The following is a 144,179-nucleotide window of genomic DNA, read 5'->3' on the forward strand; positions in this document are numbered from 1 at the left end:
GCCGATTACAGTTGAGAATTTATTGAAGTGTTATATTGCAGATAATGCAAATAATGGAAACAGGGATCATGTTTTTCAAATACCTGAAATGTATCTTACTATTACTGTAATTATAATCCTGTTAGACAATCGGGTTGTTGTAATAGAAAGCAAAGCTGTTTAGGTATATGGTTTGATAGTTCCTATACTGTCTGATCAAATACATTAGGCTGTAAAAGGTGCTATTTTGGGAAAAAAATATTTCAATGACTGTTACTGAATTATCCTCATGTGCTTAATCCATCTACCAATCACTTTTTCCTAAAACTATTTTCAGTTCCAGTTAGAAACCACCTAACCTATCCAAGAACTGCCCTGCAACACTTCAAGCGTGGAACTCATTTGAAATAAGCATCGGGACCTTTCATGAAGTGCAAGTAAAAGAAACACCATCTATAATTAATGTAGGTCTACCAATAAGACATCTTTGATAAGTTATTCAATTATAATAATTACTGGGGAGCACAACGCTGGGGTAAGCAGCCATGATACTGCACATACTATTCTATTTCCCAAATGTCCCACTTAAAGTTAGCACACCTACTCGCAAGACATTAGCACACTCCACCATCCTAAATTTGCTATGGCTAAAGTTGTAACTTTTTAGTTTTTTTTGTTTTTTACAAACCTCTAGGCTAAAACATACTATAAACAGAAATAAGGAGTTTAAAAACAGAATAGCTCTTTGAAAACCAACCTGATCTAGCCAGTGACACATAGTTTTTTTCTTTCTTTTAGTCCATGCTACAGATGGTTCTACCCACTCTATTTGCCCTTGTTATGCTCAAGCTTACTCTGCTGCCCTAACCTACCCCCATTCCTACTCACCCCCTCTTCAATTACATTTATACTGACTCAAGCGCCACCTTCAATCTTCCCTTGCCCAATCACAAACCATTTCTGCTGTTTATGAGTGCCTTCTGTGTGGAGACTGCATGTCCTCCCCGCGGTCGAGTGGGCATTCGAAAGACATGCGTTGAATGGGCGTGCCTTTGTTGAAGGTTGGGCATCGGGCTGGCAACTCGACACCATAAAAACTAACTGCCAATCATTAGCGGACCTGAGTTCCGCTGTGGTGACCCCTAACCGGTAAAGCTGAAAGACAAACAACATTAGAGACCTTATTTCTACCCCTACTTAATCTTACTTAACATTACCACATTTCTCAAAACTCCCATATAAAACCCCCATACAAATTCTTACTGCTGCAAAATGCTAAAACTTTATCATAATAACCTTCTAACCATTTTCACTTTACTTACTCTCACATTGATAACACGTACCACTTCCCTTACCTTTTCACATAAAATATTAGATTCAATATCACCCAACTCCTCAAACCACAATTGCAAACATGCAAACAGCTTCTCCAACATATGACCAAGTCTCATCAACACTAACATACTTTTCTTTTTAAAGCAACAAATTCTTGACTTCTCCTTAGAACCTACCCCAAAGATATACCTGGTCTCAGTTTTGAACAAAATTGTAGCCAACCACAACAAAGGCTCCCCTCACCTTAATGACATAAAAATGTGGTGATATTCACTCCAGTCCTGGTCCCCCTCAAAACCACTCCCCATCCCAAACACCATCAACAAAACATGATGCTAGTCACTCTAAACATATGCAACATCTGTAACAAAATAACTGAATTCCATTAATGGTTATCACAATACTCCCCAGATCTAGTAGCTTATCACTGAAACTTGGTTAAAATCGCACATCAAAGATACCAAAATCCTCCCACTAAGCTATAGCATACTAAGAAATGATAGAATCAACAAAAAAGTGGGAGGTGTAGCCTTAATCTATCACAACAATTGTACAGTTTTACCACTCTCTAAAGCAATTCCTACATTTGGTAATGCTGAAATATTCATAAAACAATAATAAACAACTCTGTATTGTAACAATATACTGTATATTTCCCCAGGCCAAAACATCCCTGTTCTAGAAGATTTTCTCTCCTGGGTGTCCAAAAACATCTCTAATGAACAGTAATCATGCGAGATGTCAATATCAATTGTCTAAATTTATCTGCCGACTCATCAGCAAATAGTATCTATCTGCACAGCTTCACTCAACTGATCTCCTCCCCTACTAGAATACAAATAAACAACAACCTAAGCTCAGTCCTAGACTGGATCCTTGTCTCTGAACCCCTCAAATACTCAAACTCCAATACACTTCCAAATGCTTTAAGTGACTATCTACCTGCTTGTACATATAGCACCACCTCCCTCAAGCCTAAAACCCATATCTACAAAAAATCCAGAAATTTAACAAATTTCAATCTAAACCAGTTTAATAACATATTAAAATCACTTAAAGGAAAACTCTACCTTAGAACTCAAAAAACATTTTTTTTTCATTATATCTTTGTTTTTGAGCTATTTTAATCCCTCAAAATCACTCCAAGTGCTTCCTTTACAATTTTAATGCATTTCTCTCAAAATGGGGGATGATGGGGTCTGCCTTGGTAATGTGATCTTGTTTTCTTGCTTATATTCCTTCTTCCCAGAATACATTTTAAGTCCTCTTTCTATGACTCATGCTAGACATAAGGAAGTGGTGCTGTTTTCTCATCCCATTAAGCTTGAATGGCAGGACTGTGAAGCATTGGCATCTAAATACACCTTCGGTGACAGAGCTGCTTCTATGTTTACCTGACTGAGCCTCATTTATGTGTCTGTCAGAGCTTGTTCTATGCTACAAATAGCTGTTAGCTACTTGCAGCAAACGAAAGTATATAAATAACATTTTTTTTGTAAGAGGAGTCTTTTGTAGTCCTAAACGATTTGACAAACCCTCACCCACCCTCTCATGCTGAGGTTTGAAAACTCTCACTGCAGTAAATGATCCCTGGTGTACCTTTACAAGTGACAAGTAGTAGGACTGTAAACTTAGTCTGCCTGCTACTTCCCAATGCCTTCAGTGGGACGATTTTTCTCTCTCATGAATAATGCAGACTTAAAATGTGATTTACTAGTTCCTCAATTATTTCTGTCATGTTCATCCTCCTTTTTTCTATTTCCTATTTATTTATACTTTGGTAACCAGGAAAGTGAACTGGTCGCAGGATCCTTTTCAGCCACAACTTAGGCTACATTGGCAAAGATAATACAATTATTAAATGCACTTAGCAATGCAAAGAAAAAATACTGACATAAAGACATTGACCAAAACTGTGCAACACATAGCCAATGTGTGACAGTGACCAAGTAAATCATTGAGCAACATTTACTAATACATTAATAATGCTTAACTTTACTATGTTGTTTATAATAAACAATTCATTGTATGCACACATATTGCACACACACACGCACACACACACACACACACACACACACACACACACACACACACACACACACACACACACACACACACTCACACACATATGTAGTATGTGTATATGTGTTTCTATATGCGTGTTTGTGTATAAATTACATGTGTACAAAAGCATGAGTGTGTGTGTGTGTGTGTGTGTGTGTGTGTGTGTGTGTGTGTGTGTGTGTGTGTGTGTGTGTGTGCATTCAAACACAGTTAAGTACGTCTGATTTCCTTTTCTTAGTGTTTTTAATGCAAGGGCACATAGTAAATGTATGTTAAAGTAAATTCAGCTGTATATTATGGTTGCACTCTAACAATGTAAGGACTGACTCAAAGTCAGTGGGAATCTCCAGTTCGATTCTCGGTTGGAGCACCCTCTGCACAGAGTCTGTGTGTCCTCCCTGCATTCAAGTGACTTTTAAAGACATGCAGGTAGGTGCTTGTGTGTGCCTTCAATGAAGGCTAGGTGCCGGGTTGGCAACTCGACACCGTGAAAACTCCACTGCCAATCGATCTGCGGACTGGTGCTTTTGCAGTCTAAGGCTTTAACTTTAACACAAATTCCAATAACTACAGAATCCCCCTCCAAGCAACCAATAACGACAACAACACCTTATTTACCCTCTTTCACTACCCTACTATACATCCTTTCTCTTTGCAACCAGTACCTACTACATGAATTCATAAACTTCTCCTTTAGCTTAAGCATTGCTCATCATCCATAGACAATCTTCTACCAGAATACCTAAAACTTGCCACAGACTCTATCGCTTACCCAGTTAGCATTCTTATTAATCAATCTATTTCAGAATCATATGTCCCCACTCTCTGGAAAAAAAATTAATCATAACCCCTCTGAAAAAGGGAGATAAATCCAATGAGCTTACAAATTATAGACCAATCTCTATCCTTTCTCCCCTATCCAAACTGCTTGAAATATGCATACATATACAACTGCAAAACCATCTTATCCATAATAATCTCCTCGCATCCACCCTACATGGCTTCAGGCCTAGTCATAGTCCAACAACAGCTCTTATCTTTCACTGATATAGTAGATAAAGCTAAGGGCTCCAATCTACATACCTCACTAGTACTACTAGATCTATCAAAGGACTTTGACATGGTCTCACACAGCAAATTACCTCAGCAACTATCAGCAGTAGGATGTACACCACCCTCCAAGCAATGGTTTAACAGCCATCTATCCAATAGGCATAAACTGGCAGAGTTGCTTATCCCTATACCAGACCAACAAAACCAGAGTCCCATAGGGATCCATTCTAGGACCCCTCCTCTTCAACATATTCATAAATAACCTACACACTGCCAGCCATCACAGCACATGATCTCACAATCATATCCACTTCTAACAACCTGCCCGACCTGCTCCAAAAAACAGAGACAGCATTTAACTCAATAGAATCATGGCTAACGGATGCATAACTATTACTAAACCCTAACAAAATTAAACTTTTACTTTTTTCTTCTAAAATGAACACATCCGACTTCAAAATCTATTCCCATAACAAAACTGAGATTGAGATTGTAGCTAGTGCAAAACTACTGGGTATCACCATAGACAACAAGCTCACATTTGACCAACATATACTTAATGCCATTAAAAAAAAACTCATTTCAAACTAGGAACACTCTATAGACATAAAGACTTTATGGATTCACACACCAAAAAAGCACTAGCTAATACCGACCTGATCCTCTCTCTATTCTATGGTGCTCCTATTTGTACTACTCTACACACCTCTCTCAAGACCAAACTCTAGTCTTATTATAAAATTGCTAAATTTTCCACCAGCTCGCCATATCACACTCCCCACTGCTATACTCTAAAGGAGCTCAATTGGCTGGAATACCCCCACTATCTTGACTATCTAGAACTGTCAATTGTACAAAAACTAATATATAAACCAGATAACTGTCCAGCACTAAAATCTGCCCTGCACATTTATATTCCCACCAGAAACCTCCAATCTGCCAACAGACAACTCATAGACGTTCCCAAACCCAACAAAAAGAGCTGGTGAGTGCCGCTGGTGAGTGCCACAACTAAACTTTGGAACAATCTACTAAATAATATTACCAGTATAGAAGACTCTAAAAAGTTCAAAGTCACACTAAAAAAATACCTCCATAACTCCTGTACCTGCCCACGCCCAACAGCTAACATCTAATTTTCTACCTTCCTTGTTTTTTTTTTCTTTTTTCCCCTCTCTCTACTTATCTTCCATCCTACTCTATCATCGTACCAACCTGAATCCTTTTAATCTCATCCCACAAACCCCTCAGCCCAGTACGGCATCCAACAACCAGAAATTAGCTCGATTTCTTTGAAACTCTTAATGTAATACATCTCATTAATCCCTAATACCTTAACCTACAACTAACTATTGATTCTATCAATAGAATTGACTATCAACTACTTAATGTGCTCTTAACAAGTTATCACCTCTCCTTTTCAAAACCATAAAATCTTTCTCTGTTTAATAACTATTACAAAATTTGTATAAATATTTGTAAACATCCTTACATAAATAAGTATGGACATAAACTCTTACAGCTATGTATGTTATACTCTTTATTTCTACTTTCTTGCAACTATGTATTTTTATACTTTCTGTTTTTTATTTTTTATATTTTATCATTTAATTTGATTATAATATTAACTGCTTTTTGTATTTTATTGTCACTATTGGAACTTTTCTCCCCGTGTCTCCCCTGAAAATGGGTTTCTGACCCAGTCGGACTTTCCTGGTTACCAAATGTCAGTAAATAAATACATACATAAACAAACAAACAAACAAACAAATAAATAATTAAAATGTATCAACAGTGTCCCTGCTGGAAGGAAAAGAAATGTACATGTATTACTGTAACTGAATTACATGTATAGGTTGTAACAGCATATACTAGAAGTGAAGAAGTTTATCTTAATCTACCTGAGTTTGCAAAATATATCTGAAATTAAATTACTTTATAGGTAAAGCCATAAAGATGTTATCCCACAGTTTTGAATGGAGCCAGAGATGCAATGTTTGGGCCATAGAATAGTTGGTAGCTGCTGTAGAAAGAGTGAAATGGTTTTGTGGTTTTATGACTTCTAGCAGCTGTACCACATCTGAGCAAAGCTCTATCTGTGTGCATTGTAGCACATAGGTGCTATACCCTGGTATCTTCTAGTGATAGGGGATAGTGCAGGAAAATAGTCAGTTATCAAAGTCAGATGACCAGATGTATGTGATGTCATTCTGTACAGAAATAATGTTGTAATATCAGAATAAACTGAAGCCTCAGGAGCATTCTGTATTCTGTCTTGGCTCTGACAACAAGGACCACTCACAAATCTTGCCTTGCTCTATTCAATAAGTAAAAACAGTAATTCTTTTAGTCAATCAGGAATAGATAGCAAATCCAGCTAAATATTTTTTTTTATAACTGTGTGAACATTTCTATCAGTGTTATTTTTAATATTCCCTATGACTGAAAGTCTGGTCTTTATTGTAAATAGATATTTCGTATTTTCTTGTTCTTTTTTATTATTCAACATTTAAACTTTTCATTGTGGCTGGTCATTTTTAGAAAATATTTAAGCTTTGAGAGTATTTGCATATATTTATTTGTGAAAGCTCTGGCCACTCCTGAAGCCTTGTTGTTTGATCAACATTACAATTTGTATTAATATTAACTTGTACACAGTATAATTGTGTACCCTTGTAAGAGCCTTAAAGTAGCTGGCAGGGGGTCTGGTGGCAGTGATAACTACTTTATAGTCTGGGCAGAAGGGGAACAACAGGTGAATCTGTGCCAGCCTTTCCCAGGTGTGTGTGTGTGTGTGTGTGTGTGTGTGTGTGTGTGTGTGTGTGTGTGTGTGTGTGTGTGTGCACGCACGCAAATCAAATCTCAAAGAATGTGTGTGTGTCAGCTGCTTGGACCAGGAACACAAATCATTGGTTTCAGAGAGGGTATGGGAAGAAGTAGCTTGGAACTCCAGCTAAGGACTCAACTCTAAACTGTGCCAGTGGGGAGTCTTATTGTGGGTCTGGACAGATATGGAGAGGATAATCCACAAAAAAAAAAAATAGTGATTAAAGCTATGACCACTAGAGAAAGCCTGAACATTACAAACACTGTCTACAGCTTTTCATCATACAGAAAGCTTTTATGCACAAACTTTATTCATTTTTAAACAAATTATTAGTTGTATTATACCTATTGTAGTGTGTTTTAAATTATTTTAGGGATTGTGATTTGAATATTTATTCTTTTAATAAAATGTCACATGTTTTTAAACAAAATGTTATACACTGTTTAGAACGTCTGTAATGTAATGAATATTCATAAATTTTATGATAATTAGCTTTTTAACTGTTTGCTTAATTTCATTGGCTAACTTGTGTTTAGAAGGGTATAAAATCATTATTGCATCTGTACATCCACATCTGATGAAGTTTACTTGGTAGAAACGAAAATGCTGTTGTTTTAATGTGTATATGTCAATGTTTGTATATTTTATATTAAAACTGCTTGAAGTGGATCTGTGTTGCTGGCTGAATCTTTCCTGGGTACGCTTGACTTGTGTTTAGAGATATAGAGAGGAACCAGTCCCAGGACTGAGCATGTTTATTCGGTGCTGTTAAGGGAAATTGTGCTTCACGTAGAGAGGTCTGTATCTGGAAATACTGAGTATATTCATTTGTATTCCAAGTGAACATCCCTCTTCAATGTCAGTGATGAGGATTCAGGCTCCTTGATTACTGCCCTATAGTGGGGATATCACAACCTACATGAAACACTAAATAGAGCTAGAGTGCACACATACCTACACAAACCATTATATAATGATAGAATACACAAATATCCATGTGAACCATTAATGCTAGAATATACACATACCTACGTAAACTATTAAATAGTGCTAGAATACACAAATACGTAAGTGAACCACTAAATAGTATTAGAATACACACATACATTAACCACTAAATAGTGCTAGAATACACATGCACCTACATGAAGCATTAAATAATGGTAGAATACACCCAAACTTACACGAACCATAAAATAATACATGAATACACACTCACCTACATGAACCATTATATTGTGCTAGAATACACAAACACCTACATGAATCATTAACTAGTGCTAGAATACACACATACCTATAGACACATACCTACCTACATGAACCATTAAATAATTCTAGAATGCACACATACCTATACGAACCCTTAAATAATGGCGGAATACACACATAAACTACATAAACCATTAAAAAGTGCTGGAATAAACACATACCTATGTGAACCATTAAAAAGTTCTTGAATATACTCAAACCTAAATAAACCATTAAAGAGTGCTGGGATACACACATACCTATATGAACCATTAACTAATGCTAGAATACACACTTACCTATGTGAACCATTAAATAATGCTAGAATACACACACACTCTTACATGAACCATTAAATAATGCTAGAACACACACATACCTACATAAACCATTAAAAAGTGCTGGAATACATGCATATTGACACAAACCATTAAAAAGTGCTGGAATGAACACATAACCACACAAGTTATTAAAAAGTGCTGAAATATACACACACATACATGAGCCATTAAAAAGTGCTGGAATACAGAAATACCCACACAAACCATTAACTAATGCTAAATATTAAATAACCCTAGAATACACACATACCTACATGAACCATTAAATAATGCTTGAGTTCACACATACTGACATGAGACATTAAAAAGTGTTAAGAGTACAGATGCACACACACCTACGTGAACCATTAAATGATGCTAGAATACACACATACCTACATGAACCATTAAATAGCACTATAATACACATATATACCTACATGAACCATTAGTTAATGCTAAAATACACACATACCTACACAAACCATTAAACAATGCTAGTATACACACATACCTACATGAACCATTAACGAGTGCTGGAAAAGAGACACACCTATATGAACCATTAAAAAGTGCTGGGTTGCACACATATCTATACCAAACACTAAAGAGTGCCAGAATACACACATACCTACTTGAACTATTAAATAGTGCTAGAATACACACCTACACACATGAACCAGTAAAACATGCTGAAATACACACATACCTACATCAATCATTAAATAATGCTAGTATTTTTAAGATACACTTCCTTTGGATCCATGCCACCACAAATGTGGTGAGAGTCTTTCAAAATACATATTGGGAGGTTGTAAACAGGCTGTGCATCTTGTATAACAGTAAAGAAACAGAGATTCAAACCCCTGAGAAAGACAGCGAGAGAGAGAGAGAGAGAGAGAAGTTAAAACCTTTTAGGACATATACAACATGATCAAGTTTAGAGACAGATTCTCATTTAAGGCATACTAACAGGCCTGTAAAAGCAGGATATAGCTAAGATGCAACAATTCAGGCTGTATCTTGAAAGGGTAGCCACAAGATGGTGGACGGCTGGAAATAAGCTAGGCTGTTGTGTGATGGTTTAAGCAATGTGGGCAGAAAGGAAGAATCAATGCCATTTATAAGGGGATGCATCATGCAGTTATGCACTTTCTGGAAAGAAAAATAGCATTTTGGAGGTAGTATGTGTCTATGTCAAAAGAAGCAATCTGAATCTGGAATGGGTGACAAAAGTGGGCTTCTTACTTAGGAGAAGATTAAGAGAAGTGTAAATAGGTTCATAGGTTCATAGGTTCATACTAGGCTATCTGCCCTAGGGCATTTATAAGCCTAGCCAGAATGTGTTTGGCTTTCGCCACCCATTTTAAATTTATTTTGCTATGCCCTTTTTCGAGCTTAGTATACTGTGCCTCTGTCTAACAGTGACACAGAAGTGATACCCGGGGTAAACCTACGATCTCCCATCCACTCATCACGATTCCTCTTGAAGAGAGTCAATGAGGGACTCTGCCTAACCTGGACTGGGATTTTATTCCAGAGTGAAGGGAGCCTCTGGGTTATGAATCTGTCCCTCCAGCATGTCCTATTTATTTCAGTGCTGAGGTTCAAGTCTCTCGAGCACGTAGCTTGATGGGATTTGGATTTTCTGAGGTGCAGCATGTCCATTAATTCCGGGTTGGACATGGCTTTATACGTCAGGCACAGATCGCCTCTGAACAGGCGGTATGCCACTGAGTAGAGCTGGAGTTTCTTTAACCGGGCAGCATATGGCATCTGTTTGAGCCCTTTGATCCTCTTGGTGAGGTACTTTTGGGGTCTTTCCAGTTGCTACAGGTGTCTGATAAGGTACATCCCAAAAGGGGCATTGTACTCAATTATGGGCCTGATGAGGGATGAGTAAAGAGGCACGATGACCTCCCCTGATCTAGATGTGAATCCCTTCATGATTAGGTGGGCTATATAAAATGTTTTTCTAACCACTTTGGCCATGTGGTTGTCAAATGAGAGATTGCTATCAACTTGGGTCCCCAGGTCCCTAATTACTTCTTCTGTACTTAATGGATTACCACATATGTGGTAATTTGTGGGCACTTTGTTTTTGCCAAAGGGGATGACTATACACTTTTTGGCATTTAGCTTGAGGCCATGGCTCTGGCACCAGTTGTCTGTTTCTATGAGGCCCTTTTGGAGGATGCTTGTGTCGGCTGGAGAGTCGATTATGGTGCCCAATTTGCAGTCATCTGCGAACTTGGTTAGCCACAGTCCTTCCGTGTTGGCCTGTACCTCCGAGAAATATATACCGAACGAGAGGTCCCAGGACTGAGCCTTGTGGGACACCACTTGTAACTGGTTTGGAGTCTGACATGGCTCCAGCAATTCTAACCATGTGGGTTCTGTCCTTGAGCCAGTTTGCAATCCATCTAGTGACATAGGGGTTTATATTTAAGCTGGTGAGCTTATCTATAATGCCCGAGTGGGGTATTGTATCGAAGGCTTTTGCGAGGTCCAGGTAGGCTGTGTGGACCACCTTCCCCTCGTCAATGGCCTTGGTGACTGTTTCAAAGAAATCAACCAGGTTTAAGAGGCAGGATCTGCCCTTAACAAAGCCGAACTGGGTAGGATCCAGTTTCTGTAGGTCCCCAATATCTTTATTTATGAGGTCCATGATGATCCTTTCCATAGCTTTGCAGACCAAGCTAGTCAGGCTTATGGGCGATAGTTTCCAGGATCCGTTGAGGCACTACCTTTATGGAGAGGGACCACTGTTGCTGTACGCCACTCTTTGGGCACATATCCTGTAGTAAGGCTGAGATTGAACAGTAGTTTTATGTTTGGGTTTAGCTCTTCTTGGAGTTCATGTAGGACGCAGCCCAGGACACCGTCTGGTCCCATTGATGCTGTGTTTTTTGCTTTGGAGAGGGCGGCTCTTACCTGAGCATCTGAGATGTCAGGGGGACAGCACACTGCTGGGATAGATATTTGCCCTTTTGGTGGGGAGGGGGGGGAGTTTGCGCTGAACCTGTCAGCTAGGATGTTGGCAATGTCTGTGGGTTCAGTGTATTTTTTGTCATTTTGGACTAATTCTGAGCACAATGTAATGTTTTGAGACCTGATCAGGCACAAGATTTTGGGTAGGCTAATTTCACATGAGAAAGTGCTTAAAGCAATTATAGAAACTATTAAAGGGAAAACTCTTGGACTCACATGTCTCTCAGAAATGTGTAACATTTTAAAAGTCAAGCTCCTCACTATGCTAATAGAGAAGTTTCAGGACATAGACAGTACAGGGGAAATCCCCACCTTCTTCTTAAGTCATAGATCTTGATAGTACTGTCTAAGGCCAGGAAGGAGCTGAGATCATTTGTAAAGTATAAAAAAGTTATGTACTCACCATAACATTCCATCTGAGTAGGTAAACTTCATTTGTCAGCAACTTGTGGGTTTCGAATCCAACACGGATCTGAGCCGGCAGCATACCAAGCAAAAAGATCTGAGCTCCAAGCTCCTTCCCCTTACTCATACTACACTGCAACCTCCTTCCAATCCTCAGATCACATTTGTCACCTGCACATAATAACAAAACAAACGAACACCCTGAGACACCTGACTCAAGGACAAAGTAAAGCTCATAAGGTTGAACCTCAAGCTCAGCTAAATAACCATCAAGGTCAGGGGGAAGGAGGGAGGGACGGTTGCTGACAAATTAAGTTTACTTACTCAGATGGAACGTTATGGTGAGTACATAACTTCTTTATCTGAAGTAGTTAACTTCATTTGATCAGCAACCTGTGGGACAGAGTCCCCAGCTACCCGAAATCTTGGGAGGCCCTTAAGGAAGGATATTCCGGAGCACTGCAGAGCCAAAGGCAGCCCTTCCTCTAGACATCAAATCCAGTTTATAATGAGAAATAAAGGTGTGAGAGGACGCCCAGGTAGCCGCTGAACAAATGTCATCCAGAGAAACTCTAGACCAGAATGCAGCAGACGTTGCCATAGAACGCGTAGAATAAGCATGAACTCCCATTGGTTCTGGTAAGCCAGACTCTCTGTATGTTTGTAGGATACAACTCGAAATCCACCTGGCGAGAGTCACCTTTGAAACTGGTTTCCCTAGAAAAGGCTTAGCAAAGGAGACAAAATGTTGATCAGATTTACGAAAGACAGCCGTCCTGTGCAAATAAAAACGTAACTGTCTGTGAACATCCAGCAAATTAAGTTTATATTCTCCTTTGTTCTGGAAATTAGGGAAAAAGACAGGCAAATTAATGGACTGATTAATGTTCATCTCGGAAGCAACTTTAGGGAGAAAAGAGGGATTAGTCCTGAGAGATGCCCTATCCTTAGGAAACACAAGGTATGGAGGTTTGATACAGAGAGCCTGAAACTCCGACACTCTCCTGGCTGAAGTAATGGCTACCAAAAAAGCCATCTTCTTTGAGTAGAACTTTAGATCAATGGAAGCTGTGGGTTTGAATGGAGGTGCAACAAACGCCTGAAGAACTAAGGTCAGATCCCACGGCGGGGATGAATTACTAACAGGGGGTCTCAAAAGAAAAGTGCCTTTTAGAAAGGTCTTACAAATTCTGGCAGCAGCAAGAGAACCAAAGTTGTCCCCAATATGAAAATGTGAAATGGCAGCCAGCTGAACCTTCACAGTAAATGAGCTGGCCGCTTGCTGAAAAATATGAGACAAGAATTCCAGTACCGCTGGAATAGGAGCGGTGAAAGGATCCAAGTTCTTTCTTGAAGCCCACATGGAGAAACGTTTCCATTTGCTACTGTAAATCTTCCTGGTAGAGGGTTTATGTGCCACCACCAGGATAGACTTGACTCGGGAAGAGATATCGGGAGTCCTGGCAACTAGGGGAACTGGATCAGCCAAGCTGAGAGTTTGAGACTGTCCAGGTTCGGAGGAGACATTCCCGAGGGATGAGAAATCAGATCCGGAATGGGATCCAAGATCCAGAGTGGAGCTATGAGATGAGACAGCAGGCAGGGGAACCAGACTTGACAAGGCCAGAATGGGGCTATGAGGATAATCTTGCTCCCCAACCGGCGAGCTTTCTGCAAAAATTTTGTCATAAGCGGAAGTGGAGGATACGCATAAAGAAGAAAGGGTGGCCAAGCATGGACTAGAGCATCTCTGGGGTCTTCCCCCAAAGGAGGAATTAGAGCAAAAAACTCGCTGCTCTTTGCATTGGAAGGTGATGCGAAGAGATCGCAGCAAGGCTGACCCCACTTGAGGAAGATCTGTTCTGCTACACAAGGATTCAGAGACCACTCATAAGAAGAGAGGATAGCTCTGCTCAATTTGTCCGCCAGTATGTTGGACCGACCCGGAATGTGCATTGCTAACAGGAAACAGTCGGTGGAGATCACCCATTCCCAAACTCACATGGCTTCTTGGGAAAGGGGGTAAGACCTGGTTCCCACCTGTTTGTTGATATACCAGACCACTGACATGTTGTCCGACTGGATAGCAATAGTCCCCAGAGGAAGAGAGGCATGAAGGGCCTGCAATGCTAAAAGGACCACCCTCATCTCTAGGACATTGATATGCAGTACGGTCTCGGTCTGAGTCCACGTGCCTTGGACAGTCCTGCCCACACAATGCCCCCCCACCCTAGGCAGGAGGCATCTGTGGTCACTGTGGCCTGGGGTGGGGATATAACAAAGGGTCATCCCTCCTGAAAGGCTCAGGATTGAGGCCAACACATGAGGGAGTTCCTGCAAATCCTGCTGAGGGGAATCGGGAAGTCTAGAGGGTGGTATAGAATAGACCACTGGGCTTGCAACATCCACTGTAGAACCCTTATGTGCAGACGGGCGTAAGGAATCAGATTGATCACTGCTGCCATGGACCCCAAAGCTCTCAGGACTAATTTTGCTGGGGGAGTAGGGGACTGAAAGAGGGCTAGCATATGCAGAGTCATGCGGTGAAGTCTGTCTGACGTTAGGAAGGCCCTGGCCTGGAGGGTATCTATCCTGGCCCCTATGAAGTCTAACACTTGAACAGGCTGGAGGAAAGACTTCTTGACATTTATGGTTATCCCCAACCGGGGTGATATCCGGAGGAAGAAATCCCTGGCTAGAGAAAGTAGATGCCTGGTGGGGGCGGTGAGGAGCCAGTCGTCTAGGTACGGGAAGACCTGTATGCTCTGGAGCCTCAGGCAGGCTGCTACAACTGCCATGACCATAGTGAACACCCTGGGGGCTGTGGTGAGACCGAAGGGTAGGACCCAGAACTGGTAATGACTGGCCCCTAGTCAAAAGCGGAGAAACCTCCTGGACCATCTGTCCATGAGAATATGGTAGTATGCATCCTTGAGGTCTATGGAGCACATCCAGTCCTCCTCCTGCAAGAGGTGCAGGATGGATTGGAGCGTGACCATCTGGAATTTCTCCTTGGCAACGAAAAGGTTCATTGTTGACAGGTTCATAGGTTGGTACTGGGCTATCTGCCCGAAGGCATATATTAGCCCAGCCACGTTGTGCGGTATTTGCCGCCCCTTTAGTAGTCGAGAATCAGCCTTAAGTCCCCCGTCTTTTTTGGCGCAAGAAAGAACCTGGAGCAGATGCCTGATCTGGACTGGTCTGGGGACACATGCTGGATGGCTCTTTTTTCTAACAGCTTTTTTATTTCCAAAGCAGCGGCCTCCCTTTGAGTGGGTGGGACATCTGGGGGGTGCCTTGAATAAGGGGGCTTGTTTCTGAAGGGGATTGAATAGCCTTTGGATATTATCTGAAGCACCCAGCGATCTGTTGTGATGGACTCCCATTGAGCCAGGTGCCTCGAAAAATGCCCCCGAGTGCCTCCAGAGAGGAGCAGTCAGGCAACCCCTCAGGGCTGCTGCATGGGTCAGTTGGAAAAGGGTTCCTGTGACCCAAAGTTCTTCGGTCCCCCTCTACCTCTGGGCCGGCGTCCACCTTGACCCCCTCTGCCTCTGGGGGAGAAGGAGTTCTGAGCGTTCCAGGCCTGCTGAGATTTCCGGAACCACATCTTCTTCTGCCCTCGCTGGTTCCTGGAGAAGGACCTTTGAGGGGTAGGAAGCGGATTCCGACAGCTGACAGCATTTTCCTGTCTTTCTCACTCGGGACCAGCGTCTCGTGGATGGTCTTCCCGAACAGGGTCGACCCATCAAAGGGTGCATTCACGAAGGACGCCTTGAAGGACTCCAAGAAATCACAAAGTTGATCAAGGCATGACGCCTTAAGGCGATACCGGACCCGCTAGCTCTAGCAACTCCCTCCATGGCATGGGAAAGCAGCCACAAAGTAGTATTAGACACTGACTTGAGAGTGGCCATACAAGCCGAGAAAGTCCGTTTATCCTCGGCCGATATGGACTCTGGGGGAGACTCAGCGTACTCTTTGACCAGGTCCCGCTGCAGTCTGATTACATGGGCCAAGTAATTCAGCGCCCTTATAGAGAAGGTAGCTGAAGCAAAAGTCCGCTTTCCAATACGGTCCATTGCCCGAGACTCCTTGTCAGGGGGATGGACCGAAGAACTTTCCTGAGCGAGTTCCTTTTTGCTAGCCACCGCCAACACCATGGCATCAACAGGGGTGCCCTTGCTCCATGAAGCTCTGTCTGCAGGGGGACTAAGAACCTCATCGGGCCTTCTGAGTATCGGCTCCACAGTGTCCAGCTCCTTCCACACCCTGGTGGTAATCAAGTCAACCAGGGGGTTGGCTGGGAGGGACACCCAAGAGGTAGATGGGCCTGTGTCGAACACCTCCAGGAATACCGACTCGTCCGAGGAAGGTTTTTGGGTGGACCCCCCCCCCTTTGGTGGAGTATTTCCATAATGTCTCCAAAGGAGACGTCTTCGGGGGTGATTTGGGGGAAGCTTCCCCTTCCTCCAAATTGGTATCCTCGGTAAGGGACTCAGGGGAGTCCAAGTGCCTCCTTTTGCACAGGCATTTGTGAGGGACCTCCTCGGGGGGGCCGTCTGAGGGGGGCTCACCAAAGGATTCATGTTCCTCCAGGGGAACTAGCTAGGGCGTCAATGACACAGGCTGTCCCTGGGGAGACTAGATGATGGAGGACAAACTGAGCTGCGAGGGAGCAGGGGTGGACCTGAGGAAAGAGTGAGGGGTCTCGATCCTCCAGAGAGAGCCATCTCTACCACATCAAACGCCAAAGGGGAACCGACCTCTCTAAGACAGGTGGCCGGGCCATTCAGATCCGAAGAGGGGATCGGTCCCGGAGCCGAAGTGGTCGTACCCGAGAGGACGGTGTGCTCCGACCGCAAAGGAGCTGAAGACACACTCACCCCCTGGATCTAATGCCCAACTCTTGGCTCCAAGAGCTCAGATCCGAAAGCGGATCTGATAACCTCGAGGGCATGTCCGGCATTGAGGTAGCAATAACCATCAGCACCGACCCCCTGACTCCGGGACTCCTCGGATCCGAAGACTCCAAAATCCGGTTGTGGATCGGAGAAGGAGCTATCGGGATGAACAGTGGAGCTGAACTCTCCCCCCGGAGGGGGGGAGGCAGCAACACTCCCATCTGCAGCTGAGTTTGCAAGAATCGATGCATCATCCAGTCCATATCTGCCTCCGAGATGCTGCGGGTAGACCTGGAGGAAGCCGGCGAAGCAGGCCAGGAGGGCCGACGTGATGATGACCTTGAGGCTGGTCGGGTCTCCTCCTCTGGCTCTGGAGAGACATGGCGAACGGAGCTGTGGGGAGGAAGGCTTGGAAATTTTCAAGGGAAAAGAGACAACTTTAGCGGGAGGGGCTGAGGGGTCCAGCTCGGCCTGCCACTTGCGGCTTCTTTCTCTCTCTCTCTCTCTTTTTCTTTTTCGCTCTCCCTTCTCTCTTTTTTGTCCTTCTTGGCCTCTCATTCTTCCTGAGACAAGGTGGGAGGGTGAGTCCCAGACAGGGGAAGAGGGCCGGCTGGCTGAGCATCCGCAGCCACGGCTGTCACTACAGAGAGGGAAGGAGAAGAAGCTGATTCCGCGGGTACAAGACTCACCAAAATCAGCTTGTTCCTCCTATCCCATAAGGCTCAGGGGTTGAAGGCCGCACAGATCTGGCAACCCAAAGAAAGGTGCAGAACCCCCAAGCAGATCACGCACTGAGTGCGACCATCTGGTGGCGACAGCTTATGGCCACACTCAGACCACTTGGAAAAAGTCACTTTATGACTTTCGGCCATACTCTAACACACACGCACACCTGAAGGAGGGAAGAGGGGCCTACTAAGGGATGGACAACTACCAAAGGTGAAGGGGGAGATAAAGGTTAGGGAGAATGGACACCCGAAGAAAAGAACTACCACACACACACACACACACACACACACACACACACACACACACACACACACACACACAAAAAACTAGACTAAAAAAGAAATTTGAAACAACGGCCGTAGTAAAAGATTGCTACACTTGCCTGGAGCTCGACGAATCCTGTGCTTGGCAAAGCTGCGGCAAATGAGATCTGGGGATTGGAAGGAGGTTGCACTGTAGTATGGGTAAGGCTCGGATCTTTTTGCTTGGTATGATGCCTGCTTGGATCCGTGTCAGATCTGAAACCCACAGGTTGCTGATCAAATGAAGTTAACTACTTTGGATCAATAAATTTCTCTTCTTATCACAGCTATTGAGGTCTATGGTAGTATTCTTTTTAACATATTAAAGGCACTGCTTCCTTGCTAAATTCTTTCAGCTCAGACAGGGTTTGTATAAAGCAGGTCAAGCACAGGCATCTTAGGGCATTAACTACACTAATGCAGGCTCAACAAACAAAGATAGATCCAACAGTTGGCAGAGTAGTGGATTTTGAAAAAAGCTTTTGATTCAATTTGCTGGGCCTACTTCTAGAATGTGTTATAATCTACAAAATGGCAGAGAAATTCATTACAGTAATCCAGGCACTGTTCATGAGCATAGTGGTTTCTGTTTTAGTGAATGGGACTCTCTCTGTGTAAGGGAGCTCTTCCTGCTGACCATATAGCCTTTAGTGAGGAAAATGCAGCTGGGAACTAAAGGCCAGACATGGAATTACACAGACAGTGCAACAAAATGTTTTGTGTGTGTGTGTGTGTGTGTGTGTGTGTGTGTGTGTGTGTGTGTGTGTGTGTGTGTGTGTGTGTGTGTCTGTGTGTCTGTGTGTGTGTGTGTGTGTGTATGATTTCTTACTGCTAATTAGAAGGCCTATGTTACATATAGTTAGATATTTTGGTCTCCTTATATTTCTCTTGCTTCCCTGTCTAGACTAAGATTCAGTATGCAGAATACAGCGATGATTCCTAGCAACTGGTCAGCTGCATATTTGCAGGGCGTGTGATGCTTGCCAGACTTTAGATGGTATTACGGACATCAAAGTAGTTGGGTATCAAACTCCTCCCTGCATGTAATAGATGAGAAACTTAAAACTCTGTGGAGATGGTTCTTAGTGTAGATGTTGTATTCTTGGAAAAAGATGGGCTTTTTACTTTCGTGAAGATAGAATGTAGTCAAAATTTTTATTGCCCTAGTTCTGTGCTTTGTGAAACAAATCCCAGTGAGTACTTCACATTTAACCCTGAAGAAATTAGAAAGGCTGATATCTGAGTATATATGCTGGCAAGCAGAGAGGCATAGGGTTAAATGTGATGCGCAGTACACTACAATTCAGTAGGGGAAAATTACACTTATATCTGTCCAGACTTGCCATAGCAAGTGCAATTCAGGCTCTTTGAGATATAAGCACAGGTACTCAACCATTGTGACAATAGGCAGAGGTGAGACTTCTAGGTATGATAATTGATTGTGATGTACAGGTGATATAATAAGAAACTGCCTGCCCTTATGATAAGATGGCATGTACTTTTTGCAATGCAGTAAGTGCTTAAGAAGGTTGGGCACTAGCCAACTCTTTGGAATAGAGAGATAAAGTTCTGACTATGTGCCATGTGATGTAAGTTAGAAAAGCAGCTTGGACACCTGTAGCAGGTAGCAGAGAAGGATGGGAGTGACTGGTTACAGCCTTCTTGCCCATACTGGGGGGGAGGAGAAGGTGGCCCAAGATCACTACATGGGTAACACCTAATGGGAGCAGTAGATATTAGCTCAGTGGATCACTAGGACTACTAAGCTCACACTGCTGTCAGCAACCATACTGTGAGCTAAGGGGAACCTTCAGATGGCAGCCATGAAGATAATGCAAGGGAAGGGGATGCTTTGATGGAAGACAGAAAAGACCATCTCACAGGACCATCAAGGCTAGACCACTCCCTGCCAACCAACTCTGTCAGCAAGTGGCAGAGCTAATGGAGAATTCCTAGGTGGGAAAGAATTAGCTCTTGCCTGCCTGGAAATCCCTGGATCCCATGACCATGGAACAAATGGACTGATTGGGTGCAGGTAGAGGAGCCAAAAAGGCTTGGTCCTGCGGGAATGAAAAAAAAAAAGAAAGAAAGTTGGGGCACTGATGGGCATCATGGATTTATGGGACATTGAAGTGCCTGTTTGGTGCAACCTGAGGTTAGACTTTGGAGAATCTGTACCTGGATTGAGGAGACTGGGCTGCCAAAGGCATAACTGGATTAAGAGATCATTGTGAAAGAGTGCAAGGTAAGCTCATCCTTTCTTCATTTGATTATCTAAGAAGAACGTATCTAAGATGAATATTTAATCTATTACAAAAAGACTAAAATTTTTACAGGTAACAGTTGCTAACAGTTGCTATCAACATGATTCTATGTATTGAGGTTATTAGAACTAATCTGTCCTCAATTGCATCAGATAAGCAGGTTGGACAGAGGTTAATGCACTGAGTCAAATTTATGAGTAAAAGTAATTTTGGAAAGGTTAGTACTTAACTTGTGAAATGGGCTGCATAATTAGGTTTGGACTCACCAAAAATACAATTGGGTACTGTCTCTACATTCTACACTAGACAAAAGTATAGTCAAATTACCATAAAAAATAATATTGTTCATTTGACATGCATATTGGCCTTCCAGGATGAGTCAGATTAAAGTTTTGTTAAGATAAAGACCCCTTTCCTGGTTGTCAGAATATATGTTCTCATGTGTTTCCCAAGTATTTGAGTTGACTTATGGCCCTACAACTACCGGAACTTGGAAGATGCTGTCCTCTATGTAGCCAGGAGTGGCCTTAGGTCAACTGGTGCCCTAGGCAGAGGGCACAACGGCACCCCCCCACCACACCACCCAGTGCCCCATCCTGGTCTACCTACACCAAATAAATACTGGTAAAGTGCCCCCACTAAAGCGGTGCCCTAGGCGGCCGCTTAGTTGGCCTATGCCTAAGGCTGGCTATGTATGTAGCTATCCCAAGTCAGTCCAGTGCATGACTCCACATATTAATTCTGAACTTTAGAAATTGTCTTAAAGGGGTTCGTGCACTACTGCAATGACATGAGAATGAAATAGTGCACATTTTGGAGAAGGACTTGCATAAGATAAACACAGGTGAGACATAGTGCTTCCTAAGTGCGAGTGTCATAGCTTTGAGGAGAGGAAGGTTGCCTGGGGAACAGTAAGGTTGAATGAAATCCTCACCTTGTCATGGAGAGGTTTAACGTACTCGCTGTTGGAGACCTATGAGAATCAGTGTAAGTTTATACAAATATCTGTTTTCATATAGCCTGTTATGAAGTTAAAAGCTATGATGTTCATGCATTCACAATATTAAGAAGCTGTTTGTTGGCTGTGATGTTGGTTAATAAATGTTGATTAGAAGTATAATCTCATAGAAACTGCTAACCAGCTTACAAAGCCCAACTCATTGACAGGACACTGCTTGCTTCTTGATGTAGTAGTCCCTGATATGACTTGAAGATTCCTAGCTCCATTAATATTACACAGTTCCTTAATTGATCCATTCTGGTATATTATCCTTCTGGTCATTTAAGGCACCAGAGGTTTAACCTGTCCTCGTTGCTGGGAGATCCTTTCTGGGGAGAGCAGCTGAAGTTACTTGAGTCTGTCCATGTAGGACATGTGTTTAAGATCTAGGATCCTTTTTGTGAGGTAGTTTTGTGGCCTCTCCCGCTGTTGTTGGTGTCTGGTCAGGTACATATCAAATGGAGTGTTATATTCAGTGACTGGTCTAATGAAGGATGAGCAGCAAGGGATGATGACCTCTTTCTTCCTGGATGTGAAACCTTTGGTTATAAGATGTGTCATGTGGAAGGGCTTTCTGACCACAGTGGCAATGTAGTGGCCGAAGGTGAGGTAGCTGTCGACCTTGGTGCCCAGATCTCTTATCTCACTGTTTAGTGGGCTCCCATCAATGTGGTAATTTGTGGGAACTGAGTTTTTCCAAAGGGGATGATAACGCATTTTTTGGTATTAAGTTTCAGGCCATGGTTCCGACACCAGTCATTGGTCTCAGAGAGACCCTTTTGTTGGATGTCTGCATCACTTGGGGAGTTGATAATGACTCCTAGCTTGCAGTCATCAGTGAACTTGGTCACCCAGAGTCCTTCTGTGTTGACCTGGACTTCTGAGAAGTAGATGCCAAACAGGAGAGGGCACAGGACTGAGTCCTGTGGGACTCCACTCTTCACTGGTCGACAGTCTGACTTGGATTCTGCAACTTTCACTCTGTGGGTCCTGTCTGTGAGCCAGTTTGCAACCCACCTAGGGATGTAAGGATTGATGTCTTGTTTGGTGAGTTTATCAATGATACCTGAGTGGGGAATGGTATCAAAGGCCTTGGCCAGGTCGAGGTAGGCTGTATGCACTTCCTTAGCCTCATCCAAAGCCTTGGTGACTACCTCAAAGAAGTCAACCAGGTTCAGCAGGCAGGATCTCCCCTTGACAAAGCCAAACTGTGTAGGGTCAAGAGTTTGGAGATTGCCTATATCTTTGTTAAGCAAGTTCATGATGATGCGCTCCATAGCTTTGCATACCAGACTCGTAAGGGTAATGGGGCAATAGTTCTCAGGGTCTGTAGTTGCTCCATCTTTATGGAGAGGGATGACTGTAGCAGTGTGCCATTCATTAGGGAGATAAGGCTGTGACTGAACAAGGCACACAGATGTGGTGCCAGGTCATTTTGTAGCTCATGTAGGATGCAGCCAGAGATATTATCAGGCCTCATGGATGCTGTATTCTTGGCTTTGGACAATGCAGCATTTACCTGTGCAGCAGAAATGGTGGGTACCAGGCTTTCTTCTGGTATTGTGATAGGACCCTTGGGGGGGAGAGGGGTAAAGTTGGCACTGAATCTGTCGGCCAGTATGTTGGCTATATCTTTTGGCTCAGTATAGGAGGTGCCATTGTGCAATAATTCAGAGCAAATCTGGGTATTGCCTTAGAGGCTTTTGATATAGCTATAGAAGGCTTTGTGGTTGTTTTTGGTATCAGCCACAATTCTGCCTTCATAGCCGGGTTTAGAGGATTTGATAAGGGATCTCAGCTTTTTGTTGAGAGTGATAAGGAAAGGAAGGTTTTCCAGTCTTGTGACTTCCTTCTGTTATAGAGTTTAGCGATGGCTGGGAACCACCAGATTGGCTTCCTTTTTTTGGAGGAGAGCATCTTAGTTCTATTTGGTATGGCAAGGTCCATGCATTTATGTATGTGCTCGTACAGTGCATTGGTGTATGATTCTGCAGTCATGCAGCTATTTTCCATTGGCATGGGTGCTGAAAAGTTAGCCACCTCTGTTTTTAGGATTCAAAGTTGGCTTTAGAGAAGTTTTTCAGGGTGGTTACCTTAGCGGGGGTTGTAGGTGAGATGGAGATTTCCATGGTGATCAAGTTTGTGGTCAGATTTAACCAGGGAGGAATTGACTATAGGTATGGAGCAATGGTCTCCCATGTTGGTGATAACCAGGTCGAAGATGTTGCTTCCTCTAGTGGGGGTCAGAATAAGCTGGTCCAGGGCATTGGAATTGATAAATTCCAGAAAATGTTGGGCCTGTACATTGGTACTTGAATAGTTTTCCCAGTTGATGGAAAGGTAGTTGAAGTCACCCAGTATGAGAGTATTGAGTTGGACCTTGATAGATTCCAGGGTGCTTAGGAACTTGGAGTGAAAGTCTAGGGACATGTTTGGGGTTCTGTAGCAGGCTATGACTTGTATCACCATCTTACCCAGTGTTAGTTGTACCTGAAGTATTTCGGATGCATTATGCTGGTCTACCAGTCTAGAGGTGTGCGTATCCTTTAAGAATATGGAGACACCACCACCTTTGGAGCTTCCGGATGCATTCTGGGGCCAAAAGGTATGGAATGAGTTGTAGCCTGGGAGCGCAGGGGTGCTTTTTGCCTCTTTAAACCAGGTCTCCATTACATCACAGATGTCGACATTCTCCATTTTGAGGAGAGCTTCGAGTGAGTGCAGCTTGAGATTTAGACTTCTAGCATTGAGCAGCATGATCCTCAGATTGCATTTGTTTGTAGCTGTTATGGTGGAATTTTGGTCTTTGGAACACTGCCTAAAAAAGGGACTATAGGGGTGGCAAGAGCCTTAGCCAGTACTCGGAATCCCAGGGGTGACAGATACAGGCCATCTCTGGTAAAGCATCAAGGTCTGTCAATCATGCCATCCCAGGCAAACAGATACTGGATCCCCTTAGAATGACACCAGAAACTTAGCCAATTGTTGAAGTCAATCATTTTTTGCTCATACTGTGGTATCATTCTGGGTGACGGTAGAATACTGCTCAGGGCTAGGATCATACTTGCCTGGACCACATAATCTGATAGTTCCATCACATCTCTTTTCATGTAGTCCTGGGAGGTACATCTCAGGTCATTCACACCCACATGGACAATGACTGAGTCATATTTGTACTTGCTGTGGAGTGACCTGAGTGCATGTGTTATGTGGCAGATCCTGGTACCTGATAGACAACTGACTGCTACCTTCTCCTTGTTAAACCTAGTGAATGGGACATCAGTGTGCCTCACAACTGAGTCTCTTATGATTAGTACATTGGGCAAAGTGTTTTGCCTTAAGGGCTTAGGTTGAGGGGCACGCTGTGGTGGTGAGCTATGTGTTCTGGGGTTAGTGTTGTGTTGTGATGGTCAAGTGCATTTCTGTCTTGGGGGTCTCTGTTGTTTGGGTACATTTTTATTGAGACCCTCTGCGAAGGTGGGTGCATGGTTTGTGTTTCTATGTGTGGGTTGTGATGGTTGGTGTTTTTGAGGGCTGTGTGTTCTATGTAGTGAGTTGCAGGTGTTACCTTCTCCACTTGATCAGCTAGTCTGGTCTTGGTTGGAGTGTGCACTGCTTCCAGTTTGATGATATAAGTGCATCTCTCACATGTATGAGTGTTATGAGGTAAGAGGAGAGGGTTATCTGTGTACATTAGACAGTTTCCACACTCTCAGAATGCCCAAGTGCACCAGGTTAGCAGGAGAAAGTACAGGAAATTGCCCTACAATCATACCAGGAGGGGTGGTCATAACTAATAAGTACTGGTGCTGTTACTGAGTAGGAAGAGCTAGTGCTGATAATACCTAATTGTGCTACAATAAATGCTACAAAATCCTGTTAAAGTGCTAGCGGATTAAGCTAATTGAAGTGTAAGAAGTAAAAGAACAAGTACGTCCTAAGGGAAAAATTGAAGAGCAGAATTTCTGGCACCAGTAATAGTTTACCTAAGCTGAGCGCCACTGCACGGTGCACAAACCCACGCAAACATGGGCTTTTAAACCAGAAAGTAGAAAGGGATGGAAAAACTGCCCAAACGGCCAATAAACTACATTTTCTGGACCAGAAACCACTCATCTTGTGGTAGATAGGTTACCTAGTGCTTACCACTCTCACTGATAAGCTAGAAGGCTTCCCTCCAACACAGGAAGGTCTGGGGACTCAGAAACTTACAAAATAGTCCTGGCTACAGGAAATCTGTATCTGGAGTAGACTAGTTACAGGAAAGGTGGGAAACAAGCTTAGAACTTTTTTTTTTTGCAGAAAAGCAGTTAAAACAGTAGCAAAAACACTTTAAATGCAGTACAAGCTAGCACACCTGAGCATGTAGCAATATTAAGGCAAATACAGTTTAAATAAATGCAGATTTATTTATTTATTTATTTATTTCCAGTTTGATAACCGGGGATGTCCACTGGGCCCGAAAGCCCGTTTTCAGTGGAGGCCCGGGGAGAAAGCACACTTAAACAATTTAATAAAGTGAAATACTATATATATATATATATATATATATATATATATATATATGCATATTCATTGGTAGAAGAATGCAGATTGAGTAGCTGAGAGAAGAGGGAAAAGATAAGTAGCAGGAGAAGGCATATAAGCAGAGGGGAAGTGAGGATTTAAATGTAGAGTATGGGGAGCAGAAGAAAGATTAGAGAGATGAGGGGCAGGAGGGGGAAAGTAGAAACTAGGAAAGTAATAGGACCTAGGTGGGACGTATACAATTACATTTTCTGTTTTGGAGGAGGAGAGAATGTAGTAGAGATTTGAATTGTTCAGGACTTGTGGTGATTCTTAGCTTTGGAGGAAGCATGTTCCATTTCTTTGCTATAGTGTAAGAAAGGAGTAGGTGACCAGGTGGTTGTTTAGGTTTGTGTACAGAAAGAAGATTTTTGTGGCCTGATCTTTGGGGCCTGAGAGGAGTATAGAAAGGTAGGATATTCGAAAGAGCTGGGCAAGCATTGGGTTTGAAAACTAGTTTGTGGGCAGTAGTAAGTTGGAGGTAGTCAAGATGATTAGGGAGTTCGAGCCATTGGAGACTATGAAGGGAGATGCAATGGTGAGTAGAATGAGAAGAGTTAGTGGCGAATTTGGCAATTTTGTTGTAGCAACGTTCTAGTTTAGAGGAGATGGAAGCTGTTAGGTTCGTTAGAAGAGGAGCATCATATAATAGAGAAGGTAGAAGGAAGGTGGAAGCGAGGGTTTGTCTTGTAGCTAATGTTAAGAAGTTAGCGTTTCTATAAAGCATACCAAGCTTCTGGTGTTTTTTTTTATATTTAGTTGAACATGAGTATTAAATTTCAGGTGTTCATCAATAGCAACACCAAGTAGCTTGGCATGAGTAACAACTTCTATTGTGGAGTGGGTGAGGCTTGTAATCTGGAAAGAGGATTTATCAAGTAGAGGAGCTTTAGAGGGGGAAAGAGGATGATGTGGGATTTATTGGCATTAAGGGAGAGATGGTTTAGAAGCATCCAATTCTCTGTAGCAGTGAAGGCCAATTGGGTCTTGGACTGGAGTTCGGGAAGGCTGGAGACAGAGCAGACTAGAGTGGAGTCATCTGCATATTGGACTATTTGAGAGTGAGGAATTGCAGAGTGAAAATTATTGATGAACACGTTAAAGAGTATAGGTCCGAGAATAGAGCCCTGTGGAACTCCGGTGGGGGTAGGAAGGAAGGAAGAGGTCCCTGATGGCCATTTCACAGCTTGGGATCTGTCTGAGAGATAACTTTTGAACCAAGAAAGGGAATCAATAGAGAGATTGAGGTTAGAAAGGTGGTTGAGAAGGAGTGTGTGTGATACAGTGTCAAATGCTTTGGAAAGATCGAGAAGGACAGTGGAGACAATGTCTCCAGAGTCATGGGCATGGTTGACAATATCTAAGAAAGAGAGTAGAGCAGTAATGGTACTGTGGCCAGGATGGAAGCCGTACTTTGTAGGGGCAAGGAGATGGTTATTTAGTAGGTGGGACATGAGTTGCTGGTGTATACGTTTTTCCAGGATTTTAGAAATTGGGAAAAGAATGGCTATTGGGCAGAAATTAGAAGTGCTATTATTTTTGCCTCCTTTATGAAGGGGCAGGATATAAGCTGCTCACCATAGTTTGGGAACATAAGATTCTTGGATGGATCTATTGATGAGAATACTGATTGGTATGGCAATACCATCAGCTGCAAGTTTGAGAAAGAGAGATGGGATATTGTCGGGGGCATTAGAGCAAGGCTTGAGTTTGGTCAGATGTTTTTTAATATAGCTGGTGGATACAGGTTTTAAGTGGAAAGTGGGAGGAGGATTAGGAGAGCATGAGTGGGGAGAGGTGGAGGGCGAACGATTGGGTGAAGGGCAGGGTGTAGATTTCGAGAAGGTTTTGGTCAATTTGGCTATAGAATTGGTAAAGAAGGAGTTAAAAAGGGATGCAATTTCTGTGTCGGTCTTGTTGTTGTCGGGACAGGGATTGGATTTGGAGCCTGGGATCGAAGAGGGATTTAATGGAATTCCAGAATTTTTTGGGATCTTTTGACAGGGTAGACTGTAGTTTAGTGTAGTAGGATTTTTTATCTTTTGTGATAAGTTTTTTGGTTAGATTGCGGAGTTGCTTATATTGAAGGAGTGTATCTGGGTGTTTATTTTTGTTATAAATTTTCCAGGTTTTGTCCCTTTGATGCATAAGAGTTTTAGTGTCCTTAGTTAGCCAAGGGGCAGAGTTTTGTTTTATTCGTTTTGTTCGCGGTGGGGCTTGAGAGTTTAGGATTTTAAGGAAGGTAGTATTGAAGCTTACCACTGCGTCATCTAGAGGAAGAGTTTTAAGGATATCCCAGTTAGTTAGTTTAAGGGTTTCAGAGAATATAGAGGGGTTAAAATTAGTGAGATTGTGAGTATGGGTATATTGGTGTTGGTGAGGGAGATGTTGGGCAGCTCGGAGAATAAAGGCTGGAAGATGGTCACTTATTGAATGAGGTAAAATACCAGAGTTGGAGATCTTATTAGGATGGCTGACTAGGATCCAGTCTAGGATGGACCCTAGTGGGTTATTTTTGTTGGGTTTAGTAATGCTGTTTATTAGTTGAGTAAAGTTATAAAGATTAATAGAGAGAGTGGGAGAATTGTTATTAATTTTATTCCAGTCAATGTTGACATCACCTAGAATGTAAGTCTCAAGTTTGATATTTTTTGAAGCCCATAAGAGAATATTTTCTAGGGTCGTGATGTTTTCACCAGGGGGAATATAAATGGCTATAATACAGATACTTTTAAAGTTGTTCATTTTGAGGATTCCAATGGTTAGTTCGGCATTATTAAACTGAGGAATGGTATTCTGGTAAGGGGAGAGATTCAGCAGGCAGTTGTATATTAATGCTACACCACCTCCTTTTTTGTTTTGGCGATCGGATCGGAGAGCTTGGTAGCCAGGTGGAATAATTTCAGAGTTTGTAATGTGTGGTTTTAGCCAGGTTTCTGTGACTGCTACTATGTCAGGTACAGTGTGAGTTAGCCAAGCGTGGAAGTTTGTAATTTTATTATTTATACTCTGGGTATTAATGGTAATGAACTTAAGATATTTCTGGTTGTTTCTAGAGGAGGAGGTAGTGGGAGAGGTATTGTTAATGGGACCAGGGTTGGGGTGTATGTCACCTGCTAGAGTTAGCCATGTAAAGGTAGAGGGGAGGAGACTCTTGTGATTGTGACATGAAGTTAGAGGGAGATAAAGTTTAGATTTGGTGGCAAAAAGTTTTAAAGAGATTGTATGGTGTTTTAATTTAAAATAATGAAATGGATTAGGTTGACGTAGGGAGGGGGATATTGGAAAGAAGTGGAGTAATAATGGGGGAGGAAGGGAGAGAGTGGAGGAGGTGGGGAAGGAGAAAGAAGAGGGTAGTTTGGTGGAGGTGGAGGAGGTTGCATTATAAAGAGTTATTAGGAGGATAAGACATGTAAGAGAGGTGAGTTTATGTGCTAGAGACATGGTGGGCAGAGTAGGAATAAACTTTAGAAGAGAGGGTAGAGTAATTGGGGAGGGTTTGGAGCTGATAGGAAGAGAAGTATATGTGAGAGTGTATTCAGATAAGGGATAGGAAGGGGGAGGAGCAACTAATTGAATTGCAGTATGGGGGGAGGGGTGAAGGAGTGGGATAGGCTGATGGGAATTGGGGAGGAGTTTCAAGTGTGTATAAAGTTAGAAGTACTGGGGGTGGGTGGAAATTGGGGGTAGGGTAGGGGAGCGGACTGAGCCCGTAGGGCGAACCGAGCGGGTAGACCCACTGAGGGAGAGATCCCAGAGAAAAACTATCTGTGGAGAGCTGGCTTAGTAGGTAAGTATGGGATAGGTAGAAGGTAATGATCTCAACAAAAGGGATAGTAGACAGGGAAGGGTAAGAGAGTTTGAGTACAGGTAGAAGGAAGGAAAAAAATTGTAGGGGCAGTAGATCTACAAATAATTAAACCGTAATCTAGGGAAAGCATTAAAGTCAGTGAGGTAAGGTAGAAGGAAGGGTGCCACCTAGTGGACAAATGTAAAATAGCAAGGAGTAGCTTCTTCTAAAAGTAGCAGGGCTGAGAAAAGTACAGGTACTAGGGGGAAGGAGTTAGCTTTAAAGAAGGGAGGGCAAGCAATTAATTTAAGGAAAAGGGCTTTGGCTGCTGGACGATCTGGCTAGGGAGTATACAAAATCTAACAGTCTTTCAACAGAGTTACTTTTAGAATAGTCATAGTTGTATTAGGAACACATACTTTCTTTAATTTTATTTCCTTCTTAGAGGGACAGTTGCACATGGAGATTAAATTTCAGTTCCTCAGTAAGGAGATGAATGGTAGAAGATATGGTAGGTGAAGGACGATGGTCATCAGCAGCAGGGCAGTCTCTCACAGGAGGATAATACAGGCAGGATGGACAGTTTCTTTACTTTTATTTCCTTCTTAGAGGGACAGTTGCACAGGGAGATTAAGTTTCAGTTCCTCAGTAAGGAGATGAATGGTAGAAGATATGGTAGGTGAAGGACAATGGTCATCAGCAGCAGGGCAGTCTCTTACAGGAGGATAATACAGGCAGGATGGACAGTTTCTTTAATTTTATTTCCTTCTTAGAGGGACAGTTGCACAGGGAGATTAAGTTTCAGTTCCTCTGTAAGGAGATGAATGGTAGAAGATATGGTAGGTGAAGGACGATGGCCATCAGCAGCAGGGCAGTCTCTCACAAGAGGATAATACAGGCAGGATGGACGGTTTTTTTAATTTTATTTCCTTCTTAGAGGGACAGTTGCACAGGGAGATTAAGTCTCAGTTCCTCAGTAAGGAGATGAATGGTAGAAGATAAATTAGAAATGACAAAAAACAAGTGCAGAGAGCAGTAAATTATGAAAAAAACAAAATGGAGGCACTTAGAGTTTCTCTTTCTCCTTCCTGTTGCTTTTGTAGTTTGCAGGATGCCAAAACTAGATCGGCAGAGCTTAAACAAGTGCAAACCCAGGCAAACATGGGCTTTTAAACCAGAAAGTTGAAAGGGATGAAAAAAATGCCCAAATGGCAAATAAACTACAATTTCTGGGCCAGAAACCACTCCTCTTGTGGTAGATAGACTACCTAGTGCTTACCACTCCCACTAATAAGCTAGAAGGCTTCCCTCCAACACAGAAAGTTCTGGAGGGCTCAGAAACGTATAAAACAGACCTGGATACAGCAAGTCTATATCTTGACTAGACTAGTTACAGGAAAGGCGGGAAACAACCTTAGAACTTTTTTTTTCCATAGGTAAGTACTAGGCAAGCTGCCCTTGTGGACAATTTTAAGCCTAGCTACTTTACCTTTTTGTGCGTGAAATAACCTATCCTATTTGTTTATAGATTGGCCTTACCCATCCTGTGGTTGCTATATACTACTCCTAATCAGAATAACTGGGATCAAACCATAAATAATTTCAGGGAACTTATGCATGGAATAAAGAATTCAGGAGCTACATATGTCCATTAGTAGTACAGGGGGCAGTCTTGGGTAAATTTTCTGTTTCCCATCCATAGATCTAAGTTGTACTTGAAAATGGACAGGGATGAACTTTGTTTTATGTGGATGGGGAGATTATTCCATAATGGGTTCCTATTAGATGACCAAAGAAGCATTCTATCAAATGCGTCTTGGTCGAACTTAAAACAATGAAAAGGCAAAATAGCGAAGCGGCTTTTAAGTGAATTATTTCCCAGGGAAAGAATTTGCTTGGCCGCTTCCATTACTTTGCAGTTTTCGGCACTGTAGCTCAATCTCAGAGTTGGTATATTTAAGTAGGGGGAGGGTGTGGGGGGGTGAAGCCCCCCACTTTACGTATTCTTTCAATTTTTTTTCTTTTTTTTAATTTTTTTTTTTTTTGGAGCAATGATTTTTTTCCCTTGGAAAAAAATCGCTGTTCTGAGCTTTCAAGATTGCAAGCTTTCACTTACATGGGGTCGATTATTCATCATTCACTTTTTTAAGCGTTCGATAATATAATATAGACCCTCCATAGCAACAGTGTCTTCTGCATAATATACCTGTCCCTCCACACCATTCTAATGATGTTTCAGAAGAGGTTTAGATCCCTAGAGTGAGTATTTCTGGTGCCATTTGACTTGCTGATGTGCAGTAGTATTGAACCCAGGACCTTGCCAACTACAGTATAGTGCTTTAGTCCACTAAGCCACCTCAGCTTGGTGTAAGTAAGCATGACCTGCCACTGATAAATTCAAACTGTGTTTGGATGTTCCTTATGTCCTGATTGATTGATGCCATTATAAGTCTTTCCATGACTTTGCATATGAGGCTGGTCAGCCTTATGGTTCTGTAATTGCCTGGGTCTGTGGACAGTCCTCCTTTATGGATGGAATGGCTCAGACCATGAGACGTCTTCATACTGATGTATTAACAAATATTCTCAAGTTAAATGCAATTCTGTGACGATGAACTCAACATAAAACATAAAACAGAGTGCTACTTTTAAGATATGTAGGCACTGAATAATGTTTTTGTTTTATGTTGAGTTTTAAGTGTCATAAAAGTAAGGCTCTTAAAAATAATCCACCTTAACCACAAAGGCCTCCTATATGTGACTTGAGGAACAAGTACCCTTAGCAACTTCACAAACACAAATCACATGCAGCACCCACCATAAAAGATCTGAATCACACTAAGTTCAAATGCCCATAAGGCAAACCTCCACATAATTCAATATCTTAGTTACAGGTGACTCCATAGTGAGACACACTGATGCAACTCTTCACCAGGTTGTGCAAAGAGAGGGACATGGCCAGGTGCCTATAAGACACCAGGATTCACCGTGTAACACATGCACTCAAGTCATCATCATCATCATCATCATCAAGTCCCCTTATTCCCATTTTCAACATGGAGTCAGGGTGTTGCATCAGCTGTTTTCATCTCTCTCAATTCAGTGAGACTCTCCTACCTGACAGCTGCAAGTCATCTCTCACACACAATCCCTACAACTCTTTGCTTGATGCCCTCATTTCCTCTTATATTTTTCCTACCTGTCCCAAATCTTCTTCAGCAGATTGTCTTCTGCTTTCCTGCACATGTGCCTGAACCACTGCAATCTGTTCTTCTTGAACTTCACTGCAACTGGAGCTACTTGGGCTTCTGCTCTGATATCCTCAATTCTTCATCTGTCTCATAGAGTGCATCCTACCATCCATCTCAGGCACTTGATCTCCAACACTTCTAGTTTCCTTAACTGCTCTGTTTTCACTGTGCAGCTTTTTGTACCATACATCAGTACTGGACTCATCACTGTTCTGTACACCTTACTTTTGAGCCAGTTTTGGCTTTCTTCTGTCAAATACTATCCCTGCCACTCTGTGCCAGTGGGTTACAGCCTCTGATTCTTGCTTTGACCTCCTCATTCAGACCTCCTCACTACCCCTCCCAGATATTTGAAACTGTTGACCTGTTCCACTGTTTTCACTTGTATCTCAGTTCTCAGATTCTTCTGATTTCCTGCATTTGCTGCCATTATAACTGTTCTATCTGTACTCAGTTTCATTTTGCGTGCCTTCAGTAAAAGTGCTTTTTATTCAGAGTCTGACTGTAATGCGTGCAAGTATTCACACACGTTGAGTACAGTGATACTTGCTTGCAACTCATCCCTCTGGCCTGCATACAAAACAACGCATCTTAAACAGATTTCTAGAGCTCGACCTCCTTACAGGGTACTCTCAGGAACTAATATGGCTCTGTTTGGGTTTTTCTACACTTTCAATGCTTAGTCAGCCTTAGTCATAGCTCAGGCATGACACAGCCTCCCTCAGAATCTCTTTTATGGTTCACTTAGGTAGCATATATTGTCCCGCTTGGTTATACACCCAGTCTTAATACTTAAATAGCCTTGGCATATTACAATATTCTAGCTGTACTCTGTTATGCTATGTTTTATTTTTTTGGTGCTGTGTATTGCCTCTTAATTTGCTTTTGTAATTGCTTTATTCTGCCTGTAACTGCTTAATCAAGTGCTCTATCTACCTGACAAAGGGAAAAGGCATTATCATGTTCAGATACCATTTTGATATTACTAGGTCACGTTAATGACCGTTTAGATATGACTAGGAAGTGCTTAAGACTGTGTTGGGATATTTCTATGCTATTCTTGATGTCTAGATAGCCTTGGCAGAATATAATGTCATAGTTTTCTCTGTAAAGTCAACTCCAGTTATAAGGTGTTTTGCATAATCATTTAAATAACCTGGCTAAGTGCATTATTTGCCTGTATTTGCTTTATTATTGCTATATAGGATTTAATATTCCTCTGTCTGTTGGCTCGCTATTTCTGTTAATTCCCCTATCCTCTCCACCTGATTGGGGTACTGCTGTAGAGCTGTTTTTTGTAGAGTAACTGTATTATTAACCCTGTATTATTTCATAATTTTAAACTGCAATATCCAATTACTGTACCTCTGCTGCCTTTTACTACTACTCTCCTACACTGCTCTCCCTTTATATTTTCCCTCCTTCCATGTCTATTTCTTTGAGCTCTCTATCTTCCTTAAACTCTCTCTTTTTATTTTCCCTCTCCTACTGTGCCTATTTCCTTTAGCTCTCTATCTTCCTACTATACTACCTCTACATCTACCCCTTAAGCTCTGTATTACATACTACACTACTAGCATGTTTCTCCTCCTCTCCTGAATAACTCCCTTGTACTCCGTCCTCTATTCACCTGCAACTATAACCTCCTATAGAACCTAATCCTAGATTAGCTCTCCTCTCATTTTACAGTTCCTCTCTCCAGAAGCTCCCTCCCTACCTCAAAAGCCTAAGGAATACCTCCTGCAATTACCTCTGACATTTCCCTGGAGCTGCCGGCTAAAATTGGGCTAAAGAATTACTGTGAAGACTGCCCTAAAGTAAATATTGTGAATGTAGGTAGCCTTAAACCAACTACTGTCTTTGTAACTACCTACTTAATAACTCTTGTATTTTTCTTTAACTTCCCTTGTAAGCGATTCAGCAGCCTACCGCGGACCAAATGAAAATACTCCCCCCCAGGTCAGCTGAGTCCTAGATATTTCTCTCAGTGAAGGTTAGGTGTCCTGCACCCCCTTCCTGCCTGCTTTCTTCTATTTCACCACTAGGTGGCAGAACCTACCAACCATAAGACGGTACATCTTTTTTCTTACTTGGCTCCTCTCCTATGAAGCTGACTAAATAGCTTAAAAAGCCGGTATTATCACTGTCAATATCCTGGTAATTTACCCCCTGAACAGAATTCCACAACTAATTTGAACTCGTTATTTTCATTCCTGAAAGTTATTTATCCTTACCTAATTTTACATCTACTATACCTGCTTACCTTTCTATCTCTTTTCCAGTGGCTGATACTTTTTCTGCTGCTTTCTTCTATTTCACCAGCAAAACAACCAAGCAGGAGTGAATATACACAAACCAACACAGAGACTGGAGAAAGCTGCAACACTTTATTCTAGCGCCTCGGCTAAATGCCTTCAAAGGAATAAATGCAATACTGCTAGTTGCACCTTATATAGTATAAAAAAATCAATTAGTGTAATTATCAAACACCTTAATTGACCCAAGAAATTTAAAGAGACAAAAACTATGTAAGCACATCCTATGAAAAATACAAACTTTTAACACCAAGTTCAATACATATGCATTAAATGACAGTTCTAATACAAAACATCTCATACTGCATATGATCATACACCCAGAAGAAGTTTTTTTAAATACAAATTTTGAATAGAAAATATAAAGTTAAATAGTGAGATTAACTTCTAAATTCATGCCCCTAGGTTTTAAAGTGCTGAATTTCAGAATGAATCTGCTTTCCAATTTTAACAAACTCTGTAGAAAACTTCCATTATAGTGAAATTCAGGTTTGGCCAGAGCACAGAAGAATAATGAATCAGAGATACCGTTGTGAACTAGATTAAAATGTTGGGAAACTGGGCTATCATTTCTAACATTGCGAATATCACCTAGGTGTTCTAGAATACGAATTTTTAACTGCCGTTTGGTCTGACCAATATAGAATTTAGGTGGAACACAGTCACACCCAATCAAATACACTACTCCACATGATTTACAATTAAAAAAATTATGTGCAGTGTATTTGACCCCATTGATTAAACTGTCTGATAAATTCCTTGCCTTCGAACACACCTTACAAGTTCCACATTTAAACATACCACAGGGTAAGTTGTTGATACTAACGGAACTGCCACGCATTGTGGCTTTATGTTTCAAAATTTCCTTAAGATTGGCATATCTGCCATAAGAAAAAGAGACATGTTCCGGAAACATGTGGCCAATCTCTTCATTGTTGAAAACAATGGGCCACAAAAAATCAACAATGTTCTTTAATCTCACAGAAAAAGGGGAAAACTTAGTAACAAAAAACAGTCTATCCTTATCTTCACAGGCAACCCCATCATCTCTAGATTTGGCTACATAAACTTTACCAAAATTGTAGCCTTTTCTATTTGAATTAAGTAATCTATCTAAACTCTTGCTGATTAAACTTTCAGAATATCCCCTCACTGACAACCTTTTTCGTACATTTTCAAATTCCAAATTCCAAATACTTCGCTCAGAAGTGTGTTCACTAATACGTTTGAATTCCCCGAAGGGAAGTGCTTCAATTAAGTGAACAGGATGTGCACTAGTAGCAAATAGGAAATTATTGGAAGCTGTATGTTTCTTGTAAGGCCTAAATTGTACTTTCCTTTCATTATTTACATATAATAAAATGTCCAAGAAATGAATCTCAAACTCATTAAGACTATATGTAAATTCCAAACCAAATCTGTTCTGATGCAGTTTGGAAATAAATTCCTCAAATTCCAACATGCTGCCCTTACAAATGAAAATTAGGTCGTCTATGTATCTATAATAGGATACAACTCTAGTCTGAAAAAAATCAAGAGTATATAAAAAACTAGTCTCAAAATAAGACATGAATAAGATTGCGTAAGTAGGGGCAAAGTTAGCCCCCATTGCAGTCCCTTCCCTCTGGAGAAAAAATTTTTGTTCAAAGGCAAAATAATTATGAGTCAGAGCAAACTCCAACAGTAAAATAAGATAAGTTGTTCGTGGACCATCACCCAAAATTTTAGCAATTGCTTCCAGACCAAACTTGGTCTTAATGCTTGTATAAAGAGCCTTGACGTCCACTGTGGCCCAATAGAAATCATCTTCCCATTTTAGTTTTTGTCTCTTTAAATTTCTTGGGTCAATTAAGGTGTTTGATAATTACACTAATTGATTTTTTTATACTATATAAGGTGCAACTAGCAGTATTGCATTTATTCCTTTGAAGGCGTTTAGCCGAGGCGCTAGAATAAAGTGTTGCAGCTTTCTCCAGTCTCTGTGTTGGTTTGTGTATATTCTATTTCACCACTAGGTGGCAGAACCTACCAACCATAAGACGGTACATCTTTTTTCCTACTTGGCTCCTCTCCTATGAAGCTGACTTAATAGCTTAAAAAGCTGGCATTATCACTGTCAATATCCTGGTAATTTACCCACTGAACAGAATTTCACAACTAATTTGAACTCGTTATTTTCATTCCTGAAAGTTATTTATCCTTACCTAATTTTACATCTACTATACCTGCTTACCTTTCTATCTCTTTTGCAGCGGCTGATACTTTTTCTGCTGCTGTTTTTTCTTTCTGTTCTTCCCCGCTTCGTTTGCCCTGCGGGCTCACTCTGCTCCCCTACCCTACCCCCAATTCACACCCACCCCCACTACCTCTACACTTATACCCACATAGCCACACCCACTTCCTCCCCAACTACTAACCCCCACCCCTTCCTCTTCCTATCCCCTCCCCTTCACAACTTCCTTTGACCACAAATCCCACTTCATCCTCAGCCTTATTTAATACACCACACATCCCTCTTCTTCCTTATTGTTAACCATATAACACTCAAGGAACCTAAACAAAATGCACATCCTTCTCAATTCAACTACTTCTCTTACTGAACATAACCTTCATCTACTACCCTACCCAGCCTAACACCCTAACTCACATCCCACTCTTTCACACAACCTGCTCTCTCAACACACCTCACTCCTACACAGTCATACCAATATCTCCTACACTTTATCCCATCAACCACAATCTATGCTTTTGTTACAAGCTTATCTCACCTTATAAAACCTCAACTCCTACTCTACCAACCATATCCCCCACAACTCCTATTACGTATGAAAAAAAACCCAAACACTTCTACTACATAAGGCAACTTCTAACATCTCTACTATTATCTGGGGATGTACACCCTAACCCAGGCCCAAACACCCCCCTCTACTTCTAAATCCATCCTACTAGCATCCCTCAACGCACAAAGCTGAGCAAACAAAGTTCCAAACCTACAAGCCTGGCTACACCATAACAAACCAGACATCTTAGCCATATCTGAAACCTGGTTAAAACCACATATAAAAGATGTGGAGATAGTACCACCTAACTACTCCATTATCAGAGCAGACAGAAGCCAAAAAAAAGGTGGTGGAGTAGCTCTACTCTTCTCATCCTCTCTATGCATTACTCCCTACAATAAAGCTATTCCCCAATTCAACAACGCAGAATTAATACTAGCCCAACTTCACTTAAACAAACACAAAAATATATGCATAGCCTCCCTTTACATTCCCCCTGGCGAAAAATATCTCTGTACTTGAAGATATCCTCTCCTGGTTTTCTACCAATATATCTAATGAAACCATCATCATGGGAGACACCAACATTAATTGGTCCTCCATTCAATCCCATACCCCCTCCCTTAACATCAACCTGTATAACTACTCTCAACTCATCAACTCCACTACTAGGCCCTCTAAAGACTTCACTACTGGCAGTATACTAGACTGGATCTTAGTCTCTTACCCCCACTACTACCCTGATAGTGGAACTCTTCCTGACTCCCTTAGCGACCACCTTCCCATCTTTGCTACATGTCTTCCTTCTCCCTTACAAGTTACCCAAAACTACGTCACTTCCAGATACCAAAAAAACGTCAACCCAGAAGCCTTCTCTGACTCCCTAAAATCACTTAACTGGTACCCCCTAAGAACTCTACCCCTAGAAAATGCTATCGCTCACTTTAATTCTAGTTTCCTAAATCTTTTAGATACTCATGCTCAATTAAAAAACAGAAAAATAAAAAACAAAACTACCCCCTGGCTAACAAAAAGCACACTAACAACCATGCGACTTAGAGACAAAGCCTGGGCATGCTATCAAAAGCACAAATCTCCCACTACCCTCAATGAGTACAAAACTCTTCTTAAAACGATAAAAAAGCTTATCACAGCAGACTGTCAAAACTACTTCGCCTCACTTCAAAGTAAACATAAAACTGACCCACAAAAATTCTGGAGAGGTATAACCTCCCTCTTAAAACCTGGTATAACTGAAAACCCAAACCCTAACCCAAATGTACAAGACAATGATCTTGCCACCCACTTTAACTCTTTTTTATTGACTGCATTTCTAAACTAACCTCTTCCTTCTCTAACAACTATCCACCTCCTACTTCCACTTGTCCTCTCCCAACACCCTCCCCATTTCCACTCTATCATTCTATAACCTCTCAACCTACTACATCTCAACCCCCTACATTCTCCCTGAAACCAATACCTACTTCTACCACAAAAAAACAACTGCAGAAGCTAAAACCATGCACCAATGCCCCCGATAACATTCCCTCACATTTCCTCAGCATAGCTGCTGATGCCATCGTCCTCCCAATTAGTATCCTAATCAACTGCTCTATCCAAGAAGGTCATGTTCCACAACTCTGGAAAAAGGCTTTTATCATTCCCCTTCACAAAGGAGGTAATAATACTAACATTACCAACTTCCGGCCCATCACCATCCTCTCTCCTATTTCAAAAATTCTAGAGAAATGTATCCATCTTCAACTCCTTCCCATTTATTAGACAACAACCTACTAACTCCTACTCAACACGGTTTCCGACCTAATCATAGCACTATGACAGCCCTCCTATCATTCCTTGAAACTGTGAATAAAGCTAGAGATTCTGGTCTCACTGTATCTACCATCCTCCTCGATCTATCCAAGGCCTTTGACACTATCTCCCATAACCTACTACTTACTAAACTTTCTAAGCTAAACCTATCACCTTCAACTCTCAATTGGTTCACCAGCTATCTCTCAAACAGGCAACAAGCTGTCAAATGGAAAAAAGCCACCTCCTCCTTCCTAAACACCCCGACAAGTGTCCTACAAGGTTCCATATTAGGCCCCCTCCTCTTTAATATATTAATTAATGATTATTACCACTCTATCCCCTATGCTAACATCATCCAATATGCAGATGATTCTACAATCATCTGTGCTGCCTCTTCTATCCCAACTCTCCTAAAGGTGACTCAAGATGCCTTCTCCACTGCAGAATAGTGGATGAAAGACAACCATCTTGCACTTAATGCAGCTAAATCAAAACTAATGATATTTACCCCCTCTAAAACCAACACATTTGATAGACAACTATTCTCAATCACCGGTCAAAATAACACACCACTTGAACTGGTATCTGAAACCAAACTACTAGGAGTTCAAATCGATGACAAGCTTAAATTCGACTCCCATCTACTACTTAACATTAAAAAAACCCACCAAAAACTTGGCCTGCTCTACCGACACAAGCGATACCTCTCACCAGATACCAAGCTCACTCTCTCTACCACATTTTTCTTACCCTCCCTTCTCTATGGTGCCCCTCTTTTACAATCATCTCTTAAAACAAAACTTTCCACTTGTTATAATAAAATAGTCAGATTCACCACTAGCAACAAATCTTCAACCCATCACTGTGCACCACTCCACAAACTAAATTGGCTTGAACTTCCCAACTACCTCTCCTACACTCAGCTCACCTATGCTCACAAACTCATTTTCCAGCCATCCCTCTGTCCCTCCCTGTCCACTACCTTTAAAATTCACCACACACAAAGACTTCTCAGATCTACTAATCAAAACCTAATAGAAGTCTACAGACCCCTTCGTCCCCAGGACAAAACCTCCTATGCTTTTCCCTAGCACGCCTATGGAACTCCCTCCCTCCATTCGTACCATCACTAGCCTCCCTACCTTTAAAAAATCACTCCACTCCCACCTAACATCCACATGGGAAAGTTCCTGCTCCCACCCCACATAATCACTCTCCACTTTCTACAGTCTTCCATCTCATAGATTCTTTATTGAAGCTAGTAATCAATTTCTTAATAATACCTATCATCCTGAAAGCCTTCTGCATCTATCTACTCACGTCCTAATCCTACTAGAATAATGCTCTCCAAAAAAAAAAAAAATTTTTATATATAATTTTGTTTTTAACTTTTGTGATTGTAACCTCAGTACTTTGTTATGTCTTGTAATGTTATGTTTTGTTTGTTATGTTTGAAATGTAAATCTCTGCAATCTTTGTGTAATCTGTGTTGGAGCTTTTCTACCCAGGACTCCATTGAAAAAGGGTTCTTTTGGCCCAATGGACTATCCTGGTTAACCAACAGCAAATAAATAAATAAATAAAATGCCATATTGCCTGCATATAACAGCTTTGTTGTTCTGTCCCCACAGGTCTGTTTGCTAAGTAGTCCATCATCTGTATGAGCAGCAGTGGGTTCAAAGCTGAACCCTGGTACGCAGCCACTCCCACTGGGAACTCCTTTGTGAGTCCAAACACTCAAGTCCAAGTTAAGGACATTTATTTTATTTATATGACCGGGCTAGTCCAACTGGATATATGTCCATTTTCAGTAGAGGCCTGGGAAGAAAAGCTCCCCTAACAGTTACTAGACATATAGATACAATATGTTTTTAAGGCAAGGCAATGCAAGTTATTTAGATGATAGGTAAACATCAATAAATCAAACAAAAGTTTACAAGACAAATGGAGAAATAATATAAACTAGGTATAGACAAATACATACTATTCAATAGAGAGTATGCTAGGAAAGGACAAACTACTATAGTACCTTCTATAATACTCTATGTAGTACATAACTTTGTTACCTGATAGCAAAATACATTCAGAGGTTAGTAGGAAGGAGTGCATAGCAAAACCAGTAGGGAGATAAGCTAGACAAAGTATGAAGGATGGCATTGTAAGCTAATTAATATGTAGGACATGGCGCATGTGGGTCGAAGAAATAAATGGTGTGGGGGGTGCCAGGGGTTTGCCTCCCTACATATAAGTGAGTTGTAGTGTTGTGCAGTACTGAACTGCGTATGTTTGTAGTGCTGAAAAGGCAGGCAGGTGAAACATGATGTCATTTGTCAGTATGACATTCAACACTGTAAGCTAATTAATATGTAGGACATGGTGCATGTGGGTCAAAGAAATAAATGGATTTTATTGATAATCTCGACCTTTTCATGGTAAACCACATGTATAATATATATATATATATATATATATATATATATATATATATATATATTCTATATATATATATGTATATATATATATATATATATATATATATATATATCAGTATGGGACAAGATGGTAGAGAATCACAGCTGCTTTGCCAAGGCTGGCCTCCATCTCTCCAAGGCTTTTGTATATTATCTAAGTCCTTGCCCACTCCCATAGTGCCTTTTTTAAGTAATGTCAACCATCTAAAGCTTCCAGCATAAGTAAACAGAATCTCTATAAACTTAAAGTACTGGTACTCAGTGCCTGGATCCTTAACATAAAACTCCACTCCTTACAAGCACTCATTATACACTGGAAAATATTGATATATGTATCATCACAGTAACCTGGTTCAAAACGATTGAAAGCATTCCATCATTGCAGGGATGCCTATCACACATTCAGGTCCACCACATTGATGAAAGCAATAAAGGCAGCAGTGTCTCCATATTCTTAAAAAAAAAACACACTTCATCTCTAGACTAGTTAGACAAAATAATGACTTGGAACTCATCCACGCCTAGCTTGCTATTAACAAAACCTCTTATCATATCATAGCTAACTGTAGCGCAACCTCTAAGTCAGCCTTGGCCCATGCCTTCTACCTAACTAGTATGGAGTCCCCATGTTTTAAGCCAAACACCATTCTCTGGGAGACTTCAACTATATGTCCATAAACCGGAAGACCTATACATCCTCAAATGTTTATGCTCAGAGATTACTGGACTTCATCAATACAATGGTGGGGCTGCTGGTTGGTATAATGGCTATGGTGTTTACCTCACAATCACAAGATACAAGGTTTGACTCTCACCTTTGAGAAGGAAATTGACTAGGCTTAAAATGGCTTTCAAGGGCAGCTAGCCTAGTACTTGCCTATAAACATTTGAGCAAACTCCATAGACCAGTTAGACAGCACCTCAAAGAGAGATGATAACATTCTGAATTTGGTCCTAATCAATATGGGTCAGTTTTTCTCCCCACTAACTATAACTTCATTGCTGGTTAATCCAACCACAAGTAAATCACTTTCAGCATAATACTGAAGCCTAGAACATCTTCCAACATGTTGGTATTCAGAAATTATGTGAAAGCCAATCTACTAAAACTGAATGATGAACTGGCTAAATTTAAAAGCTCCTTTCATTTTGATGACTCTACTGCTTATACAGACTCCTTCACTGTCAAATTTTATGCACATGTAAATAGCTGCATTGATACATCTGTCCCTCTCAGAACTAAATACAATGCCAGTTTCAAAAATAAACAATTATTGTGGAACCCAATTATTAACAGGCTGTATAATAAAAGATAAAAAGCTTATTGCACACAAAAATAAATATAACTCTCAAGATGCCAAAAACGCTCTCACTAAAGTAAATAAGGAACTCCAGACTCTGATCATATCAACCAAAACTACATATGTGGCAGAAAGAGGCACCCACGTGAAGCACAACCCCAAAACCTTCTTTAGTTATGTTAACAGTGTCAGAAACAATGCCCAGCACTCTGCAGAGTTAATAGTAAATGGTATCACATACTCAGACCCATAGGACATAATCAGTCTACTAGAAAACAAATTTAGCTCAAACTTCACCCCATCTTCCCTCCAATATTTTCAGACCTCATATCTATGCATATACACTCCACTCACATCTTCCAAGAGCATGTTCTCAAAACATTACATGGTGTCAGATAACATACCAGGTTGCCTATTGGTCAGCTTGAAACATGATTTGTCTGACTTTCTACAGAAGCTATACAATATCATCCTCAAAGTAGACTTCATTATAGATGAATGGAGGACAATCATTCTCTTGCACAAAGGTGAGGCTTCAATGGACCCAGGCAATTCTTCTTCTTTTGGCTATTCCAGATTAGGGGTCACCACAGTGGATCACCTGTTTCCATTTCTTCCTGTTCTCTGCATCTTTCTGTGTCACACCAACCACCTGCATGTCATCTCTAACCACATCCATAAACCTTATCTTAGGCCTTCCTCTTTTCCTCTTACCTGGCAGCTTCATCCTTAGCATCCTTTTCTCAATATACCCAGCAATCCTCTTCAGCACATGTCCAAACCAATGCAATCTCACCTCTCTGGCTTTGTCTCCAAACTGTCCAACCTGGGCTGACCCTCTAATATACTTATTCCTAATCCTGTCTACCCTCATCACACCCAGTGCAAATCTTAACATCTTTAACTCTGCTACATCCAGCTCTGACTCCTGCCTTTTTGTCAGTGCCACTGTCTCCAACCCATAACATAGCTGGTCTCACTACCCTTTTGTAGACCTTTCCTTTCACTCTTACTGGTACTCGTCTGTCACAAATCACTCCTGAAACTCTTCTCCACCCCCTCCACCCTGCCTGCACTCTCTTCTTCACCTCTCTTCCACACTCGCCATTACTCTGAACTGTTGATCCTAAGTATTTAAACTCATCCACCGTCACCAACTCTACTCCCTGCATCCTCACCATTCCTCTATCCTCCCTTCCATTCACACACATATATTCCATCTTAGTCCAACTGACCTTCATTCTTCTCCTCTCTAGAGCATATCTCCACCTCTCCAGGGTCTCCTCAACTTGTTCCCTGCTCTCACTACATATCACAATGTCATCTGCAAACATCATAGTCCTCGGGGACTCCTTTCTGATCTCGTCTGTCAACCTGTCCATCACCAGTGCAAATAAGAAAGGGCTCAGAGCTGATCCTTGATGTAATCCCACCTCCACCTTAAATTCATCTGTCACTCCTACTGCAGATCTCTCTGCTGTCACACTACCCTTGTACATATCCTGCACCACTCTTACATACTTCTCTGCCACTCCCGACTTCCTCTTACAATACTACAACTCCTCTCTAGGCACCCTGTCACATGCTTTCTCTAAGTCCACAAAGACACAATGCAACTCCTTCTGATCTTCTCTGTACTTCTCCATCAACACTGTCAGAGCAAACATCACATCTGTAGTGCTCTTTCCTGGCATGAAACCATACTGCTGATCACTAATTATCACTCTCTTCTTAACCTAGATTCTACTACTCTTTCCCATAATTTCATGCTGTGACTGATCAGTTTTATCCCTCTGTAGTTACTGCAGCTCTGCACATCACCCTTATTCTTAAAAATTGATACCAAAACACTTTTTCTCCACTCCTCAGGCATCCTCTCACTTTCCAAGATTTCATTAAACAATCTGGTTAAAAATTCCACTGCCATTTCTCCTAAACACCTCCAATCTTCCACAGTATGTCGTCTGGACCAACAGCCTTTCCATTCTTCATCCTTTTCATAGCTATTCTTACTTCCGCCTTGCTAATCCATTGCACTTCCTGATTCACTATCCCCACCTCATCCAGCCTTCTCTCTCTCTCTCATTCTCTTCATTCATCAGCCACTCAAAGTACTCCTTCCATTTGTACAACACATTCTCCTTGTTAGTGAGTATGTTTCCCTCATTATCCTTTATCATCCTTACCTGCTGCACATCTTTCCTAGCTCGGTCCCTCTGTCTAGCCAATTGGTACAGGTCCTTTTCTCCCTCCTTAGTGTCCAGCCTTTCATACGACTCTCTATACGTCTTATCCTTAGCCTTTGCCAACTCTCTCTTTGCCATGCACCTCATCTCCTTATACTCGTCTACTTTCTTCATCTCTCTGACAATCCCACTTCTTCTTCGCCAACCTCTTTCTGCGTATACTCTCCTGTACTTCCTCATTCCACCACCAGGTCTCCTTGTCCTCCTTCCTCTGTCCAGATGTCACACCAAGCACCTTTCTAGCCATCTCCCTTACTAGCTGTGCTGTAGTTACCCATCTATTCGTTAACTCTTCACTGCCTCCCAGTGCCTGTCTTAACTCTTCCCTGAACTCCACCTCACAATCACCCTTTTTCAGTTTCCACTATTTGATCCTTGGTGCTGCCCTCATACTCCTCCTCCTCTTCTTGATCATCAATGTCATTCTAAAGACCACCATTCTATGCTGCCTAACTACATTTTTCCCTGCCACCATTTTAAAGTCTCCAATCTCCTTCAAACTGGCCCGCCTGCATAGGATATAATCCACCTGTGTGCATCTCCCTCCACTCTTGTATGTCACCCTATGCTCCTCCTTCTTGTTAAAATACGTATTCACCACAGCCATGTCCATCCTTTTTGCAAAATCCACTACCATATGACCTTATGCATTCCTTTCCTTAACACCATACCTACCCATCACTTCCTCATCCCCTCTGATCCCTTTACCAACATGCCCATTGAAATCTGCTCCGATCACCACTCTCTCACCCTTGGGTACAGTCATTACCACTTCATCCAACTCACTCCAAAATTTTTCTTACTCATCCATCGCACACCCAACTTGCGGAGCATATGCACTAACAACATTCATTATTACATCATCAATTTCCAGCTTCATAAACATCACTCTATCCAACACTCTTTTCACCTCCAAAACACTCTTGGTATACCGTTCCTTCAGGATAACCCCTACCTCATTTCTCCTCCCATCCACACCATGATAGAACAATTTGTACCCACCTCCAATATACTTGGCCTTACTTCCCTTCCACCTGGTCTCTTGTACACACAATATATCAACCTTCCTTCTGCCCATCATATCAGCCAGCTCTCTCCCTATACCAGCCATACTGCCAACATTCAAAGTTCCTACCCTCACTACCACACTCCTAAACTTTCGCCTTTCTTCCTGCATTCGGGCATGCCTTCCCCTTCTTCTTCTCCTTCTCCTCCTTTAGCCAACAGTAGCCCAGTTTCCACCAGCACCCTGTCAGCTAACAGTACTGGTGGCGGTCATTGTTAACCTGGGCCTCGACCGATCCGGTATGTAAATCTGTATTGGTTTCCGCATATCTCATTTGGCAAATGTTTCATGCCGGATGCCCTTCCTGACGCAACCCTCCCCATTTATCTGGGACTGGCATGAAGAAATGCACTGGCTTTTACATCCCCAATGGACCCAGGCAATTATAGATCCATAAACCTGACTAGTCTCATCTGTAAGTCTGTGGAAAAGTTCATTATGGAATTATTATATAAGGATATTGGAAATCTACAGACTCTTGACCCAACCCAGTTTGGATTCATCAAGGGCAGGTCCTGCCTTACTTATCATAGTTGACTTCTTCAAGAAAGTTACTGAAGCAATTGATGAGGGAAAGCAGTGCACACCATATATCTAGATCTTGCAAAGGCATTCAACACCATACCACAATACAGGTTTTGTAGATAAACTCTTCCATCACTATTGCTATGCAACTCATTGGATAAATTGAATCACAAACAGAACCAAAGGAGTTATTGTGGGCAGCTATACCTCCTCCAAAAGACTCATTACTAGCAGCATACCCAGAGGTTCAGTCTTTGGGTCACTCTTCCTTGGCATTTATTTCCCAGTGGCCATCATAAACATACCCAGAGGACACCAAGAACCTCCAAGATGACATGTCTCAAACAAATAGGTGGTGTCAAAATCATTGACTAAAACCAAATTCCAAGAAGTGTATAATTATATATTTTGGCAAGCATGACTCCCTTTGCAACTATCACATTGACAATGCACTCCTACAAATTGATCCCATAATTAGGGATTTGAGAGCCTATGTTGACAATGCAATGTCCTTTGAACACCATCTATCCATTGTCATAAGCTGTTTTTATTACACAGCTTGTTTCTGAAAGTATTGCATGCAGATCCAGGGATGCAATTGTTCCATTGTACACAGCAGTCATTAGTCCAATCACTGAGTATAATGCCCCTTTCAGTATGTAACTGTCCAAACACTTGTCTCAACTGGAATGACCAAAATGCTTTTTCACTAAAAGAATCAAGGGTCTAAATTGTAAATATTATGCAGACCATCTCAAAGCCTTTTCCTTCTTCTCAGTATCATACAAGCTACTGGGAGGCAGCCCTTGACTCATGTATAGAGCTTCATCAGATTATGTCAGACCTTGTACACATTCACAAGTCCAATGGTATAGCAAACACCCACTCAAGGGATCTCAATCTCTTTTGCAAAATAAATAGTATATGTTGGAAGGATAGGTTTGTGACACAGAAAATACCACTTGTATGGAACTGTTTTCTACTCTGTTCAAATGTAATTGGGATGAATGAATGGGTAACTGCAAATTCACCCCTGGTTTAGCACATCTATATATCATGGATAAAGTAAACGTAAATGTGCCAGCATATCCTTGTATGCCCAATTTCTGGGTTATTTGTATGGAAACTATAAGGGCTAAAATCTATGATAGGAATGTAAGGCTAGGCTTTTTAAGATTCTAATAGATCAGTTACCTAGTAAGTACCTATGAACCTATAAGTGTCTTTTTATTCAAAACCACTATAAAATGAATGCAGTCATTGAGACAAGGAAAGAGACAAAATAGTAGAAAAGACATTTGATGCACTTGATATAAAAGAATATTTTGACAAATTTTGCTTAATACTTCATCTCATCCTGGTCTACCTCCCATTGTACATGAATGTATGATCTCTTCCTTAATTAGCGTATGGGAATTTAGGATAAAGTATTACCTTGTAGACTCATGAGTACTGAGAGGAAATAAATACCTATGGCTGTCAATCCTAAAGACTCACATCAGACAGGGAGGGACTAAGTCTGTAAGTGATGGGAAAAATAATGTTCTATAGGTTGGGAGGGTGGTTTAATGGTTAAGGTGTTTGCCTTACAAACACAGGGTGCAGGGTTTGAGTCTCCCAAGAGATAATTGGCTAGGCTTAAAATGGCTTGCAACGACAGTTAGCCTAGTACTAATCTATGAACCTAATCTAAGAACCTAAGACAGGAGAACTGTTTCAGCTATGCTGCCTCAAGAACAGTGTATGAGAGCAACCAACACTGCACAAAAGTATGTATTACAAATAACATTTGTATAACAATATTAAGTTCATTTGGAGGGCCATCAAAGGCCTAAATAGTGACATTACTTAGTTCAAATAACTGATGCTCTAGTAGTCTAGACTACACCTTTAATAATAAAATCAAAGATCATCATCTTTATTTAGAACCTTAGCCAGGCCCTGCCTCACTGCTACACCCCAGCTTTTGATATTGATTGGACCAAACCCATTTTGTATCCTCCATTTCAGTTTAGTGAAATATCTTCTGAAATTATTACTAGATTGTATAAAATTTTGGGACTCCTGGATTTCCAGAGTTATTTCTTCTTCTCACTACCTTCCTAAGGATGTTAGGCAATGCAACTGGCAAACTGTTTTGTCATAGTTTCAGACTTACACTGATTTCAGGGATACTATCACTGTCTTCAAATATGCAGCAATCAATACCTTATCCAAAGTAGTGAAACTGATTGCTTTCCAAGAATTCAGACCAGTTTATAACTTTTGTCCTAGTATTAAGTTAGATTAGAAGATTGTGTGTAGTCAGTTGGTAGTGCTGTGATCACTGCTTTACCTCAAGAAACAACACACAAATAAATAAAGGAAATACATTTTAGCACATATGATCTTCTTTGAGTGCAACATGGCTTTAAAAAAGATATCAAAAATCATAGTTATTTGCAGCATTACTTAAGCAGTACTGACTAGTCTGGGAAAATCCTCCTCACCAGGGACATTTCTATGGACTTAGAAGGGTATTTGAGTTGGTAGAATACTCCTTTCTTTCTGCTAGATCAAAGTTACAATGCTTGGTGTTAGAGAGGGTTTTCCCCAAATTAATACATTACTTAACAAAGGTGCCTTTCAAGTCAGAGCAGTAATCATCATATCAGGGCTAAAACAACATGAGTACAGCTCTGTTGTTAGTCCAGGGTCCACCTCTTTCCCCCGTTTGCTAATGGGCTTACTTGAGATCTTCCCTGACTGTGAGTGACTATATGCAAATTATCTGTTGCTACTGAGTGCTGATAGAAACACATAGGTCATGCAGATAGACGTATAACAACAGACTTGAGATCCCACTGGTACTGACAGAATCAGAATTAGCTTTCAGTGATAATTTCTGAAACTGCATATCTGATCTTTGCTACTCACCAGAAACAGAAGTTAAGTAACCTAAGAATGCACCTGGAGTCTTAATGTTTGACTTGCTGAACTTGCACAAAGCTCAGGCCCTCAAATCTAAATATCTAGGTATTTGGCTGGACTTGTCTCTTTAGGTGCCATGTGAAGAGTTAACTAATCTCATTAACAAGTTATTAGATATCCATAAATTCAGGGTGAGGAAATCTAGTAGTTTAAAACTCATCATGCTGGAATACACTCCCCCAGATTCATGAAGCTTGGCGCAAGTCCGGCGTAAGGCTTGCGCCGGCCGTGCGGCATAGATGTGGAGTAGACACGCCATATGCATATTAATGAAGGCGCGCAGCTGCCACAACCACGTGCATAGGAATCGTGCGCGAGTGCAAGGGGCGTATCGAAGTTGCGCAGGGAGGCGTGTCAATGTCAGCTTTCGAGGAGCAACCTAAACTGCTGAATATTATATTCCGCCAGCAATAGTAATCATACCTATCAGTGCCCGTGGAGACTGAAACATATGCAAAGCAGAGTCCCTGCGAACAGAAAATGAAGAGTCAAACACAAATGCATGGTAGGGAATAACGGGTCCCTACCCATGAACAAATGACAGGAAAACCGTGTGCCTGTAGTCCAACATAGTGTTGATAGCTATACCATGTGGAAGTGAAACGTATCAGATGTTAGCGCACCGCCAGTAGGTACGTCCAGTCCAACGGAGAGGGTCACCATCCGACCCATAATTTGAGGGAGGGAACATAGCTGTGCAGATGTGTCCATAACAAAATACACGAGGAGAAATGTAGATATAGGTAGTGACCGTATGTCTGAATCATATCCCACAAGCCATGTAATAGTCACATACAAAAGGTATGTCTGTATTTCACATACCAAATGTGATAGGAAATAGCATGCGCATGTAAACGAAACAGAAGGAGCATATAAACGAGCCATAACAACACGGACACATGTAGGCCAAAAGGAACAGTATGATCCGTACCGTCAAACAAAATTACCACCTGTCCCACTTTGCGAGCGACAGTCCCTCTGTGGGCAGATGTGTCCTGACACAAACATGTAAAACTGGCAAATGTCCAGAGAATATAGGACATAATTCCTCCATAGACGTCATGCAATAGTTGCATTAAACATATTTCACTGGACGTATAATACATAAATGTCATAACAAACAGAATAAGATAAATGCTACAAGAATAAGCTTAGATATAGGCAAGAATTGTAAGTTCTATCTGCCGAACTGACCTTGGGTATGTGTCGGCCGGTAAAATATGCTGTGTTCACCGCAACTGTCACAGTAGGGTTGCCACCCTTACAAATGGCCAAAGTGGGACATGTTTGGTACAGACATCAGACTGTACAGGCCGACACATACCCACGGCCAGTACAAAGGACTGAACATAACTGTTTTGCCTACAGAAAAGCGTATTCCTGTAGCATTTTAGTTGCTTATTCTGTTTCTCATAACAGTCAGGTATTTCAGATACAGAATTAACTGTTTAATGCAACTATCACATAAAATATAAGAAATATGTTTGTCCTAAAATCTCAGGACATTTGCCATGTTGACAATTACATGTCAGGACACAACTGCCCAAAGAGGGACTGTTCCTCGCAAAGTGGGACAGGTGGTAACCCTATGTCACACTGTGGCCAATTGAAAAGGTGGAAACACAACCGTTGACTGTGGGGAGGCAATGTCCACAACGATCGGACATGTGTAAGGAATAGCTTGGACATAGGAAAAGGTGCCATCCTACCAATGAGTAGAACAGGCTGGCAAAATCCGGAAGTCAGCTGTATAATCCGAACATGTATGTGACACAGTCGAATGGGTAGTACCCAGATACACCAACCAAGTAATGAAAGTGAAGTAAGGGCGTGTACCTATGTGCGTGAGGTGTAGCATATGGAAAGCAAACATGGCAGGGTAGTCCACACAACCATAAAGGTACCCGACACATGTAGGATAGTCAATGTGTAACTCTGGCCGTGTCATGGGCCAACAACCAAAGTAGTGCTCTATGGGGTGTGAGTAATTCGCGTGTGAGGGGTGTGTGTTTAATGGTAAATTCCTCAAAGGCGATACATGTGTCGTATGCAGAAAAGGTGAACCGGAGGTGTATGAGGGGGCAGCGGGTGAAGTGGAAAGAAACACAACCTCATGTAGAAACAGCTGCAAGACAAGCAGACAGGCCATAGTGTAGAACACAATCTCACAAACATGAATATGGAAATATGTGAGACAAATGTATAGATACGGCACCGTCACATACCCACAGATGGGTCCTGATGGAACTGGCCATAACAAACGCAACACATCTGGATGCATAATAGCCTACCCAGCATACCCTCCACAACACACAACCTGCCACCATACCAGAACGTCCACCAAATCCAGCCGTACTTGGTCCACTGATTTGTTGCAGAAACAGCTACACACAGTGACCCCTACGCATATGTAGTAGGTATTGTCACCCTAGGCAGTGTCAGGATTGCAAACCATGTATCCCCTGCAGGTAAAACCCCCTGCATGTTTTCGTGCAGCCACAAAAATCTTCATTATCTAACTTGTTTTCGTCTTGAACAATTTTTGGGATATCCCTCACGGGATGACCAACTTGTGTAAATAGTAGAATGGGTATGACGACATGATGTCCAATCCAGTAGATATCTGGACACAAGTCAGAATGTGCAGTGGAGGTCCATGACACTGTCCAGCCCTAAGTGGGCATGCATAACCTACCACCCAGGATAAAATACCTTCCTGTGACGCACATGTCCAGACACGAATAGGAGGGAGAATATAATGCACACATTTGCAAAGTGGAAAACGGCATGAGGGCAAGGAAGACACTACGTAAACAGGTCAACCCTGATCAAGTGTGAGGGACACTGACTGTGTGCAGTCGTGACTGACCATACCTGTCAACCTGTGTGAGCAAGATATCTGGACAGAGCCGTGAATATAAGTGAGACAAAGGTCCAAAATCAGGGACAATCTGTAAACATATCTCTTAGAAACATAGAATTTGATAGAATAACAGTTTGCACATTGGCATTAATGTCTGGAGTATGAAGTCTGAAACTCAACTGTCTGTCAGCACGTTCCGACTGCAGTCTTTAATGCTGAGCTACTGCTGTGCCAGAACACAACAGCGTATTACAGAGGTCTGTGCCATACCACTCAACTGTCCGGATATTCGCAGAATGACTTGGTTCACCACCTGTCCCACTTTGCGAGTAACAATCCCTCTGTAGGCAGTTGTGTCCTGTGAAAAAAATCAGCACATAGCAAATGTCCCGAGAGTTTATTTCCTAATTTACTTTAATAGTTGCATAAAACGGTTATTTTATATATGAATCCTCAATATGTTATGTAAAGTAGCATAAGCAATTCAAATGTTACTAGAATAAGCTATTATATGTACAAAAAAGGTTAAAGTTCAGTACTATGCATGGCTGTAGGTATGATTTGTCCTGGAAAATCTGACATCTCTACAGAACATGTCCCACTTTGGGCAGTCGAAAAGGTGGCAACCCTAAGAATGACCACAGGTTCACCCCATAGTGTTGGTGTGTGCCTCCGACAATCTGCACCAGCGTGGTAAATAGTTGGGGATTGACGTCACTAAATAATGAGAAATATCCTGAGTATAAGACTCCACAACCTGCACAACAGTCATGCTAATGCAAAACCTAGCATTCTATCAACGTTCTAAGCTTGTAAGAGCAATCGTTAAAATGTGTCCCTAATTGTCCCCCATCATGTAGGTTTTGCACAGGTTCAGTGCTCTAAGAGCTTGAGAGGTATGTTCTGTACATATTTACAGGAACAGCCCTTCACACTTGTGTAATGTACAACTGCATACCTGTAGTCACTTCATGTCCAAAAATAATAATCCCCATATGACTGTATACAGGTAATAGTCAAATGTGAATGGGAAGACCCCTCATCGTGGAGTATGGACTATAATAACCCCACCCATAATATGTAATGCCAACAGAATTAGCTGCTGACAGGTGCCCAAACACCTGTGTCTATAAACACAGGTAAAACTTCAAAATAGGGAGATAATCCCTGCCCATATGCTTCGTCTGACATTTGACCTCGGCCAGGGAAGTTCCGTTCACCAGGTGGACAAGCCTAAACCCAGATCATTACATGAACACCCTGACAATCAAAGACCTGTATGTGGCTGGACTATATGCCTTGGTGTTCTGCATATCCTCGGAGTGATTAACAATGCAGCCGGAGTCCACAGCAGTAGGCAATAGGGAATGTGTAATATGTAGTACCGCCTTTTTCCCAGCAGGAGAATGGATGCCTGTGTCGTAGGTGAAGCGGTGAGGCATATGTTGATGTAGCAAGTACTATGGGTATGCATATCAATGAGGGAGAACACCAATAGAATAGTGGTTCCGGTATCCGGCCAACGTGAATGAAGTCCCAGTTGACCTACGACCACTGCACATATAACCTGAAAGTGTAATGAAAGCGTTCATGCAGTACACACATTTAAATATGTAAAGGTGAACGTGTGTTTCGCAGTAGTCCGTAAACTGGAATACAGATATGTAACTGTTACGGTCAGAATTATGAAAGTTCACGGAAGCACAATTATCTGTGAAACACATGTAACCCACAATAAGGATATGCAAGTGCGCCTGCGCGTGTGTAATCCGCTCACAGAATAGAAAATGAATGGTGTTTTCCCCACGTTCTATGTACATGGCTCATACCTGTTAAACTCGTAAAGTATGAAACCGGACAAAGCCATGACAACAACTGGTACAAATAGGGACAATCCCCAGATATTGCCCTAACAAACATAGAAAGTGGATAGAATAACAGGTGTGTCACTAGCATGGATTCTCTGAAGGGTATGAAGTCGTAACCTGAAATGTTTGTCATTATTTACCAACATCAGTCTTTAATGATATGCCACTAACTTGCCAGATAGACACAAGGTTATGAAAAATGGACCAAAGATAAGAGGCAAACAGCTGTACATGCAGCGGAAATCTGTACAGTTGAAAGGTATGATATGGAGATATATATATACACATATATCCACAGACATAATCCAAAGCAAATTACGAGATGAGGAATGTACAGACATATGTATATATGTACATATATAAATCTATACACACACGATACATGAATAGATATATACACAACAAACATATGTGCCTGTACATATAACACATGTATATAAATAGGTCACGGTATAGCTAATATGGATAGACAGACAGACATGCATGAAAGGAGAATACACCGATGGTTTCCAAACCATTGCCTGGAAAGTATCAGTGTGACAGGGTTTGCAAGTTCTACACGTTAAACATGAATATAGGTGTCCTTTGCAGGACCCCAAAAATTGATCCTGTACGAAGTGCCAACCGTCATTGATGCAAAAGAAGTCACACCTGCAACTACGATATAGGTGTACATGCAACAGTAGCAGGTGCAAGGGTAATAACACATGGGTCGATTGAATGTATGACGTACGAGCTGATATCCGCAAAGTGGGGAGTGCTCAGAAGTGTCCTCACACTTTATTATCGCTCACATTAAACATGTTTAATGGGTACTGTGGAGGTGTGTCAGGTATGGGAATCATGGGTATGCAGAATTGGGCCAAGGTGTTGGTTGGCACAGATCTATTAGGTACGCCCCATGGGAGTGATCAATATACCTATGTGGGTACAGCACACGCCTACATTCTCCAAAAAGGTGCAACCCATCTACTGGATATTGTGTAAACCATTGGGGGAAGACGTAGGGACCTATATCAGTGTCATGTAGGCAATTATCATGGATGGACACGCGTACGACCAAGATGGTAACCATACATGCCAGAATGTCAGAATAAGACAGCTGGACTAAGGCATAGTACACAACAGACAAATAGGGACTATATTAAATATACCTCAGACAAAGTCAGACCGTTGATAGAATAATTGCATAGTCAGGAATACGAATGTTATGAGAGTTAGTAATCAAGAAATAGAAATGTCAGTCATGATTACCTAACCGCACAGTCCGTCATGGCTTGCCAGCAATCTACCAGAAAGGCACATTATCATGACAAATGTAACAGAATCATAGGTCAAACCCCAGGGCGTATACCCATAATGTGTACAGGTGAGAGGTATGAAGGTAACCCGTCCTAATGAAATGTACAGAACTAGTGATACTAGGTGGACAGGTGAGAAGAAAGACGTCAGGACAAATGACAAAACATGTACAAGTCATAAGCATGTTTGTCCACAGATGTGAATTACAATGTATGGCCTGTGAAAGTCAATGTGCAAGGTTAATAGACTCAAAAGACATGTGTCCCTCAGGGTGTCATGCAGTGTCACCGATACAGTGTCCAGTCCCCCATACTCGTACGTGAGCTCTGCCACTGACGGAAAGCGCAAATACCGGCGTACACATAAGGTACATGATGGAATAATTAGTGTGGATAAGCACCTGTTGGCCTGTGTGAGGAATATAACCCAGTGGGTGGGTGTGTCCTGCAATAGGAATGTAATGGTAACTGGCCTGTGATGGCACCATGTATTGTGTGTATTGGCGTAAGAAAATTGATGTCCAGTATCAGAAACATACCTAACTGTATGCAATTTGCAGATGTATGCCTCATATGTGTGGTGTGTTCCTCTCACAATCTGTACCTGTCTGCCAAATACCTGAGAACTGATGTCATTAAATAATGATAAACGTATGTGTTTAAGACCCCAAATCCCTCAGAAAGGTCATAATAATGTAAAACCTATAATACTGTCAACTATCTATGTTTGTAAGAGCAATATGTAGAATCTGCCCCTATCTGTCCCCCCATCATGTTAGGCTTTGTACAGATGTTTTGCACTAGGAGGTTGATAGGTATGATCTGAAACAGATACATGTCTGAGGAAACAGCATTATCGACTGCAAGATAACTCAGAAGATATGAAAAGCGCTGCAGTAGGAAGTTCAACCGCAGGTATGTGCTGACATGTCAAATGACACAGCAGTCTACAGGAAGTACCTATAGGGTGTCACCTTTGCCAATGATGACAGTGGGACATATCCACAGCCATGCATACACCACAAACAGACATAGCACACAGCAAAGCCTAGGCCATGATACACGAAGCCTCCGGCGTGTATGGATTGAGTGAGAGTACAGCAAGGAAAGATGACTGCCAGGCTATTCAGCAAACACCTGCAGGGACATGAAAGACCGCCCATAACACGAACATTGCAGGGACAATGTTGGGATTTGCAACATTTGTATGTGTAAGCTACTACAGACGGATATGAGCCATACTCACACTCCATACACTTAAAATATATATAAAAAAATCCAAGCTTTGAAAAGGAATAAATAAATATTACCTTTTCAATGCCAAATGTTTTAAAACGCAAAGAATAGATATATACTCATTAAGTCCAGGGAAAAAATGTGCAGCAGTTCTTATCTGCCAAAAAAGTTCTTCTTTTTCCAAAAGGATTTGCCAAGGTCCTGCTCTAAAATCATCAGTAATAATAATATTTATTTATTCCTTTTCAAAGCTTGGATTTTTTATATATATTTTTTAAGTTTGAAATAAGAGAAGTTGGTTACAAAGTATGTATTTAGTGTGCTACGCTTAAGTTAAATATTTATGTATGCTTAAGTAAGGGCTGGTTTTCAGTTTTTAATTTTTAGTGTATAGTGTTTTAGTGTTGACTTTTATTTAAAAGTGTTGTGTTATTTTAAATTTGTATACGTGATTAAGTGGATCACATGATGCTTGTAAAAGTTTATATAAAGAGCTGTTTTTAAAGATGTTTTTTGTCTGTAGAAGGAAAGATACTAATCTTTCCGAAAGTGCTAATTAAACGGGTTTTGAGTTATTGCGGTTTCGTTTTAGCTCCCAGTGCTTCGCTTTTGTTTTTTCAGTTGTTTGTTTGCTTTTTTGGTTAATTGTGTGTTTAACATGGCAAGCGAAGATGGAGCGTCACCGCAAAACTCTATGTTTTCACAAAATGAACCGAATGGTGGATTTAGAATTTCTAATTCATCAGATGCCGTGGAGGCGAATGCTGACAGCAACCTTACAGCCCTTATTCAAGTATTAATGGGTCGTGTTGAACATTTGACCCAACGCTTTGAGCGTTTTGACAATAATGTTAACTTATTGAGCTCAGGGAGTGCTATGGTTCCTGGTAATACTTTATCTGTTGATGGGCGACAGCGGAATAGGATTGTTTCTCAACAACGCATTGAGCCTGTACATCGATTGGATAATGGTGTGAATAACAGCACCGGTGAGAGTTCTTCTGTGGCTTTGAGTATTCCAGTTGGGCAAAGGACTGTTACACTACAAAGAAGAACTTTGTCTCAAGGTAATGATATATTAAACATTGATAATGAGACTGTACCATCTATATCTAATTTTCTTAATAATAAAAACTTTTTCGAACTTGATGCCACCGAGGGGGTTGTGGCCCAACAAGAAGAAACTGCAGTTAATAACATTACTTTACTCATTGGTGATTTTGATTATAAATTGTATAGGTGTAAGAAATTTCAGTTAGAAATTGCCTACTTGGAAGAATGCCTGGTTAAGAAAATTATCCCTAAAGAGTTATGGCAGTGGCGTTTTCCGGTGGGCTTAGTCAAAGGTTCAAATTTCCATCGCCAGCTTCTTTTATTGTTCGATAAACAAGGATTCAAATTTATTAACATGCTTATCGGTCACTACAAACAACAAGTGGATGACTTAAAACATGAACTTGAACTATTGGAGCATTCTATTAAAAGTAATCATGATTTTTTTAGGTATAAATATGATTACATTCGTATTTTTACTAATATTGATGCAACCATGATTAAACTTTCTAATAATAAGAAAAAGAAGATAACAAGGGATGTGCAACAATATGCCACGAATAGGGCATATCCTCGTCCACCCTCATTGCACAATCATCTGTTGGGTTGAATGCATCGCCCCAAATTGACAGTTTAAGAGACAATGTTATAGATCAAGACCAGCTGAATCAGTCCCGTGAACTTGTTGTTGAAGCTCAAGAGAATAATGCCCATCAAACCCAATTTAATGATAGACCTGCCAGTGATTATGATGGTGTTAACCATAGTAATAACAATAATGTTAACAGGAATCAAAATAATAATAACAGAGATAATCCATCTGATGCATATAACAAACAGGGTTTTACGCATGGGCAGAATGGCCAACAAAGGAACTTGAAGTCGAACAAGAACCAATCCAACACGAGGAACAAGTGGAACCAGAGGAGGAGATGACCCAATATTTAAACCATCCTGTTATTATTCATAGTACGGAAGGTGACTTTAAGATCTATAATTACACTTCCTTTGATATTGACCAAAATATGGTCAAGTTTTTTTCTAAAGGTTTCTCTTTCGTTCCTGATACGCATTTGGACTTGGTTAAGACTATAATTGACTTAAAGTTATTTGTACGTAAGTTAAACTTAAAAGTCCTTTTAGGTGAGGGATCATCACTTACCAACCCTTTTCGGTTGGCTAGTTTATTTAATCTACCATTGGTGGACACGTTATGTGCTTTTGAGAAGGCTTGTGAGCTAGATTTGAGAGCTCTAGCCACAAAAAAGTCTATTAATAGAGATAACAACTTTAACATCACTTTACATCAACATGAATTTATTAATGTTTTGCGTCAATGTAACATCAGGGTGATGAAACCCGATAAGGGGAGGGTGGATTGTTTTTTATGGACCAGCACGTATATGTTGATAAGATGTTAGCACACCTTAGTACTGGACCTTATAAGCAGATAAGTATTAATGAAGTGAACATTGCATATCGTAAAATTAGAGGTATTTTGGAAGATCTTTTTCTTGAAAGGTTTATTGACATTGATTTGTATAGGTATTTGAATATTACTGCTCCCAAATTATCGGTATTTTTTGGTACACCTAAAATTCACAAGTCAATATGTGACCCCCCTTTTAGACCTATAGTAGATGGCAGGGGTTCGATTATGTGTGCTTGTGCAAAATATATTGACAGTGTCCTTAAACCTTTGATCGAACGAGAACCACAGATATGCAAGGAGTCATGGGGTTTCCTTAATAGCATTAATAATATTCCTTTCAATCCCGACAATCTTTTCCGTACTATCGATGTAAGGGACCTTTATACGTTTATTCCACAAAAATTAGGATTGGATTGGATCAGGGAGTTTTTGACAGCTAGGAAAGTTAGTGACAACATCATTTATTTGATTGAGACCCTGTTGGAGTTGGTACTGACTTAGAATTTTATTGTGTTTAATGGTAATATCTATGTACAAACTTCAGGGGTTGCTATGGGCTCCCCATGTGGGGGCACATTTGCTAACTGCATTATGGCCCATTGGGAAGACACTTTATTATTTAAGGAACCCTTGTTTAAAAGTCATGTCGCCTGGTATACGAGATACCAGGATGACATGTTTTTATTATGGAAAGGACCTTCTGAGGCAATTATACCATTTATTTCCAGAATTTCTGAATTAACACACTTTCTGGAATTCACTTATGAAGTGCAAGACACAAATATCAGCTTTCTCGATATTATGTTACATAAGGACAGGTTTAAATCTAGATTTAGAAGTGTTATATTCAGGAAACCAACATACTCAAATGCTTTTTGCATTATACTAGCTGTCACCCTTACCATCAGAAAAAAGCTGTAGTTAAGGGTCAGATGGTAAGGGCAGCTAGGATGACAACTGATGAATATGATTTCATGGAAGAATGCAATAATTTGAGTATTATGTTCACTAACAGGGGTTATCCTGTCACTCTGATTGCTGAAGTAAGGTCAGAAGTTACCCATAAGCATACTACTGGGTACTTCAGACCGATTTTATGCAGTCGGAATGAGATACAAACCATCATGCGCGATAATCTGTCTGCTAGTGTATTAGATGTAAATTCTTCTGGATTTAGAACTAGTTTTTTATGCACGTTTAGTGTAGATCACTTATTTATTAGGAATGTTTTGTATAAAAATTGGGCATTGATATTGGAGGATAAATATTTGCGTAACCGTTTTGGTACAAAACCTAAAATTACATATAGGAGAGGTATTAATTTGAAAACGTTATTAGAAGCTAGTAGTTCAAACATTAATAAAAGAAGGTTGGGGATGGTTAAATGTGGGGATTGTCGCCAGTGCAGGTTTGTCAATGTGGGAAATACAGTTTCTATTAACAATAGAATTTATAATATTATGGGTAGTTTTAATTGTGAGATTAAATCAGTTGTTTATGTCGCTAATTGTTTAAAATGTTCAGCCTTTTACATTGGCAAGACCGAGCGTAAGCTAAAGCAATGCATTTATGAGCATATTTATGCTATTTCTAAGAATGATTCTACAAATGCTCTAGCATGTCATATTTTAGAGAATCCAGATCATAATTTTAAGTTTACAGTCTTAAAACATGTTAATGATGATTTTAGAGCAGGACCTTGGCAAATCCTTTTGGAAAAAGAAGAACTTTTTTGGCAGATAAGAACTGCTGCACATTTTTTCCCTGGACTTAATGAGTATATATCTATTCTTTGTGTTTTAAAACATTTGGCATTGAAAATTTAATATTTATTTATTCCTTTTCAAAGCTTGGATTTTTTATATATATTTTTTAAGTTTGAAATAAGAGAAGTTGGTTACAAAGTATGTATTTAGTGTGCTACGCTTAAGTTAAATATTTATGTATGCTTAAGTAAGGGCTGGTTTTCAGTTTTTAATTTTTAGTGTATTGTGTTTTAGTGTTGACTTTTATTTAAAAGTGTTGTGTTATTTTAAATTTGTATACGTGATTAAGTGGATCATATGATGCTTGTAAAAGTTTATATAAAGAGCTGTTTTTAAAGATGGTTTTTGTCTGAAGAAGGAAAGATACTAATCTTTCCGAAAGTGCTAATTAAACGGGTTTTGAGTTATTGCGGTTTCGTTTTTGCTCCCAGTGCTTCACTTTTATTTTTATATATATATATATATATATATATATATATATATATATATATATATATATATATGTAGATAGATACATACACACACACACACACACACACACACACACACACACACACACACACACACACACACACACACACACACACGTGGCAGGGTTGGGAGCAGACCATAAACGTAAGCACTGTACCACACGACAGCATCACGCAGTTACAAAACACGCTACCATGATCAGTGGATCACATGATTCACACAGGCACACGTCTAGCCTGCAGACAGCAGCATCAAAGGCAAAGACGGTGCACGGATGTTATGGAGAGTGAATACTGTAAAAGCAATGTACTGTTGTCATGCAGCTGGAAACACACACACACACACATACACTTGGCAGGGCTGGGAGTCGAACATACACCTAACTACCCAAACACACTACAGCATGACGCATTTACAGAACGCGCTACTGAGATTACTGAACACAGCACTCCCAGAGGCATACTTCTAGGTGGGTGACATCATCTGCAAAGGCAAAGACGCCGATAGGGAATGTATGTGGTTTGAGGCATCTAAAAGCATTACTGTGTCCCCAGGCAGCTGCAAACACACACACACAAACACACACACACACTTGGCAAGGCTGGGAGTCGAGCATACACCTAACTACCCTAACACACTACAGCATGACGCATTTACAGAACGTGCTACCGAGATTACTAAGCACAGCAGTCCCAGAGGCAGTCATCTAGGTGCGTGTCATCATCCGCAAAGGCAAAGACATCGGTAGCAAACTGCTGTGGTGTGCGGCATCTAAAAGCAAGACTGTGTCCCCAGGCAGACGGGAGCATGCGCGCAAACACACACACACACACACACACACACACACACACACACACACACACACACTTGGCAGGGCTGGGAGTCGAACATACACCTAACTACCCTAACACACTACAGCATGACGCATGTACAGAATGCGCCACCAAGATTACTAAGCACAGCAGTCATCTAGGTGCGTGTCATCATCAACAAAGGCAAAGATGTCGGTAGCAAACTGCTGTGGTGTGCGGCGTCTAAAAGCAAGACTGAGTCCCTAGGCGGATGGGAGCATGCACGCAAACACACACACACACACACACACACACACACACACACACACACACACACACACACACACACACACACACACACTTGGCAGGGCTGGGAGTCGAACATACACCTAACTACCCTAACACACTACAGCATGACGCATGTACAGAACGCACTACCAAGATTACTAAGCACAGCAGTCCCAGAGGCAGTCATCTAGGTGCGTGTCATCATCCGCAAAGGCAAAGACATTGGTAGCAAACTGCTGTGGTGTGCGGCATCTAAAAGCAAGACTGCGTCCCCAGGCGGACGGGAGCATGCGCGCAAACACACACACACATGGCAGGGCTGGGAGTCGAACATACACCTAACTACCCTAACACACTATAGCATGACGCATTTACAGAACGCGCTACCAAGATTACTGAACACAGCACTCCCAGAGGCATACTTCTAGGTGGGTGACATCATCCGCAAAGGCAAAGACGCCGATAGGGAATGTATGTGGTGTGAGGCATCTAAAAGCATTACTGTGTCCCCAGGAAGCTGGAAACACACACACACACACACACACACACACACACACACACACACACACACACACACACAAACACACACTTGACAGGGCTGGGAGTCGAACATACACCTAACTACCTTATCACACTACACATTACGCATTTACAGAACGTGCTACCGAGATTACTGAGCACAGCACTCCCAGAGGCATACTTCTAGGTGGGTGACATCATCCGCAAAGGCAAGGACGCCGATAGGGAATGTATAGAGGGTGAGCAGTCTGAAAGCATATTACTGTCCCAAGGTAGACATAGACAAACACATGGCAGTGGTGTGATCGGGGCAACCAAATATCTATGGAGCACTACAACAACACTACATAGATACGGGACGTGCCACAGACAGTACACCCTTCAAGACAGCAACCAGTGTGTTCAATGTAGGCATCCATCGTGGCATTGGAAATGGACATCTGTTGCCTGGATGACCACCATCACTATACAGGATGTCAATGGCCATGGCCACATGCTTAGTATCACACGTCTGTTTGGAATGTACTGTGTGTCCATCTACACAATGGCGTACTGGGCATGCTCACACACTTAGCAGTTGCAAAGGGCCATCTGGCATGCACACGGATTCTAATCATGGAAGTGCGCAGTTTGGAATGTACTGTGTGTTCAGCTACACAATGGGGTACTGGGTATGCTCACACACTTAGCAGTTGCAAAGGGCCGTCTTGCATGCACACGGATTCTAACCACGGAAGGGTGCAGTTTGGAATGTACTGTGTGTCCAGCTACACAACTGCGTACTGGGCATGCTCACACACTTAGCAGTTGCAAAGGGCCGTCTTGCATGCACACAGATTCTAAACACAGAAGGGCACAGTATGGTATTACTGTCCCCACGTACATGAAGGCCACTCACATGTATTGACCAGTACACACTCAGGAGCTATCACGGTTGTCTCAGGTATAGATCACAGAGGTACACACCACAATCTACAATGTAGCCGTCACACATCACCATGTCATTGGACCAGCAATACACAGCCATACATTAACACAACACCATGTGACTCATGACCAGTGGACTGTACATAGGTCTACAGCAACTGTGCAGACTACACATGTACCGACAGGGTTCCATCATGTGTTATGCATTGCAATGATACCACTGTACATAACCAGGTCAACTCTACACATACCAGGGGCCCTGGGTCTTACACAGCTGTGACAGATGACTGTCGCTGTACACCAATGAACACACATGTTTGGCTATGTCATACATGTAATTGCAGTGGATATGTGCATGGACCAAATACACACCACATATGTACATAGCATAGCTTTTGCTGTCCTCTGTGCAGACAAGTGGCTACAGCAATCATACGCCCACAAATGGGAGGTGGGTCCATGGCTGTTGAATGCTAACAGTACATGAGGTAGCAATGTTGACCGAGGGCACATTCCCTCTGTACTAGTTACCCATGACACCCATCATATCATACAACAGTCCATGTGTTATGTATGTCAACACACATGTCCACCAATTGCAATACATACAAACATGGCTACATGACAGGCATGTAGGACCAACACACATGTACAATCTGTAGTGTGCATACAGCTACCATGCATGTACAGTAGCTGATGTAAGTAACTCATCTGTAACTAACTACAACATGCAGTTGCAATGCAGCCCCATAATTGGCACTTGTATATGGTGACATACTGACAGTACGGTAGGATGTACAGCAGGTATGGATGGATGTGTGTACATAAAGTGGTGATGCACCTGTGTAGATGGATGTTTGCCAGGGATGGCTCACAGGTGTGTCACATGCCATCCAACCATGACATGTGCAAACAGTACACTATGTTACCGTTATTTGACGGTGGAGACATAACACCTACACAGCGGTCAGGTGTTACCAACAGTACATCACTTGACACCTGTAACACTTACATCCTCCTGTGTGCATATAGCAGCACAATTGCTGAAGGTAGCGTTGGTACACATAATGCGGCCAATACTGCTGCATGTCTGTCAGACGTATCATCATATAGCAGGTGTATCATTCACAGTACTGCCATGTGTGTTTGCTTGTGTGACCATATATGCCACATATGGTGTGGAATACAACCCAATTGTCACACACCCCTGTACACTGTTGTAGAGATCTGTACATACTGCAGTGTGGAAAGCATAACGTAGGCAGGTGTGGTGTGTGTATCACACACATCAGCTATCCAAATGTGTACGACATTTGTGGTCTCCACAGTGTGTGTGTGTGTATGTAGGTATGTATGGCTGTCTGGTGCATGGAGTGAGGGTGTATGCTACCATACAGAGCACACAGGATCCCTAACCCCTCATGGTGATGCAGTCCACTACCCTGTTGATGCCATCGGTCTCAGCTGCACTGGCTACCTGTACATGTTCTTTCTCTGTGTCGCATTGTGTGGGTGCACAGTACTGTGAGGGTGATGACCACATAGGCAAGGGTCCTCACCTCAACACTATGGGGTGTGCGTTATAGTGTTGTTGACCCCATTAGTGTGAGCATGTTCCTGTAATGTGACAGGGTATTACTGCTACACAGTGAGGCCTCATGCTATCAAGTGGCCTCTAACATTATCATTAGCCAGACCGCTGTGTACAACCCCTGCACCATGTCAACATACCTGCGATGTGACCTGGTATGGATGTCACGTCTCTAGCCACTGTAGCCTATTAAACTGCCCATATTCTTCTGGATCAGTATATGTGTGGACATCTGTGGTATGTTAGACTTTCAGACAGTCAGGCTGAGGCTACGTTTAGCATGCTGATATTGCCATATGTGCCTGTGAGTACTCCACAGTTACACATGGGAGACTGCAAACAGTGCTACCTGTAGGCACATGCAAGTAGACCACAAGGAGGGAACCAGGGCATCATTACCAACATACTGTTACTGTTGTTACCATGACACATACTGTGAACATATAACAATGCATGCTAAACCTGTACTACATGGTATGTCTGGTGCATGTCAACAGTACACAACTAATGTAATATACACGTCTCTCACTATTCTCACACAACTATTGTAATATACACTTCTCTCACTATTCTTACACAACTACTACTCACTATTCTGTTCACCCTGTGCATCAGACCATTTGAGCATGTCCCTGCACTGATGGTATGGATGACAGGGATGCGGCACAGGCTTCATCATATGCACAGGGTGATAATGTTTGCCAGGGGCATAGGCTGCACCAATGGATGACATCATGTGTGTGGGTAAAGGCCAGTGGTATGATTGGACATGTCTGTTCAGTATGCATGTGGTTGTTGTTGTACCCTACAGATGTCTTTGCTGTGTGCATGTATGTGTGCACACAGTTCTGCCTTTTGTGAGGCCTACACAGGGTATTATTGACAGCTCTAGATTGTACAGACCAGGTTGTACAGCTCACTGTGTCCGGCCACGGCCACGTGACCTGTGCCTGCCAGGGGTTGCACGGGCACTACAAGGCGGAGGTACAGATTGGCTACTGTCCGACGACACATGTCCACTGGAACTGTGTCCCCGCTGGGAACACCCAGGGCCACGTCCATGTGGCCTGCTGTGTCCTGGTGTGGACAGCACAGCACCAGCTGCACTGCTACTGCTACCGGCACTATGGGAGCGGGCATGTGAGGTGCATGCTCATGTTAACCTGAACTAGGTGGTGTGGCTGGCCTACGTCCATGTGGCCTACGCCTCACTCCTACCAGATGTTCCAGCACAGACAGCGCACGCTCGCGGATTGCCATGCCACGGTCAAGGATTCCAACCATGTCACCCAATCACCTGTCAAGAACATCAGCAATCTGCTGTTGAGCATTTGCCAATGCCTGGATATTGTTATTTAGGGTACAGATAGCAGCTCTCTGCAGCCTCTGCCCTTCCCTGGTGTGCAGTTCAGCATGTGCCTGTGCTGCCATTACAGTCTGGAACATGCGTCTGGTGATACCAGCTCCTGCTCTCTGTCCTGCAGGTGCATGTCTGCCAGAGGTCCTCCTACGAGCAGCACCGGCCACATGCCTGTGTGGCACATCTGCAGTCATTACACTGACACCATGGTGTGTAGACACACCTTCTGTAGCCACCACACATTCCTGTTCCACGCTAACAGACGCTGACTGTCCTTCCTCTATGGCCACTGGAGATGCGGTATGTGTTGGCAGCAGAACTGTGTGCGGGAAAGAGGGGGACATAGCTGGGATGGCAACCGTTGGCACAGATTCAGCCCCTGACAACCCTGCCTGTACCTCATGCATATGTTCATCACTGCTAGTATCTGTGGGGACACTAACATCAGATGGACCGCAGGAGGGTAACGCACCTACATCACCTGTGAATACAAAGAAAGACTCTAAATTACAATAGACACAGACACACAGACACACACACACACACACACACACACACACACACACACACACACACACACACACACACACACACACACACACACACACACACACACACACACACACACACACACACACACACACACACACACACACACACACAGACACACACACACAGACACACACACAGACACACACACACACACAGACACACACACACACACAGACACACACAGGCACACCATGCATGTGATTTGACAGATGGCATGCAGCATGCCTGTGGTACAGCAGAGGGCATGCAGCTCGGACATTAATAGTGTTAGTAAGCATACCTCCCTGGGGTGCACACTACAGCAAGCAGGTGTCATATCAGTAGCCATGCAGTTCACACAATCATGGTAGTATGCATGCATCCCCGTGATACACCATGTGGACCAGAACAGGATCACAGTACACATGGCTGATGTGACCTTGACATGTACTCTGCTGATGTGTGCATTAACATGCATACATGTCTGACACAATGGTGTCCTGACACATGTACAACATCGTAATGGGCATCACATTGTGGTGTTGTCTGTATGCCCTACAGATAGAATGCATGTTTAGCAAATGTGCATGAGCATGGAAGGGTAGTGTGAGCCGTCTACATTGCTATACAGTGTGAAGTACAGACACTGTGCCATTGCATGGCATCTTGAGGCATCTATATTGCTGTACAATGCATAATATGTACACATTGCATAGCCATAACTGCATGCATACCCATGACATAACTGTGGATTGTGAACCACGATGCTGAGGTGCATACACACCAAACCATGCTGTGTCAAGTGACAGGTCACTGGAGGCCTACAGCTGACACCCCTGTACAACAACTACAGGATCTTAGCTGCCTGGCAACCATGTCCACACATAGCGGACATGTCAATTCACCATTTCCCACATGACATTGATGTACCACACACACACAAGGTGCACAGCTAACGGTGATGTCCTACAGCAGCAAGGGAAATGTACAGTATCTGTGGCCTGATGTGGTGTCAATGTCTGTGGAAGCTGTACAGGTGACTACTGTCATGCTATGACACAGTCGTGATGTGCAACTGATCTTCTATGGTAGACTTCAGTGACACCTCCACTAGCTGTGCACAGGCTGTTAGGATGTCCACTGTACCACATCAACTGTATAATCAGTCAACTAAGGCTATAAGTGGACCATGTGTGGACAATGTGCAACAGTATGTATACACATCACATCTACTGTGTGGCTACGTGTCTCTGGCTATCCCCCATGGCCATGTGTGCACATGTGTTGGCCAAATGTGTGGGATGGCCATCTATCTCACATGTCTGTGTTGTCCCATATGACATACACCCATAGATGTCAGATATGTCACCATCCACAGGGCTATGCAGACAATGGGTTGTATGTTTAGTATGTGGGGTATGGGTCATGGGATAGTGTGACAGTATTGCAGCCAGAACACTACATGTCTGGGACATGTCAGATGCCACATCACAATGTGTGCACCCAATGCAGGGGGATACAACACAATGGTGACACCTGTGGGCTGCCCATATCACAGCTCACTGTGTGGTACTGTTTGCATACCACACATGTTGTTCCAATGCATACTACATATGCCTCCATTGTAGAACACCTCCACCATTGTATGCACAGCTGACCACACATGTAGCAATGACAAATACTGTGGTTTCAAGTTGGTGTATCATTTCGTTTGTATATATTGCACATGGGTGGCCTGTGTGAATGATGGGTGCTGCGACCTGTATATCGTGACTGGAATGAACATCAAGTGTGCAAGTGTTAACTGGCCACATGGCAAATAGATCTATGCTTTAACATGCCTGATACTGATGACAGTCTTACCTGCAACGGACTCATGTTTGTGCGGCATGCCAGAGGTACCTGTATAGGGGTGACACAGCAGTATGAACATTATCCATGACTGTATGACAGCCACAGGGTGCACTGTGCATGTTAACACATTTGCCTGTATAATAGCATATAGTATGCACATGTGTGCATACACAGGGTATCATACTGTAGTATGCAGCTTGTGTGTCCACATACCTTGCATATGTTGTTACTTTACATAATGTACAGTGACACATGCAACTAAATGGGATATAATTGCCATATGTGCAGTACTGACTTACCAGGCAACTCCAGGCTCATTGGTTGGGAGACACCCACCTCCACGATGGCAGCTAGAGTTTCTGGATGCTGTTCTGAGGGTGTCCCCAGACTGGCCAGTAGCTCCTCGGTGTGTGTGAGTGGGGGCTGGGTTGGTGGCCCACCGCCTGTTCCACCTTGTTCCCTGGCAATTGCAGTGGCACGCTGTTTTGCATGTCGTATCAAGTCCGTGCAGTGTCTGCGCACCTGCTGGTAGGTGCGGTTATGGCCACCCACATTGTTCACCCTCCTGCGAAGATCCTGCCACAGGTAGTCCCACTGCTGGGCATGCTGTGGCACATGGCTGAACAACACCTCATAGTTCTCATGGAGGTACGGGATGAGGCCAACATCGTCCTGGCGGCTGTACGCCAGAAGGCGTGTACGAGGCATTATCTGTAAGACATAATGATGGTGACAGGTCACAGTTTCAGAGATGTACAGAGATACTGCTGCACATACATTTCTATGACATCTAGTACATCTGCACAGTTATCTTTGCAAATCATCATGACACAGACACGACTGATGTGTTTGTGTCTCACACATGTAACACCCGTTGTGCATTGGATATCATCACCATATATGTGTGTCACCTCATTACAGTGTTCATACTCCATGTGAATGCTGTCTTGATGTGGGCATGTCTATTTGCCTGCACTGGTGTTCTTACCTATCTGCACATGCCTGGATGTGTCCATGGTAATGCTGTTGACCTTGATGCTGTGTATATGTCACATATCAACACAGACACAGCCTTAATGGACTTGAGCAGTGACAATGCACACATACACATGGAAACCTGTACATGCATGTGTTTTGCCATATACATCTACACAGCACTGTACAGCTGTTCAACATCCTGTCATGGATCACCTGTGTTGCACATGTGGTAGACATAGGACAATGGTTATTCGGATGTCATTCGCAGGGATGCTTATGAACCATAGCATGTATGGGCAAGGTTTTCTAGCTGTAACAGACAGCCATTTTGTCACCGCGAGGTGCATCAGTGCCACATTACTGATCCAGACAGTTGATACTACATCTACCATGCAGCCATCACACCATGTATGACTGGGATGACATGTGCAGCTTTGATGGACAGGGTTTCATGGTTTGGTGGGAGTATGTCACATGTATGGCACAGGGATCTGTCCAGCATGTGGTGATCCTAGTATTCGGATGGTGGATGTCCATGACATATATCTGACAGATCAGGATATGGACATGTAGCATGTCCATCATCATGGTGTAGCAGATGTCTATATGCAAGGTAGACAGCATGCTGCATAGTGGAGGTGAGGATTGTGAAGGCTGGTATCGCCCATACACGCATGGCCATTACCCCTTAAAGGTGATATGTGATCCAATATTGGTCACCCCAGTGCTGTATATGCCTGTCCAATGATCTCCGTGCTCATGGATGGCACCCTGTCATGACATGGGTACCTCGGATGACTACCTAAGGGGCCTGGAGACGTCACCAAGTCAGGGAGGTGTACTGCACAGCACCATCCCTTACACAGCGTCCATAATGATGACCACATCCTAGGTGGTAGTTAATGGGTACAGGGATGTTCACCTAGCGGTGACAATGCTGATATCATCCATCAGAATGTGCACATATGTCACACACCTCACCCACACAGCCCATTCCGTATGTTGTTCACAACACTGACACAGCTATTCCTCATAGGTCATGGCCATTCACATCCTTACATACACAGATGCCTAACATTTGTCTGTGTGGTATGGGCTACAATGAGGGTGGAGTACAACACATTAACCCTGCTCTACTGTAGCTGGCACTGGTGTGATATGCACATGTCACTCTGGCACCATTTGTAGTTGTGAGTCTGTCAACAGGCCACTGGTAGAACACTCCTGTGACATACAAAGGTATTTGTAGTCAAACATCCATACTGTCTTGTACATCTGTACTGCTAACATCTACAGTGATAATGGTTCATGGACATGCACACCATACTCAGCAGGGTTATAGTGTGGTGCCACACATTATGACTGTCGTCGCCACTTGTGGGTTGATATTATCCAACACCCTATCTGTATTTTATGGTCATGCTAGGCACTTGTACAGAACTTGTGAGCATGTCATGAGCTACTTATTAATATAGCACTCATTCCACACAATTTCCCACAGGTACAGTGGCTGTGCTAAGATTTCCAGCTTGCTTATGGTACAACAACTGTTGTACACACATAACTCACATATCCTGTGAGACATGGTTGTATATACAGGCATGTCCAACTGTCACGTACCAGTGCTATTGCCTGTCTATAAGATGGATATGTCGTACATGTGGCAATAGAGCAATTGTCTCATGTACACATTCAATGCTCACCTCCCGACATACAACACTACAGCCTGTGGGGGATGCACTTATGCAGCCCTGCTGGGGGTAATGCTGTCACCAACCCTGACTGCACCTGACAGTCATGTGGGGATGTGTAACATTCGCAACACACCCCCACTTATCACATAGTCCCACATAATCTCCACCACAGGGCACACATACAAGGACAATGTGTGCAGTACCTCTCCATACTCTGTGTAGGCACCAGAGGAAGCCCCCATACAGAACACAACATCACCAACTTATAGCCCACAGACTCATGTGTGCCCATCACATACAGCCAATAGTGTGTCATAACATACACAACACACCAGTCATAGGTGACTCTGTAGGTGGTCACACTGCAGTTCCACACAGCAGGCTACACAAGGTGATAGTCACTTACATCTTGCTGTCGGGTAACTGGTTCTGCAACATAACCTATGCACCCATGCCACACCTCACCAGGTACGCTGTGACTTGTCATTCTCTATGTTAGTGTGACTGCCCTGAGATGCCACTTCACAGACTACGTGTGCAGGGACATGCAATAGCTCGCCAGGCTTGTAGCCCTGAAGGTGTGGGCCAAGCCCTGGGGAGCATTATGCATTCATCCAGACCCGATACCACTGTACAACGCCTGACTGTGTCACTTCAGCAGTTGCCTATGCTTCTGCTGTCATTCCGCAGGCATCTGGTATTTGTCCGCTTTGACTGACCTGGTCAAACACAATGCTTTGGCACAGATGACCTGCACCTGTCAGCCCTGGGAGTACAGCTCACATGTAAGGCTCTTGCTGCTTCTATACTGCCTGTCTTGCACAGTTTCCAATAACAGTCACCGGCAGAACGGGAACTGGCAAGCAAGACATGGGGTCATGTGACACAATGCTTGCATCTTCCTCTGTGATGCACGCAGGCAAGGCACACCTTAGAATGCACCACTCCAATATCTCTGCAGTGACTGGGACCTGCCTCTCGGCTCTGCAGAGCACACCTGCAATGACAGGTTATAGACAGACCATACCTTTCAGGCACATACCTGGACTGGCACACCCACAGCTGAGGTGTTCCCACATCCCACTATGTTGTACACACATCATGGCTAGTTACTTAGCACAATGCATCAGAGGTGCTCCACATGCAACTAACTGTGTCCGGAACCACTATACACATTGTAACAAGCTACAGATTCCACTACATACCCCACGGTTACCAGACCTCATTTGTTGGTGTACTGGAGAGTAGGGCTCAGACAGCTACTACTGATGTGTGACAGACACTAACCCACACTTAACTGGGATAGCCACTCATGTACTGACACATCCATGAGTCATAACCTCCACTCGGCTGGATAAACCCATACACACCACCTCCAAGACCAACATTAACCTTGACATGAACACTACCAACATGTGACTGGTGTTCCACACCTGTGGTCATCCCCTCATTGGTGTATTCCGAACATATGCTAATCAACCTTGTTAGCCACATCCCGGCACCACACCCTTCACGGCATACACAGTACATGAGTACTACAACACCTACTACAGACGTCTTATGACAGCGGTTGTTAAAGTCATGACACCCGTGCAGATGGACATTGCACATACAAATGCTGCAACACACCCCAGTGCACTTCAGTAGCACGTACACAACTGCATGGATCATGCTATGCCACACAGAGCCATGATGGTACACACCAGATAACAGACGCCACTCTGGTGGTCAAGTTCCATGGACATAATGTACAACAACAGGTGGAGGCTTTTGCACAGTAGTGTACAATCCCATGGGTGGGGTAGTTCACTGGTCAGCCTCGGTAGGGCCATGGGATCCCTCATCACATACTCCATGACTAGCTATGTAAACATTACTGCGACACATTCCGGGGTGTACCACAAGGCATTATGGTGGTATGTCAGTAGTCACTGGCAATACCCACATCTGCTGTCACATACAACAGTCACTCAGGAACATTACAGACCCAGGTGATGTTGGCAACATGCTGGTGGATGGATTCAATGCTAACATTACACCCTCTCACTCACTACAGGGCCACAATCCATGCAGGAACATTGCAGTGTCCCTGCGGTCACACCTACACAGTACTAACCTGCACTCTATATGTCCTGGGACACTGGCCATGTCACCTTCCAAAGTCCCAGGCCGTGATGTCCACAAACCTCTGAACGACATGCCTCCCCACTAGGCCACCATATTCAGTAATAGCCTTGTATCAGACATTGTGGCCCCTGAACGGCACACAGCAACATTCATCACACCCCACACAGGTAGCACCACAATGCACGAGTGGGACTATAGTCCTACACACCTGACTGGACTGTTCTGCATGGCTATGGGGCACATCATCAAGGACGTCATTCACAGAGACATTGTTGGGCTCCGGTCCTTTGATGCCACCTGGGTTGGACTTGTTAGGGCCAGAGCATGGCCCTTACACCTGGTGGACTCCTTTCATACAGTTACCAGGGTAGTTGATGATGGTATGGGAGTCCACACATCCTACATTGTCCTCTCATTGCCTCTCAGCACCGTTCTCCATTCTGGTATTGACAACATACACATCCACCTGCACATCATACCCTATGTCTCAGGATGTTATGCAACGTGGCTCATGGACAGGACACACAATGAGGGTAGCATACCATAGTACCTACTGCATTTCAGTTACATTTGGCATACCACAGTCCTCAGTCATAGGGCCCCTCATGTTCAGTATATGCTTCCCTGAGGTACAGGCTAGCACAGAGGGACTTTCCCTGCCTAGCTTTACAAACCCCTGCATACAAAGCACCATGATTGATCCACCAGCTGATACTGACTCCATCCATATGGGTGTCACTGTGACAGATACCTGATATGAATATCATGGCCTCAAGCTGCATGACACAAGGTCCATGGACATCACCTTTGCATTACACCATTCACCCACTATCACATAGGTGGAAGTCCCCTACATACATGTCACATTGTACATATTTGTAGTACACACGTATGTCACACCCACTCCTGTGATTACCGTATTGCCACTGTGGCGTGGATATCCTTCTACATGGCCACACTTATCTGTACTGGGTGTGTAGCTGCTACATAGGCACCCATTGTACCTCTGAACTCAAGACTTCTACACACATTCAAGGGTACACCACCCCATTTAGGGTGTACCTTACACAACAGCTACAGCTTTACATACCACAACATTAACACGCCATGACGTTTATTGAGCTCTGACAGCTAAGGTATGCGGTTGAACTACGGACACCACGTCTGTACACATTTGCATACTACATACTCAGGGGTGACCTCTGCTGAACAGACAGGGCCCATGTCCACAACAATATTAATGGATATACTCCACATACGTAACATATGCAGATGCCACTGTGAGCAGCATGCTCATGGATATGTGCACACACGCAACAATGAGTGGGATGTGCTTGAGGGTTACATTCCCAAACCGGATACTCACCATGCTTTGGAACATGACTCCTATGTACATCACGCAGGGACACTCAGTAGCACTGTTCATGTGATACCTCCCTTGGTGTTTGGGACACACATGTACGCCAAGGATCACTGCAGTGGCTGTACTGTGCAGAGGTGCAGGTAACACATGGCTCTGCTGATCACAGGACACTACCCTAGAGAGGTGCCACTGGTGTGAACACTGTGGTTGTGCTTACACATAGACTTGCCAGACTGCATAGTACCCCACTATGAACCTGTGAAGCTATTACATGTCCTTTGTGCATGGTTACTTGGTAGCCCTTCCATTTAGATTAGCTATCATGCTATTACAATGTCCCATGCCTACAAGCCATATGTATCCTGTTATTGTACATGCCAATAGACGATACCTGTGGTATGCATGATATACCTGTTATGCTGTGTAGAATATCTGACATATCTACCTACAATACTATACATTACACATATTTTACATAGTATCCCATAATGCAAAGCATACTTGCACAGCGGGACCACCTTAGACATGTCATTGTCGTTATATACCCATACACATGCCTACTGTGACAGTATATCAACATATACTATCCCCGGCTATGGCATATACTTGTTGGACATACCCTACCACTGATGGCGGGTTCTATGTAATTGTTCTGTTTAAAGCCCACATGTAGCATCCCTTGTGGTGTCTGTGATGTGTACCTTGTGGCCCACAGCTGGATGCACAGTTTCTACAAGCTTAAGTATGCTCAGCAAGACATCACTACATAAATACCTTTTTCCACGTTATGCATTGTGGACACTTTTAATTAATGCAAAACAAGCTATACATACAGTAAATAATTAATACAAAACATGCTATACATATACTTACATACCGAGTGTTCTACATACCTTGTTATCGTTACATACTTTCGTCTCTATCTCTCTCACACTGCTTACATGGGTATTTTGTATGAGCATACGGTTTGAATGTCTGGCAAGTCTTCTTTATATATGTCAATACCTGTAACATGTGGTTTCCTGCCGCCTATTGGTGATTCTGAGTGACTAATTACTTGCATATCAGCTTTGCAGCTACTACATTTGCCAATTACGCGGCAACAGTGGGGTATAATTGACTTCTCCACTTGGGCGCTGGCCATTTGCCCTAACTTCGGGGAGACGGCCTGTATTGTGTTTTTTTATGTGTAATTGCAACTGCTATGCATAGAGACAAGTATACTTTGGATTCATGTCCCCCGTGGATTGTGTGTGACAGCTAGAGTATGTGGTTCAGCATGTGGGTGTACCTGTCATCCCAACGTCTGTTAATGGACTATTGCAAACAAAACCTGTAACATTGCTGTTTGTTCCATTATACAATGGCTGCAATTTTGCATGGCGCCTTTAATTGTGTCTCTCACAAGGTATGTCGACGGTTCTGCAGTTGTAATTGACTGACTGGATGTTTGTGCTGTTATTACAGTGTGTATTGCTATAGTTTCTAGTGTGGGAGATGTCAGTGGGTGTAATGCATATATACAGGTTTGTGGGGCTTGCATTTCTACATATTCCATATATATGTGTGTGGGCTCCGTCCCTTATTAAAGAGCTATCAGTTAGTAGACTTATGTTATGGGATTGTACATTGGGCCGTTGTTAATTGGTTTCTATATAGTATGCAGGTGAGGTTGATACTTCCATACCTCCGGAATTGCAGCGATATGTAAAGGGATATGTCTACATGACAGCTATCCCGTGTATTTCTGTCCCAGATATTTGCAGTCATTGCGGTTGTGTTGGTAACAGAACCTCTTTGCCATGGGTTGACACCTTTTCATATGGCCATTGTTGGACACGTCCGGGACACACAGCGGTGTTTACAGGCCAACACATAGCTACGGTCAGTACACAGGATAGCACATACTTTTATCCTCAATACATACCTATTGTTGTTGGACTTTGGCTACTTATCATATTGCATGTAACATTCACGTTTCTTACATACAGGCATAAATATTTAATGCAACTATTACATTATGTATGGGACATATTAATGTCTTACGATCTTGGACATTTGCCCTTTGTAATGTTTTATGTCGGGACACACCTGCCCTGGGAGGGCTGTCCCTCCTAATGTGGGACAGGTGGTGACCGTATGCCTACGGCTAGCTATACCCACACCTACCGTAATCATCTACCTCCGAGTTGGGACTAGCAGACACATGATGCGAACACACACACACATTACAGTCACACGGGGATGCACGTGGCACCCTCAACACACACATACACAGACTACGGCACTCACACACACAGTTGAACACAGTACCTACCGAATTATCCATTCATATCATCATACTATTACTCGCGGTTGTACTGTTCTCTTTCGGTCTTTCAGCCTCGTGGTTACGCATGTCGGTATGTTACACATTCCATAGTTGGTGGTATCCTAAGTATTTGTACCTCCAAGGTATTATGAATGTCATTGACCTATCTATATATATTTGCAGATATCGCTGAATCCGTATATATCAACATATATCACTCTATCGCCCTTTCTATATGTATTATATATATGTATATATGTGCAGATATATATATATATATATATATATATATATATATATATATATATATATATATATATATATATATATCTGGCAGGGAAAGTGACAGGCAAGCTACACCTTTCATTGTGTACTTGTTGGTGTATACTGTTTCCTGGACTCCGCACGTTTGTGTCTGTACCTGTCACATTACACACCTGCAATAGGTTAGGGTTGCCAGCTGTCCCACTCTGCGAGGGACAGTCCCTCTTTGGGCAGTTGTGTCTTGCAAAATATTTGTAAACATGGCAAATGTCCTGTGATTTTAGAACATACTTATTTCCTATAGTTTATGTAATAATCGCATTAAACAGTTATTCTGTATCTGAACCAACAAACAGAATAAGTAAGTAAACATTACAAGAATGAGCTTTTATCTAGGCAAAACAGTGCAGTTCTGCTTTCCATACTGACTGGGTGTATGTGTCGGCCTGCAGACATCTGACGTATGTCCCACATTAGTACTTTGAAGAGGTGGCAACCCTACCATAGGTGCATCTTGCCTAGCAATAGTGTTAGGTGATTCTATACATGATTGCATGTTCTACACCTGGCAGTGGTTGTTTTACCCTTCAGAGCAGGCGCTATTAGTACAGGGGTAAATAATGCTGGTTTCACCTGTTCTGAACATCATTCACCATGATCTGCTTGATATTCGGAGTAGATTATCCCTGTTTTGCGCATATCCATATAGTCATATTTAAACGTCGCTTACCAGCAGTGGACAATGCATATTCCCGGTAACGAGTGCTAAACATATGATCTGATGACCTGCATCTGACATGCATTACTCGTGCCTTCGGGATTACGTTACATCCCTTGCAGGACGTGGGACCGGGAACATGCAAGACGGTCACTGCATTTAACAAATGGCCATCTGGGATTTGTACATGTGTTATGTTGTTTTGTACGTGGAGTACACTACAGCTGTTACTCCATACTGCAGTCACATGAGTAACTCAGTTAGTTTACATATTGATGAGTCCAGTTAATGGTATGTCTATGTGATGTTTACTGTATGTGCTCCGGCATTGGGTATGTATATCACAGTGAGCCACACACGATACTGTGCTACACCTTCAAATGACCATGGGTGGAGCATGCTGGGGTGATGAATACCTGTCATGGGTACACCCCATGCCTTGACACAACATCCATGATTATATTATGTGGAGCCCCTCATTAACGCAGCAGGGACTCCATGCTGAGTGTCTGCAGAACAGTGCTTAAACACATGTGCTCCCACGATCTGCTCCTCTACGCGACAGTTGGTTACTCGATGTTGTGGTGACAGTGGTCACTGTTTGCCCCATTTGGTGTATGGCCTCTGACAATCGGCCATGTATCCACCGATGTACTTGGGAACCTATACACACAGCACCAACATAAGCTGATAGGCGCATGTACTGTTCAGGTGTTGACATTCCGTGTTCCAATAGCTGTTGTGTGTACAATGTTTGTGGGATGCCTATGTAGGATTCACACAGTGGGCCACCTATACATTACAATTTACAGGTGGTCATGCTTGTGTGCCATCCATTTGTGCTATACGTTCCCTCTTTGCAGTCCGTAGGGGCCTACACTGTCAGCGTATGTGCTATACATTCCCTCTTTGCCAAGGCATAGGCATATTGGTCATGCCTCCATCTGCCTACTGGGGCTGGCACAGTGTGTTCATGGCCTGAATCCCTCTGTGCCTGTGATGGCCTTGGCAAATGCGGTGGGCTATGAGGGCCTTCACCATTTTGTCCCTGCTGCAGCTGTTTCCACAGGATCATATTATGTAGCATGGCATATACTATGACGATGTGGGCACACATGCCTGGAGAGTACTGCAAGGCTCCACCAGATGTGTCCAAGCACCGGAACCATGATTTCAGCATCCCAAACACATGCTCTATGATGATTCTGGTTTGTGCGTGTGCCTCATTATGGTGTTCTTGCATGGGTGTGTGTGCATTTCTGATGGGAGTCATCATCCACGGCTCCAGGTGGCCATGTGGGATGTCCCCCCTGACAAATACCTGATACAGCTTTGAGGCATGCCAGATATGGGAGTCATGGTAGCTTCCAGGGCTGCCAGCACACACATCCATGATTATGCCCTGGGCATTGCACACGACCTGGCAGTTGATGGAGTGGAATCCCTTGCGGTTTATGTAGCGCCTACCATGCTCACCGGGTGGTGACTTGATTTGTATGTGCGTGCAGTCTATCGCACCCAGTACCTCCGGGTAGTGTGCCACATGGTGGAAGTGATGCATATTGCTGGCCAACTCCTCCTGAGTTCATTGGCATGTGGTAACATGGCATCCAGGAACTGGTGTAGTACCCTGGATGCTGATGCCTGTGAGATCCCCATTATATCTCCAGTTGGCCTTTGAAAGGTACCTGTGGCTAGTATTCGCATGCTTACACATACCTTCGTGTCCACTGGGATGGGTTCCCCTCTGTTATTTCTGGTTCTCAGGCATGGCCAGCACAGCTCCACTATTTGCTGTAAGATGTCCCTGCCCATCCTGTAACATTCTACTATCTCCAGATCATGTAGCCCCTGGTAGGTTACCCTTGGTCTGAACACTCTTCTCCTCCTCTGAGGCCTGCGGTGGTTGTCAGCATCATCCTCCACAGCAACGTCAGTCTCTAACACATGCTGATGAATCACAGCTATGGCAGCTCCCAACATGTATATTTTAAAAGTTCCCCGTGTGTTTACACCTATGGTGCAGTGTTTGGGAATTCACAGGTGTGTGTAGGGTGCTTTCACACTTTATACTATTGTGCTGTGAACACCGACGATGTCATAGGGTGTGTATGTACGATCATAGCTACAGGATATCTTATGTGTTTTACTACCGGAACTACTATTGTGGTGCCTTTGGTGTTGAATTACATTTGGTTGCCGTGGATTACCTCTTGACCTTCCTTTTACATTTCTGCATGTTCCACCTACCATTTTCTGGCATGCATACGGCAGCCTGCTTTAATTTGTACTTTCCTAGACCTGGCGTATCTTGCATAATGTGTGCTATTGCTGGTCTACTGTCAGTTTGCTTTGCTCTGCTATGACAGATCTCCTATCTTTGCAATCCAATGCCTCCCCTCCTTTCTTTGCATTCCAATGCCTCCCCTATCCTGTTTTGCAGGTTTCTGCGAGCAGACTTGACAGCTGCTGTCGAGTGGCCGCCGTGAGTTGATTGGTGTTGATTGCTCATTAGTATGCCAATTACCCTATTTCGGCATTTCCTTTTTTTCTTCCCCTGACCTTCCTGTTTATGCTATTGTTCGCGCCGCGTGCATCCGCTTACTGGGTTTCGGGCACGTTTTCATCCCCGTACACATGCGCTTTTGGGCACCATGTGTGCTCTCAACTAAACGATTCTATACCTTCCTCCCCACCCCTGTCCTGCAGCTTTGCTTAGCAACGGACAGGCCAGATTTGCATTGCTCCAATGTGCTTACTGCTACGGTGGCACACCCCTCTGCTGATGTCATGTATCTCCTCTGAGCCACTCCTCGGTGTTATAGCGCTGCGCCATATGGTTCAACCTTCATCCGGCGGGAAATTTGCGATTCAGTATTATCTGCCTCATTTGCATGGCATTGACTACTAATTCATAGTTACCACGCCGAACACTGTCGCAGGCCCTTAGCAACCCTTGCACCTTGGTTGTGGTGTTCCATGCCTACCATTGTGTATTATGGTGTACACCTGATTTGTATTACATTGCGATTTTATGACATTTTTATATATTTTCTTTATGTTCCAGTTTGCGCACAAGCCCTGCGGTTGTACTTTGCATTACTGTGGACATGACATTAAAGTTGCTTTTTAGGTGTTGTGCATCCTTTCTTATGCCATTGGCTGTGTATTTAGCCATTGGCATATGTTAACTTTGTAATACATGAGTCTGGTCCGCTTCCATAGCTCAGATGTTCTGTTTGGGAAAATGTAAACCGTGTTTTTTGGTTTACATTTCCATGGCCTTACGCTACACCTGCACCACTTCATGAATCACTATATGCCTTCATTTGCATGGTGCGACACTGCACATGGGGTGATTAGCATACCTATGCCGAGGACTGCGCAGTTCTGGTGTACGCCGGTATTGCAACTGGTATTGCATCGTACCTGACTCGCTCGACGGCCATATTTGGCGTTATTCCGCCTACGCTACGCCTGCGCCTGGTGCAAGCTTCATGAATCCCGGGGTTTGTCTTCACTGCTGCTGCCAACTTCTGTCCTAATGCAGCTGTTCTATAAGCAATACAAAGTTAAGATTTGCTGGTATATCTCTTTAACTGGCTACAGAGAGCATCAGTGTTCATCAATGATAAAGTAAATTGCCATTTTCTGCTGAGGATTTTAATGATAACAAAACAGATCTAAGAACCAGCAGTAGTGCTGACTGGTGATCCACTGCTGAGTGGTGATCACTTTTTGACCTTTTGATATTCTGTAAAGGACAACTGTAATGTATGATGTTACTCAAATCATTTCTGAAGCCACTACATACAGCTCACAAAGAGGGAACCTTTCTCTTTCTGAGTCAGTTTATAACTTTTTTACCTCATAATTGCATGTACACCTTGCTCCATCCTAACTAGATTAGTGTCATGCTATAATGCAGGTGTCTCTTAAAAGACCAAAGCTTAAACCATTTACATAACTGGCAAAGTTGTTAGTTATCTATTTGTCTTTGTTCATAGGTTCATACTAAGCTTACAACATAAAGGCCATCTAAAAGCTTACCCTTGACATATCTTGGTATTGAATATATATATTACTTATCCCGAGGAACAAGGTTATTTCTGCATATTCTAGGAATGAATTTACTGTTGCCCATCCAAATGTTAAGTTTTGATCTGAATGTAGTGTTAGAAAAATATGTATTAATGTGTGTATTAGCAATATGCTTAGTGCATATAGAGCTAGAAAAAGGTTAACACATTTATTCTATTTCATACTGCATAAATCTGTACCAACTGCAGTTGCCTTCTGACCTTGTACTGTTAGCTAAAATCTTGCTTGTGCTTTGGAAATTTACTGAGAAGCAGATGATTTCTGCTTGCGTTAGGAAAATAATGAATAGAACAATACTGCTTATATGAAACTCAGACAAGAAGTTCCGCTGTGCTATGAAAACATACACAGCTGTAGAAGTAACAGATAATTAGGACAAAGCCTGCTTGAAAATATGAACTGCAATCAGCATTTGCTTGTATCTGTATTAGAAGAGTACCTTGAAATGTAACACTGCACAATAGACGCTTGTAAACGGATTAATAGTCACCAAGGCCAGGTTGTTTTTCTGAAAAGTTTCTCACAAATCTAGTCATGTCAGCAGAAAATCTGAAGTAACACCTGCTGTAGTACAATGCTTAAAGTTGTGTTTGATTACATCAGCTTAGAAGGCCATGTCTTGTAAAACAGTATAAGAATGAACATACTTCCTGTTAGTAGTTAGACAAATCCTTGTATTTACATGTTTTTGTCTCCTTGCTGCAAGTAAATTAAAGTGCCTTAACTGAACCTTACGTGTATTGGTCTTTGAAGTTTTTTCCTTTGACAGATTGGTCCTTCGAGCCGGAAACCTTCACTTCGCCTCGGATCAGACAGGCCAGGTGGCTTGAAACCGTACGGGGAAGGAACCACATCGGTTCTTCTTACTTGAAAAGTCCTCCGACTGAATTGTCGTACAAAAGAGGCCAGTCACTTTCTGATCTGCGACTGAAGGACGGGTTTACTCGAGCCAGGTGATCAATCACGAAGGCTCAGGTAAGGTGAATCCATCTTCTTTTCTTCTGTTTTAGATCAGGGACTAGATTTGTATTTGTTCTGTTAGAGACTTTATTATAAGTCAGGGAAAGAAAGATTACTGTCTTGTCATAGATCAGGGAAACAGAGCAGGTAGGCAGTCATTCTGAAGAGACTATAAAAATATCCGTGGTACCACGTTAAAAATAAGGAGTTATGTAACGATTAAAAGGGTAGAATAAAATGGGTAATAATTGTACAAAAAGGTCCCAAAATCCGTCGTTAACCGAAGACGTGAAATACATGCAGTCACAGCGTGCTGATAATATTAAATACTACTCAAAATGGGTTAATAAGTATGAATTTGATGGTAAATTAGAAAAATCCTCGCTTGTCAAACTTGTCAGATAGCTTAAAACCGATTCTAAAGGTCGGGTAAAAAAGTAACGTCAATTAGGAATTCCTCAGGCACACAGGTGGATTGAGGAAGTAAACCGAAGGGAACAAAAGAGTAATAATTCAAAAGCAATGTTTTTAGATAAGGAGGACAATAACTTACTAATAGCATCAGCCCCACCGCCACCCTTACCAGAATATGAGGCAAGTGAATAAGTTAGTCCACCCCTGTGATATCTTGCTATCACTGTAAGTAGAGACACTACAAAAGCAACACCGATTATTAGAGATCCTGTCGAGACCAGGTCTCGAACATGGGCAGGAAACTCAAAAGGGGACATTGAGTTATATCGAATGGGTAGAAATTCACGATTTATGAGTGAAGAAGAAATATGCCCACTTATAGAAGTGCCTAATCCTCAGGCAGGTGCAAGAAGGTCAGGACCTAACTATTCTAGTGTATAGACCCTGGACTCCGGAAGACATCCGGAAAGCCACTGAGGGAATTCTCCATCCAAAAGTTAATTTTAGAAAATTCTTAGAAGATTTGCAAGGAATGAGGCTAAGTTATAATTTAAACGGAGAAGAGGTAGAAAAAGTAGTCAGACAAATTGTGGGACCAGATTGGCACATGATTAGTGGCAACTGGAATCCCCGTGATATTGCACTCAGGCCCCTCCCACATAGTAGCGCAGAATTAGACAACAGAGTGAAAGGTCTTACAGACCGAATCTCTGAGAAATGGAAGCCTAGGGCAGACTGGACTTGCATTAATCAATGCATCCAACAGGAAGGTGAAGCTATTGACCAGTATTATGCCAGACTATTAGAATGTTTTAATAACCATTGTGGAATGCAGGTTCCTGAAGATATTCCACCTAAAACGTGGCTTTTCAGCGCTTCTGTGGATTCTTAGTGACATCTGCATTGCTTACTGTACTTATTTCCTTGTTTCACTTGAAAGAAAGTTACTGTTTGTCATTTTTGCATTTAAGTTACCTGTAACACATTGCATTTAAGTTACCTGGCACTTGCTCACTAAAGCAATTATATAAGTCAGCACTAAAAAATTAAAAGCACTACACTCTCACAAACTCCCCTTGAGTACCTTGTTTCCCATTGGCCCTTTTTTTTCAATTATAAAGGAATTCCCAATACTTTTCTAGCAGGTCCAAAAGTCAGTTGTCAATCTCCTCTCCGGTCCAGCTGGTGAATCTGGGAATCTTGAGGCAATGTTACAACTGCCTCATGTACACAGACAACCCTCTCCTCCTCCCAACAAATTCCAACACATGTGAGAGATGCAACCATATAGCCAAACTGGAGGCTAAGCTCTCTCAACTCAGTACTGGTGAAACCTGTCAGGAGGAGAAGGAAACCACACTCACTACAATTCCAGTCTCACATAGACCTACCACGACAGCAAACCAAACACATAAACACACAAAAACATACTTGGAGGCTCTAAATAAAAATCTGCCTAAGCAGCAGAAACCTCCAAAGCAGACACCCAAGCAACCGCTACCCAAAAACAAAACACATGCAACACATAGCTCACAAAGCCAGTGTGCCGAAGAGTCACAGCCCTTAAGGCTAAACAACACACCTGATACACTTGTAATAGGTGACTCTATCGTCAGGCACACTGACGTCCCGCTCACCAGGCTGAACAAGGAGAAGGTCACGGTGAGCTGCCTGTCGGGTGCTAGGATCCGCCACATAACACAAGCACTTAGGTCACTCAAAGGCAAGTACAAATATGACTCAGTCATTGTCCATGCTGGTGTGAATGACCTGAGATGTACCTCCCTGGACTACATGGAAAAAGACATAGAGGAGCTCTTTGATCATGTAGCCCAGGCCGGTATGACCCTGACCTTGAGTAGCATCTTACCCTCACCAAGAATGATGCCACAATATGAAGACAGAATGATCAATTTCAACAATTGGCTTAAGTATTGGTGTCATTCAAAGGGGATCCAATGCCTGTCAGCCTGGGATGACATGCTCAACAGGCCATGATGCTTCGCTAGGGACGGCTTGCACCTGTCACCCCTGGCTCTTGCTACCCCCATAGTGCCTTTTTTAGGCAAGGCTCAAAAGACAAACCCACCTCCATAGGTATCACAAGGGATAAGAAACTAAGAGTAATGCTACTCAATGTCAGAAGTCTAAACCTCAAGATGCATGCACTCGAAACTCTCCTTAGCATGGAGAACATCGATATCTGTGCAGTAACAGAAACCTGGTTCAAGGCTCCCGGGAGCACCCCAGCACTACCAGGTTATACCTCATACCATGCTTTTTGGCCCCAAAACTTGGACCGAACCAGAAAAGGAGGGGGAGTATCAATATTCGTCAAAGATACCCACACCTCCAGGTTGGTGGCACAGCACGAAGCATCAGAGACTATCCATGTGCAACTAACAGTGGGTAAAACTGCCTTCCAGTTTATAGCCTGCTACAGACCACCGTCCCAAACCCAGGAACCCCACTCGGCCTTCCTGAGAACACTGGAAAATATGAAAGTCTCTCCAAACACCATTATATTGGGTGACTTCAACTACCCAAACATAGACTGGGAGCATTACTCTAGCTCCAACACCCTAGCTCAAAGGTTCCTAGAATTTATAAACTCAAATGCTATGGAACAACTTGTTACCACTCCCACAAGAGGGGAAAACATACTGGACCTGATCATCACCAACATGGGGACTCTATGCTCCAGACCAGAAGTGTATCCCTCACTGGTAAGATCAGACCATAAACTAATCTCACTGGATATTCACATCCCGACCCCACCACCTGCCCAGAAAACCACAGAGAAAAACTTCTCTAAAGCAAATTTCACACTCCTCAAAACCGAGGTGGAATCCTTCAAAGCCCCCGTGCCTGTGGAAAATACGGCCCAGACCGCAGAATCCTTTATAAATGCATTCTATGAGCACCTTCAGGAATGCATGGATCATGTAATCCCAAATAAAACAAAGACCCAATCCTCCAAAGGCAGACGTCCTGTCTGGTGGACCCCAGCCATAAACAAACTATACAATAGAAGGAGGAAGCTACTACATGATAGAGCAAAATCCCAAAAAGGGAAGGCATCTCTGATCAGCGTTAGCAAAAAACTACGGGCACTCATAAAATCGTCTAAGGCCAGCTTCGAGAGAAAAATTGCACAGGACACTAAGGATAATCACAAGCCTTTCTTTAGTTATGTTAGGAACCTGGGTGGGAATTCCCAGATATCCTCAGAATTAGTCCAAAATGACAAAAAATACACAGAACCCACAGACACTGCCAACATCCTAGCTGACAGGTTCAGCGCAAACTTCTCCCCCCCCCTTCCCACCAAAAGGGCAAATATCTATCCCAGTAGAGTGCTGCCCCCCTGACATCTCAGATGCTCAGGTAAGAGCCGCCCTCTCCAAAGCAAAAAACACAGCATCAATGGGACCAGACGGTGTCCCGGGCTGGGTCCTACATGAACTCCAAGAAGAGCTAAACCCAAACATAAAACTACTGTTCAATCTCAGCCTTACCACAGGATATGTACCCAAAGAGTGGCATACAGCAACAGTGGTCCCTCTCCACAAAGGTGGTGCCTCAACGGATCCTGGAAACTATCGCTCCATAAGCCTGACTATCTTGGTCTGCAAAGCTATGGAAAGGATCATCATGTACCTCATAAAAAAGATATTGGGGACCTACAGACACTGGATCCTACCCAGTTCGGCTTTGTTAAGGGCAGATCCTGCCTCTTAAACCTGGTTGATTTCTTTGAAACAGTCACCAAGGCCACTGACGAGGGGAAGGTGGTCCACACAGCCTACCTGGACCTCGCAAAAGCCTTCGATACAATACCCCACTCGGGCATTATAGATAAGCTCACCAGCTTAAATATAAACCCTCTATGTCACTAGATGGGTTGCAAACTGGCTCAAGGACAAAACCCACATGGTTAGAATTGCTGGAGCCATGTCAGACTCCAAACCAGTTACAAGTTGCATCCCACAAGGCTCAGTCCTGGGACCTCTCCTGTTCGGTATATATTTCTCGGAGGTACAGGCCAACACGGAAGGACTGTGGATGACCAAGTTCACAGATGACTGCAAACTGGGTGCTATAATTGACTCTCCAGCCGACACAAGCATCCTCCAAAAGAGCCTCATAGAAACAGACAACTGGTGCCAGAGCCATGGCCTCAAGCTAAATGACAAAAAGTGTATAGTCATCCCCTTTGGCAAAAACAAAGTCCCCACAAATTACCACATAGGTGGTAATCCATTAAGTACAGAAGAAGTAATTAGGGACCTGGGGACTCAAGTTGATAGCAATCTCTCATTTGCCAACCACGTGGCCAAAGTGGTTAGAAAAACATTTTATATAGCCCACCTAATCATGAAGGGATTCACATCTAGATCAAGGGAGGTCATCGTGCCTCTCTATTCATCCCTCATCAGGCCCATAATTGAGTACAATGCCCCTTTTGGGATGTACCTTACCAAGACACCTGCAGCAACTGGAAAGACCCCAAAAGTACCTCATCAAGAGGATCAAAGGGCTCAAACAGATGCCATATGCTGCCCGATTAAAGAAACTCCAGCTCTACTCAGTGGCATACCACCTGCTCAGAGGCGATCTGTGCCTGACGTATAAAGCCATGTCCAACCCGGAATTAATGGACATGCTGCACCTCAGAAAATCCAAATCCCATCGAGCTACGCGCTCAAGAGACTTGAACCTCAGCACTGAAATAAATAGGACATGCTGGAGGGACAGATTCATAACCCAGAGGCTCCCTTCACTCTGGAATAAAATCCCAGTCCAGGTTAGGCAGAGTCCCTCATTGACTGTCTTCAAGAAGAATCTTGATGAGTGGATGGGGGATCGTAGGTTTACCCTGGGTATCACTTCTGTGTCACTGTTAGACAGAGGCACAGTATACTAACCTCGAAAAAGGGCATAGCAAAATTAATTTAAAATGGGTGGCGAAAGCCAAACACACTCTGGCTAGGCTTATAAATGCCCTAGGGCAGATAGCCTAGTATGAACCTATGAATCTATGAACCTAAGACACATGATTCCCCATATGAGCAGCACTTAAAGAATGCATTTTTGAAAGGCAGTATTGCACCCATCAGCAGCTTTATTACAAAACACATGGTAGATCATCGTACAAGCAGGTTACAGTAATTGCTTGAGTATGCTAGACATGCCAAAAGGCATTTTAATAGCAAAAAGAAAAAGAAAGCCCAAGTATTTTCTGTAGAAGATGGAGCAGAAGTTTATGTAGTACAGTCCAGGAAAAAGGGCAAGAGAAATGCCCAGGGAAACAAACAATCTGATCAACGATCAGAGGACTTTGAAGGGCGAAAGAAAAGGGGTGAATGTTTTAAATGCAGTAAGAAAGGACACTTGGCAAGGGATTGCAAGAAAAACAAGAAGGCAACCACGGAAGATAAGGGATAGGGTGAGGACTGACTATATGGTAGTCAGGAATCACTAGAAGGGGATAGCGGAGAAAGGACAAATGAGTATGTGATAGAGGGAGTAGAGAATGTGACAGGAAACAGAGGAAGTGCAAGAAGTCACGGATAGTGAAGAAAATGAAATATTAGATTTGGCTTTATTGAGCTTAGAACTCTATTTAGCAGACATGAAACCAGAAGTTACACTCCTGGTAGAAGGGAGGGAAGTCAGATTCTTGTGTGACTCAGAGGTATCACGGACCCTGATACATACCTCCAAACTGCCAGAAAATTCAGAGTCACCTGATTACATATTAGTGAAAGCAGCTAATGGACAGCTGTATTGGGAGCCCCTCTCCTGTAATATTGCAATAACTGATCCTGTTTCAGGATTGACCCAGAAAAGTAAAATTGTTGTATCTGCAAAATGCCCAGTAAACCTCTTGGGCAGAGATCTTATGCAGCTATTTGGTATAGCAGTAGTTCCGACTATGCAGGGTATGGAGGCACAGCGACAAATTGATACCTTTGCAGTGCAAGCGGAGGGTAAAACATACTATTGGTACAGCCAGGACTTGGTTACGACTGGTCCAGGGGCAGTGACCGAAGAGTTGATGAACGTAGCCGTCAGCAAGTTCCCCTCCCTTGACATTGATAAATAGCATTTGTTGCACTGTGCTCTGTATTATTGTAATACACCAGGACCTGATAAGGAATACGAGCAGGAATTGTTTAGAAATCATGCAAACAGATTGATATTACGTAATCTGTACTGGGACACAGAAGGGAACAGTGTAGCCAGCTGTTCATTGCCCCAGGAGTTCTTTGCACTCTATAAATCTAATCGATTACCACATGTTAGCTTAACTAAGGACAAGAATGTAAAATGGGTAGATTTAAGAGAAAAAGTCACGAGATGGGAAAAACAGACAGAGTTAGAACTGTCAGAACAGGGAATACAAATGCAGAAGCTGAATTGGATAACTCAGACCCACCCAGCTGTACACTTGCAGTCTAGCAAGGACAGCTGATTAGCACTCCTATTGAAGGAGGAAGAGAATGCCTTACAGAATATACCAGAAAATTTCTGGTCTAAAGGAAAATCAGATGTAGGACTTATTCGTACAGCGGGACCAGTTACTATTACGCCAAAGTCAGCATTTAGACCACAAAAGAGACAGTATCCCTTAAGGAAAGATGCAGAGGTAGGAATCAAACCTATTATAGCAGCTTTACTTAAGGAAGGGGTGCTGGTGGAATCTCCTGATTCACCATGTAACACACCCTTATTTCCTGTTAAGAAAGCAAATGGAGATTGGCGTATGGTCCAAGATTTACAAGCTGTAAATGATGCAGTAATACCAAGGGCACCTACGGTGCCAGACCCACACACCCTGTTGAAAGATTTAAAACCTCAACAGAAATATTTTTCTGTGGTAGATATCAGCAATGCGTTCTTTTCAATAGCGATACACCCTGACAGTCAGCATTGGTTTGCATTCACATTTCAGGGGAAAAGGTATACATATACACGACTACCACAGGGGTATTGTGAAAGTCCAACAATATTCTCACAAGAAATGGCAAGCAACTTAGTGGGGTTTACCCCACCAAGAGGTAGTCAGATTTTGCTTTATGTTGATTATATCCTGCTGGCGTCCCCCACCAAGCAAGATTGTAAAGAAGACACTATAGCGCTATTACAATTTTTAGTCACTGAAGGACATAAAGTAAACAAAAATAAACTGCAGCCTTGGAAAAAAACAAGTTAAATACCTAGGATATGTGAAATCCAAGGAAAGTAGGACATTAGATGAGGACAGAAAAATAGCGATTTTGCAAGCACCAAAACTCACTACCAAGAAAGAAATTATGTCTTTCCTGGGTACGACTAATTTTTGTCGGAGTTGGATTCCAAACTATGCTTTGGAATCTGCACCATTGACTAACCTGATTTATAAAAAGCCTATGGCAGCACAGGATTTGTTAAAATGGACACCAGAAACAGAATCTGCTTTCTGCAAACTGAAACAGTTAATAGCGTCCTCATTAGCTTTGGGATTACCAAACTATCATAAACGTTTTTTCCAAACTGTAGATTGTAAGCAAGGTTATATGACATCAGTGTTAGCACAGCAGTATGGGGACAAGCAATGCCCTATTGCTTATTATTCATCACAACTGGACCCAGTGGCACTGTCTTTACCTCACTGTGTACAAGCAGTAGTTGCAGCTGCAATGGCAGTACAGGCTTTGGCCTCAGTAGTGTTGTTCCACCCTCTCACATTGAGAGTGCCTCATGCAGTCACAATTATTTTACTGCAAGAGAAGGTAGCATATCTTTCCCCTGCTAGGCATCTTTCCTGTATGACTATACTGTTGAGCCAACCTTATATGACAATTGAACGATGTACGACTTTGAACCCTTCAACCTTGCTCCAAACCCCTGCAGATGGCACACCACACAGCTGCCTGCAGGTGATTGAGCAAAAGACACTGCCTAGAAAAGATCTTACGGATGTTCCCTTGGATGATGCCGAGGTGACATACTACATGGACGGCTCGTGCAAAAGGGGTCCTGCAGGACTGAACCTAGTAGGATATGCAGTAGTTTCTGATACTGACATTATAGAAGCAAAATCTTTACCACATAATTTATCTGCACAGGCAGCAGAATTGATTGCCTTGACACGGACATGTGCCAAAGGGTAAATGTGTGAACATTTTTACTGACAGCCAGTATGCTTTTTCTACTGTACATGTTTTTGCGCAACAGTGGAAAAATTGAGGAATGATAAAATCTACTGGCAAACCAATCAATCATGCACAGTTTATTTTAGATTTTTTAGAATCTATTCAGTTACCTCAGAAAGTAGCTATTTGTAAATGCACAGCTCATACCAAACAACAGGATAGGATTTCAAAAGGTAATGCAAGAGCTGATACAGCTGCAAAGCTGGCAGCTTCAGAAGTATTTCTTTTGAATGAGGAATTACAACCCTCTGAGATTTTAGACTTATAAATGTTAAAGACAATGCAGACACTTACTATGCAAGCTGAAAAACAAAGATGGGTAAAACGAGGAGCAATTCTCGAAAAGGGGCTGTACATCTCTAAAGAAGGAAAACCGATATTGCCGTCTAATTTGTTTAGATATGCAGCTTTGTTGAGCCATGGCAGTGCCATGTCTCAACAGGGGGGATGGTACAGCTGGTGAACCAAGTGTTCACGACATATGGCTTCTCAAATTACTCTAAAACTTTTTGTTCGTTATGCCACATCTGTAATAAACATCATGCACAAGGGGCATTAAAGCCCAAGCAAGGGAGTTTCCCCACACCACCGTATCCATTTCATACTATTTGTATGGATTTCATTGAGTTGAATAAATGTGAAAATAAGTATTGTCTTGTCATTGTAGATATGTTTTCCAGATGGGTGGAAGCCTTTCCGACTAAAAATCCAGACGCTACGACTATAGCCAAAGTTCTTGTTAAAGAAATCATCCCTAGATTCGGCATTCTGGAAAGGATCTACAGTGACAATGGCAGACACTTCGTGAATCAGACCATACAGCAGTTAAGCATTTCTTTAAAGAATCATTGTGCGTATCACCCACAATCAGCAGGGCTAGTAGAGAGGCATAATGGGATTTTAAAGAGTAAGCTAAGAAAATTAATGATAGAAACACAGAGAAACTGGGTGTACTGTCTGCCCCTGGCACTGTTGAGCATGGGAACTGTTCTGAATGCAAAAGGATTGACTCCTTTTGAAAAGCTCTTTGGAAGGGCTTACTATATACCTCAGTGGAAATCTCTCATGCCTGCAGACCAGGAAGCTGACAGTACATTAACAGAGTATATGTGTAAGTTATTAAATTTTAAACATTTGTTGCAGTTAAATTCTGTTTCAGATAAAGAATGAACCAGACTGTCAGAAGTGGCAGCGCCCCCTGGAGCATGGATCTGGCTGAAGGTAGTTAAGAGAAAGAACTGGGCATCTCCAAAGTGGGAAGGTCTATATCAAGTGCTTTTGTCAACACCCACTGCAGTCAAAATCACAGAGCGTGCCTCCTGGATCCACCTGATGCACTGTAAATTAGTTAAAAACTTTGAACTGGACAAAAATCTTGTTACATGCCAAGAGCAAAAATGATAGAGCCCAGAAGAAACAGGAATGCAGAACAACCCTTTCCTCAGAAGTATTGCATAATCATCCTGTTAACTGTTTTAATGACAATAATCTTTTTGTTGTGGCCTTTTCTTTTCCCAGCCACACAGACTGAACTGAATAAACGTGAAGCGTTACTCAGAAACTGGCATCCGAACTTTAACACTTACCAGGCAATTAAATATGTGTATGCTGAGACTTTCAATGTTTCGAATTGCTGGATTTATACAGCTTTGCCAACAGCATACGGGGGGTTATTAATGACTACAGTCCCCCTAGGGGTCAATGAGACCTGGGAGAACTTGATTTATGATACCTCAACCATTACAGCACAAGATAAAATAGCATTGCACTTGTCTGTTCCACAAAAGGGAACTGCGTGTTTTTATAAAAATGGTACTGTTCAAGTGGGTTGGAGCAATTGCAATGTGACTGTTCCTTATAGATGTTATACTAAAGGAAACAAAGTAGATCTTTATTGTAATACAAACTATGATTCATTTCTTGGATTGATGCATAAAACACTTGATGAAGTAAAACATAATTCTGTTCTTTATAAACAGCTGTCTATAACTGATAGAAAAATGTTTCATGCAGGGCGAGTATATATTCATAGCAAGGTTACTACTAAAGTAGAGGACTGTTATTTTGTGTGTGGTAGAAAGGCATACAAATGGTTACCTGAGAATTAGTCCGGCAGTTGTTTTTTGGGTTACCTGGTTCCGGCCATATGACACACTGCAGTTTTGCCTCATGGGAAAATTTGAAATGTCCAAGAAGTCATCAAGAAACCTGTAAATCCAGTGTTACAAATCGATGCGTGTTGGAAAGACCATCACTCTCTAGGCAAAGGACTGACACACATGGACTTGAGTGATAGCGTTATATCATGGGCAGGCATATCACCAGCATATGGAGCAGTGAAATCGATCTGGGAGCTGAGAAAACTGTCAAAACTTCTCGAAGTAATGAGCAACGCAACTTTTTCTGCTCTCGAATTGGTGACTGATGAACTGAATGCTATGAGGACTGTAGTGCATGGCTCTCAAATTCACCCTAGTGGCAAGAGGTGGTACGTGCGCTTTAATCCAAGAAGAATGCTGTTCGTATATTCCTGACCATAAACACGAGCTAGACAATCATCTTGAGGTAATTCAGCAAGTGTCGGCCATGACCAAACCAGGTCCAAACCCACTGACGGACTTTTTCCAGAAATGGTTTGGGGGGGTGGGGTACCATCCTAATGAACATCTTGATTGCCATTTGTGTAAGTATGCTCCTACTGGGAATATGTGTTTGTTGTGGTATCCCCTGCATGAAAAGACTGGTTAAAGACCTAACAGACATTTCAGTTTCTGAAACCTTATATCAAAGTACTGAGTTTGAAGAACTGTTAAAATACTAAAAATGTTTTCATAAGTTTAAACTGAATGACTCTCTTAACTGCACATCCTGAGTGGAAGAGGTTAGGAGAAGAAAACAAACTGTTTATGCTTATTTTGAAAGTAGAATAAAAGTATTAATAGGGGGGAAATGTTAGAAAATATGTATTAATGTGTGTATTAGCAATATGCTTAGTGCATATAGAGCTAGAAAAAGGTTAACACATTTATTCTATTTCATACTGCATAAATCTCTACAAACTGCAGTTGCCTTCTGACCTTGTACTGTTAGCTAAAATCTTGCTTGTGCTTTGGAAATTTACTGAGAAGCAGATGATTTCTGCTTGTGTTAGGAAAATAATGAATAGAACAGTACTGCTTATATGAAACTCAGACAAGAAGTTCCGCTGTGCTATGAGAACATACACAGCTGTAGAAGTAACAGATAATTAGGACAAAGCCTGTTGAAAATATGAGCTGCAATCAGCATTTGCTTGTATCTGTATTAGAAGAGTACCTTGAAATGTAACACTGTACATTAGACGCTTGTAAACGGATTAATAGTCACCAAGGCCAGGTTGTTTTTCTGAAAAGTTTCTCACAAATCTAGTCATGTCAGCAGAAAATCTGAAGTAACACCTGCTGTAGTACAATGCTTAAAGTTGTGTTTGATTACGTCAGCTTAGAAGGCCATGTCTTGTAAAACAGTATAAGAATGAACATACTTCCTGTTAGTAGTTAGACAAATCCTTGTATTTGCATGTTTTTGTCTCCTTGTTGCAAGTAAATTAAAGTGCCTTAACTGAACCTTACGTGTATTGGTCTTTGAAGGTTTTTCCTTTGACATGTAGATAAGGTATTATTTTGTTTCCAGTGCAGAAAGAGAGAAAGGGTGAGAGTGTATTCCAAAGGCAGTGAATAAACTGGTTATAAATCTTTCATACTAGCAGGTGCTAGGATGGAGACTGACATCTCTGACATGAGTGTTAGGCAGACCATTGGCTCCATGAAAATGGAGGAGGTTGAGAAGGGTAAGGAATTTCAATGTTCAAAACATCAAAAAGTGAGCAGCACTCAACAGGAATCTATAAAAGGCAGAGTAGAGAACAATAATAGGACTTTTAGTATTTGCAGTAAATTAGATTGTGTGTTCTAAAATTCTTCTTGGCTAGAAACCTTTTGAGTCTTTCTAGCTGGTCAACATGCTTTGTGAGTAACATTCTAAAAGAGGCATTCTATTCAAGAAAAGGTCTAATTAGTAAACACTACAGATAATGAAAACTATATGAGACCTAGAAGAGAAACTCCTACAGATCAGAATAAGAATTTTCTAACCATTACCAAGACATTGTGTTCAAAACAAAGATTTTGATTTATTCTATTTTTTTTATTTTAAGAAATGTAGGCAAAACAATGGAAAAAGCATGTTTAAGTCAACAGGTTTTAATCTTGGGCTTTTGGGGTGGGGGATGCAGTGCAAAACTGTACTGATTATAGTATATATAGAATTGAAACGTTTTCTTTCACTTTTACATAGGTGAATTCTAGATTAATGCCCTTGGCTTAATCTAATGAGAATTTTTTGTGAATGTAAATGGGACTTTAAAAATGAGCAACCACAATGTAATACATTGTTTTCTTTAAGTAAATAAATGTTCAGTGCCAGTTGAAAAATCTAGAGCTGAGGGCAGCTGTACATTTTGATATTATGTTTCCATAGAAACAAGCTGACTAAAGGTGAAGGCAATAAACTGAGAGGTCTGGACATTGTTTAGTGACAGAAACATAAAATTAAAAGATACAAGGGCAAGCATTTCATTAAAAAGTAAAGTTTGAAATTAATGGAAGTGAATAAGAGATAGTAGCTTTTCTGGTAACTTCATTTTATTTATTTATTTTACATTTGTTGACCGGGATAGTCTGACTGGAGGCCCGGGGAGAAAAGCTCCAAGGGTAAACAGATACAGCATTACATAACACAAGCATTACATATTACAAACAGACTATTTACAGAGATTACATAAGTAAGCAAGTTAAACAAGTTCCACAGGTTAGAGTTAATCCAGAGCGTAAGTCAGGATTAAATTAAATTACACAGTAAGCTGGTTAACAGATTTTTACACATTCTAGAGAGAGTTAGCCAGGCTTGATACATTGACATAGCCAGTTAAGTGACAAATGTTAAGTCTAGTTTTAAATTGACCTAAGGTGGGAAGTAAGGTAATATCAGCTGGAAGAGAGTTACAGGATCTACTTACAGAGTTTGCAAAGAGAGAGTCACTGGCTGTATTATTAATTTTGCTAGTCTGAATTAGTAGTTTGTTAGAGGATCGAAGCGGTCTAGGATTGTTATAGGGGGTGATAATATTTTTAAGTGCAGGAGTATTGTCCAGATTATAGAGGATTTTATAGGCCATAATCAGTTGGTTATACTGGATTAGGCTGGGTAGTTCAAGCCACCCAAGCTGATTTAGATTGATGCAATGATGTGTCCTAAAAGGCAGCCCAGCGGCAAACCTGGCAATGTGGTTGTAGAAAATTGAGAGTTTGTTAAGGATAGTCTTGTTTAAATTCGAGAGTAGAGGGGATGCATACAGAAGGTTTGAAAGAAGGTGAGAGCGAGCTATGGCAGTTTTAGCTGGAGGGGTTAGGAAGGCTTTTATTCTGTAAAGTGACCCTAGTTTTTTATTGATGGTTTTGATGGTTTGGTTAACATGTAGGTCGAATTTTAGATTATTATCTATGATGACACCTAATAGTTTTGTAGAGGGGTCAGGGGAGATTATTGTGCCATCATTTGAATTTATGGTAAAAGTGAAAGCGGTAGACCTATGTGTTGGTGAAAATAACAGCATTTTAGTTTTTTTGGGATTTAGGATCAAACGATGTTCAGAAAGCCAGTTTTCTATTGTATTAAAGGTGGTCTGGGTAGCTGACCATAACTCTATTGGAGATGTGGCTGAGCAAATCAGAGTAGAGTCATCAGCATATTGGATACAGCTGACTTTTGGGATGACAGTATAAAGGTTGTTAATGAAGATGGAGAACAGCAAGGGCCCTAGTATAGAGCCTTGTAGTACTCCAAGGGTGTTAGGTAGAAGGTTGGAGAGTTTGTTCTGCCAGAGGACAGCCTGCTGTCGACCATTCAGGTAGGATTGAAACCATTGAAGGGCTCTAATATCCAGACAGAATGTTTGCAGGATGTGGATTAAAAGTTGGTGATCAACCATATCGAATGCCTTGGAAAGATCCAAGAAGAGCGCTGAGGATATATAATTATTGTTGCGATTATGGTTTATGGTATTGATAAAGGCTAGGAGGGCTGAAGTAGTGCTGTGATGAGGACAGAAGCCATGCTGAGTGTCTGCCATAAGGTGGTTCTGGATTAGGTGGTGCATGAGTTGTCTAGGAATACATTTTTTCATAATCTTTGCAAGTGGAGAGAGTATTGGCCTATAATTGGAGAATTCAGTAGAGCTGCCTCCTTTGTGAAGTGGGATTACATAGGATATTTTCCAGATGGTGGGAATTTTAGCTTCTACTATGGTTCAATTGATTAGTATTGAGACTGGGTAAGCAATAGCATCAGCTGATTTTTGTAGGTACTCGGCAGGGAGTTGATCAGCAGAAAGTGTAGTGGGTATTAATTTTTTGATTAAGGTATGGATAAGTGAAGTGGTGACTGGTTGGAAGCTGAATGCTAGTAGGTTTCTAGGGGTGCTACTTTCAGGACCAGAGGAGCTAGGAGGTAGTTGGCTAGCTAGGGCTTGAATTGTCTCAGTAAAGAATCGGTTAAAAGTGGGAGGATTTACAGCTGGAGTGATAGTATGGCCTTTCGGGACCTGAAATCCCGTGAGAAACTGGTTTTCATACAAGATAAGGAGGTATGGTGCGAACAAGAGGGTAGTAAAGAGGAGTATATCATTATTTGTGATTCAGTTAGTGAGTTAAGGAACTGTTTTACCTGGTGATGCAACACCAGAAGATAGAGTGGTGAGGTAAAGGTACTGGAAGGGGGATGGGAGAATGCCAGATGAAAGCTAATAGGTGCTATTAAAATGTAGGTAGAAGAATGCGGGTGGGAGGAATTATCCCAGATGAAAGCAGATAGGATCTAGAAAGTGGGTAGTGGCTATAGTACTATAAATTTAGAGGTACTAGGGGCGGGAGGAAATTGGGGCCAGGGAGGGGAGCGAAGAGAGCCCGAGCATAGCGAAGGTGAATGTAGCGGGGCCATTGCAGTTTACAAGGTTTCCTAAGGTGTCCTAAAGCTATAAGGTAAGTATTATAGTTCTTAATGTAAGAGTCAGTTTACTTAAAGTTTACTTAAGTTACAGGGGAAGGAGGCAAACACTCAAGTAGAAAAAAGAGCCCTATGGCTGACCAAAATGGTGACCTGCTTAATTACACAGCACTGTAAGTGAAAGCTTAACAAATGCTTTTTGTGTGCAACCTACTCTGCTTAAATGCTGAGAGAAACTGATTTTGTTATGGTGACCAATTGCAGTCCTGTAGACTCTGTTTTGTAGGGAACTGTAGAGTTCAACTAGGAAAAGAAAAAAAACAGAGATTCTAGGGTAAGCATGAAGGCAACAACAGGCAGTTATTTTATAATAATACATTTAGAAAGGTTTGAGGGTGGGAGGGTAAAGTAGCACACTTCAGAATTAACTAAGATTTATAGCTAAGAAACCTAAGCAAGAGAGCAATGCAGTAAATAAACACTTGCCAGATTTTAAAGATATACCAGAAAAACTAAATCAATTGTTCACAATTGTACAACTGGAAAATTGCCAGTAAAAGCACTTCAGGTATAGCTAGCCCAAGTTATTCAAGTCATAAAAGCACTTCTTCAATGTGTGTGTGGAATTTAAACATTAAAAACACATGCAGCAAGTAGGAGATCTGATTATACAATTTCTCTAGGTACAATGTATATAGTTAAATAGCTTAGCCAAGTTATTGGGATTTGAATTGTTTTATTAGTCATATCCAAATTAATTTGGCCAAAACTTTGATAACAGAGAGGCTATTAATGAATAAAGGAACTGAAGCATCCCATGATGACTTATAGGGTATATAAAAGCAGGAAAATATGTTCTGACAAAGTAGGCAGGGAGTGGTAAGAAGAAATGCCACTGAGGAGTTTAGTGCTAAAGAGTCTGTGCAAACATGGTTCATGTGCCATGAAACGAGTTTGTTGGAGAAGTAAACAAGTGATTACAGTCTTGTGGATAAGAAAGGGGTGAGGAAACTAGTAAGGAGTAATTGCATAATTAAGATCCCATTTTGGTGTGATTATGTTGGGTGGCCTGTGTTTTCTATACTGGGATGTAAATGGCTTGATAAATCTGTGGGAGCTATTGAGTAGTTCTCTCTAGTATAATTATTTTAGATAATACAGCTGTCAAAATGGATTTCTGAATTTCAGACCTTATTTATAAACAAGCTAAGTCAGAGAATATACTTGGGTTCACTGAGAATTGTTTATGAGCAAATTAGGCAAGAAAACAAATGTTTGTGTTCTTTTAGACAAAGTGCTGTAGCTGCCTTTTATAAGTTTAGTTAAGGAGACACATCTGTGTTTTGTTATAGACAATGAAATATTATGGATCATTGCTTGCCTATCAGAAACAGAAACCTGGATGGTAAGCTACTGTATTTTGTCCTTGCTTTTATTACAAGTTCTGTAATAGATGCAACATTATTTGTGTAAAAGAAAATTCTGGATGAGAATCTGCTCAAAGGTATGAGAACATTCAGAAATGTAACTATCTGAACAAACACTAGATAATGTTTAGAATAGATTAGAGTTTGTGAATTATGATTGGAAAGAATCTTCAAGAATCTTCAAGAAGGTGCCACCTAAGCTGTCCAGTGCTTTATTTCATGTACTTAAGTTACTCTTTGCAGTCTGTCATATTAGATTGGAATTCTATGCAATCTCAGTAGCTGTTAATACTATTCTGGAGATTAAAGTTTCTTTCCACAGCATGATTTATGTCTCAGTGAAATTATTGATGATGGATAGCATGTTATAGAACTCTGTGCAGTCAAGAGATCTGAAGTCAGTGTCTTATGGACACTTAGAAAGTCATCTTAACTGCCTATAGAATTTATGATACAGCATAGCAGATGAAGGAGTGTGGCAAGAAGAAATGATAGGGATCCAACATATTTTCTAATTAGCTTGCACGAATAGATATTTGGAGATGAGGAGGCAAAGACAGCTGGACTTTTGTTCTTGAAAGTTTCCATAGTGGGCAGTAGATTACACTGAAGTCATAGATATAGCTTTTGGTTTGATCTATCCAGATTTATGGATAGTGAGCACATTTTATTTTCCTCTACAGTAACTGAAAAAGTTCTTAAAGGGGGTTTTCTTGGAGTTAAAAACAAATAAATTAATTATTTTTAGGCTTAGAAGAAATTAATGGAAGCTGCACAGTTTATTACAGATTCACTGAAGTAATGTATGTTATGTGTGAGGCAGGAATCTCTAACAGAAAGAATGTAGAACTAGACTGATGAAAGTATATTCACATGATTCTCAGAGTATTTATTAAACTGTCATGTTCTACAGGCAGGGCTTTTTGCTAATACATCTGTTATGGCAAGGAACTTTCAAAGTTTGAATGTGTGATGCAAAATTTGTTGATCAGAGGTTCCAAAGGAGATGAATGAGACTATGTCATAATTTAAAGTCAAATGACTGACAATGTTTTTCAGTATTTCTGATTGACTATAAACTGACATTAGAGAGACTCATTTGTTCTTTTTTTACACAGGAAATAATTTTTGCTGTTAAGTACAGGAGAAATCCAGTTTATTATTTCCTTGTGGACTTTTCCAGTGACTGCTAAATAGAATGCTTATGCAGACATTACATTCCACTATACCAGACCTCTGGCCTTCTGCATGCTCCCTCAGGTACTATGTTAATAGTCTGATTTGGACATAAATAATTCCAAATATGTTGCTATATAGACTGAATGTGTTTTAAATTCTAACTTGACAATTTAATGATTTCAGCAATGCTTCTAATATAAGTGCAAATCTAGGATTTTATTCATGTTTTATCTTACCTCATTAACAACTATATTGCATGGAACATCACACCTTAAGCATTCCAGAGAAATTTCTGAAAATCAGCTTAAAAGCAAAAAATAAATGTACATATTTTGTGAATAACAAAAATTGTTAAAACTGTACACATAGCAATGTTATCCATCCTTACAGCAATAATAGTTAGTGCAGTCAGTCTTTCCATAAACACTAGAATATATTAAAATGGATACACACCCAAAATTATATTTTTACTAAACTTTAGCAAAGCAAATTTTCATATTTTGGGAGCCGTTAAAATAGTAACCATTTGAAATGTAGGTCCCAAAACACAGAGAGTAAATGATTGAAAAAATGGGCTTACATATATTAAGTCTGAGGTGATCATTTCCCTGAATATTTCTTTTCCCCTTAGGTATGCAAATCTTGGAGTTGCAATAAATAAGTTTATAGAAATTTATAGAAATAGGGGGGCTTGACTCCCACATCATGAGGAGCACAAACACTTGCCCCTCTGTAAAAAAGAAGTTTAAAGGAGAAGAACAAGTCTGCATTTCTCTTTTTCTGCAATTTTGATCATTTTTTGCATGTCAGTATTCAACATTTCAAGTTCCAACATTGCAATAGGGAGACTGTTAGAGCACTTGTGTTAACCAGGCATCAGCTTTTACATGACAGCAAGAAATTCCTGTCTGAGTGCATAATTGTTGAGATATATTTAAATGAACAGTCTTAGTATTATTTTGTTAAAAACTCATTTTCCTTTTTAAAAATGCCTATTAGCTGGTACACCACTTGGTTAAAGAAGCCACCCCCCAAAAACAGGTCTGGAAGCCATTAGGAGTTATTGGTGTTAGCTGGAAGTATACAAAAATACTTTATAGGCTTGAATGAGTTAAAAGAAATTAATAATTTTACCGGCAGTTAATATGACATTCCATTATCCCAGGTTTGATTTCTCCCACATTTGCATGCTTACAGTATGAACTTTCAGACTTTCATTTTGTTGTATATTATTTTTCATTGATAAAAAATAAGGAGGAATGATCAATACTCATATGCAAATGAACCATTTTCATATGCAGAGCAGTCTATAATGAAAAGCAATATTGTTGCAGTTGTGAGATATTGCTTATAACATAAAAGAATTAGTTGGAATTCAGTGATTTTTAAACACACGAAAATGCATATTACATGGCATTGGAAAGTTTTAATTTGTTTACATGACAAACATTTTCTGCATGATATTCTTTAATAGGACTTTTACAGAGTATTTTCTGTAAAGGCCATTTGCAGATTTGAGAATGGGTAATTACATATGAGATGCACACATGCATATACAAACCTACACAAAAGAGACATACAGGACTTTTGTGGGATATTTCCATATGTATGTGCATAACATACTCGCCACCAGTAGTGGAGGGTTGAAGAGCAAAAAGAAAAATCAGTTTCTACAATCCATACCCCCAGCTCTTCTCAATGGAAGAGAAAAAATAAAATAAAATAAGTAATTAAATACAAATAAGGGACTTTGTCTTACTGTAGAAAGTCATCTGGTGCATTGATTTCTACAACAGCCAATCCACAGCCCCTAGAACTTTGACTGAAGAGCGAAAAAAAAACTGCACTGGCTTTCTGTATGGGCATTTCCGCCACATAGAGATGTGGCAGGTACTCTCAGATTGCATCCTCTAACAATTTGAACCTGTGGCAGTTGCCTCCTTCATCCCACTCTTGCTACAGTACTGGGGGTGTGGATTGTAGAAGCTGATTTGTCTTTTTTATCTTCACTCAAAGAGCTGGGGAAATGGCTATGCTGCTGCTGAAGCCAATGCACCAATTAGAATTCCACAGTCAGCTGAACACTTTTTTCCTGTTTGATCTTCATTCGAAGGGGCATGGATTGGCTGCTGTAGAAGCCTATGCACCAATTCACTTTCTACAGTTAGCCAAAGTCCTTTTATATTTCTTTTTGCTTTTCACTCAAAGAGCTGGGGTTGCAGAGGTTGGCTGATGTTGAAGCAGAAGCTCTAATCAGCTTTGTAGATTGAACTGTAGTCTTTTTTTCACTCAGAGAGCTAGGGGAGGCATGGGTTGGCTGCTGTAAAAGCTGAAGTACTTTTTTTTTCTTTTTTTTTTGCTTTCCCATCGAGAAGAGCTGAAGGGGGATGGATTGGCTGATGTTGAAGCTGATGCACCACTTGCCTTTTTACAGTCAGCTAAACCTTTTTTTTTCCGTTTTGGACATGGATTGGCTGAGTGCACCAGTCAGCTTTCTACAGTCAGCCAAAGTCCTTCCTTTTCTTTTTGTTCTTCACTCAAGGGGCTAGGGGCATGGATTGGCTGCTGTAGAAACCAATGCATCATTCAAATTTTTGTACTCACCAAAGTCGAGTAAGGGGATGGGGTTGTATTTTGGAGACTAAGGTTGGTGTGCTGGGTGCTACACGAATAAACTATCTCTGTGTACCCCAGTCATATTTATTGAGAGAGACAATCTAAGGTTTATGCGGATATTTTAGTGGCTTATCTTATATAGCAGTTTTTAATACTAAAGGCTTCATGAAGGTATTGTAAACTACTTGCACAAGTTAATGTCTTTCAATGAGATTTAAAATACAGAATTTAATTGCAAAGATGCATGCTCACAAAACTGTTTGAATTATCTGTAATATGGATTCAGGTTCATTCAAGATGTATTTTCTTGAAAACATCATTTGCAATACTGTAGAAAAGGGTATTTCTGTGTATTGAACAATGAATCTTTAAATGATCTGTAAAATTCTAGTCTCCCACCAGGACACAAGTGCTCTTAAGCAATTGCATTCTGCTTGCTGAGCACACTTAAGCAAATCTGAAGTCTGCGGCTACCACTCCATCCATACAGTATAAGAAGGAATCAGTACTGCAAAACTAAACAAGGATATACATTTTGAGCCTCAAAAGCAGGAGCACACTCAAGCAAATCTGCAGTCTGCGGCTAACACTCCACCCATACAGTATAAGAAGGAATCAGTACTGCAAAACTAAACAAGGATATACATTTTGAGCCTCAAGAGCAGGGTCAATCTACCCAGGCATTCTACTTGTATTTTTCATGAGAGTGAAGCTATTACATTAGCAATATTTCTTAGTAGTTCTCAGCGTGCTAATAAAACTGACTGTTGTAGCCTTGTGTCCCCCCCCCCCGAGCTAGTGCAGTAATCCTAACTGTCCAATAGACAGTACACATTTAATTCAGATCCCTGTGACTAAGTTAACCATCAAGCAGCCCTCTCAGTGCTTTCTGCCTTAGTTTGTATCACTTGGAGGCCCACCTGTTTATTTATATCTCTATACATTCCCCTTCATTGCTAATGTATCTCCCTACTCTAATCTGTGCACAAACTGGTTACTAATCAGCAAGTCAATGTGAAGACTCACTCCCAACCTTAATAAAGTTTGCTGTCTCTTCTCTCCTTCACTTTACAGGTAGTTTGAATTCTTACTTACCCCCTCTGAGGCCTTCACTGATAGTTTTCCACTGATTGCCTCTCTGGTTTCTTTGCATTCCACCTGGTTTACACCCCTTGTGCTATCTCCCTCCCCCAATACTAAGTCTATATTAGAATCCTGCTGAGCATGGAGCCATCTTTAAATTTCTAGTCTCCCACCAGGACACAAGTGCTCTTCAGCAATTGCATTCTGCTTGCTGGTAAGCCATTAGACCTCAGGAATTTGTTTAAAGTGTTTTACTCTTGTCTTGGTGGGCTCTGACCCACTCCGTTCACCCTCGCTAAAGCTCGGGCTCTGTCTGCTCCTCTGCCCCCTATTCTCTCTCACCCCCACTACCTCTACATTTATAGTAATCACAGCCACACCTACAGCTCACCCTCACATCACCTCCACCAATCACAACTCCTCAAGTCAGATCACATTATACCACACCAACTTGCTCCACAAAAAATACTCCCAATCACTCTTATTCCCATTAGGCATTTTTTACATCACCCACACTACTTACCCATCCACATATAGTGCAACCCTATAATTCCTATTCTGTCCCCCCACCTAGTACCATCTTAAACTTTATAACCATGGCTATCACACAACTAAGTCTAGTCTGTCTTCTCATAATTCTTTATAACGCCACAAGTTATCACTCTAGCAATATCCCTAAACTTAGTTGCACAACACTACATTATGCACTCTCATATACAGACACCACATATTATAATAATATCTGGCCACAATTGTTCAAGAACTACATAACAGACCAATTCAGAACTAAACACATATGCTCTCAGTCCTACTCCAAAAAACACAATACTTTCTCGCACTCCTCATCAAACTCCAACATCTGTATCATCATTTTAACACCAGGCTCACCATAAGTGGGGATATCCACCCCAACCCAGGCCCAAATCCATCCTGTCCAACACAAACTGCTCCAACACAAATGTCAGAACATAACACCCCCACTATATTTCCCAGGGCAAATCAACAACAGCAACAAAACCGACCATCTTTTAATGCTAAATATTAATATTAGAAGTATCAAAAATAAAATACCTGAACTCCAGGCCACAATAGCACACTACTCCCCAGACATAGTTGCTTTAACAGAAACCTGGCTAAATAAAAACATAGCTAACTCAGAAGTTCTCCCTACCGGCTACAATATCATTAGACAAGACAGACCACTTCGTAAAGGGGGTGGAACTGCCTTACTGTATAAGTCCAACTTGACTCTATGTCAATTACCAAACTCTTACCCCTCCCCCAATAATTGGGACATACTTATCTCAAAACTTCAACTTCACCCTAAAAAGGTCATCACCACAATTGTGATCTATATTCCACCTGGTAATACACCTGCTAGCCTTGAAGACTTCTTATCCTGGTGTTCTTCTACATACTCACAAGAAACCCTTATTCTGGGGGATTACAACCTAGATTGGTTCACCTGCATATCAGAACCACTAAGTAATCTAATAAATCCCCATGGCTACCATCAGCTAGTCCAAATTCCAACTAGATGTGATAAAAAATCTAAAAAGGAATCCATCCTTGACTGGGGCCTAACTAACAACCCCACATTGTACCCCCATGCAGGCAGTCTCCCAGACACCTTAAGTGACCACAACATAATATACTTTATATGTAGCAGAACAAGCATATGCAAAACCACTTACTATATATCCACTAGAAACACAAAAAAATTCTCACCTGAGGCCCTCAATACTTTAGACTGTAATTGTGACTGGACCCCCTTAAAATCCCTCCCACTTGACCAGACTGTAGCATATTTCAACAAAACATTTCTACAACACCTAGACACTGTCGCTCCATTGTGCAAAATCAAGGTTAGAACCTCTACAAACCCCTGGCTCAGTAAAGAAATCAAACAAATCCTCAAGTCCAGAGAGGCTGCCTGGCTTTACTATCAAAAAAACAGAGAAACACAAAGCCTAACTAGGTACCAAGAACTGCGCAACCGTGCAAAAAAATGCATTAGGCTGGACAAAAAAATCCTACTACACAACATTACAAACTAAATACCAACACAACCCCCAATAATTTTGGAAAAATGTAAACCAGCTACTAAAACCCACCCAAAAGGCTACCCCCAAACCAACCACCCCTGACACTAAAGTTCCCATCGAAACACAATTCAACTCCCACTTTGTGAATTCAGTTCTATCCTTAGTATCACAGGACAGTTCCATCCTCACTAGCCCCCCTAACACAAATAACACTAATACAAGCTTTACCCTCAAAATAGTTTCCACCACTTCAATCAAAAGCATGCTCTCCAAACTAAAAATCTCATTAACAGCAGCCGACCTACTCGCCAGCTACTTCTTGAAACTTACAGCAGATGCTATTGCTATCCCAATCTCCACTCTCATAAACAGATCAGTTGTTGAAAACTATGTGCCCGAACTGTGGAAAATATCCTATGTTACACCCATACATAAAGGTGGGGCCTCCACTGAACTTAATAACTACAGACCCATTGCTTTACTCTCCCCCTGGCCAAAATCCTAGAAAAATGCATCCATACCCAGATGCTAAAATATCTCCTAGACAGCAGCATCCTGTCACCTACTCAGCATGGTTTCAGACCTGCCCATAGTACCACTACAGCCCTCCTCTGCTTCACAGACACAGTAAACCATCTTAAAAATGAAGGCCTGCAGGTGTCAACTCTTATTTTGGATATGTCCAAAACATTTGACACAGTCTCGCACCGAATCTCTGCTAAACAAACTAAACCAGTATCACCTATCACATTCCACTCTTACCTGATTCCAAAGCTACTTAACTGACAGGTACCAAGCTGTGAAATGGGAAAATTCTCTCTCTCCTCAGCTGCCCATAACTATAGGAGTCCCACAGGGTTCTATCTTAGGACCACTACTATTCATAATCTTCACAAATTACCTCCATACCTCCACACAGCGTGCATCTATCATTCAGTATACAGATGACACTACCTTAATCTGTGCTGCACAAAACATTTCCACCCTCCTGCAAACAACTCAGCTAGCATTCTCTGATGTTGAAAATTACCTAACCAAAGCCCAACTTATCCTCAATCCAAAGAAAACTCAGCTTATGATTATAACCAGTTCTAACAAAAACACTGATAACAGTCAATTCACTATCTACTCCACAAATGCTACTCCAATCGCTCCAGTGGCACAGGCTAAGCTATTGGGAATAACCATAGACTCCCACCTAATATCTGATAGTCATCTCAACTTAACTATTAAAAAAGTACATGCCAAACTGGGATCACTCTACCGTATCAAACCATTTCTTACCAACAACACAAGATCAGCCATTGCTCGCTCCCAACTTCTATCCACCCTACTCTATGCATCTCCCATTCTGACTAATCTCAACAAAACTGAACTAAGCAAAATGGAAGCCTGCTATAACAGAATTGCCTGCTGTGCTGCAAATTGCTCATATAGAACTCATCACTGTACTGCTTTGAGACAGCTCCACTGGCTTGAACTGCCCAACCTCCTAACCTACGATCAGTTCTGCCTCTGTCATTCTATCTATTACCTCCTCAATAAATGTCCTGCCCTCAGAAACCTAGTACAACATCACTCAGCCAAAAAACCTCTTAGATCATCAAGCAAACTACTACTAGAAGTCACCAACAGCTACAATAGCTTTGGAGATGCACTATATAGTAGTTCAATGGCTAAATGGAACTCTGTCCCCACTAGCATTCAAAACACATCATCCAAAGCCTCCTTTAAAGACCTCATCAGGCAACATCTCAAGCAAAGTTGGCAGTGCCACGATTGCTCCCCAGGCTAGTGAAAGTGGATAAGGTACACATACTAAACCGAGAGTACTTGATTAAGATTGAAAACTATTCTCACAAACACTGGCTAATTTACAATGTATGTACTGTACCTGTGTACTATGTATGTATTCTACCGATGTTCCACATTTCAGCTGTACACCACAAATCTATTAAGTACCTTTATTTTTAAATTTTTTTTGTTTGTTCTCTCCACTGTAACTGTTGATGTGCTGCATACCACTGTAAAAACATGTCTTTTGTAATTTGTGTGTATAGTGATCATGTCTAAATGTATCTGTAATTTTTCTATGTGAAGCTTTTCTCCCTGGGCCTCTGTTGAAAAAGGGCCTTTTCGGCTCAGTCAGACACCCCTGGTTAACAAATGTAAAATAAATAAAAATAATAAATCAAGATGTTCTGCCATCTTGGGAAATGCAATAAAGAGGAAAATATTGTTTTTACTGATGTTCAAAGAGTCCACAGAGCCCATAAAATAAACATTGTTTTAAATTTTTTAAAATAAATAATTAGTTTATGGATTACATGTTCTGAACTAACATTTTTGTGGAATATTCTAGCTAAACTATACATAGGACATATAACATAATATAATTAGACTATGATGAGTACCATAATCACAGACCAGATTTTAAATAGTATTTTTGCCAAGGGGGAGAAAAAAATGCAATTGTAAATTCCTAATTACAAAAGATTTTCTTTTGTAGAATTCATTTTTTTCTATTTGTCATAAGATGAACATCCCACTTAAACAGGAAGCATCAGTAAATTTAAATAATCAGTATGTGTATAGTATTTGACAGAGTTATCTTTTAACATGCTTTCACAGGGTGGAGGGATGAAGACAAGTCAGGCATGTCTCCAAAACCATGTGAAAGGTAACTGTATCTAAAAATACAGAAAATAATTCACTGATCTCTGAGTCAGTGAAAAATAGTTATGGTCTGATGCATGATATAGACAAAAGGCTAGGAAATGTCACCACTGTTTCAAATTCTAGACAAAATTAAACAAGTCAGTAATAAGTGAGGAAAAATAGGGCTTTAATAAGAAGAAATTTCCATTGTTCTTGTTCTCCATTAGCTAGATTTAAAGAGCTAAGCAGATAAACAAGGTAAGCTGTTATATGGCTGAGATATTTAAAGCTACAATAAAAATAATCTTTACAGTAAAGAACAAGTAAAATATTCAGGTTATGTAAAAATCAAAAGATTCAGGCTACAATTCCTGGCTAACCAGTAACTGTTAATTTGACACATAAGAAATTACGTACTTTGTAGTTTATAGTAAGTGCAAGTAAAGGCTTTTTATGTGTCAGGAAAATACAGATGATGTTTTCATGCTTATTCCATAGTTTGTGAAAGAAATTAACATGAGTTTTACAAAAGAATTTCGGCACTGGTAAAATTATGAGTAGTCATATGGAAACCTTCATTCATGCTGTGGGTGGTAATTGATGAAATTGACAATTGCTTCAAACCAGTAGTAACTAGTATATAAGTGTATCCAAATTATTTTATGCAAATGTGTATGTGTGAGTTTTCAGAAAAAGTAATTTTTTCCTGAAATTACAGGAGAGTCAACAGGATTATATTCTAAAAGGAGATTTCATAATTCAGATTGTTTCCTGCATGAATTCAGTGATGTGTTATTAGGGATTTTCAAAAAATCCTTTTGAGGTAAAATTTGAATAAAATATAATTAATAGCTTAAATAATGAATTGATTGATTGATTGATTGATTAATTAATTAATTAAGGACAAAAGGAGAATGGTTAATCCAGTTACAGAACAATGGAAACTTGAGTTAGAGGAAATGCATTAGAAAATCAAGAGAAAAAAAGTATCAGGACTACTTGCAAAATTAAATGTGATGTATCAGGTGAAATTAGGACAAATAACATTTTTATGCCTGCAAATTAGGGGGAATGATTACTTAGGAAGTATGAGAGATTTATATATGTTCTAAACCTAAAGCTGGACAGGTAAAGGCAAAGAATGATATCAAATATTTATTGAAGTACAAAGCTTTCAGGTTAAAAATCCTCGCGCAGTGCAATTGCACAGTTTTAGTTGTGCCTTTTTGCATGTGACAACATTTATACAAGTTCTGTTCTGATTTTTTGGAAAATTTTACATGTTGTAATTTTATTTTATTGTAATACTGACTTAGGTACTGGTGCATTTATTAAAACAGATTTAATGACTTTCTGATCTTAAAAGATAAAAGTATCAGCAATGAGCCTGCTAGTTGGCACAGAGTGTTATGGCTGTGAATTGCATTTAGTCTGGTACAGGGTTTGATACCCTCAGTTCTCATTCACCTACTATGGGACCTCAAGCAAGTCATATAACCAGTCATTGCTCTCAAGTTGTCTCTGTTGACCAACTAGTATCATCAGGACACAAGATTGTGTTAAAATTCTATCCACAGTTATTATGATTAGTTCAATGCTCCCTGGACTACATGAAAAGAGACATAGAGGAGCTCACTGGTCATGTAACCAGGCCGGTATGACCCTGACCCTGAGTAACATCCTGCCCTCACCTAGAATGATGTCCCAGTATAGAGACAAAATGATTGACTTCAACAATTGGCTAAGCTACTGGTGTCATTCAAAGGGGATCCAGTGTCTGTCAACCTGGGACGACATGCTAGACAAGCCACGTTGCTTCGCCAGGGATGGCTTGCACCTGTCACCCCTGGGCTTTCGAATACTGGCCAAGGCTCTTGCCATCCCCATAGTGCCTTTTTTAGGCAAGGCTCAAAAGACAAACCCACCTCCATAGACAATACAAAAAATAAAAATCTAAAGGTAATGCTACTCAATGCCAGAAGTCTAAACCTAAAGATGCACGCACTCGAGACACTCCTCAGTATTGAGCAAATCAGTATCTGTGCAGTGACAGAAACCTGGTTCAAGGCTCCTGAGAGCACCCCGGCATTATCAGGATTCAACTCATATCATACTTTTCGGCCACAAAACTCAGACAAAAGCACCAAGGGAGGGGGTGTATCCATCTTCATCAAGGACACCCACATCTCCAGATTAGTGGCATTGCATGAAACATTGGAAACAATTCATGTGCAACTAACAGTGGGCAAAACTGTTTTCCAAGTCATTGCTTGCTGTAGATCACCAACTCTGTCTCAGGACCCACATGCGGCCTTCCTGAGAACACTAGAGAATATGAAGATCCTACCAAACACCATAATATTGGGGGACTTCAACTACCCAAACATCGACTGGGTAAACTACTCGAGTCCAAACTCATTTGCCCAACGGTTTCTAGAATTCATCAACTCAAATGCCATGGAACATCTAGTCACTGTTCCTACAAGAGGGGAAAATACATTAGACCTAGTCATTACAAACATAAGGGATCAATGTTCCACACCGGAGGTAAATCCCTCATTGGTGAGATTGGACCACAAACTGATCACAATAGACATCCACATCCCAACTCCACCCCCAGCCAAGGAAACCACAGTGAAAAACCTCTCAAAAACAAACTTCACTCTCCTCAAGACAGAAGTAGGAAACTTCAAAGCCCCGGAGAAATTGGAAAATGTTACCTGAACCGCAGAATCCTATATGAACGCACTCTATATGCACCTACAGGAATGAATGGATCGTGCCATCCCAAGTAAAACCAAGGCTCACTCCTCCAAAAATAGGAGACCAGTCTGGTGGACCCCAGCCATAAACAAGCTATACAACAAAAGGAGGAGACTACTACATGACAGGGCCAAAACCCTAAAAGTGAAGGCATCCCTGATCAATATTAGCAAAAAACTTTGCTCCACCTTAAAGGCCTCAAAGGCAAACTTCGAAAGAAAAATTGCCAAAGACTCCAAAGACAATCACAAGGCATTCTTCAGTTATGTCAGGAACCTGGGAGGAAACACCCAGATCTGCTCAGAGCTAGTACAAAACAGCACAAAATACACGGAACTGACTGACATTGCCAACATTCTGGCTGACAGGTTCAGTGCAAACCCCCCCCCCCCAGAAAAGGGCCTGTGTCTATCCCAGATGAATGTAGTCCCCCAGATATCTCAGACACACAGGTAAAAGCAGCCCTATCCAAACCTAAAAACACAGCGTCTATGGGACTGGACGGAATACCGGGCTGCGTCCTGCATGGGCTCCAGGAAGAACTAAACCCCCACTTAAATTCATTATTCCAACTCAGCCTTTAAACAGGTTATGTACCCAAGGAATGGCGTACAGCAACAGTGATCCCTCTCCACAAGGGTGGCCCCACAACGGATCCTGGGAACCATCGGCCCATAAGTCTGACTAGCCTAATTTGCAAAGCTATGGAGCATATCATTATGGATCTGATAAACAAAGACATCGGGAACCTCCAGACACTGGACCCTACCCAGTTTGGTTTTGTTAAAGGCAGATCCTGCCTCCTAACTTGGTTGACTTTTTTGAAACATTCACCAAAGCCATAGATGAGGGAAAGGCAGTCCACACTGCCTATCTGGACCTCACTAAGGCTTTCGACACAATACCTCACTCTGGAATCATAAACAAACTAACCATCTTAAACATCAACCCATATGTCACAAGATGGGTTGCAAACTGGCTTACGGATAGAACACACATGGTCAAGGTTGGAAATGCCATGTCCGACTCTAAACCTGTTACAAGTGGAGTCCCACAGGGCTCAGTCCTGGGGCCTCTCTTGTTCGGTATATACTTCTCTGAAGTACAGGCCAGCACAAAAGGACTGTGGCTTACCAAGTTCACCAATGATTGCAAACTGGGAGCCATAATAGACTCCCTGGCTGACACAAGCATCCTCCAAAAGGGTCTTACGGAGACAGATGCCTGGTGTCGGAGCCATGGCCTCAAACCTAATGCCAAAAATGCATAGTCATCCCCTTTGGGAAAAACAAGGTGCCCACTAATTACCACATAGGAAGTAACCCACTAAGTACAGAAGAAGTAATTAGGGATCTGGGGAACCAGGTTGACAGTAACCTCTCCTTTGACAATCACATTGCCAAAATAGTCAGAAAATCCTTCTATATTACCCATCTTATAACTAAAGGGTTCTCATCTAGATATAGAGAGGTCATTGTGCCCCTAAACTCATCACTCATCAGACCCATAATTGAGTACAATGCCCCATTTGGGATGTACCTTACTAGGCACCTGCAGCAGCTGGAGAGACCCCAAAAGTTCCTTACCAAAAGGATCATGGGCCTCAAACAGTTGCCCTATGCAACTAGGCTAAAGAAACTACAGCTCTACTCATTTGCGTACTGCCTGCTCAGAGGCAACCTCTGCCTGACTTACAAGACCATGTCCAACCCAGAATTAATGGACATGCTCCACCTTAAAAAAAACAAATCCATAACGCACTCATCGGACTTAAACCTCAGCACAGCAATAAATAGGACATGCTGGAGGGATAGATTCATATCCCAAAGGCTTCCCACACTCTGGAAGAAAATCCCAATTCACGTAAGACAAAGCCCCTCGCTGGCCCTCTTCAAGAGAAATCTTGATGAGTGGATGGGAAACCGTAAGTTAGCACTTGGGATCACTCCAGTGGTGCTACTGGACAGAGGCTGTAGAAGTTAAATTATAAGGGTGGAGAGAGAGACAAACACATTTTCGGCTAGGCTTATAAATGCCCTAGGGCAGATAGCCTAGTATAAACCTATGAACCTATGAACCTCATTAAGGTGCATTTACATTTACCTTACAATTTTCACAATATGCACAGTATGTGTATATAATTTTCAAAATATGTTTAGCATGGCTATATTGTCAAACAGATTTTGTGATATAGCAGCACAAATTGAAAGTATTTGGGCATCGCTTTAAAAAGAGAAGCTCATTGTGACATGTTGGTTAAAATGATTCATAGGTTTCAAGGAAATAAGGTACTTAATCATCAATAATGATGGAATGCGAGAAATTCAAAGATACTAACAGGGTATTTCACCCGGGGAAATGAAAGTTAAAAAATGTATGATTTTAATACCTGTCAGGACAAAAGGAGGAAAGACTCTAAGTATTGAACTGGCTTGTGTAAATGCAATAAAAATAGTGAAGAAAGTAAACAAATGGCTAATATGAACAGCAAAAGTTGGGGAGGTCAGATCCTGGCCTTGTTAATATTAGGATAAACAGATAAGTATTTATGAAGTTAGCCCAAGTGAATGAGAGATGTATTTACCCTCAGAGGAAAAAAAGGGAAAATATGTAAGATACAGATACTGCGCAATCATTCCAGGTAGTAAAATGAAAAAAAAGTTCAAATGGGTAAGTTGTACATTTTGAAATGCTAGAGGATCAGATAGCTCATTACAGGTATGGATAATCAACCTGTTTCTTCTAAGTTCGAGAAGAATATTAAAAAAAAAATGCCTAAGTTGTAACATTTATAATTCCACTGTTGCTATGCTCCATGTGTTGGACATCAGTGATAAACAGTACAAAGCAGGTCTTAATGAATTAATGATAATCATAGAATATGCATATATATATATATATATATATATATATATATATATATATATATATATACATACATACATATCTATATAAATGCATGGGGTGAGTACTACTATTCAAACACTCTAGCTAGTAGATACGTTTATGACTTGGTGTTTATTTTTCCTATACTTATGTCTACTTACTGAGTTATTTTTGAGTATTAATCTGAAAATGAAACGATCAGATAGTCATCTCACACAGTTTTAGCTCAGATGTACAGGACTCAGTTTTTTCAGTACATAAAAGCTGAATTCATTTAAAACCTCTTGATATCAGAGAATGAAAAGAGACATATTCAAAGTGGTTAGAGTACTTTTTAAATACTAAATAATAAAGAAAATGTCAAACCATCCTTGTCCTAATTATAGAAATTAAATTGCGATCTAAATATCAAATATAGCAATAATACTGAAATTTTATCAATCTTCTCAGTCTAAAAGATGTTGATAATGAGGAAAATAAAGATTTAATTGTAAAATCTATTAGTCAAACGACATATGGATCCTTTTGGAAAATTTTGCTGGGAAACAGCTTCATAGAATATACATTATCCCATATAAAATAAATAAAACATTTAAAAGTAATGAATTTAAATTTTGAAAAAAATGTGTGTAGTCAAGTAAGGTAAGAGTGGGGAAAAGGTTAATGTGTGATTTTAAGTGATCCAGGCAACTTTCTTCTATGTTGTGTGAAGCCTTGGCTGATTTTGTTTTTACTATGGTGAATAAAGCTCTATTTAAAAAAATGGCAATTATGTGAATAAAAAAAGGAAGCCAAACATGACCTTTGTAGGTTTTGTGATGCAGGCTGGCTAGGGGATAGGGTTTTGCAGTTACAAGATCACAAATAAATCAAAGTGAATCTTAAATAAAACTTGCAGATGTTGGCATAATGATTAAGGTATTTACCTTGCAAACACAAAGTGCAGGGTTTGATTCTAACATAAGGTAATTGGCTAGGATTAAAATGGCCCACAAGGGCAGTTAGCCCAGTACTAATCTATGAACCTATGAAAAGACAGATTCAGGTAACCATGAAACCTTGTCTAATGCACAAGTCTGGAAATGTTTATAAAAGCTAGATATGTGGCTCACATGTAGTAAGACACATACACAAGCTCTGAAGTATATATTTTTATTGACAATTATCCATATATTGTCTTGTTATTTTGTGTTCAAAACAAAATAAATTAATGCAATATCAATTTGCATCATGGGAGGGCACAAGAAACCTATAATTATGCTCAAAAGGCCCAAGCAAAAGACTTAAACTAAAGAGAAATATATTTTTCATTGAAAGACTTATCAGCTACTATAAGCCCCTTACAAAGGGTGTCCAGTCCTACTGTGTAATGTTACTATTATCCAAATGGTAGTCTGACCACGACTCACAAGGCTATTTAGGAGTGGCCTGTACAGTGTCACCAAATAGATATGCAAGTACTCTAAGAGCTTAAATATGTCTCACAAATATCAGCCACAGAGATAGGTTTAAATCTATTTAATAATAAATAATAAAAGAACAACACAATACTCAGTAAATCAACACAGTTACTTCAGAGTTCAAAATCACAGGACATATATTAAAACAACATTGCAGGACAGTCTCAAATAAATACAGAAAACATCTGAACTAATCTTTACTATATTCCTGTCTATATCTAAAAGAGATACTATGCCATAAATCTTACTTACAACAAGGCAAGGGCAGACAGTGATGATGAGTGGATGTTCTTACTAGGTCCAAGACAAAATACAAAATGCCCAGTCTCTCTCTGAGAGAGTTCTTAAATTAATATTAAATATTACTGTTGGGTTAGCTTGGATGACATCACTTTTTGTCACCTGACTTCAGTCTCCAGGCTAAAACAGAAACTAACAGAATTTAACATTACTTTGTGAAAAATACGTATCTCTCAGATGTTTTGCTCAGAACTGCAGCTGCTAGGAAGTCATAAAGCAATAAAACACCTCTGCATCTCAGACCTAGTAATTACTTCTCTCTAAGACAATACAAAAACTTCTAGCTCTAGACATTGTGTCTGCTACACTGAAACTGAGAGATAACTTTTCTTGTTTATGGCCCAGCTATAAAGTAACTTAACCTCAACTATTCTTAAGTTTTGCAAGTTAAGCTTTGTATGTTCCAGTTTCTACTGTTAAAACATGCATTTGCACAGGTATATAGTTTATATATATTTCTGTTCTAAGTCAGCAGGGCATGCTGTGTTTACATTTTAGCTTGATACATAACATGCAGTTCTGTATAAATAATATCAATATTCACAAATGACATAGAATTATTTATAAAATTCCAGATAGCTGGGCTGGCAATATTTCCCTATATCACACACATTATTGAAAATAAATTATTTTATAAAGTACTGCGGTGGTGGTGCTGCGGTAGCGCTGTCGCGTCACAGTTAGATGTTGCCCGTTCGATTCTCAGTTAGAGCGTCTTCTGTGTGGTGACATGCATGAATGGGCATTCCTTCACTGAAGGTTGTGCATTAGGCCCGGCAAGCCAGTACATAAAAATCTACTGCCAATCATTAGCGGACCAGAGTTCCACTGTGGCGACTCCTAACCGGGAAAAGCCGAAAGACACAAACAAACAAATTAGAAAGTAAAAACATGTAATTCAGCTATCCATCTACCTTAAAGTAGCTATAGAGGACATCATAACACATTCAGTATAATATTTGATTTTATATAGTCCAGAGTAAATTCAATTAACTTTAAATGCCATTTTATCTTTTCAGCTTCCTTTTTTTATAGAAACTGATCTTTGTCAAACAACAGACCCTGGGAACTATCACCCTATAAGCCTGACTAGCCTGGTCTGCAAGGCTATGGAGCGCATCATCATGGAACTCATTAACAGAGACATTGGGAACCTCCAAACATTGGACCCTACCCAGTTTGGCTTTGTTAAGGGCAGATCATGCCTCCTAAACCTGGTGGACTTCTTTGAGACAGTTACTAAGGCTTTAGATGAGGGAAAGGAGGTCCACACAACCTACCTAGACCTCGCAAAAGCTTTCAACACCATTCCCCAGTCTGGTATTATAGATAAGCTCACCAGCCTGAACATAAACCCCTACAGCAAGAGATGGGTTGCCAGTTGTCTCACGGATAGAACCCACACGGTGAGAGTTGCAGGATCTAGGTCTGACTCTAAACCGGTTACAAGTGGTGTCCCCAGGGCTCAGTCCTGAGACCCCTCCTGTTTGGTATATACTTCTCAGAGGTACAGGCAAGCACAGGAGGACTATGGCTGACCAGGTTTACAGATGACTGCAAACTGGGGGCCATAACTGACTCTCCGGCTGATACAGACATCCTCCAGAAGGGTTTCACTGAGAAGGATACCTGGTGTCAAAATCATGGCCTCAAGCTAAATGCCAAAAAGTGCATAGTCATCCCCTTTGGAAAAAACAAAGTACCCGTGAACTACCACATACGTGGTAGTTCCCTAAATACAGAAAATGTAATAAGGGATCTGGGGACCCAAGTAGATAGTAATCTCTCCTTTGATAACCATATTACCAAGGTGGTTAGAAAATCCTTCTATGTGACCCACCTAATCACAGAAAGTTTGCATCTAGAACAAAGGAGGTTATTGTGCCCCTCTACTTACCACTCATCAGACCCATCATAGAGTACAACAGCCCATTTGGGATGTACCTTACAAGACACCTGCAACAGCTGGAAAGACCACAGAAGTACCTCACCAAGAGGATTACTGGCCTCAAACAGATGACCTATGCAGCCCGACTGAAGAAACTCCAGCTGTACTCGGTTGCATACCGCTTACTCAGAGGTGATCTCTGCTTGACATACAAGGCCCTGTCCAACCCAGAATTGATGGACATGCACCACCTAAAAAAAAAATAAAAATCCCGAGAGCCACACACTCTAGGGATCTAAACCTCACCACAACGATAAATAGGATGTGCTGGAGGGATAGATTCTTGTCCCAGAGATTCCCCATGTTTTGGAACAGGATTCCAATCTACATTAGGCAGAGCCCCTCACTAACACTGTTCAAGGGAAACCTTGACAAGTGGATGGGAAACAGAAAATTTACCCCAGGGATCACTGCAGTGGCTCTTCTGGACGGAGGCACAGGGAACTAATCTAAAGGGGAGGCAAAAGCCAACACATTCTGGCTAGGCTTATAGATGCCCTTGGGCAGATAGCCTAGTACGTACCTATGAACCTATGAACCTATAACATAAGTTATAGCCATTTACCAGAATATTGCTTTTTCAGCAAGAGTAGGCTTAATCCTCTCCAATGATTTGTGATACAGAAAAAGAAATCCACAGCACACGATAGTCACAAACAAGAAACTTTTAATGAAGCTTTCAGGTTTACACCCTTCATCAGCATACAAAATCACAACACATTAACATATTTAAATAGAGGACCATTATAGTCACATGATCAAGCCAGCCATTCAAAGAACCACTATAATTAAATATACAGATTCAATTTAAAAACATCTAAAAAAATTAATTTTCATGTAGTTGCTTATTAAAAGCATAGTACAAAATATAAAAAGTACAAAAAACTATTACATATATATATATATATATATATATATATATATATATATATATATATATAGACAGATAATTACATCTACACATTTAAAAATACTATGCACTTGATACTATAAATTCTCTCTCTGCCTCTTGGTCAAAACTGGTTTTAAACTAACTGTCCCATTAAGGCCTGGATACTTATCAGCCTGTAGTCGCACTATCCACTCATACTCTTTTAGCAACAAAAGATTATCAATATCACCCCCTCTAATACCCAACTGCAGAACAGATAATCACCTAAATTTAAATGCATGTGTCTGAAAATCATGCAGATGTCTGTATAGCCCATTTGTCTCAAGCTTTCTTTTTATTTCAGATCTATGTTCTATTATCCTATCCTTCAGCTTCCTAGCTGTTTTCCCTACATAGAATGCACTACATAGGGTGCAAGTAGCTAGGTAAACTAATCTAGTGGAATTACAGTCTGCTCCACAAAAAAAGTCAAACCGTTCACCTGTTGTAGGATGCTGAAAGCTACTATTAGTGTCATATATGTCAGAGCAACAGACACAATTATAGCATTTAGAAGTATTCATCTTAATCGTACAGGCGGTATTTCACTTTGAAAATCTTTATAACATAGCATCTGTTTAAGTGTCCGACCATTTCTGAACGCATACTTTGGTGTCGGACCTAACAGATCTTTCAAATCTGGTTGGGCCATTAATATAATCCAGTTTTTTTCAATAATCTTACAGACATCATATGTGTTGGCATTATAGGTAGTAATGAATTTTAAAACACTACCATCTTTTGTCCTATTTGTTTCAACATGCATTGTCTGTTCTCCTTGCTGGTATGGCTGTTCTGTTTGTAATATGGTTAAAGAGCCAAAAACTGGTTTATATAAACTACTTCTACCTTGTGCAACATGTTTATAGGTCATATTAACATCCCTTAATAGATACCCATTATTAATAAATTCTTCCATCATTTTCTTAACCTCATACTCAAAGACATCATTCTCACTAGTTAACCTGCTTACCCTTACTAGCTGTGACTTTAGTATACTTTTATAGACATGTCTCGGGTGCATACTTGCTGTATTCAAATATCTAGCTGCATGCACATCTTTTCTATGTATCATCGTCTGTAACTCATCACATTTCCTATACAACTTTACATCTAAAAATACAACATTATCCTGAGAAAAATTCATTTTAAACTTGAGAAAATTCGTCGTAGAATTTAAATACAGCAAAAAACTTTCCAAATCACTTATTGTACCTGTCCATACAAAAAAGCAATCATCAACAAATCTACAATAACAGTCCAGTAGATGTTTAAATTGATTCCTTTCATTCAATACATATTGCTTTTCCCACATATACAGGACCAAGTTCGCAAACGTGTTCGCTACTGATGTACCCATAGCTACTCCTGTTAGTTGTTGATATGGTACATTATCAAATATAAAAATATTTTTAGTTAAAACTAAATCTAACAGGAGACAAATATTTTCTATCTCATGTGTTTGTTGAGTTGATTGCATCATTAACAAGCTTCTTATCGCTTCTATTCCGTAATCGATTGGAATCACTGTAAACAAAGATTCAATATCTAATGTGACCACTGCAGCAGTGACCAATACATATTCAGTTTTAACTCTCATTCTATGCCAGGAGTCAAGCTTTTCTAGGAAATGTGTTGTATCCTTAAGTATCGTCTCACAACCTGGTACATACCTAGCAAGAACATTTTGCAGGTATCTAGAGATGGGTTCAGTCACCCATCCTTTGCCCGACACAATAGGTCTTAAAGGGGGGTCATCTATAGATTTATGAATTTTGGGTATTCCATAGATCTGCGGGATCTTTGGGCAGGTAACAGTACGTTTGAAGCGTTGAAATCCACTTCCGTTTTGGTGCATCAGTGCGAGCATGGCCAGTCGGGGAGGAAGAACAGTGAAATGGAGCAGTCTCTTACTAGCGCTTCCCTTGTTGAAACTAGCAACAATGTCTTAGCTCCACAAAAAAACCCAGTAGTATCTGTGGTTGAAGGAAGGGAGAAGCGTAAACAAACCGAGATCTCCTCTTTTTTGCCCTTTCGCTTAAAACAACCGGAGAAGATTGTTTTACAACAAAGAAGGCTGCAGGAACCATTGGAACAAAAACCCCGCAACGCTCAGTGCAGGTGCAGAAAAGGAAGAACGACAGCCCAAAACTGGCCAACAAAGCACCAAGATGCTGAGAACACGCTGTTTACTAAAAGGTACTGTAAATTTATCAAACATCATGTTAACTGATGAACATTACAAGGTGCTTGAACACGGTATGAAATTTATTCCTTCGTTTAAAGACAGTATTGTGGATATTATAACAGATGTGAAGCTATTTACGAGGAATATTATGTTGAAATCAATGTTTAAGCAAACAAATGAGCTGAATTCAACCTTCAAAAGATTAAGTGTTTTTATGCCCCAGTTATCTCCTGTAATACTGGCTTTTTTAAATATTGTAGAAATGGAAATTAGAGCCTTGTATATTAATAAGAATAAAAATAAAAATAAGAATAGAAACAGAAGCATTAGTTATAATTTAACTTTTAATGAATATAAGACCTTGCAGCAGATGAAGAATGATAGAAATGTTGTAATTAAGCAAGCTGACAAGGGAGGAGCTACTGTTTTAATGGATAAGCTATGGTACATGAATAAATTTCAGGATTTTTTATCAGATACCCATACTTTTAGGAAGATTACATTTATGGATGTAAAAAAACATATCTCTCAGATTAACTTAGCACTATATGACATGCAATTGAATCTGGATATAACCATTGATTTACTGACTTATTTTACTGTTACCTGCCCAAAGATCCCGCAGATCTATGGAATACCCAAAATTCATAAATCCATAGATGACCCCCCCTTTAAGACCTATTGTGTCGGGCAAAGGATGGGTGACTGAACCCATCTCTAGGTACCTGCAAAATGTTCTTGCTAGGTATGTACCAGGTTGTGAGATGATACTTAAGGATACAACACATTTCCTAGAAAAGCTTGATTCCTGGCATAGAATGAGAGTTAAAACTGAATATGTATTGGTCACATTAGATATTGAATCTCTGTTTACTGGGATTCCAGTTGATTATGGAATAGAAGCAATAAGAAGCTTGTTAATAATGCAATCAACCCAACAAATACATGAGATAGAAAATATTTGTCTCCTGTTAGATTTAGTTTTAAGTAAAAATATCTTTATATTTGATAATGCACCATATCAACAACTAACAGGAGTAGCTATGGGTACATCAGTAGTGAACACGTTTGCGAACTTGGTCCTGTATATGTGGGAAAAGCAATATGTATTGAATGAAAGGAATCAATTTAAACATCTACTGGACTGTTATTGTAGATTTGTTGATGATTGCTTTTTTGTATGGACAGGTACAATAAGTGAATTGGAAAGTTTTTTGCTGTATTTAAATTCTACGACAAATTTTCTTAAGTTTAAAATGAATTTTTCTCAGGATAATGTTGTATTTTTAGATGTAAAGTTGTATAGGAAATGTGATGAGTTACAGACGATGATACATAGAAAAGATGTGCATGCAGCTAGATATTTGAATACAGCAAGTATGCACCCGAGACATGTCTATAAAAGTATACTAAAGTCACAGCTAGTAAGGGTAAGCAGGTTAACTAGTGAGAATGATGTCTTTGAGTATGAGGTTAAGAAAATGATGGAAGAATTTATTAATAATGGGTATCTATTAAGGGATGTTAATATGACCTATAAACATGTTGCACAAGGTAGAAGTAGTTTATATAAACCAGTTTTTGGCTCTTTAACCATATTACAAACAGAACAGCCATACCAGCAAGGAGAACAGACAATGCATGTTGAAACAAATAGGACAAAAGGTGGTAGTGTTTTAAGATTCATTACTACCTATAATGCCAACACATATGATGTCTGTAAGATTATTGAAAAAAACTGGATTATATTAATGGCCCAACCAGATTTGAAAGATCTGTTAGGTCCGACACCAAAGTATGCATTCAGAAATGGTCGGACACTTAAACAGATGCTATGTTATAAAGATTTTCAAAGTGAAATACCGCCTGTATGAACGAAGATGAATACTTCTAAATGCTATAATTGTGTCTGTTGCTCTGACATATATGACACTAATAGTAGCTTTCAGCATCCTACAACAGGTGAACGGTTTGACTTTTTTTGTGGAGCAGACTGTAATTCCACTAGATTAGTTTACCTAGCTACTTGCACCCTATGTAGTGCATTCTATGTAGGGAAGCTGAAGGATAGGATAATAGAACATAGATCTGAAATAAAAAGAAAGCTTGAGACAAATGGGCTATACAGACATCTTCATGATTTTCAGACACATGCATTTAAATTTAGGTGATTATCTGTTCTGCAGTTGGGTATTAGAGGGGGTGATATTGATAATCTTTTGTTGCTAAAAGAGTATGAGTGGATAGTGCGACTACAGGCTGATAAGTATCCAGGCCTTAATGGGACAGTCAGTTTAAAACCAGTTTTGACCAAGAGGCAGAGAGAGAATTTATAGTATCAAGTGCATAGTATTTTTAAATGTGTAGATGTAATTATCTGTCTATATATATATATATATATATATATATATATATATATATGTAATAGTTTTTTGTACTTTTTATATTTTGTACTATGCTTTTAATAAGCAACTACATGAAAATTTATTTTTTTAGATGTTTTTAAATTGAATCTGTATATTTAATTATAGTGGTTCTTTGAATGGCTGGCTTGATCATGTGACTATAATGGTCCTCTATTTAAATATGTTAATGTGTTGTGATTTTGTATGCTGATAAAGGGTGTAAACCTGAAAGCTTCATTAAAAGTTTCTTGTTTGTGACTATCGTGTGCTGTGGATGTTTATGGTATATAGTACTTCTGGAGTATTTCTGCTTTGAATACAGAAAAAGAAAACCATATCACTTTCATTAATCCTCTCTGACAATTTGTGATACAGAAAAAGAAAACCATATCACTTTCATAAATCCTCTCCGACGATTTGTGATACAGAAAAAGAAAACCATGTCACTTTCATAGTCTATACTCTGCTGGCACTTTAGCATTGTTGGCTTGGTTAATTTATGGTAAGTTCTAAATAGGATCTAAACAATAACCAGGACTTTCTGCTGACCCCACTTTTCTCATTATAGAATCTTTCCTCTTCCTCCATCAATTTCCTTATTAATTTTACTAGCTCTACAGATGTGGGAATGTGCCTGCTTTTCCAGTGTTGAATTATGATTTTCTTTGCCAAAAGCATAATTATCTAAATCAGCGGTTCCTCTGGGTGATTTAGTTGAGAAACCTCCAGTGTTTCCTTAAAATAAATGGCCACTGCTAGGTTATTGGTTTGAGTACCCAACTGGGACAATAAGGCTTGAATACCAGCTTTGTAAAGTCAAAAGCCTTCTCATCCTTGTCAGAAGAAATAGATTACAGATAACAAAATGTTTAGCAGCAACTGGATTTACTAAAGTAATAGCTGCATGGTCAAGCTTGGGATTAGTGTATAAAAATTAAAATACTGAGATACTTTATATAATCTATCTGCTTTGTGGTGTCAGCAAGCTGGCTGTTAGGGAAATTGCAGACTGTGACAAAAATATCCACCAAGGCTAAGAGACCTAGAGGGATAGGTGATGGTTCTGGAAATTCCACTTATAACAAAAAATAATATTTCCTGAGGGATTGAGAAATATTTCTGTGTTGCAACTAAAAACATTGATTAATTCTAGAAATAGTCTTAGAGAAAGGAATACTTCACAAGAAGAATCAGATCTCACACCCACCTCTAACTCTGATTCAGAAACCCGAGGAGAAAAAAATGCATCCTTCTCTACAAATTCATCTATGGGTTCAGACTCTTCAATCTCTGCAGGGAACGAGGAATCACTATTTCTCATACCAGAAATATCTTTATAAGAAGGGTGAAGTGCCTGTACTAGACCTTGAGCTAAGCCTAACAAATTATTCACATCCACTGTAAATGATACAAGAAAAATGCTTAGTCTTCTGTTACTTTTTGATAGGAATCTCTGAAAAAACAGATCCAGAACTGCCAGTAACAACTTTCCCAGGGATAGTGACAACATTGCAGCCAAGCAGAGGCATTTTTCCTGCCTCTTCTCCTAAGATCAACAAGAGTGCCTCCCTCTTGCCCACTAAGGAGATTCCAGCAGCCACAGAGGATGTATCTAACCCTTGATCTACGGTGGCTGTAGGGGCTACACCAGAGGGATTCAAAGAAAAATATTTGTGGTCTGAGGAACCAGCTTTGGCCATATTAGAGTTATCCACATGCAACTGAGGCAAATGACATGCAAAGGCTGTTTAACAATCATTTTTCTTTTTGTGGCTAGAAGAAGATCCAACTGAGGAACCAGCAGGTTGTCCCATGGTTGAAAATAATGCTTGATACCCAGGGAAGCATAGCAACAATAGTTGGTAAAGCAGGAAAGAAGCAAATATAACTTTTTTCCAGAAAAATAAAAGAAAAAAACAATAAAACGCACGTTAAGCACTCACCACAGCCCCAGCAATTAAATTAACAGTTGCTTTTCTGCAGAAAAAAGTTGTTTTAATCAAATTAGATCAATTTTTGCAACAAAAGTAAAAGAGTGTGCACCTATTCAAAAATATATAAAAATTATGAGCCAGTAAAAAACACTTTTTCCTAGCTTAAAAGTAATTTTTTTATGGAAAAAAGTGAGTTTTCTGTGACAAAAAGTAAAGTGGAAGTTTTTTCTCTTGGAGGCAACTTACACGTCTGGCTACTTTACAGTGCTTGTTGACCATCGATACTTAAAAGCCTGCCGAGGAGTGCTGTTCTCAGCAGCAGAAAAACTCTGAAGGGATTGATACCCAAACTTGATTTTTTGCAAGCCTGTGGACTAAGGGTTTGGGTCTGTGGAAGGTACTCTGAAGGTTGGGAAGCTCTCAAGCTGTTAATTTTTGCAGGCTATAACCCATATAGCTTAGACCACTGCAGCAGTGATCATAATAATGAACATGATGCATTTCTGTGTCAATTTTTTTATGTATTTTTTCATTCATTTGAGGTATACAGTCACAATCATGCAACTGACTATAACTGTTTGGCATGATTTTGTGTGTGTGTGTGTGTGTGTGTGTGTGTGTGTGTGTGTGTGTGTGTGTGCGTGTGTGTGTTTGTAGGAGAGGAACAATAGGTTTCATTGTATGTTTCTGACTGCAGCAAGTTGAAATACATGCGGCCATTATTTATGTGTTTATTCATTCATTCATTTGATCTCAATCTAACATCTGAAGTATACACAGCTATACATTTCACTATAACTGGTGGGCATAGTGGTATGTCTGTGTCTATATGCAGGGGATTTGCAATATGTTGCACACTGTATGGTTCTGACAGCAGTAAAATGAAATGCATGTGGCAATTATTTAAGCATTTATTCATTCATTAGATATGATCAGAAATGTGAGGTGTTCACAGCTAGAGAATGTGATGTAATTGATCTGTGTGAATGCATGTGTGTGTGTGTGTGTGTGTGTGTGTGTGTGTGTGTGTGTGTGTGTGTGTGTGTGTGTGTGCATGCAAGAGGGGTTAAAATAAATTACTGTGGAAAATTATTTTTATTTTATTACAATTTGATATTTGAGGTATAAGTAGCTAGCAAATGGGATTTAATTGCTGGGTATGAGGTGTTTTTGTGGATTAAAATGGCAAACTGTGATGTTATTTGCTCAAGTTAAGTAGCCATTATCATGGCTTTGTAGAACTAGTGTGTATTTGTGTGAAACCAGTGGAGATACTTTACTGTGAATATTATTTTAACATAATCAGACAACTAATATGTGCTCAGTTAATAGAGTGGCAGTAATTGATGGGTATGGAGGTTTCTATTATGGACTATGCCTTATCTTCTACTTCCCTTAGTTTGGTGGAGACAGTATTAATTCTATTTACTTATTCATTTAGCATTTTCCCTCACCAAAAGCCTATATAGCACCTTCTAAATATATGCTAATAGTCTTACAAAGCTCACAAAACTCAATGAAGTATGACTGAAGAATGTCACATCACTGTACACCGTTTAATAAAACAGATGAAACAAAGTGTCAAACTATCATAATTAAACTTGAGTTATGTGACTGTGCAGATCTCTCTCTCTCTCTTCTGCCAATAGTAGTTCACCCCTCTCAGCAAACTGTTACCACTTTATTTATAATATAGTGCAGCAAGAATCTTACTAGCCCTTTAATTGAAAAATAGTCTACCATTCTTTATGAAGCTAGTCCATCATAGATAACACCAATGGCTCGCTCTGGGCTTAGCTTATCTCTTCTGCTGCCTCTCACTTCACACTTGCACTTCCCCCAGCTGTTTTTTTAACCAATGATAATTAACCTCATATACCCTGATGACCCATCAGGTTGCTTTTAGCACATAGAAGTTGATCTTGTATTACAGGTGTAGCTTCTGTCTTGCATTTTTGGATGATCACCATGAACATAGGCAGAGTTAGTCCCATTATGAATAGTATCCACTATCTTAATTTGATTGGAGGACTGACATCATATACTTCTCATTTACCTTTCTTCTTGATTGGGCTACTCAATATAGTCTTCCTAACCACCAGTCACATTATGCTATTCTCTTTGTTGTCTATGTCTTCCAATGGTTCCACCTCTCTAGTAGCACACATCAGGGCAATCACTTCATGAGCTGACCTTAATTTCATTTGCTATAGATGGGACCAAGCACCATTTCGACTTTCCAACAGCAGTTTCCAGCCCTCAGTCACTACTATGATGCATGTAGAAAAGACATCCATGAAGAAAACTGTTTCTTAGACTCATATCAAACCTCTTAATAGGTGGCATGATTCTGGTGTGATGCTTTTGCGCAATACTGGAACATCTAGCTTACTGCATTGTCTTCTTTGATCAGTTTATATATTAGGACTTCATTCAGGAACCTCTTTGTTTTTATTTATTTAGGAGCCTTTTCTTGCTGTAAATGAGTGGAACTTGCAGGTCACTTGCCTTAGCCTTTGGAGAGACACATTTAATGGGCTAATCCTGTGGATCCTATTTATGGCCTAGAATGTGTAAATGACCAATTCCAAAAGACATGATCTCTATGTTAATGACCACTTACACTGAAAAAAGGCTGAGAGCAGGTTTTTAGATACTAGCCCTGAGTATAAGTCTGATTATAGAAGGGCCTTACACTGAAGTAGGTGATTTAACCTGAAAGCAAGTCTTTCCATATCATGGCAGACTTACACTGAGAGCAACTCTTTTGGAATCTGGCCCAGTGTCTTTGTGGATATAGTTTTGTAGCTCATTCTGTTGAGCCCTTTTAAATCCTTTATTCTTTGAGTTTTCAGCTATGAATATTGCTTCCTTGTTGATAAAGTAAATGTTGAGGTTGTCATGTTTCTGCCCTATATCTTTTTCTTGATGGAAAGCTAGGCTTGAAGGTCTTTAATTTCCCTGGCTACTCATTCCAGAGACCCATCATTTTTGCAGAATCCTACACATCGTTTACTGAGACCACCCCTTCTATGTGAGTTAGTATATAATCTTTAATGTCTGCAGTTTCAAAAGAAATGATACAAACCAGTGTAAAGTTTATAAGTCACCTTTACATGCACTGGCAGACACATTAGGAACACCTTCTGGTCATCGATTATATTCAGCACAAGGTTACAAAGGGATGAATATCCTAGATTTTATCCCTAGATATCATTTGCATTTTCTAGCCTAAATTACTTAAACAAGTCTAATAAGGGCCTGGCAGGGACTACAGAGCACAGAGAAGTTTTATGATGTGGTAAGATTGTATTGTTCATCAAAACTGGGCCATGTTTGAACTACAAACAATGGTGTAGCTAGACATAATCTTTGTACATTGCTTTTCTGACCATCATATTAACCTAGCTTTTTTCAGGTCATATTATGTCTACAGCAGTCTAAATTAATGCTTTTAATAACAGGTGCAACACTGCTAATGTAAAAACAATATTTTAAAAGTTTAAGGGGGATCAACTGAAAATGTTACTTACATTTATTACATGCTTGGTGATAGCATTTTGAGAGATGTGGCCATTTTTAAGTGACAGGTGTCTAAGGGGGGTAGCACTAAGAACTTGGGAGTGCAATATAGAATTTGCTTGCTACAAACATCAGTGCTTCAGCTCCATTTTCAGGCTCAGCCCAGGTGACTACAACAGACAGAAGTAAACAGATGCTCAGGTGAAGGCTGCCCTCTCCAAAGCAAAAAACACTGCTTCCATGGGACCAGATGGTGTCCCAGGTTGCATCCTACATGAACTCCAAGAGGAACTAATCCCTCAAATAAAACAGCTATACAATCTCAGCCTCACTACAGGATATGTGCTTACAGAATGGTGTACAGCAACAGTGGTCTCACTCCACAAAGGTGGAGCCTCTACGGACCCTGGAAACTATCACCCCATAAGCCTGACTAGCTTAGTCTGCAAGGCTATGGAGAGGATCATCATGGAGCTCATAAACAAAGACATTGGGGACCTACAGACACTAGATTCTACCCAGTTCGGCTTTGTCAAGGGCAGATCCTGCCTTTTGAACCTGGTTGACTTCTTCGAAACAGTCACCAAAGCCACAGATGAAGGGAAGGTAGTCCACGCAGCCTATCTGGACCTTGCAAAGGCATTTGACACAATACACCACTCGGGCATCATAGACAAGCTATCCAGCTTAAATATAAACCCCTATGTCACAAGATGGGTTGCAAACTGGCTCAAAGACAGAACCCACAGAGTGAGAGTTGCTGGAGCCATGTCAGACTCGAAACCAGTCACAAGTGGCATCCCACAGGGTTCTGTCCTGGGACCACTCTTGTTCGGTATATACTTTTCCGAGGTACAGGCAAACGTGGGAGGACTATGGCTCACCAAGTTCGCAGACGACTGCAAACTGGGTGACATAATCAACTCTCCAGCTGACACAAACATCCTTCAAAAAGGTCTCACAGAGACAGATAACTGGTGCCAGTGCCATGGTTTAAAGCTAAATGCCAAAAAATGTATAGTCATACCCTTTGGAAAAAACAATGTACCCACAAATTACCACATAGGCAGAAACCCATTAAGTACAGAGAAAGTTATTAGGGACCTGGGGACCCAAGTTGATATCAATCTCTCCTTTAAAAACCACATTGCCAAAATGGTTAGAAAGACCTTCTACATAGCCCACCTCATCACGAAGGGTTTCACATCTAGATCAAGAGAGGTAATCGTGCCCCTTTATTCATCCCTCATCAGGCCCATCATAGAATACAATGCCCCTTTTGGGATGTACCTTAGCCAACACCTGCAGCAATTAGAAAGACCCCAAAAGTATCTCACCAAGAGGATCAAGGGTCTCAAACAGATGCCATATGCTGCTCGGTTAAAAAAACTCCAGCTCTACTCAGTTGCATACCGCCTACTTCGAGGCGATCTATGCCTGACATACAAAGCTATGTCAAATCCAGAATTAATGGACATGCTCCACCTCAGTAAATCTAAATCCCTTAGAGCCACACGCTCGAGGGACTTGAACCTCAGCACAGAAATAAATAGAACTTGCTGGAGGGACAGGTTCATAACCCAGAGGCTCCCTTCGCTCTGGAATAGAATTCCAGTTCATGTGAGGCAGAGCACCTCACTGAATCTCTTCAAGAAGAATCTCGATAAGTGGATGGGGGATCATAGGTTTGTCCCAGGGATTACTCCAGTGTCACTGTTAGACAGAGGCACAGTAAACTAAACCTTAAAAAGGGCACAGTATACTCAAATCAAGGGGTGGCGTAAGCCATACAGAATCGGGCTAGGCTTATAATTGCCCCAGGGCAGATAGCCTAGTATGAACCTATGAACCTATGAACAAAGCTGACAGTTTCACATGGGTGCATATGTAAAACTGAATAGTGAGGGATGTTTTATGAGCAAGCAATTGCTACTTTAACAAATAAAAAAAACAATTATAACTAAAAATACAACTATCAGGGTTTAAAACTGTAAGACAAAACAATTCACAGTAAATGTTCTATATATCTAGTTTATATATGTATGTATGTATTTATATCTATATTTATATCTATCTATATATATATATATATATATATATATATATATATATATATATATATATATATATATATATATATATATATATATATATATATATATATATATATATATATATATATATGGGTCTACTTCTGTAGACCAAATTCACACTTTGCTGAAGCCCATATCACCGAGACCACACTGCCGAAACATCATATGAATGACACTACTCTCTACCGAACCACGGAACACTGAAGAAGACAGTATGCTGCCATGTCTGGATCGTACCTTTTCTACCTTAGTTCAATCTCAGAGTTGGTATATAAAATTAGCAGGAGGTGTGGGGAGTGCAAGGGAGGGCTTGCCTACCTGCAAAAACATCAAGAAAGGTAAGTGCTTAAGTCTTCATATTAAAACTGCATAGAATTTTCTTGGGATGCTTGAAAGTTGACATTTGGTGTTCTGTGGTTCGGTAGAGTGTAGTTTCATTCATATGTTGTTTCAGCAGTGTGGTCTCAGTGATTTGGGCTTTGGCAAAGTGTGAAATCGGTGTACAGAAGTAGACATATATATATATATATATATATATATATATATATATATATATATATATATATATATATGTGTGTGTGTGTGTGTGTGTGTGTGTGTGTGTGTGTGTGTGTGTGTATAACTGTACAGGGGAGAGGGAAGATGGTGGAAAGAAAAAATTAAGACAGAGTGAAAGGAATATGTAGAAGAAGAGAAGGGTGGGAAAGATTTCATATAGAGTTATTATTTTGCCATATTTTTCTATCTTACGTAGGAAGAGTTTTGAGTTACTTGAAAGAAAATTTAGTATGCTTACAATACAAACACTTTTGGGTTAATAGAATGATTATTCACAATGCAAACACCTCTTTCTTTGTAAAGATCTAGGAAAGTACATCAGAAAAAAGGCAGAACCTAGGAAGACTAGCCAGAAACACAGCAAAGCTAAAACACTCCAACACAGTAATATTTGACTAGCTTAGCTTCCAACAAATTCATATTTTGCATATTTTGCATTATGTGTGGAACCTATTGAACAAAACTGACAACATTCAAGGGGGGAAGGGGTTGGTGAGGTAGTAGAGGAAAAGCATAAGGGAAAAAGCAAGCAACTACAAAGGAGGTAAAAATGACAAAGGTACAAGTCAAAGGGAAATGGCAGAAGGGATGAAGGAGAGGAACAATTGAATTTGGGTGCATTGCAGAAAGGAGCAAGGGAAGAACAGATACACCCAAACTGAATATGGATGAGAGAGTGACCACAGAAGATGAGAAAAAATCAGAGACATTGAATGAAATTAAGTGGTTCACATTCTTCATAAAGCAAAAGGAAAGTATGTTGCACTGCAAGTACACAGCTAGGGCAGAGTTTGGGGAGCAGTGTAAGGACACCTGAAGAGAGACAGATTGGGAACTGGTTCTACTAAGGGAGTGTAAAGCTTCCCAAGGCCCACAGAAATCTGTCCAGTGTGATGACAGATACCCTGAAGGCAGGAATATGACATCCACATTCCGTTTTGTACTCACAAGCTCTTAGTGCTACCCCCTTGGACACCTATCACTTAAAAATGAACACATCTCTCAAAATGCTGCCTCCCAGGCACTTAATAAATGTAAGCACCATTTTCAACTGTTCCCCCCAAACTATTAAAGATATTGTTTTTAGATTAGCAATATTGCACCTGTTGTTAAAGGCATTAATTTAGACAACTGAAGACATAATTATGACCTGAAAAAAAATCCATGTTGATTTGATGCTCAGAAAAAAATGTACTCACTGGAGTACAAGAAGGATGCCTGGCTGCACCCTTGTCTGAAGGGAATCGTCAACAGGTCACTGAGCTGGGAAGAAATGGGAGCTAGGAGGAGTGCTACCTCTGTAAAAGGGTAGGGGAAGCGGAAAAAAGGCTGCAGAGCTAAAGAATAATTAGGCTAACAACACAAGTAGTGATAATCATTTAGAAAAAGCCTGAGAAAAAAGGCTGCTTGCTTTCCTATAGGATATACATATGAAGGGCAACAACCTTCTTTTGTTCCTTGGCAAACAGGCATCTGTCAAAATGTATGCAGTTTTATGATAGAGTTAGTAGTATTGCTTTTTGTCTAACCACTATTTTCTGTTACTGGCTAGTTTATCAGTGTCTGAAATGCCTTCAGTGAAAGATTGCTGGTATCTAGTCATGGTGGGTAGACTAATTCTTCATTGGGTTGTAAGTGAAAGACTTTAAATGTACACAATTTTTCAGTTATTGTAATTTTAATCTTGTACAGGAACATAACAGTAAAAGTATAAACTTTTCTAAATTTGAAAATGATTGAAAATGGTTGGGGCTGTAAGGAAATAACATGCTCAGACAGTAAAAAATCAAAATTAGTATAAACAAAAGTGCCAAACATTGAGACCTCCCTTAGTGTTGTTCAGTCTGTGGAAATGCTGACTGCAAAAGAAAATTATTTATGCATTCTTGTAGAACAGAGATGTGAATATTTATAAAGAACTTTAGTGCTCGCATTATGGGCAGCTGTAAAATGGCTCCATGTTCTCGATGTGTCACTAGCACATTTGGAGACAGATTAGCTGCAATGAGGAAAGAGCTCGTCATCATCTTATTTGCATGTCATTAGCTACAAGTGCAGATCAGCACTTCCTAAAGTAGTTAACAGTGGTGGCAGCCACATTGTGTTAGCATAGGCACCCCCATTAACTCTACCACCCACACACAATACATACATTCACAGACACACACGCACACGCGCACACACGCACACACCTGTCCCTATCTTCTCAGTACATCTCCGGTGCCTTCTTTTTCCTGCCCTAATAATGCACAAATGATTTCAGTCAGTCATTAATGGCAGACATAGAGTTTGACACTTCCACTTACATCAGTAAATCCCTGGTAGTCTAAACGCTGTTAGACTAGCATTTTTCTAAGTTTGTAGGAGGTATGATTTAAATCCATCTGTCATGGCTCCTGCTTATATCCTTTGTTGCCCTGTGAATTTGAGAGCTATGCCTGCTGTTCCCTGTCCGTTCCCCTTATACATCACAAACTGCTGCAGGCATGGAATAATGCCTGAGATCCTCATTATATGTGTAAAAATCTTTGCTGCATTAATGTCTCAGACAGTGAGGTTTACTGTGGCATGGTGTAAAGTATGACTTTCTCTCTCTTAGTGACTATAAGGCATACTGCATGTTTATTGGTTCCCTGAATCACATTTTATTTATTGTTTTACATCAGTGCCTTTAAGGCACACTATATACAATATCCATGGTGTCTAGTATTTCCCCCATCCCAGTTATATGTAAGTGCCTTTATGGCATGAGAAGTGATCCCTGGTAGCTAGTGTTCCCTCCCCACATATTTTAATTATGTCCTGGTGGTTAGTGCTCTCCCCAGCCCTCATTGTTGGTTATTGTTCCCCAATCCAATGTTGAATTTGGAGGTTTTGCTCATTAGTCTGGTGGTGTGTGGAAGTATGCCACTACCCCTTCCACACACAGACACATTCATACAGTCTTTCAAAACACACAGACACACACACATCCATTTACCATATACATCCTCCCCACCTAACTTACCCAACCCTCTTACTAAACTCCTCCTGCTGCTACCTCCCAGGTAGATACACACGCACACATGCAGCCCTTCATGTACACTCCCCACCCCAAATTAGCTGACCACTAAACTCTACAGCAATTGCCTCTACCACGATGGATATTACTATGAGTGGCAAGGAGTGGCCAAGCTAATCTATGCAGCTAAACAGATCCCTTATTGCAGGCAGTTCTGCGGTAAGAGCAACATGGCTAATTAACATTTGCTTCTCCCCTGGACTGTTTCATAAGCATATAGCATGGCCAATGAGACAGCCAACTGTAGTTCTGCATGTGTTTGTACAGAAACACTGTCACGCAGCTGTCTCTGAATTCAGAAAAGCTGCTGCGAGGTGTACGCCTTGTGTACACTTACTTTGTGATATCAAACAAAGCAACGCGGAATAAACGACTCCTCAAAGACAACGTAGTAGTAATAAAAAATGCAGGCAGTTAGAAGAGTCGAACACAGCATAAAATGATATTCTTTCCAAAACTTCACAAGCGACAATTGTTCAAATGAATTGGTTTATTAAAAGAGTAAGCGCTTTCACCTAAATAAGGCTTCTTCAGACTCAGACAACAAAATCCAATTGGAGTCACATTTAAATAGCCCAAAAGGCGGGAAACATAAACATTCTTGAACAATCTTAAAGCACCAACAGATATTATAAAAATATATTATAAAAATATCATGAACATTATTTTTAAAATATACATAAAATATAAGACATGACATTCATCAAATGCCTAAAATAAACTAATACTCTCTCCCTGGTCAAAATATTATTCCTGAATCCCTTGTATGTCTCATATTTAGGCCCACTACTGTAAGCATATATTGTATACAAATTCATTACTAGGTTCTGAGTTTCCTCATTTTGAGGTAAGGTTTAACAGAACACATAGTGTTCAATCCTGGTCTCATATCTGAGCGTAATTTTATTATCCAATTGTTCTCTCTACTTTCCGTAGCTTTTAACATCCCTCCTCTTATATCCAAATGTACATGTTCAATTATTTTAAATTTAAATGTATGTATATTGCCAAATTCCATGACATGTCTTGCCAGAGCATTTGTCTTGTGAGCCATCCTGATGCTGTATAAGTGCTCTCTTATACGATTTTTAAAATGCCTGTTGGTTTTACCAACATAGAATGACTCACATGCCTGGCAGGTAGCCAAATAGACCACATTCATGGTATTGCAGTCACCTTGTACCTTGAATCTATAGATGTACTTGGTTACTGGATGTGTAAAGGTGTTATCCAAATCAATATACATACAAAAATTGCATGTCTCACACCTTCTCATACCTCCTAACAAATGATTTGGTACTGGTGGGCAATGTGTTCTATCACACAAAATATTCTTCAAGTTCCTCTTGTTTCTATACCTAAAACGTGGTTGTTCACCTATAATGCCTTTTATTTGCATGTCCACCATCAAGATATCCCAATGTGATCTTACAACATCTTTTATAGTTCCTACATCTTGGGTATATAATATGGAAAATGCTGTTCCATCAGTATTGTATTTCATCCTTTGGACGTTTGAGACGTCTTTATCTGAGAAGTATGGATGAGCTAAATTTACTCTCAGATGTGGAATCTCAGCTGTACCTTTTATAATATCACTATCTTTATAGCCTCTTTCTAATAACCTCCCCCTGAGATCCATTAAATCACTACCATAATTATTGTCACTTGAGTTGTATCTCGAAACCCTCATGGCCTGTCCTTTTATCACATTATTAAAAACATATTGAGGGTGCATACTTGTACGATGCAACAATGTATTTTTGTGACATGATTTCCTAAACAATCCAGTATTAATAATGCCACCTGGTAGTTTCTCAACATAAATGTCCAAAAAAGGGATCTTACTAGGGGAACATTCATGGCTAAACTTAATATAAGTGGTAGCAGCATTAATGGAACCAATAAATGTTTGTAATTCCACTTCTGTCCCTTCCCATAACAAAAACAAATCATCCACGAACCGTTTGTAAAATAAAACATGTTCTTGAAATGCAGGTAAACAAAACATATAATCATGTTCCCACTGGGCCATGAACAAGTTGGCGTAGCTATTGGCACATGAAGTGCCCATAGCTACGCCATCTTTCTGTAGGAAGTATTTCCCCTTGAAACAAAACAGGTTATTATGTAAAACTAATTTTAACAAGGACAATAGTAAATCAATCTTAATGTCAGTAAAACCCGATTCCCTGGTTAGATAACGGTGTACCATATCTATGCCTATCCCATTTGGGATGACAGTAAACAGAGAATGTACATCCATTGTGACAAAGATGATATCATCTGTGTCTATTGTGGTCTTAAGATATTCATACAAATCTATTAAAAATTGTTTAGTATCTTTTAATGTAAATTTATTATTATCTACTACTGGTCTCAAGTTCTTCTCAATATAAATGGACAGGGGCTCAGTAATCCACCCACTGCCAGATACAATAGGCCTGAGGGGAGGACTCATGAGGTCCTTATGTATTTTTGGTATGCCATTAATCACAGGGAGCTTAGGGGTAGGTACATCTAAATATAAAAATAGATCACAATCTATAATATTGCTATTCAAGAGACCTACTAAGAACTGATGTACATTATGTTCATAAAATTTAACAACGTCTATATCTATGGGTTCATAGAATCGCGTGTCACTTAGCATGGAAAACATTTTGTTAACATAATCATCAGTGTCCATTACTACTAGACCACCACCTTTATCGGCTGGTCTAATACAAATCGATGGATCGTTGCTTAATTCATGCAAAGCCTCATTCTCTGCCATAGTTAAATTATGTTTAACATGGCCTTTCTTACTGTTGTTATCTCTCATCTTGTATAAGTCGTCTTCCACCAATTTGCTAAATGCCATCAATAACGGGTGCATGGGTGGAGTAAAAGTACTCGGACGCCTAAAATTGTTAACCAAGGGACCATTATTACTGTCATTAAAAGTTAGGCGCAAGGAAATATTTCTCACGAAAAGTTTAAAATCACGAATAGTTTCTTCAAACGTACTTCTAGAAGTTGGAATGAAAGATAGGCCCTTCGACAGGACCGATAAATCATTTTCATGAAGTATTTTAGAAGACAAATTGTATACTAAGTCTGAGGTGACGGCTTGCCTCTCCCCTTGTCTTCCCACATCCTCTTGATGTTTCTGTTCGGCAAACTGTCGAACGACTGCTTCCTCTTTTGCCTGCCCCTGCTTAGAGACCGTCCCCTTCCTTCCCCTTTGTAATCCTTGATGAGAAAAGGGTGGGTTAAGTTGAAACCAAATGCAGAACTCTCATTAAGTGGGGCCGTGGCTATAGCTGTGTTAGATATAATGTCACTCTGCCTAGCAAAAGGCTTGATTTTACTACGTACTGAAGGTTCAGAGACAGGTGACTTGTTTGGATTATGAGACACAATAATGACATCGGACGTGCAGTCAACAGTAGAACTGTTAGGATTAGGCTGACATACTTTCTGCACCTCCTTGTCAGTAGTGTCTGATTGATTGGTGTTCAATTTACTGTAACTAGCGTTGTCTGCAAGTGACTCTATCCCTCTAGACTGAGAGGTATTGTTGACACCAGAATCAGACATGTTTGGAATATCAATGTTATTGCCAGCAACAGTATTGTTTCGTCCACTACCACCTTTATTGATAGGGGCAATATCAGCCCCATTCAATCTGGGCCAAGTGAAAATATTACCCAGTTGGAAATCTGTAATGTCTCGTTTAAGTTTGTTTTGCTTCTGTGAAAGAAGCTTTCTCTCATATTGAGAGACATTATCCAAGACAATGTTTAGGTTTTCTTCTAACAAAGAGCCACCAAAGTTTTCACTAAGCATCGTATAATGTTCATTTATCTTTGACCTCAAAGACTCTTCCAAGGGAGTAAAAAAGTCATTCAATAAATGCATGTATTTTAAACTTACTTCTAAGTTCAATTGCTGCCAACGGCATAGCAGCTCCGGATACGCTGTGCCTGTCGTTGGCATTTTCAGCACTCGTAGACCCCTCGGAACCACTTTCCTCTGTATGCACACTTCAAAGTGCATACGCTGGTACTGGAGTCTTTTTAACTTCAACATGTCCATTTCTATAGTTGTTAACGCCGTTAGTAATTCCTCCCTGTTCAAAATGGTATCAGTGTTCTCCCCAACGATACCGTTGTCCTCATAGAGTATCAATGGATTCGAACGTTTACGCATGCATTCAGCAAACCTTTCCGATGTGGGTTTGGTTGTGCTGGATAAAGCCTCCGACCTGATCGCATTTTCCGTCTCTTCAGTTCTCTTTATGACATACGGTAGTTCCAAAGTATCCTGTATCATTCTGGCCATGTTTCCGCAAAAAGTCAATACTAAGAAATAAAACAAAACAACGCGGAATAAACGACTCCTCAAAGACAACGTAGTAGTAATAAAAAATGCAGGCAGTTAGAAGAGTCGAACACAGCATAAAATGATATTCTTTCCAAAACTTCACAAGCGACAATTGTTCAAATGAATTGGTTTATTAAAAGAGTAAGCGCTTTCACCTAAATAAGGCTTCTTCAGACTCAGACAACAAAATCCAATTGGAGTCACATTTAAATAGCCCAAAAGGCGGGAAACATAAACATTCTTGAACAATCTTAAAGCACCAATAGATATTATAAAAATATATTATAAAAATATCATGAACATTATTTTTAAAATATACATAAAATATAAGACATGACATTCATCAAATGCCTAAAATAAACTAATACTCTCTCCCTGGTCAAAATATTATTCCTGAATCCCTTGTATGTCTCATATTTAGGCCCACTACTGTAAGCATATATTGTATACAAATTCATTACTAGGTTCTGAGTTTCCTCATTTTGAGGTAAGGTTTAACAGAACACATAGTGTTCAATCCTGGTCTCATATCTGAGCGTAATTTTATTATCCAATTGTTCTCTCTACTTTCCATGTAGCTTTTAACATCCCCTTCCTCTTATATCCAAATGTACATGTTCAATTATTTTAAATTTAAATGTATGTATATTGCCAAATTCCATGACATGTCTTGCCAGAGCATTTGTCTTGTGAGCCATCCTGATGCTGTATAAGTGCTCTCTTATACGATTTTTAAAATGCCTGTTGGTTTTACCAACATAGAATGACTCACATGCCTGGCAGGTAGCCAAATAGACCACATTCATGGTATTGCAGTCACCTTGTACCTTGAATCTATAGATGTACTTGGTTACTGGATGTGTAAAGGTGTTATCCAAATCAATATACATACAAAAATTGCATGTCTCACACCTTCTCATACCTCCTAACAAATGATTTGGTACTGGTGGGCAATGTGTTCTATCACACTAAATATTCTTCAAGTTCCTCTTGTTTCTATACCTAAAACGTGGTTGTTCACCTATAATGCCTTTTATTTGCATGTCCACCATCAAGATATCCCAATGTGATCTTACAACATCTTTTATAGTTCCTACATCTTGGGTATATAATATGGAAAATGCTGTTCCATCAGTATTGTATTTCATCCTTTGGACGTTTGAGATGTCTTTATCCGAGAAGTATGGATGAGCTAAATTTTCTCTCAGATGTGGAATCTCAGCTGTACCTTTTATAATATCACTATCTTTATAGCCTCTTTCTAATAACCTCCCCCTGAGATCCATTAAATCACTACCATAATAGTGCTGAAAATGCCAACGACAGGCACAGCGTATCCGGAGCTGCTATGCCGTTGGCAGCAATTGAACTTAGAAGTAAGTTTAAAATACATGCATTTGTTGAATGACTTTTTTACTCCCTTGGAAGAGTCTTTGAGGTCAAAGATAAACGAACATTATACGATGCTTAGTGAAAACTTTGGTGGCTCTTTGTTAGAAGAAAACCTAAACATTGTCTTGGATAATGTCTCTCAATATGAGAGAAAGCTTCTTTCACAGAAGCAAAACAAACTTAAACGAGACATTACAGATTTCCAACTGGGTAATATTTTCACTTGGCCCAGATTGAATGGGGCTGATATTGCCCCTATCAATAAAGGTGGTAGTGGACGAAACAATACTGTTGCTGGCAATAACATTGATATTCCAAACATGTCTGATTCTGGTGTCAACAATACCTCTCAGTCTAGAGGGATAGAGTCACTTGCAGACAACGCTAGTTACAGTAAATTGAACACCAATCAATCAGACACTACTGACAAGGAGGTGCAGAAAGTATGTCAGCCTAATCCTAACAGTTCTACTGTTGACTGCACGTCCGATGTCATTATTGTGTCTCATAATCCAAACAAGTCACCTGTCTCTGAACCTTCAGTACGTAGTAAAATCAAGCCTTTTGCTAGGCAGAGTGACATTATATCTAACACAGCTATAGCCACGGCCCCACTTAATGAGAGTTCTGCATTTGGTTTCAACTTAACCCACCCTTTTCCCATCAAGGATTACAAAGGGGAAGGAAGGGGACGGTCTCTAAGCAGGGGCAGGCAAAAGAGGAAGCAGTCGTTCGACAGTTTGCCGAACAGAAACATCAAGAGGATGTGGGAAGACAAGGGGAGAGGCAAGCCGTCACCTCAGACTTAGTATACAATTT

The sequence above is a fragment of the Protopterus annectens genome, chromosome 12.part0, assembly GCF_019279795.1.
Source record: "Protopterus annectens isolate FY-2018-M chromosome 12.part0, PAN1.0, whole genome shotgun sequence".
NCBI lineage: Eukaryota > Metazoa > Chordata > Ceratodontiformes > Protopteridae > Protopterus > Protopterus annectens.